The 144179-nt window shown below is 39.7% G+C and overlaps 2 protein-coding genes and 1 long non-coding RNA gene across 3 annotated transcripts; 1 reads left to right on the top strand and 2 right to left on the bottom strand.

The window, feature by feature from the left end:
• Positions 1-24458: 24458 nt before the first annotated feature.
• CHIC2 (cysteine rich hydrophobic domain 2) lies at positions 24459-80238 on the bottom strand. Its single transcript, XM_001493501.7, has 6 exons — positions 79626-80238; positions 56197-56251; positions 55898-56053; positions 29954-30010; positions 29728-29787; positions 24459-25875 (listed from the first exon to the last, which is right to left on the bottom strand). Exons 1-6 carry the CDS (start codon positions 79742-79744, stop codon positions 25825-25827), a joined length of 498 nt encoding a protein of 165 aa, XP_001493551.1. The 5' UTR covers positions 79745-80238; the 3' UTR covers positions 24459-25824.
• A 15339-nt stretch (positions 80239-95577) lies between these two features.
• On the bottom strand, positions 95578-102696 carry LOC102148938 (uncharacterized). Its single transcript, XR_290060.4, has 3 exons — positions 102286-102696; positions 97755-97892; positions 95578-95876 (listed from the first exon to the last, which is right to left on the bottom strand). It is a non-coding gene; the product is annotated as an uncharacterized lncRNA (long non-coding RNA).
• Positions 102697-110582: 7886 nt separating this feature from the next.
• GSX2 (GS homeobox 2) lies at positions 110583-112893 on the top strand. Its single transcript, XM_001493454.5, has 2 exons — positions 110583-111320; positions 112003-112893. The coding sequence occupies exons 1-2, from the start codon at positions 110747-110749 to the stop codon at positions 112341-112343; spliced, it is 915 nt and encodes a 304-aa protein (XP_001493504.1). The 5' UTR covers positions 110583-110746; the 3' UTR covers positions 112344-112893.
• The last annotated feature ends 31286 nt before the right edge of the window (positions 112894-144179 follow it).

The following is a 144179-nucleotide window of genomic DNA, read 5'->3' as shown; positions in this document are numbered from 1 at the left end:
AATTTGGTGCTCCATAACTGGTTTTGGTCCTGCTTGCTCCTCTCCTAGTTCCAGCTCTAGGCCTTCTGATTTTCCTTTGCCCCCTCCCCCCACTCCCCTTGGACTGTCTGCCTTACATTCTTTCTCTTTGGGTCCCAGTTCCCCTTCAAGACTGCCCTTTCTGCTCTTCTTTGAGCTATCTTCCCGGTAATCTTGGTGTGGGGTTCAAGTTCTGGTCCTCCCTTGACTCTCTAGACCAGTGTTTCTTACATTTTAGTGTGCTTAAAAATCTTCAGAGGATTTTGTCAAAATGCAGATTCTGGTCCTGGTGGTCTGGAATGGGACCTGAGATTCTGCATTTCTAATAAGCCCTAGATGATGCTGAGGCTGCTTGCCCAGGATCACATTTTGAGTAGCAAGGTTATTCTGTGAAGCAACTATCCCCCTGCTCCCTCGTTCATATCAACAATGATCATAACTGATGGGGGTCGTGGCCGGACTCTTCAGCCGAACAGGGAGCCTCAGCTGTGCACTGATCAATGATCTTCATGCCTGCACAGAGAGAACTGAGGTCACGTGCTGCTACGAACTCATCATGCTTAACCCAGGGAACAACGTAACAGAGAGGAAAGGCTAAATGATAAAGATTCCATTTTTGAGGCATGCATTCAGTAATACAATAAGTATTTACCAAACACTTATGCCAGGCACTATGTGGTAGTATCTATGTGGGGAACCTCAGGACACCCCCTTTTGGGGGCCTGGATCCCCTAAGCAAATACCATTTTATAAGGAAACTTTCTTTCTCAAGTCACCAGACAGTCCACCGAATTAGATGAAGCCTGCGGACTTTAAATATAATGCTGGTTGATGCAAATTTGACTGTAATACAGCAATTTGGGCTTAGGAGCCAATGTTGTGTTTGAAATGTCAGAGAGTGGTTAGCACTTACCTGCCTATATGTGGAAGAATGACACGTCTTAAAAAATGTGTGCCTGGGCAGACCACCCCTGTCTTAATAAGAGCAGGGAGGCACAAAGGTAACCTCGTGAATAAGGCCAGATACTTGTCTTATTTGATCTGAGCCCCGGCAGTCTTTGCTTAGGGAATACAGGCCCCCAAAAGAGGATGCCCCAGGGCTCCCTAGACAGATACTACCACATACTGCTTGGCATAGTTACTTGGACAAAGTTTGTTGTATTATTGAATGAATGCATTGAAAACTATCTTTTATCCCTTTTTCTCTTTTACCTTCTGAGGCCTCCTACAACAAGTGCTGTCTCTCCCCTAAGTAGATGAAGGAACTAGTTTCCCTGGGGACCAGTCAGATGCAAGAACAACCCACCCTCCTCTGACATCAACGTCATGCCCTGGCCTGGAATGGCGAAGCACTATAATTCTTACTTCTCTCTCCAGTCAGGGATCCACCTCCTTTCTTTCCCCCTGTGCCTCAAGAAGAGCAGAGTGAGATTACATCTTGCCTTGTTTTACCCATTCCTGGGTTTGCAGTGCAAAGGCCTACCTCTGGAACTGTAAACTTAACCTTTAGTTAGCCTAACACAGGTAGGCAATGAAGAAGCAATGGTGTGAGACACAGTCCCTCCCTTCTCGATGACCTAGTGAGAGATGCAGAAAAGTACCTGGGAACTAAAGATAAACACACCACAATGGGGAACATACCGTGTTACTGTAGCAGTGCTTAGGAAGGACAACCACCCTAGTCTTGGGGATGGAGGGGGTGGTTGGGACAGGAAAGGCTTGCTTAGGAAGTTGTCACCTAAGGTGGGTATTAAAGAATGAGTAGCATCAATCTAAGCAAAAAGGAAGGGAAGGGTGGTAAGAACATCCTGAAAGAGAAAAGCCATTGTCTAAAAGAAGCTTGAGCAAATTGTTGAATCAAACTCAAATCCAAGTGGCAATGCAATACGATATGTGGACAGAAGCTCAGTAGCTTGGTCTCGGCTGAAGATGGATTTGAGGAAGTCCCTGGGGCCTTTTTAGTTTAAACTAGGTATACCTTGGGCCGGGCCGGTGGCGCAGTGGTTAAGTTCGCACGTTCCGCTTCTTGGCGGCCCAAGGTTCACCAGTTCGGATCCCGGGTGCGGATATGGCACCGCTTGGCACACCATGCTGTGGTAGGTGTCCCACATATAAAGTAGAGGAAGATGGGCATGGATGTTAGCTCAGGGCCAGGATTCCTCAGCAAAAAGAGGAGGACTGGCAGTAGTTAGCTCAGGGCTAATCTTCCTCAAAAAAAAAAATTAAAAAATAAAAAAAAAAATAAACTAGGTATACCTTATCATTGTTTATAGAAAAGAAATAGAATGCAAAACATGCTGTTTCTTAGTATTTGGAGCATGCTCCATTCTTTACAACTGCGCTCACTCCCAGAAAGTGAAGGTCACACTGGAAAGCTTCCCTGGGGAATACGTGATAGTGGACAAAGCTGGGCTGGTGTTTACCTTCGCTTCACCTGCAAAGAAAGGATTTGCTAAGACAATGAATAGAGCAACTGAAAGCAGGGCATGGACTCAATCTACTTCAAGGACATATTTTATTCAGCATTTTGTAACTACACTATATGCAAATGATGTTATGCATTAAATTAAAAATCAGCCTCACCTAGTCATCAGAGCAAGCAGTGGCTTAACATCTACTGGGAAACATTCAGCCATTATAAAAATAAATTTGAATTCAATTATACAATGCAGCGTTTCCTAAGTATTTCTATTAAAACTTTGTATGAATTCAGCCTACCTCCTTCTAACTCATCTGACCTGTGAGTTTCACCAAATTTGATGGATGCTGAATTGCCCGTGATGACTTATATTCTTCCTAGCCTTGCGTATGGAAGGTTTCTAATTTTTCTGATATTATCAGTTTAAGCCAGACTATAACAGTCAATCAAAATAAGCTCATTTATTAATACAAAACTTAGGCCCAGCCTCTTTACCTAATTGTCTTATGGAGAATTTATTAGTAGAACAATTTTTTTTAAATGTTCAGCAAAAGGTATCAAGAAATCATAAAATGTTGAGCTTGACAGTAGCTCAGACATTTTTTAAACTTGAAGCCCTCTTTTTACACTGAAATAATTAATATCTAGAGAAATGAACTCATCTGCCGTAAATTCACAATTCTTAGTCAAAATATCAGTATTGGTTCCCCTTGTCTCGTCTGCAACTCTGAAATTTCAAAGGCTCTTAAAAACAAAAGTTGTTTGTTTTTTAAGTTTAGTGCCAAAACGTATTTAATAGCAAAACCTGGCCTAGGCCTACATGAGGCTATGTATCCCTCTTAATATGAATATTCATACATGAATACATTCATGCATACATTCATTCATGAATATTCATATATTTCACTGAAGAAACACAAATGCGTTTGATTATGGAAAGTTTTCCAAGCTTTCGATGGAGTGCAAATGCAGCATAGAGCCTTTCTACAATCTGAAGAATTCTGGATTATAAAACATATCTGGTCTCAAAGATTTTGGATAAGGTATTATGTATTCCTAACAATAGGTATTAATTATTGAGCATTTGCTTTGCACCAGATACTGTCCTAAGATTTTAGATGCATTTTCACAATCTTAATCTGACACATTCCACTCTGACCTCACCTCCTATCTTTCCAGTTCACTCTTTCTAGTACGCCAGTTCCTCCAGTCCTTCCAACCCGTGGGGCTCTCCAATCCACTGGTCCTTCCCTGCATTTTACTTGAGGATCTGTCTTTTCCCCTCGCCCGGCTTAAACTCTTTGGTCAATTATCATGCCGTCACTACTCATTTCATCACTCCTGAAATCCCTTACCACTCTTGCTTTGTCACACTTACTTAGCAAAACCACAACCCTGGCAAAACCCAACTCTTTGCCTGTACCGGAATGATTGAACATATCTGATGAAAAACTCAACTGTGCTGACCGGCCTCATTTTGAGCTCATGATCATTAACCCTTCAGTGGGCCCTTAATGCTGCCTGACATTTATAGTATGTTCCTCCAGACCATTCACTCTCCTAGTCTCCTAGAGAACAAGTTCATACTTTCTTCTCCCCCCTCACTCTCAGCTGATTACTCTGCTTCCTACTTCTCTAAGAAATTTGAGAGAACCAGAAGAAAACTTCCACAGACTCCCACAACCACATCTACCCCCCTACCAGCAACTGCACCCACATCCTCTGCCTTCCTGCCTGTTACCATACAAGAACTCGCTGTGTGTCCTCTGAGAGCTGATCCCTCGCACATACTCAAGCACATCCCTCCAGTAACTTTTTCTCCTCTTTCCTGCACCATCAATATGCACTCAACTGGATCATTCACGCAACTGGATCATCAGCACACAAACCTGCAATTATTTCTCCCATAGCCACCTCCCCTTCCTCCTACCATGACCAGTGATCTTTGAGAATATTGGTCAATTTTAATTAAAAAATTTTTTCATATAAAATAAAATATTGGTCAGACAGGCTCACCATAGCACTCCAGGTTCTGAGAATAGCCTCAAGGTCCTATGCAACTGAATCTGCAGTTACTTCTTCCCTCCATGCCACACTAGCTTCTTTGCTCTTTGCTCTCAAACATGCCTGGCACCCTCCTGCCCTCTGCCCTTTGTACTGGCTGTTCCCTTCACCTATCCACATGGCTTACTCCCTTGCCAACTTCAAATCTTTGCTCAAGCATCACCTTCTTGATGGGGCCTACCCTGTCTACCCTTGTCTACCCTGTATAAAATTGCAACCACTCCCACCCTCCCACATCCCCCAACTCTGTCTTTGGAACTCTTACCTGTACTACTATTTTCTTAGCACATAGAACTTCTAACATACCATGTATTTATGTTATTATGTTTATGGTTTTGTTTTGGTTATGATCCCATCTCCCTATCCTTGCTAGACTACAAGTGTCACAAAGACAAAATCTTTATTCTGTTCACTGATGCATCCCAAACACCAAGAACAACTCCTGGCACGCAGTAGGCATTCAGTACATGCTCATTGAATGCAATATTTTACTTAAACTTTACAATAACCTTATGACTTAGGTTTTATATTATCCTTATTTTCTGTATGAAGAAACAAGGCTGGGAGAGGTGCCCATGGTCATATCACAAGAAAGTTGACAGCTAGGAATTCAGTCTTTCTGACTCTACAGTCTGCTTGCTAAATGGCCATATCCTGTGGCCTCCCTACCTTGTGGCTGCCTCAGGGTTTGGAATAAACACGTTGAATTACATACACCATAAATAAACCACCATCCAGTGCCCCAGCATCTTACTATGTCCCCTTGGGCACACAACAGTTTGGTAGTTTTGATCTAAGGTCAAATGTTACTCAATTTACTTCCTTACTCCAGAAGACAACAGACCAAAAAGCCAGCCAAGGGCTTGGTTTTCACTCATGTATCCACTCATTCCTTCAGGGTATATTTATTGAGCACCAATGTACTGAGGCTACACCAAGGACGGTTGATCTGGATGCAGTCAGTAAGCCAAATCTCCCCCTTAAACCACCAGGAAGGAAAAAATGCCCCCATCATTTTTGGAACTAAATCCACAAATGAAAGATGATCTTTTCTTGAACTTTATCAGAATAGTGCTCCCCTCAGCCTAGAAAGAGCCTCCGGTCCCAGCCCCTAGGGCATCCAACCCGGGGAAGTAAAAGGCCTGCCAGCTGGGGCCAGATCGGGTATCTGCTCAGTTAATGGCTGATAGCTTGCTAGTTCTGAACAGCCTTGTGCTGGAATTTGGAAGGAATGTGTATAGTGCTCAATATGAAGCTCAGTTTGGCTTCAGGGACCATTTTAATTAAATTAATTATCTCTAGAAGAAACACTTAGTGCCGCTTAAGCCTCAACAATAGGTACTTGTTCTCATTTCTAATAGGAGTCGCCTTGTGCAGAGTTCTCTTGGTGAGCTGAGGACAATACCACCACCAGATATTTAAGGGAGCCCCTCCCCTCTTGTTCCCTTTCCTTCTCTTTTGCTCTCTCTGCACACACAGTGAAGGGGCTTTCAGAGAAGGACGCAGAGCCTGCAAGATGTAAATGTCTGGAATCTACATGAGTGTGCCCTACCACTTCATGGACTTTCCTAACTCATCTATGTCTTGCATTTTAGTTATGGACCCTGAGTCATACTGCCTTGCCCTGTATGGTTGGTATTTCCAGGAAAAAGGGTCCCATCTTAGTGGCCCTTGTTGTTACCCTAAAGGAAAATGTGTCACCTCTTCTCTATTATGTTCTCCCCTGCTCCATTTCCGCCTAGTGTTTCCTTGTTTGCAAGAACTCCAGGTTGATTTTTTTTAAGATAACGTATACCTGCTTCATTGCAAAAAAAGATTAGATCTGGCCCATTTGTTTCATTCTACCTAGTTTTTTAAAAAAAATTGCAGTGCAAGGAAGTAAAGTCAGTCAATATCTCCCCTGCCTCAATCTCCTCCCCTGCCCCTCACAGCCAGCCATGCCCCACAACCTTGTCACCAGAGAAGGGAGGGTGAGGGTAGGGGGTTCCCTTTAGCCTCAGATTCACTCTTCAGAGCTGTGTATTATCTTTCAGGGTGCCTCACTTTTTTGTGAGAAAGCCTTGACACTGTGGGCATTTTTTTTCATTACAATTGCAAGGGAGATGCTCAAAGCCTTTCTGTGCTGTACTAAGCCCTCCTCCCTGAGCCTTCCCTGAGTTTGATTTACCCTCAGCAGAACCGTAAATGGCCTCTATTCTTTGGTGGCTCTCCCAGTGCCCAGTGGACATGGCACACAGCAGAGAGCCCTGAAGGCAATCACTACGGTACACTGATGGACAATGGCACTATTAAGTGTCAGAGGGGCTGGTTTGCTGTAAGGACCAGAGCTTGTCAAATTAGCTTCCCATAATAATAGTGTGCAATGATGTTGGAAGAGATGGCTAAAGCCCAGGACACAGGCTAAACAGGTCCCGTCCATCTGTGACTATCTAGTTATTATTTAGCAAGTAGGATTTGGTCTGTAGCATAACTGGTAACTCCACTATTCCGGAACTAAAGTGATAAGTAATAATGACGGTCCAGATAATTTTAAGCTTACTTTTGGTATTCTAATTCATTAATGATGAGCAATAGAGAAAAGAAGGAAAACAGATTTATTTTATCTCACATAGTTATTTAAGGGGAAAAAATTTTGTTGTAGTTAAAATCTCATGTCTAATTGTTAATGTTTTCTTTTTTTCTTGATGATCCCTTTCCAACCTATTTGGCAAAAACTGTCCTGTTGTTTTGAACAGATAGTAAAATTCCAAGTCTTTTCAACAGCATGTGTTTACAGATAACAATCAAGTGGGTAGACCATGCACAAATGACCACTTTTAAAGTTTTTGTAATCTGTCTCATTACCATCGGTTTTGTACCCTAACAATAATGACTAGAAGACTATCCCCTCCCTCAGATAAGGAAGCAGAGACGTAGTAAAAATTAACAGCAGAGAATGCGGTAACGGATTCGATTGAGACAGCCCTTAATTCATGAACTGCTAAACTTTGCTTTAGCCCTTGAGCTACCCGTTTCCTAAAATTAACTATCTTAGGATACAGAAGTTTCCATAGTTGAAAACAAATTTTGAGTAGGAGAAACAAGGTGAGTTCATCACCCTCTGCTTTCCACCTGTAAATGCTGAGCAGAGTTCACTCAGTACACACACGTTCTTACACCAGGAAATACATTTGGATTAACTGAGACTAAGTTTCACTATTTCATTCACTTGAAAAATTAAAAACAAAAACAAGCTTATACAATTTCGAGACAGAAGGATTATTCTCTGGTGGGAAAAGCGAGTATTGCATTCTTGGGACTATCTTCGAAACTCTACTTTGGACAAACACAAAAGGCTAGAAACGTTTATGCTGCTTCTCTTTCCTGTGCTTTTCTTTATGGGACAGTCTGTGTGTGGTCTAAAATCATGACCTGTCAGAGATTTACATATTTTCAAAGTAGACTCAAGCCTTTGCCTCTCTTCACATCACATAATACTGTGGTTTTACCTTTTACCAGTCCCGTCAGGGAAGTAACCGGGTTTATTCAAGTAGAGTCAAGCCAGATACTCAAATGTGTGGGAGATTTTTATGACAGTGTCTCTATTTTTTGTTTTGGCCTATACTAATAACTTACTGATAAGCTTCCTCACTGATGTTTATTCAAAGACACTATTGTCCTTCTTTTCATTCTGAAGGGGTGTGGAGACTGTTATTTTTCAACAGCGGCTGGTGTAGACGAAAGGAGTGACACAGCTTCTCAAAGTAAGGAATGAGGTAATGAAGCCACGGACACACAGAGCATAGGAAAAACAAGGCACATTTTCCCAGGGTCAAATTGGTGTAGTAACACCAGTTTTATAAAAAACAAATATGGCTACAAAATTTATTTATTCAACAATGTTTATTGAGCACTTATGTGTCAGTCAACGTCTTTGGTGCTGGGAACTGAAATGGCCAAACAAGGTCCCCAATCTCATGGGATTGATGTTCTAGTAGAAGACATATCAAATGACAAAAATATGAATAAGATAAATGTAGACAGTAAAAAATATAACAAAGAAAATAAAGAGAGGGGCCAGCCTGGTGGCATAGTGGTTAAGTTCATGTGCTCTGCTTTGGTGGCCAGGGGTTCACGGGTTTGGATCCCGGGCACAGACATATGCACCACTCACCAAGTCATGCTGTGGCAGCACCCCACATAAAACAGAGGAAGATTAGCACAGAAGTTAGCTCAGGGGCAATCTTCCTCACCAAAAAAAAAAAAAAAAAAGAAAGAAAGAAAAGAAAATAGGTAGGCAACTGACTGGGTAGAAGGGCTAATTCAGACTGACTGGTTGGGAAAGGTTTCACTGATGAAGGGACATTTGTGCTGAGACCTGGATGACAAGAGGAGTGAGTCGTTCTAGGCAGAAGGGACAGTGGATAAAAGGCTCTAAAGGAGGACTAAACTTTGCCTTTTTTAGTAACCAAAAAAGACCATGCAGCCAGATGGGAGTGGGTGAGACTGGGTGCTGGGAGGTAGGAAATGATGTCAAAAGGTAGGCAAGGGCCAAATTATGCAGGAAGTTGGAAGAACAGTTAAGAGGCTACTGCACTAATTCAGGTAAGAATGGACAGAAGCTAATGGAAGCTTAGACAAAAGTGAAAGCAATGATATGGAGAGAAGTTAATGTCCTGAGGATGTATTTCTGAGGTAGAGTATGGGAAGCATGGGAAATGAGGAGAAATGACAACTCCTGCGTTCTTGTCTTGAATATGTGAGTGAAAGGAGCTGCCATACACTGAGATGAGGAAGAATGAAGAAAAAACAGTTTTCACAGAGGAAAAACCAGGAGTCCTCCTTTGGCCACTTTAAGTGTGAAATGCCTGTTATGCAAGTACAGAAGTGTTAAGCTGGCATCTGGAAATCCAATTTTATAGCTTAGTGGAAAGGTCAGAGCTGGCAATATAATAAATTTGCATATAGATAGTATCTAAACCACAGGATTAGATGAGATTGGGTATAAAAAGAGAAGAGCAGAAGTCAAGTCCTAGACCTGAGCCCTGGAGCACCCCAACATTCGAGGGTTAAGAGGAGGAGCTGGAGCCAATGGGTGGAGCAAGGAGCAAGAACCTGGGAGAGCATGCTCTCAGAGAAGCCAAGAAAAGACAGTGTATGAAGAGGATGGAATGGTCAACTGAGAAAATGCTTCACACACAGAGAAGTCACTACTGATTTGGCAAAGTGGAGGTGTTTGGTAAACTTGACAAGAACATTTTCAGGAGTGGGTGGGAGGGGGTAACCAAAATCTAGTTAGGGTGAGCAGAGGTAAGCTGGAAGGTGAAGACACTTTTGAGAAGCTTTCTGTGAGGTGTGAGAGAAGTGGGAGACGGGATGTGAGGTCCAGGGAGAGTTTTATTTAGTTTAAAGATAGGAGGCAAAAGAGAATGTTTGCTGATGGAAAGATCTAGTAGTAAGAGAAGGTTGGCGCTGGACATTTGAAGAGGGCAGTGAAGGTATGACAAAATAACTTTGGTGAGTAAGAGAACAAACATATTTGGGAAGCATAGGAAGATCTTTGGGCAGTAACTATTTGACACTTGTGGTAATGAACTGAAAAGAAAATTCATCAGCACTGGTTCCAGGCTTTTCTCCTGCCCCATTCAGCTGATAGGTGCAAGCACAGAGTAGGGGATGGTTGTGTCTAAAACAAGTAGAGACTCCTAGGTGACGATGACAGAGGGAGAGCAGATAGAGGAGCTGATGTAAGTACAAAGCAGCCATTGCTAAGGACAGGCTTGGATAAGTTGAACTCCTAGTGCAATACAAGATGACGTTTGATGAATAACACAGACCTGGAGTCGAGTTTTATCACTTCCTAGCAGGGCAAGTTATTTAACTTTAGCTTAAGTTAACACCTCCTCTGCAGAATAGAGCTACTAGCGTTACGTCCAGGATTTCATTATAACTTTTGTACAGTACTTCAAATAGTACTTGGCATTGAGTAACTACTCAATATATCTAAGTTTCAGTTCTGCTTTCCAAGCACTATTTCTTTTCTCTTCCTTCCTCAGTTATTCAACAACCATTTCTTCAACACTTCGTCTGTGCCAGGCATTGCACTAAGTGCTGGGGATAAAATCACAAGGCTAACAGGGACCTGCTTTCATGGTGTACCAGGGAACACATATTCTATAAACTACACTCAATAAATATTTAAGGTCAGTCATGATAAGCACTATAACGGTCGACAGTGTTACATAAAACGAAGATGTTGGAATTAGATTTTAAACTGTCTTTCAGTTCAACTTTTGTAAAAATGTTCAAAAAATCTGTTGGGAGAAATTTAACAGTCTGATTTATTCTTTTTGAGCATGAAAAATACTAACTCAAAGTCTAAAACATAAGAAAACTCTATTCACATAGAAAAGGAGTAAGAAGGGGCTGGCCCATAAGGTTGGAACAACACTATCATATTAATCTCAAAAGTAAACCAAACTGTTCATCATGCTAGGGTCAGAAAGCATTTGAATTGGGCTCAAAATTATAATTCCTTAAGAAATATTTTTGAAGCTTTAACTTTATGCCAGGCATTGTGCTAAGTGATGAAAAAAGAGAAAAGCAGCCCCTGGCATCTGGGAGCTGGCTTGTTACTATCAGCTGGCCTCAGTGTTCTCCTGTTGGACACAAACTTAATCTCGCAGGGCACTAATATCAGGCAAGGTCACTCTATGACCCTGCTGAAATGAGACAAACAGATAAGAACTCTTCATAATTTTGCCTAAGTACAGATAAAAACAAAGTCACAGTGCAAAGCACAAAATACCAAACGTGCCCCTCTCCCACCTACTATTAGTGACTACTACTTCTTTACCAATTACAGCTTTAACTTCTCTTCATCTTCCCACCTTCTAAACAAGATCCATTAAGATACCCAATAATAGAATTGCCTCACTTTCTGAGAGAATCTAAGTCCAGAGCAAACTCTTGCTTCCTTGAAATCTTCCAAATCACCTAACATGAGCCCAAATACTACAATAAGGCCTTTTCAGCACTCTGAGTGAAACACCCCCACTGATTCCCCATTGTGTGCACTCTAGTTTCAACAAGCAATAAACCCAATTTTGTTCAACTCCTTATGTGTTTCTGGTGGGTCTTGGTTGGGTGGCATTGCCAGTGGAATATATACACTATATGGTTTAATCCTCACAGTTATTTCTTGAAACAGGTCTAAATCTATTTCACAAATGAGGAAACAGAGGCACAGGGCTGTTAAGTAACATTTCCAGGGTCACACAGCTACAAAGCGGCAAAGCCAGAATTAGATTCCAGGTTTGACTCCAGAGATTCCTTGATAATGTCCCACATAATTATGCAGAATTGTCAGAAGGCTAGTCTTTCAGTTAAACAAAGGGTAAAACCATTTTCAACACCTCCATTCCTTTCATCTTACTTATTATTTGGTCTTATTGCTAAAATAGTTAAGTTCTCTAAGGAATTTTGACTCGTTAGCTTTATAGGTTAAAACAGATTAACATTGGGGCTTGTTTATTTTGGCTTATTTCAGGGTCAGAGTGAGCTTTATCAATTACAGATCTGATCAGGTCCACTCACCTTCTAAAAACTCTTCCACAGCTTCAGGTTAGAGTTAAAATTTCAGCCTGATTCACATGTCCTTTCTCCCTTTTCTGGCCTTATCTCTTGATGCTTCTCCACCATTCTTTAATTTAACAGATAGTTACTATGTACCAATCTTCCTGTTTTCCAGTCATGCAGAACCCTTCAGTTTTTGAACGCAACATATTTCTCTCTCTGCCTTTGCACACATCCATTAAGTTTTAACAGATCTTTTGAAATCACCTTAACTCTTTTGAGGACTTCATTGACCTTCCCATCCAAAACAAAATTTATTGCTCCTTTGTAGCCCCACCGCACCCTGTAATTCCCTTGATGACTGGCACTTATCATACCATATTACATCCTTATTCCTCTAGCCTCAACTCTTCACAAGCAGAGAGTTGTTACTTCCCTTGATAGCCTTTGTACTTGGCACAGTTCCTGGGCATGGGCGAAGCTTAGCACATTCTTTGAACCCTTCCTTCATCAAACCAATTTAAAGTATAACTCTATTAAGGAGAACAATTCAAATGTGTCCAGTCTCATTAGTAACATATTTCTATCTCTGTTACCTGGCACTCAAATCTACATTAATCATTCAGTAAACTGTGCATTAGCCATGAGGGTGGACAATTGGTTTGCAGACTGTTTTCCTAAGATCTTTTGTGGATTGAAAGAAAATTACGAGCTGGAATTTTTTTCTCACCCAAGAATAGAAGTTCAACAGGTCTTTAGGTTACAGCAGCATCATTTCTCAGACGTAAACCATGATTTTTTTTTGAGGAAGTCTTCATCTGCTATTCCAAGCTACTATTTACACAATTTGGGTACACACTATAATAAATCTCTTTGACAACTAATAGGAAAATAAATACTAATAACAAAAACAAAAACACCTCATGATATAATAATGACTTTGTGGAATCAAACTGAAGAGAATGGAAACTAGCAACCACTCTCTTTTAAAAAAAAAACTGAATTCTTTTTTGTTTCAGGAAAAAAGGATTAACTAACCATTTATTTAAAAAATGTTAAGGATAAAATTGGGATCAAAGAAAACGCATGCTAAAAGTGGCATTAAAATGACAATAATAAATTTTTGAAATTTGTTTTCTCTTGTTTTTAAGAGATGTCTTTGAAAGGCATTGAGTAAATAGATTTGCTGTAACAGTAAATTCTATCTTGTTTGAATTATATTTGACATTCTCTTTATTTCTATAGATTTGTATTAAAAACTTTAACATTTACATCTAGCAGTCTCAAAAAAATTCAAAGCCTTAAACTCTCTCTTGTTGAAGAAAGCAAAATATCTGTTTCGTCAAAACAAACATAAAAATAAAACTTAAATTCTGAAATCTAAACGAACGTCATTCCAAGGCAAGACTACTAAGGACTTTCTGTCTCTGGCCAACACTTTGAATTCCTTATAAACAAAAATCGATTTTCTTTTATTCCTTCTGTTTTCAGCTTAAATTACCCCAAGTGATTTTAAACATCACCCCAAAGCATACTTCGAACAAATTTCAACATACTATTTAAGTCGCAGGTTTCAGTATCGCCAGCTCCTGTACATCATTTCATCCTCCTATTTAAGTAAAAACATTCTCCAGTTGATTTTGAATGATTTAATAAATTTCATTTGTGATCTTGATACAAATTCATTCCAAGAATGCAATTTTGATAAGTAAATCAGAGTAGTTCAATGGGGAAACAAAGGAGATAACCAAGAAACCGTTCGTGTTTACCCATCCACGTTTGAAAATCTGGCATTCAAGAATCACAGTGCATTTGCAGCATAGTTATAGGGACTCCAAACTGTTTGAAGACGACAGTGTGAGAGACAACTGTCAGAGTTCAGTAATCTTGCAACATCAAAAGGCTATATTCTTCACTGACGGCTGCTTCTTCAAGAAGAGAACTCCAAACTATGTAAGTTTCTGAGAGTGCTCCAGGCATTCAATAAAAGAAAAAGCACATTCAGAAAAGTATTAAAAATTCCTGTGATTTTTAAAGTATATTCTACAGTTTTCTTTTATCAAAAATATATCTGAAGCTAATTTTTTTAAGCTGCTAAATTTTCAAACTGGAAAAGAATAAGTTCTTAAATGAGAGATTCTGATCAGAAGCCTTTCAGTCAATAAAAAACAATTTTAGATGTTGCAACTTTTCTGCAATTGAATAGTTAACACACTTTAAATTCATGATACACAATTTTACTCCCAGAAAATACCTTCTTCAATCATGGCCTAAAGCCATAATGTCATTATTACAGATGCCAATAATTAAACATAGGGCCCTTCCTATCATTTCTCAGGCACCTGCCTGTCAATTACCCTCAACTGGCAGCCTGCTGGACAGGCAGCTCCCTTGAGCACAGAGTTCTTAGTTACAACATTTAAATTCATTAGTCAGCCACTATTTCCTCTACAACTTTCAAATTTCTTGTAACTTCACAGAACTTCCCAAAGTATAACATGTTTGAAGGAATGGCAAACTGGAGTTGAATAATTCTATCTTAATTTTTAGTGAATATTAATTATCAAATATTACATTTTTATACTGTCACTCACTATCAAGATGGTTGATTTCTACCCATGTGGAGGAAGAACTAGAATGGCAAGCCTGTGGTTTACTACATAGCTGAGCAATGATCCTTAGAGTGCCTTTCATTATCCCAAAGCATTTATTACATAAGAGAACACTACATGGAGTTTATGTGCATAGATCTATAAATAATATAACGTAGGGTTCACAGAAATTAATGCTATGACATATTACAGTTACCTTACACTTTAAAATAAGAAGGTAAATTAATGGTGAGGAAACAGGATACAGTTAGCATTACATTATCGTTTGCTTGGAAAATGCAATGAGAACACACACACAAATCAGTATTTGTAGACCTGCCTTTGTAATTTAAAATGTTAATGAAATGTAAATTTTTTCAGTACAAAATTCATGAATGTTCATCTCTAGGCTGCATTGTGTTCGACCTTGTTGGAGTCCTTTTTTTATTTTATTAGTACCAAAAGTCCCTCATTGTCCATTTCTCTTCCATCTCGCCACCACCAAAGAAAATACATTTGACAATCACAATTGGAATGGTGGCAGTAAAACATAAAATAATTTTAATTTAGAAAACAACACACCCCTCGCATTTTTCTGCAACAAAATCGAGTTTTTGGGTTCCAAGCTATTTATCATGAAGAGAATGTGTTTAATCTGATGTGAAGTTGGCTACCCAGCAGTCTAGTCAGGCTGTCGAATGTTTAACTCACAGTCTGGTAGGCTGCCAGCCATTCTAAATGTTTTCACATGGACTAGCAGTAAATGATTAAATGTCTAAGTCATAGTTCTCAGTTTGGGCAGTACACAGAGATAAAATGTCATCGCTTATGGAGATAAGCGATTTTAGGTTTTTTGGTTCAACAATTTGCCTTTAGGTGCTCTAGATACTCTTTCCAGTTACAGAGAAGTAGTTTTGTTAATGTTTTCCGGATTTTTCAAATGATCACTTCTAGGATTTCTTTTAATCCCCAGATTTTCGAAAAGGAAGATTCTATTTTTAGTATTTATTGCAGGAAAGACCTCACATTTGTGAACTAGTGGTCAGTGCCTGGGGTTTTAGTCCTGGGACTGTCACTAACAATCTATGAGACAAGTGACAAACTCCTTAGGTCATTATAAGGTTAGAATGGAAAGGGAAGATGTCTTACCATAATTGAGAAAATTCTTCAAAATATACCTACTCTCCTCCCCTCCCTTCCCAATTCTAATGGGGAAGGGTACAGCCAAGTGTATTTGAAAAAACAAAAAACTCTCCAGCTGATTCTAATGCACATCTCCACTGGATACTTCTGGGGTTTCTTCCAGCTCTGAGACTGCACCTTTTTAAAATGGATGTGGGCTACGAGCAAGACTCAGTGCTGACAGAACTGGGAAAGAAGACTGTGCTTTCCCACACACGTCCTTTCTTCAAAGCTCTCGTTCCTGGTGCAGCTGAATGTTGATGGTCTTGGTAGTATTTAAAAACATGCCATGCACTTATAAACGACCTAACTCAACTTTGCTCTAAGCAGTATACAGATGAAACGGCAGTGAGACAGTCAGGGCAGAGTGGTTGATTTCTCACACTTGCATTCTTTGACAAAATTACCTTCCAGCAGGTAGTAGTAGGATACAAACAGAAGACTACGAAGAGTTGGCTTTTCAGAGTTCACAAATCTTAGAATACTTCTGGTAAATTTTACCTATCACTGAAAAATAATTCCATGAGAGTTCCTGTTACATGTGTGATGCCCAGAGTGAAACCATACTGCTTATGTTCTATGCATATGAACACAACAGATTTGCCTACCTCTTCAGGTCAGGCTTTCCAAGCATAAGAATTTTAAACCTTCAACTAATTTAAAAGTCAGTTTCAATAGATTCACTCTAATTTGAAGAAAAATAAAGCTCTCAATATGTAGTATAAAAATATTTGTTTCTCACAACCTTTCACCTATAATTAATTCTTAGCTATTTTCCTCATTCTTACAATTCTTAACTTTAGGATTATACCATGGGAGAATGGTATCATTAATATAGAAACCATTGACAAATATAGCCAGAAATATCAGTTGAAAATATAAATTCATCCCTATATTTTTCAACTTTAGTCTCTGATCTGTAGCTAATTTTAAAAGCTTTAAAAATATTATGGGATGGGGCTGGCTCGGTGGCACAGCAGTTAAGTTCGCATGTTCCGCTTCTCTGTGGCCTAGGGTTCGCCGGTTCAGATGCCGGGTGCAGACATGGCACCGCTTGGCACATCATGCTGTGGTAGGCGTTCCACATACCAAGTAGAGGAAGATGGGCATGGATGTTAGCTCAGGGCTAATCTTCCTCAAAAAAAAAAAAATATTACAGGAAAAAAACTGCTCAGAAGTACACGTAAACCAAGATTTGGGGATATAAGACAAAAATTGTTAGTCTGGAAACTGGGATTTTATCCATGAAGCACAGTAGTTGATAGGCATCTTTTGGGGGGAAAATCTACTGAAAATGCACTATAAGTATAGGAATTAAAGATTTCCTTTTCAGATTTTTTTTTATAAATTTCCTATTTTCCACTGGTGGCAGAACGCCTCTGCAATTTAAGCTTCTTGCCCAGATCATTCAACATTAAAGGACTGATAATTTAGACTTTTATTTTGCTGAGGTAATTAATAAATTGTTTTGACAGAAACAGTCATTTTTCATCTCCAACTAATGCAGGCTTGTTCTTTTAACACTTGAGATGATTCCCTTGTGATCAATTTTTAATTTCCTCAGATTTGTGTAGCTATTTTTCCTCATAGTTTCTGTATTATTTTTGACACTTCTAACTTAAAATGTCTAAGCTTCCTCAAGTTACATCAGTGCAGTATTTGTGTTCTGATTAAAAAACAATATACCAGGCTGTGTGAACAATGTAAACCACTAAAGGGGTGTGACTGTGCCACAAAGGTAAGCCTTGGCACTTCCAGCGACTGCAGCCAAAGCAAATCACTTCACTGGCTCAAGACATGTCTAGCTGGACTCTCCTGCCACTCACAGACAGAATATTTGAGTTTTATAGTAGAAAAGTCTCTTTGGAGTTTAGAATATGATACAAAGTAAGAAGCATATAACTAAAACTTTCAATTTAATCTAGTTAACATCCTTCTCACCTAGAAAGACATACCAACAATATTTGAATATGCTAGTCCTCACAACCAAAGAACTGGTTCACTCATTGGGCTTCCTTTGAAGGACAACTTAAGGTCATAAGGTATAAAAGTCTAGCCTGTCACGCTTGAGGAAGGACTCAAATCGAGATCTAGGAGTGAGAAAGAATCATGTCTTTTCCACCTCAGAAAAACAGTTTCTCACTTTTTTAATGACCCTATATTAGTCAGTGAGGTAATCTACGATGTGCCAGCCTGGGCTCCAAAAAGTGGGTGGTCTTTACAGAGGGAGGTGCTCACTCACTCTACCTCTGGCTGGAGCCAGTTCCTGCAGCTGGACCGAAGGCAGCCCACGGACTACACTCAGCACATTTCTTCATTTCTCACTTGAGTGCCCTTCTTTAGTTCCCTTTCAACTGCCCACTTTATATCGGCTTCATTACACCACCGCTCCATTTGTAATGTAAATTGGGAAACTCGGGGAAGTTTTTCTTTTGGCCTTGTCTGCGGAAGAATACGGAGAGGTATTCAAAACGTATTAACACAAATCAATGGCACCAATAAAAGCAAAATCTCCTTAGCAACATAATCTTGATTGCAAAAGGAGAACTGAGAGCATTTAGCAGAACAGTGGCCCACATGGAATACGCATTTGTCTGGAAGAATCCAGCACAAAGCCTAAAAGAGAGATTTTGAAAAAATCCAAAATTAACTCACAGGGAACAGTTACTCTTTTTTTCAAAAGTACACAATTGGCTACATTAAATCTATCGTGTGCTTTTGGCTCAGCAACATTGTATCACACCGCTTTGCAAACTGAAATTACAACACCCTGCATGCTTCACATGAGTTACAGGGTGTTTTTTGTTTGTTTTGTTTTTTGAGGGGTTTTTTTTTCCTTCGTTGATTTCTTTAGTAAAGCAAACAAAAAAGTCTCAAGAAATATTCATCTCACACACAATGCAAAGAAAACTGAATGGCTATCTAACAATATCTAAGACTGTAGGTACAAAAGGTTAGGCTATCTTTTAGGCTTTCTGTGATGGATTCTAAGATAGTAACCGCAAGCAGTAGTAGCATTTTTACTTAGGTCTCCATTTGTGAAAAAGGAAACTTAATGCACTTCTGAGAACTCTCACATTTTTCTTGGCAGGATAAAAAAAAGCAAATGAAAGACTAGAAATTCAGAAAATAAGGAATCAATTCTTTTCTAACTATGATATTGAGATGATTCAAGAAAACAGAAATGAACCACAAACACAAAATTTCCCTCTTGGTTTTTAAAAGTTTCAAATAGAATCAATTGTCAGTCTGTATTTTAACTGTAACAATCCAGGTGAAGGTGGTAAAAGCATCTTTACTGCCTACTGCAAAAAGATGTCTTAGTGAATCATGCATGTGTGTGTGTATATGCACATGCATATATTTTTTTCCATGTATAGGAAACTATTTTTTAAATGTTTGCACTAGAATTTGGGTCAATCAATTAAAATGAAAAATAAAAGTTTGCATGACAAATAGTCACTTGATACAATGCAAGAGAAAAACTTTAAATACTGCTAAATATGTGTATTTACAGAAGTAGTGATTAGAATTATTTCTGCCTCTTTCTGAAAGCTTAAAAACCAATGCTAAACCTAAACAGGATAATGAAGAATCCTATTTAAAAGCTGTATTGGCTTTTAAAATTTAGAGACAGCTTAAATACGATCTTTGGAGAAAAAAGGTAACGCATAAGTTGTATTTTTTTCTTATTCTTTTTTCCAACTATAATGCAAGTTCATGAATACATAAAGTAAAATTATAAGTTTACTGTGCATAGTCCCTAAACTTATATTCATAATGTCAATTATTTTATTCCCAGATATTTGTACAGGCCATGTCTACAGAAGAAAATACGTGTGTACATATTCATTCATACAGTCATTTCAACAGATATTATTAGTTTGGTCAATTTTCTTTAAAGTGATTTGATCACTAAGTTCCAGACTTCCTTTTGCAACTTCACCTAAATTGGTTTAAAATTTTACGTAATATACTATGGTCTTTAAAGACCAAATGCTGTGAACTAGCCCGTATTTTAATTTTGAGCAGGGAATCATGTATTGAAGTCACATGTTACAACAGACCCACTTAAAGACAACAAAAAATCCAACTAGCGCAAGCAAGCAAAGAAAAAGTCAGAAAAATCCCCTAGTTCAAATTAGGTCTCCATTTGCTTACTAGAAAAACCTTGTCAACGAAGATTTAATTTTACAAAACTAAATATACTACAACCAACATGGGACCAAAAACCAAGCCACCTTAAATATAACCCATCTACATATTTCTTCACAGTTATGAAGGCCAACAAATTTGTATCTAACCAAAAAACCCTCATTTTAACAAAAACAGGTCATGTTTGACAATGGCTTTAATTTCTTAATAATGAAAGAAAAATATTGTATCTTTAAAATTCAACTGTATATTTTACCAAAGTTATTTTCATTTTTAAAATGTCACTAGACTACCTGAATATAGCTAAAATTACCTGAAAGCATAACAGGGACCCTGATCTTGGGTCTGTATAATTGCTCACCCATCAGAAGTTTCTGATGACTTATTTCATTTGAAAACTATTCCATGCTCATTAAGGACATAGGAACAAATTCCTATAATCGCTTAGTATTTTTAATTGTTTGTCACACAAATTATAAAAGATAAATAGAATATTTTATTCAAAGGACATGACAGCAGAAGACGACTATCTAGAACAATATTTTTTCTTTTTTTAAAAAAATAATTTCCATTGCAATACATAAAGAATGTGTAAAAGGATGCATAAAGCTGTGTGCAGTTCCTGGCCATTGCATAACCTTCCCCCTTGTAAACTAAAGTGTAGGATAACAACGCAGATATTTCTCTCAGCCAACAGATTTCAGCACACTGCTTTCCAATCATGTCTGCCTTGCTTCCACGGCCAGTTTCATAAAGGGTAACTCTTCTGAGAGAACAAAGTGTCATTAGCTCCAACAAATGTAAAAAGAAATAGAGACTTAAGAAGGGCTTTAATAACTTCAGTTAAAACAGACTTCTGTTTATGAAGACTTCATGGCAATGCAATGAGATTGCTGTAATTACCTAAGTAAATAAGTTGTTACTAGAAGAGAAGGAGGAGGTCTTTTATTTAGTACAAAAGGTTTCTTGAGGGAATAGGATACTCTTTTCCTTCTAGAACATTTTTAATGTATATAGTATTTGTCAAGAAAGAATTGGAACTAAATTAAGAACTAGTAGGACAGGCAATAGGAGAGAAAAACCTGCAGTTTGAGAGTACTTTGTGGTCCAATAAAGGAGAGTAGCCAAAACACTGACCTGTTAACATCTCTTGAAGGGTGGCTGACATTATCTTAAAAAAAAAAAAAAAAAGCAATAGATAGCTTATCTGTCAAAATTAAGACTGTCTGGTGTGGTTAGTTCATTGAACCATTTCTGAGACAAAGAGCTAGGAAAGTAATATACTATTTTTCATAAAGAGAAAAAAAGCAATCAACTCTCAAATTCAGAGCACCATGTTTATGAAGTAGAGGAAACGTTAAAAAAAAAAGGCATGATTTTGCTTAAGTATACACAATGTAACTATATTTTAAAAGATCTTATTAGAAACTGTTCTCAAGTATTATATTGAACGTTTACCTGACTTTTAAACATGCAAAGCATTATTATAAGTACATGTAAGGAGTACTCACTCTAACTCGTTAATATTAAACACAAAATTCGATAACACAAGTTTCTTCTGACATTGTAAATAAGTCAAAAAAGCTACTCAGTCACTACTATTAAACATCTAGCTACTTACTTTTATACAGGACTTAATAAATAATGGCAAAATAAATGATTAAAAAATATGAGGTAGTCATAGTATCTTCCTTTTGTGGAGATGAAAATAAAAGCAAAGAGGCCAAGTAACTTGATGATCTTGCAGAATATCAGAAATGAATTCAAAATCAGGATTAGCATTCTAAATTCCTGTTTTCAGTATTGTCTGTTAAGGCTACAATCTCTGTTGTTTCAATTTGTCATGGGGTGGGTGGGCGGGGGGGTGGAGAACATTGCTCCTGACTACAGAAACAAACACACAGAACGATATTTAGGCTTTTCTTAAATTACTATCTAAAAATCTTTGTAAATGTACAGAACAAGATAACCCAAGATTTAAAGGCAATCCCCTTCAAATCTCAACTCATATAAAATAACTCCTAAAAATAACATAAAGTTAACTATTATATCTGTGGAAAATTAAGAGTTACTTTATTTCATTTTTAAAAGAGTATTTAAATACAAACTATTATGAGATAATCAATAGTTTGGTTTAGGATTGGCCTTGAGCCTATTCTTTCTGCCCTAACAAGATATAAATCAAGTTTCTTCAGAAACGGTGGTTTGAAAAGCCTCAGATGCAACCATCCTATTACTCCCTCCCTGGAAAGTCTGGACTGATAGGGTCTGTTGGAAAGGAAAACATCAATTGTACCACTCACCAATAGGAAATTTAAGAAACTCCCTTGTAAAAATGCAAATACCACCTTAGCAGAATTGAGCGAGTCAGCTATTCATTACTTAATGTGACTGACTCACTTTAATTGCCCTTCTAAACACCTAGCCAAGAATGCAAAGGAATAACATTGTTACTGGGAGCTTTGGAGAAGGAAGAAAGAAAGGCAATTCTGAAATATGTCCATGCCTGGATGAAGACTCTGGACATCAAGAGGGCAGCAAAAGGACCCACAGCGCTTCAGTAGGATAGGAGAAGGAAAGAGGGTCCAGGACCAGATGTTGGAATTCAGTCAAAGACAGTTTAAACACACTGTACTTTTGATTTGGTACTACTGACCAACAGTTGAGCCACAGCCAATATTTACAGTGAAAAACCAGGCATGCAGCTAAAGGTTATAACTGTGAAGCAGAATACCATAAAAGTTGAAAGTCTATGTACATAATGTTATATAAAACTAGTGTAGTTTGAACTCATGCAACTGTGGGTCCAACTATACATGTTACTATTTAATACCATTCTTCTATAACCAAAGATTAATATAGATGATGTCAGTTTTATAGGGTTGGTCTGTGTCTACTAATACAAAGAAGCAATCAGAAGCTCTCTACAAATAACACTGAAAACACAACCATGGAGAAAGTTGTGGTTCTTCCCGGTTTAAAATTATTCAATTACAAAACTAGTTTTTATTGTAAGAAAAAGAAATCGTTGTTTACTACTATTCAAGGTTTGAACACTTCCTGATTTTAGGCCAAAATTACATGTTTGTATTTTAAATGAATGAGACCTAGTCATTAAAGTGGCTTAACAAAGCATCTGATGACCATTTTATATAGGTAAGGTGACCCACTTGTGAGACAGAGGCAATATCTACCTTAGAAGTTAAATGTGTGACTTCAGTTCTACTACAGTCATTAGGTTTTGGAGTATACATTTTAAGTCAGATACACAAAAGTCATGTATTAACAGGGTTTGCAAACTATATTATTTGATAAAAGAATGTTTCTACACAGGAATAGTGGACTGACTGTAAAATGCCAGTGATGTATAAACAAAGATCATAAATTATTCACTTAGCCTATGTAAAATCTATACTTTAGATTTTCTGCCGATCATACCTTTTCTTGAACAGTTTTAAAAGAACCCATGGCTCATGTCTCACAAACTTCAAACCATATAACAGGAACCGAAGAAACATTTCCTTTGGACTGATGTTCACATCACGTATGCATCTCCAACATTTCCAATTCCCAGTAACATGGGCACTTAGATTCATGATTCAAGAAAGGATAAGCCAGAGGGCTTATACTGGGGGCTACTAATGAAAACCCAAGCGCGGGAATCTAATCACTCTAGGCGTAACTGGCTTATGGTAACGCCACATATTAAGCAGTCACAGTTCTTTTCTATATATATATTAGAAATATAAGAGTGCACATTTCTAGGGAATCTCAAAGCAACTGACACATCTCTCAAAATTAGAAAAGCTTTTAAAAATTCTATACTTAACACAACTACAAAAACTATCTTACTGTTAAAATATTCTTATGGGACTAAAATAATTTTAAAATTATAATTTACGGAAGACTAATGACAAGAGAAAAAATTATGTGTAAATAGCTACAGTTCTTCCTACCAAGCTGATCAATATGGTGCTCTATAAACTTACAAAATTTCAGATACGGAACACTGTGTTGCATAGTCTACACAGTCATCACATTTTTCTGCTCTTTCTGAATCCTGAGGCTAAATCGCATTCTCCAAACAATAATCTTTCACACTGAAACTACAGAGGAATTCTAGAGTTTTTGAATAACATTACCCTTCAATTGTACTACTCTAAGAGGGTCAGACACACCGTAGACACAAGGTAAATAAAGTGAGAAGTATTTGAATTCTTTGTACTTTGAGCTCTTCATAGGAAAAGTGCTTTATGAATTCAAGTTGGTAAACGTTTTGGGGGGCAGTGAAAACAAATAATTCTCAGACCAAAAAAAAAAAAATCCTAGTTTTTAAGATAGTTCCTAATGTCCAATATAGGATATAGGATATAAGATACTGGCATTCAGCTATTCAAATTTATACAGAATTACAGTACTTTGGAGAAGTACAAAGAAATACTTTAAAAAAATACAGGTATATAAATTAATGAAACTGGTATTTAAAAGATTTAATACAAGGAAAAAGGTATTATATAGTGGTACCAATTCTTAATACAAATTATTAAGCATAGTTTATATAATTTCAAAAGTTATTCACATTATTGCTCGATACCACAGTTGTATGGAACAAGTTCTAGACACACATTAAAACTTGTATAATTTCAGGCTTATAAAAACAAAAATTTACACATAGGCCATTCAGAAATTTAGAAAAGTTTTAAAATGCATGGAGATATACAACCAAAAGGAGAAAAAAGAAATGTATGTTTGTATATATTTAAAAGAAACAAGCTGATCTGATTTGAACTTATATGTCAAACTCTCAATCAAAAAAGTACATGTAATTGTACTGAAAGCAAACTAGTAGATAAAAATAGTACTAAATATGTCCTCCAATTCTTAGTAATAATCTGTTCTAACTATCAATGGGGGTATTAAACACCTGCTTATTTTTAATTCTAAGACTTTTGCTTTCTTTCAAAAACTTTTCAGAAACATATATCTGTTCCACAATTGTGTTACATTGGGAGAAATATTTTCCTTACAAATTTTTAAAAGGAGTATTTCCATATTTTTGTATAAGATTTGATAAACAATAAAAAATAACCCAAATAAGGCCATTATTATCTTGATCAAAAATACACACAGATTGTAATGCTACTATATTTTGTGATCCTGAGCTCTAGTAACCATTAGATGCATGCATACCATTCAGCAATTTGTCTATTCTAATAAAAATAATTTAATCCTGCCTTACTACCTTTGAAGACAGAAATACTTTCAAAACTTTCTGATAGGTCTTCATAATGTTACAGATATTTCTGCTGTAAACAGAGCATTGGGAACTATATGAGAAAGAATGTTAGGTTCCAAAAAGCTATTAAAGAAAACTTACTGTTTGAAAATAATAACTATGTTAAATTTTAAAAGGAAGAAAAATAATACAAAGAGTGTGCTTGCTAGAATAGATAACTAGAGTGTTACAAAGGTGTTTTTCTATATTAGGAATTAATAAATAAAGGAATGTGTACACCTTGGTGATATAATAAAAAAGGCTGGCCACTTTTTATGCTAAGTTCAAATGTATTTTTTTGATAATACAAAAAAAGTAATCCTTGAAAATCAGAATACATAACAGAAAAGAGCACAATAACTTAAGTATTAAACATCTGTATGAAATAACTGTTGCAAAGTTTGACAAAAATGCACACTTAGAACATGCGGTTATTAAAAAAAAAAACAGAAAAAAACACCACACGATTCTGTAGAACCAATGTTATGTCACCACCAGGAGAGCACCAAGCAAGGCACCATTGGAAAGACAACATACTTGGAAAGTCTCTATAAATAAAGTAAACGCTAATCTGGTCGAAAAATCGGTGTCTTTGGTAAAAATTCTATGAGGATGACCTGTAGAAGGAGAAAAAAAAAAGTTTTAAAAAGATTTAAATAGATTTTTACCATTAAAAAATTTCAGTTATATTCCATCACTTAAAACAATTTTGATATTGCCACTGACACACAGGAGAATGCATGGATGAATGAATGAGAAAATGGAGCCAGCACTTACTGAGAACTAACTATATATAATATCCAGTGTTCCATACTATATAGATCTATTTACTCTCAACAACTTTTCTATGTGGCAAGTATTATCATTCTCATTTTACAGGTGAGGAGACTGATGATCTGAGAAGTCTATCACCGCGGATTGTGGAGTCAGTATTTGAACAAAGGACTGTCTTAACTCCAAAGCTTTGCCCTTTCCACTGCACCATGTGGCTGCAGCTGACCCACTATTTACTTCTTCAGGCTTTCTCACTTTTATCTAACTCAATTCCATGGGTCTTTAGGTTCCAGACTTGCTTTCATTTTACTGTACCAGGATATGTGATCTCTAGGTAAAGGGTACTGGTCCCTTTATTTCTTTTTCTTTTCCCTTTTATTGTTGAGGAAGATTCACCTTGAGCTAATATCCATGCCAATCTTACTTTATTTTTTAGTATGCGGGCTGCCAGCACAGCATGGCCACTAACAGAGCAGTGTAGGTCCGCACCCAGGGACCAAACCTGGGCCTTGAAGTGGAGTGTGCTGAACTTAACCACTAGGCCACTGGGTTCGCCCTGTTTCTTAATTTTTTTTTAAAAGCCCCTTCTTAGGTTAGCAAAATTAAAGGCTAAAATTTGTTCCAAAGGACCTTTTACTAGGAAAACCAACAGAAACAAAACATAGTAACACAGAAAGACGCAAGTTGACCACAGCTCATTTTTATTCCAAACTTAAACTGTCTTAAATTACAATCAATTCTTTCCCTTATTCCAACTCTGTATGGAATAGACGCTAAACAAATACTTATTTGATTTCCACAGTTCCCAAGTTTGGTGAACTCCTCATTCTTTTTCAGAAACTATATCTTGATATGACCTCCAGGTTTGGACACTCTTCTACATTCTGGACCAGAAACCTTCATTTTCACTCTTCATTCTCCTGGCTTTTGATCTGCCTCAATAAAGAAGAGACTTCTATATCTGGCTCAAAAATATTACTCTCCTAGATTAGCTATCACTATGCCTTAGGTGTCACCTTTGCCACTCTCCTGACCTGTTATTTGCCTATAAAATGTTGACTAGCTCCTGTCTAGCGTCTTTAGTTGAGGTAGATCCCGTTTCTCAGTTTCCTCATCTGCAGAATGGATTGGACTAGATGAGAAGATTCTTTGCAGCTCTAAAAGTTGATGATTAAAGTTTAAACTACTATGAGTCAACATTCAATAAATACTTTCATATGTCACATATGTCCCCAATCAAGCATCTTGACAATTTCAGTATAGGCATTACAATTTACAATGTATATTACATACTGCAAAATAAAGGCTATCTCTGACTATATTTGAATTATTATTAGTTTTTAAAGAATATTTCACACAAATTCTTTTCCTTCAGAAGCCACACACAGAACCTGACCACTTGTCTCGCTTCTTCTAAGTCATACTGCTCTACCATATCTGATAAAAGCAAAGTTGGTATCAAGCTGGTATTTCTTCTAGACTGTCTCCAACATTCAAAATATAATCAAGGAGACTTATTTTCCTTTAACCAACAAATGAAATTTCTGTAAGTTAAAAAAAGTTGAGGTTAGGGGCCGGCCCGGTGGCGCAACGGTTACATGTGCACATTCCGCTTTAGCAGCCCAGGGTTTGCCAGTTCAGATCCCGGGTGTGGAAATGGCACCACTTGGCACGCCATGCTGTGGTAGGCATTCCACATATAAAGTAGAGGAAGATGGGAATGGATGTTAGCTCAGGGCCAGTCTTTCTCAGCAAAAAAAAAAGGAGGGGGATTGGTAGCAGTTAGCTCAGGGCTAATCTTCAGGGGGAAAAAAAAAAAGTCGAGGTCAAAGAGAAATACATGGTAAAAAGGTCCCAATTCATTAGATAAGGAAGCACTCTTTTCTTTACTATCTTAACTTCTAAAAATCATTTTCTAGAGAGTTTTTGAAATTATGTTATTCCCCCGTTCAACTCTCACAAACATACATACTCATAGAAAATTTAGAAAAAATATATTTTTTAGCAATATATATTTTATATAAATATAATATTTTTTTACTACTCTTCTGGATATCCTCTATGATGATGTGAAAAATAATATAATGGCTTTAGTAGAAGTGTTTAAAAATTCATGATAAGTTAAAGGAAACTATTTTACAAACAAAGCACATAGCTCAGAATGTTTTGGAAGGTTAGTAAATTAAATCATCTTTAGTTAATAAAAGAATGTCATAAAAATAAACATGAATATAATAAGTATATTTTATGAATGAATGACATTTATATAGTTCTATCTGTAAATAATAGCACTGGGAATAACTTTTATGTTTTCCTTTCCAAGCAAATTTAGAAATGTGCAAAGTAAATAAATAAAACCATTGGTTTTAAGCTTAGTGTTTGAGTTATAAATATAGCAACTATCTTTCCACAAAATTCTTTAAATCTCCTACATATCCATCCATCCCCCAAAACACATAAACTCTTTTATCATCTGTGATGAAAATACAAGACTAGCATTTTCATAGGTCAATCTCAAAACAAGACTTTTTTGTTATAATAAGTATCAAGTGTCTTTCTCATCATCATAATTAACATGTTTGATATAATGGATAATGATAAAATCTACATTATTTGGTTCACTGAATAGAGCTATTCTATGAAAAAAGAGACATTTTAAAGATGTCTTTTATGTTCAAGACTAGAAATGGGATTTGACTGTATGATAATGAAAGAAAGGGAAAATGCTGCAGAGAAAAATCATTTTATGATAATTTCCAACTATTTAAGCACTGTTTTAATCAATCTTTAATACACACACACACACACACATATATACTATCTATGATGGCTATATTGTTTCAAAGAATAGACAAAATTTATCAGAAATGATGTGCCAGGTACTTCACAAAGGCTATGACTTTAATTTTCAACGATTAACTCAACTTCCTTAGATCTTTTTCTCTTAATATAATAACCTTTACATATCTAAAATAAAACATTCAAGCTCAAAGTAGAATAAATAAAAATTCATAATTTTCTATAGTACTCTGAACTTCTGAACAGGAGAAAAATTGTTCAAGTAGATCAAGGAGTCAGTAAATTAAATCCCATACTGAATAAGTTCTAAAAGTCATTGCATACACGGGCCAATTAGATCTCTTAAAGAATAAACTCAGGATGAGCAACATCTCATCTCCTGCTTACTTTTGATAGAATTTTTGCAAAACAATATTCTAATAACACTTTGAAAGATTCTTTAAAGGCCACGGAGGTAAGGGCAGTTAAAATCTATAAAGTCTAAAGGTTTCTTAAGCTCCAACGGCTTGGCTGAAAGGTTTTCTTCCATACTTGGAAACTTGATTAGCATTATATAAAAAAGCCATATCTGACTTGCTGCGTAACCAAAGTTGTGGTTATTCTTTATACAGCATCTAAAATTTCACACTCCATCAACACATGTTCAGGCTATTTTATCTTGGCAATTAATTTATTATTTTTCAGAACACAGTGAAGCCTTGTTTTCAAGTCATTCATAACTTTATAAATCAGTCTTGCACATGAAACCATGCATCTGTGAACCGTAGAAAATCCTTGCGCTCAGGAGATTAAGCTCCTGACACCTTTGCTGATTAATAATCATGGAAAGAATAAGATCAGAAGCAAAATAAATGATCATTTAATAGAGAAACTCACAAAACAGCCCTTTAACTTACATATTCCATCATGTTATTCGTTTCACATTTCCTTTTGCTCAGTCTCCAGTGCAAGCACAGCTAGACAAGTAGGAGAGTAAAGGAAGAAAAATGAGCTCTATTTTATTGCAGCACACAGACTACCCCATTTGTCCACCTTTCATATTTTTAGTTCAACAAAAGCATCTGTTTCCATACTGTGCAATTCAGACCCCAACAGTACGAAGCTGCTCCCTGTGGTACTCACCTTGTGGTATAACCTATTGTTTTCCCATTCTAATAACTTCTCAATCGATCTTCGTGTCTGGAAGACAAATGAGAAAAAAGTTTACTCTTGACTGGTTTTAGAAAAACTTTGTTTTGCAGCTGCTTTTTGTGTGAAAAGGAGAAAGATATGAGACAGTGACTGAGTATAGGGTGGTCTAGTCTAGCACTAAATAGTAAACTGAACAGAAATAGTACTCTATTTTAACAAAGATATGGCTTTGTTTCTTAGCATTGTATCTTCTTTTTAACTGTTTCAAACTTACTAGCCTCTGATTTAAAACTATCCAAGTCTAAAAAGCTAATGTTATCTACCAAATACATACATTTAAATCCCCATTTCTTTCAAAAACATTTTTTGTAATACTTAAATAGTACTAAAAGTTCTTTAATATATATTTTTAAACAGTGGGTATTTAGGTATTAATTAACAAAATGCAAATGGCCTTTAGGGTAAATTCAAAAAAGAAACAATTAAAAGTTAAAAAATCAATTAGCTATTAAATCAAACTAATTTTCACATCATACTTAAAAATAATATCCAAATTTAAAAGCTGGTTTATCTATTATTCCACAAATAAAGATTTTCAAACAGAGGCAAAACTGTATTTAAACCAACAAAAATTACAGCAAAACCAATTCTTAACTCAATACTACTGCTAAAGGAATCAACGAGAAATTTATATTTAAGATTACTTGATTTCTGCAATATATGCTATGTGGCATGAAAGGTTTCTTGCTTGGGAGTATGAATAGGAGAGGATAATTCATGATGCCAGGTGTTAGGATGAGACTAACAGAGCTGCAGGTGCAAAAAGGACAGTGTTGCCACAAGAATCAACTGCAACTTGGTGCAGCTGCAGCTTCCTTGCAAGGGAAGGAAAAAAGCATTTTAGCGCTATTAATGTGGCACAACTCTAAACAAGTACTAATAACCAAATATGAAAATTTGCATGTCAAGGAAGGATGAGCTAGGTGAAAAATTGTTATGATCAAGCTGGTTTTGAATAGTTTACTGTTACATAATAAAGTGTTTAATATTTATTTAAAGTATTTATTGTAATCTAGTTACCATATTACCTTTAGCATGTTGAACATACTAAAGACACACCACAGTCATGTAGGTGCCAATTATAATTCATAACTACCAATGACTTAGCACCACTGCCTTACATTTTCTAAGCTTATGTGATAAAAATCAGAAAATCAACTAACTCTCTGGGTAATAATACACCAATGACTAATTTATTACATTACTTTTTTTGAACAGTATTTTTGGCAAGAATTTTAAGTAAAAAAAAGTGCCCTTGTTAACAACGATCAGCAGACCTCACTTGTTTCTTTGTAAAGATAGCCTTTTAGAGGCAGCTCTCCTTTTAAATGAAAATAGGGCAGCAGTTATGGTCACACTTTTTGTTAATTTAGTTGCCAGTCAGCCCCAAATCAAAAGAAAATAAGGCTGCAGAGTGTAATTAACATTCAGTTCAGTCGTTTTGTCCCTTGTCTAGCCCCCAAGCTTTGTTAAAATTGCCATCTGAATGCTGAAGGCTGTAGGGAAATCGATTTGATTCTAATCGCACCATGAAAAGAACATGATCTAACTGCTTTCAGCCCTCCGTAAATCTGTACTAGGTCTTTAGCACAATGCAACTTCCAATTTAAAAAGCACTGAATGTCTCGTCAATGACTTTGTGAAGAAAAAAGAACAAGGAGCAGACATAAAAATTCCAATAGTTGTTTAAGCATTAAACTTCATTTGCATCACAGCGAACCTGAAAAGGGCTGACCTCTCAAACCGCCTCTCAGGTCTATGAAGTTGTAGCCTTGACAAGCTCACATTGACAGAGCTCATTGACTCTGAAAGGCTACTCTATCAATGGTGAAAAATGGCAATAGGTTCTACTCTGAGCAGGCATCTGCCTGCCCACCCGCTGCTAAACCAATGGCAAAACCGATTCAAAACCTGAATCTACCTTGTAATCTTCCTTTCTGGGACCTTTTAATAATAGATTAAGATTACTATACAATTTGAGGTTTTACTTTTACTGATGGTTTAAAAGGGGAGGGGGTGAAAGAACTAGGGTGGGAGGAACAAGCCTTCCAAGTCTGTTGTCTTATATTAATGTATAAAAATTAAAGCTTAACATTACATTCTGCAAATATTCATTACTCAAAGAAAAAAAGCGTAGTTACCACCATCATCATTTCATCACAAATTTAAACCCATGCTATATTTTAACGAGAATGGGTCTCATTATGAATGGATCTCATGTTGTATATGGTATATACACAAATGATCAATTTAGAAAATTAAAAATATTTACTTTAAATAAGACAACTACCAGTATTTGAGTAAAAGATAATTATACAGTATAAACCTTACATTCCAAAATATTTATGTAGGGATTCTGAATTTACTCTTTGCCTCTAATTAGGAGTTTAATGATAGGGCTTGGTATAATTATTGTATCTTACAATATTTAAGAATTCTAAACTAAACAAACCCTGGTATGCCATATTCTGAATAAGCACCTAAATATAAAATATTTTTACACACTTGACAGTCTGGAGTAGAAGCTATGAAACAGCACCATCTAATCTTGCTATAAGACTTCTTTCCTGCTTGACAGGTGAAAAAAAAAGCACTTGCACGTGCAGCTTAATTAATCATTGCACTTGACATCTCAATGATTTACAGTGAGGAGCAGGTGAGAACATACAAAACCAGAAAGGAACCCTTGATCTGAGTGGAACATTTCTAGCACACTAAGGTGACAAGTATATAGATTCTAGCAGTCGTTAAAAAGGAAAGAAAGAAAGAAAAGGAAAGAAAAGAAACTGTACCACAAATTATTTGTTAGTAACAACAAAAGCTCAAATTAAATGGAAAAAAAAAGCTTTAACTACTGAGAATGTTTAATATTCTGCAATTATTTTTAGTTAACAAAATCAAAATATATTTTCAAGATTAAATACAATACCTGTTTGGCAGATACTGAAAAAATACATGACACTTCAGCATTTATAAAAGCTATTTAAAAGCCTTTAAACATGAAAAGAAAGTACCTTATAAATTGGAGTCATCTAGAAATAAAGTTAAAAGCTCACGTCCACAAGGTTGTCAGATAGCTATTTCTAATGTAAGATTCAACACTGTCAAACTCTCTAATTACTACTGGACAAGCAAACCTAACCGTATAAAAATCTGTCCTTAGTTTTTAAAAGTTACTATCAACCACCAAATTCAACATAAATTAAAGCAAACTAATATGCATCAGAAAAAAATAGTATGTACAGAGTCGTCAATACCAAATACCAAAAAGAAAAACTCATCTGTCAGTATTCTAGGCCAGTAGATTTCTAAAACGAAGTCACCTTAATTTTTTAAAAGAATTTGGCGCTTGTGAAAAGTACCAGATTGATAGTCATGGGAACTAAAAACCTTCTATTTAACTGAAAGAGCAGGGGAAAGGGCAGTGCAGGCTGCAGAGCAAGCTTCCCTACAGTGGGCCTTAATCCTCTTCAGTGCTCACATCCTGGGGGGAGAGGACAGGTTAGTGGTTCTTTACCAATGAATCCTCAGTCCTGCATAAGATGATCAACCAGAAATCTAATTTTATCATGGATTCTTATCTTTAATTAAAAGGACCAAGACCAGCAACTCACACCATGCAGGAAAAACAAGTTTTTTATGAGAATGACATCATGCCACTAACCTGACCTGGAAGAGGATAGCTCCAAGCATCTGGGCTCCCACTCATCTCCCTCATCACAGAGCTCACTTTAACTTTTTTCCCCACACATTTCTTCATTTCAACACCTTACTAATTATATTTTTCTCACTGGTGAAGTAGTTCTAATATAACCATTTAGCAATGTTAAAGCAAAAGTAAGACAGATTCAAAAACATCACTTCAATTACTAAGTAGACTTATTTATTAAACTTGAGTAACAAGTAGTAGTAACAGAAGGACAGAAATTTTGGCTTCTATTTCTATTGCCTTTGATTCCTTTTAAATTTTTGGTAGAATTGTGGAAATAAGTCAAAACATGAAAACTGCAAGAGAAGTAAAATGGCCTAGATAATTCACAAAATGGCTAATTAAATAATTATTAATCGATTAATATTATGTATGACATACCCCTATCAATTTCCAAAGAAGCATCTAAAGTAAGCTTACAACACTCAAATACATATGAAACACACAGAAATAGTAAGTTATCACAATTGAAAATTAGAGTTTCTTGAAAATTCAAATCTGACATTATGAAGAAGCATTTTTGTAATTTTTATAAATATAATTTTCTAAGAAATAAATTATTATTCTCTATAAACAATTACGCACCACTAGATATGTCTTTCAGGGCAGTGAAGACTCATCCAGAAAATCTTGAATGTATTACTTAGTTACCACTATTACTTAACAGTATATTCATTACCAATGATTCATTTATTCACAATCAATTGTATGAAAAATTAGTTTTTCAAAGAAGTGGTTTTCTAGAAGTTGCTAATAAAATCAATGGAAATCTCATGGATTTTAAAGTACTTAAGGCCAAATAAAAGATGTTAAATGTGGAAGCTATAACAAAATTTCTCTGAATTTTCCCCAAAGAAATAGCAGTCTTTAGAACATAAAGATGCTAAGATACATTAACAAAATGTATAAATAGAATATCTCACTAATAACTTAAGTTCAGCTATTTAAACAAACTAAAATTTATTTGAATGGGATTTATTCATAACATCACAGAATGTGAAAGTGCAATTTTATTTTTCCTTTTCTGCTTTTTCTCCCCAAATCCCTCCAGTACACAGTTGTATATTTTAGTTGTAGGTCCTTCTAGTTGTGGCATGTGGGATGCTGCCTCAGCATGGCATGATGAGCGGTGCCAAGTCCGCAGCCAGGATCCGAAATGGCGAAACCCTGGGCTGCCAAAGCAGAGCCCTCGAATTCAACCACTAGAACTTAACCACTTGGCCACGGGGCCAGCCCCATGAAAGTGCAATTTTAAATGTTCAATTCTGGGGCCAGCCTGGTGGCGCAGCGGTTAAGTTCGCACGTTCTGCTTCAGTGGCCCCGGGTTCGAGGTTTGGATCCCGGGTGTGGACATGGCACAGCTTGGCAAGCCACGCTGTGGAAGGCATCCCACATATAATGCAGAGGAAGATGGGCATGGATGATAGCTCAGGGCCACTCTTCCTCAGCAAAAAGAGGAGGATTAGCTAATCTTCCTCAAAAAAATAAATAAATGTTCAATTTCTTATTTAAAACAAGTTTTAATGTTAAACTCGTAAGTTTACAATGAATTAAGCTTTAATTAGAATAATGCTTTGAATGCACTGATAATCTCTTTTTAACTTAAGTATTTTTTAAATATAGACTATACTTATCTTTTGACATCTGTGCAAATTCAGATTGCTAAAATAAGCGAAACAAAAATGTTCTTAGTTATAAGTCATTATAAGGAAAGCATATAGAATTTTAAATATACTTATTTTAACAAGAGAAAATTACTTGATTCACCTGTTTGTTCTGAATTAATATAAATCTTATATTGCTGTGATATGCAGAAAATTAAACAGCATATCTCAGTATTATGATACATAAAAAAATCTGGATTCACCAAAAAGACAAACTAGAATATAATGAGATTTCCTAGAAGAATTTTTAAACAAATTCCCTTCCTGTACTTAAAGGCTCCTTTTAAAAACTTTATGTGAACGTTAACTTTTAAATAATTTAGATAAACTAAAACATCCACCAAAGTATCACTAGAACAACTCTTTTAATACTGTTTTTTAAAAGTAATATTTTTAGAAGATAAGCTATACAACTGGAAACATTTTGTGTATCAAAAATAATTCTTAACTTACTACTGAGCAGTGACTTACAGGTACTAATCTTAAATAAGGTATGCTTAAACACAATTTCATCAAGAGTTTCTGACCTAGGCTGGTAGTTCTTCACTTTTTTAGGTTACTCTGACTATTTTGTGAATGATGAAAAAGGCACATATGCACAAATACACCAAACGTTGCAGACAATTTTAAGGGGGTTATCCACTAACCTCTGATAACATATCAGAAAATACTGATGTCTCAAAAAACTAATTTAAGTTTCATTTGACAGCAGAAAATTAGAAACATTGTTCATAAGACAAATGAATTTCACTAAGCTAATATAACCAAAAATATTACTATCGGCGATTTTAAAAAGCTACATAATTACAGAGGAGGAATCACTGGTTAGGACCAACATAGAAAACAAAATCACCTGCTCATGGATTATAATGGACAACTGGAGAAACAAAAAGGGGTAAGGAATAGTATCAGTCAATCCTCACTTTGGGTTGGATGCCATGCTAGGTGTCTTCCCTTTGTTACTTTATTTAATCTTCACAACAAACCTATAAGACAGCTTGTATTACTTGCATTTTATATATTAAAATCACGGCTTAGAGTGGTTAAGAAACAAAGCGACACTAGGAAATGGTGGAGCTAAGATTTGAAACCAGGATTGTATGGCCTTCGATATCATGCTCTTTCCATTATATTATAGAGCTATGAATTTGTAACTTGTTAAACAACATGTCCATGACATGCAAGGTATCTAAGCCACTAAGTAGGCTGTCAGCCTTAACAACCAACTTACTCTAAAACCAATGTTTTTCCAGCTCTAATAATCTGTGCTTCTAAGGTATGGGAGATACCCCTTCCACTCTTTTCTGCGGTCTCAATGAGATTTATCAAAAGTGTTATTTTATTTTTGTTTATATCTTGTCTTGTGCAACAAAACATGACTTGAGGTATATAGTCATGTATCACTTAACAACAGAAATACGTTTCGTTAAGCAATTTCATTGTTGTGTGAACATGATAGCGTGCACTTACACAAACCTAGACGGTATAGCCTACCACAGTTCTAGGCCATATGGTACTAATATTATGGGACCACAATCATATACGCAGTCCGTTGTTCATCAAAACATCATTATTCGGCCTATGACTGTATTTCTCCTTTATAGATTAGGTAAATAGGCTTACAGAAGTTAAATGGTTTGCCCAAGGTCACACAACCAGTAACAGTAATGATAGGATTCAAACTCAGACCCACAAACTTTAAACCCAATGCTTTTCCATTTTGGATCAGCAAGTATAATTATTTTTAACTTACATCTGAATTATGTGACATCAATTTATAAATCCTTCAATTCAAGGCACAAACATAAAATGAATGCAATGTCCTCATAAAAAGTATTGGTAACACAATTTCAAATGTGAAGAAATTTCAAACAAAATGCTGAAGAACAAGATAGAAACAATCATATCACTCTTTCCCTCCAAACATGCAAAAAATGGCCTAATTCTTTACATAAAGCAAAGGTAACTGGAGACTTACACTTCTGGGTAGGATGCAGTAGCTAGTGTCAAGCTAACACTCCTAACACAAATAGAAATAGACAAATTGAAGAAGAAAAAACTTACACTATTTGTAAAACATCAGAAAATTCCAAAAGCAACAAGGACTAGATGACATAAAATCCAGAGAAGGAAAGAGCCCTTCCTAAATCATTTGATGATTACTGGCCATTTCCTTTCTTTGTTGATTTTAAGGGTAAGCTGAGGATCAGGTCTGGTACAACCAGTGGGACTCTACTGAGGGAAGGGAAAATCAATAGAACTTCGGCAGGTTGTGCAGCGTGGCTCAATGTTTTAGAAATTAGATGTGCCCTAAAATGCAATGCCAGTTTTCCCTAGAGGCATTATTGAGTTCTGGGCAGCAGGGAAGGGTGGGGGAAGCCAAAAAGGCAGAGAAAAATTACCTAGTCTCCCAGGGTTTAGGAGACAAAATTCTGCTAGAGGGAGAGGATCTGCAACAAACAGGATTGGTCTCCAGCCCTCAAGACACTGGAACCAGCAGGAGATGCAAGGGGAAAAAGCCAAACTCAAAATATCCTAAGGGTACAGCTTTTAGGGCGGAGGAGACAAAGACCTGTCAGACCAATCAAAAGTCTAGAACGGCCATACTTGGGAAACGGAAAACCAGAGGTGGACTGAATCCTACTAAATGTGCAACCCAGCTCAATCTCTGATTAGACCAAAGTGATCATTCCCCCACCCCGACTGCCTGATAGAGGAAAGAAGGAAGCCTTGATTGTGGGAGGTTTCACCTGAAGCTCCTATTTCATTTTCTGTATAATTATCTAGCACAAAATAAAATGTAAGAGGCAGGACAATGTGATCAATAATCAAAAGGAAAAAACCCACAGAAACAGACCCACTGATAATCTAGGTGTTAGTGTCCGTGGACAGCACTTGAACTATGATTAATATGTTCAATAAAATAGAGGGACAAAATGGGTGAGAAGATGAAGAGTTTCAAAAGAGAACTGGGATCTATCATCAAATTGACATTCTAGAAGTGAAAAACAAAACAATTGAAATTAAGAACTCATTGGACAGATTAACAGAAGACTGAACACTGAAGAAAGGTAAATCTTAGCACAAACCCCACACCAATACTATGTTCTAAATATTCAGAGAGAACTGAATGCCAACCAGCCCCTGGCGAAACGCATTTTCAGAGTCTAACCCATCTTTAAAATCCCAGTGCCACCGCTGTACTTTTAAAGCTCACAGTTCAATTTATGTCAGTATTTTCTTTTATGATGAGAAGTTAGTAACATGTTTTTATTCCAATTAAAAACAAACTGTCAGTGTCATTCATACAAATGGCCATAATTTATTTAGTTTATATAAGAATCTGTTTTCTAAATTTCAAGACTAAAGTATTCTTTAAAATGAAATAGCAATAAATATATTCCTCTGGTTATGAGAAATCTTTTACATGAGATTCCTTTTCCAAAGCAATTGAAATAAGATTTCAAAGAGGTTAAACCTATTTCTTTATGCTGCATTTTATAATATGGGAAATACTGAGGCAGGAGCAAGAAACCACATACTGAACACCTTGGAGTGACATAGAAAACCCAACTCTACCTTAGGTGAGAGTCCCTGCCCCTCCTATCCTGCGCTGACCCCTCGGACAGCATTCTCAATCTAACAGTAAATACATAAGTTTCAAGGAAAGACATAATATTAGAACAAAATACTTTACCATAAATCATGTGCACTTATTTGCTAGGAAGTGAGAACCTGATAAATAATTTTTCAAAAATAGGTATGTTGATACTTACTTGTTTTTATGAAAGTAAAACAGAAGCAAAAGCAATACATCAACTCTTAGTTATCCAACTGGAATTTGTATGAAATCTGATTAAAATGTACTTTTCTCCTGCATCAACTTTACTCGCTCTACGGCATCCTTTCTTTACTGTGAGTTTGTATCTTCAAGAAACATAATTTATTTAAATCTTAGAAAAAAATAATTGGAAAGATAAATCTGCTGAAAAACTAAAAGTATTGCAAAAGCTGATATAAAATGCTTGGACATGGTTAAATCAACTGGATAAACTTAAGTAAACTACAACATCCTATGGGCCTGAATTTCCTAACTGGTAAAATAATGATCTTTTAAGTATCTTCTAAAGCTCTAAAATCCCTCTGCTTCTAGGTATAGAATCAAATTATGGTAGATAATTAAAAAATAGCTTGATTTTGTATCCTTATCAAAGAGTGAAAAAAAAAAAAGCATGAGATTTGGAACTATAAGCCTGGGATTCCAGTCACAGCTTAGCTTTGTAGACTGCGGGACCTCAAAGAGATTACTTAATTTCTGAGCCTCATTTTCCTCATCCTTAAAATAGGAATAAGATGAATGTCTAACTCTTAGAATTTAAGGAAGATTAAATAACACAGTACAAGTAAACTGACTAACAGACTCCTTGGCATACAGTAAGCACTTAATAATTATTAGATGTTATGATACTTACCACACAGGACTGTTGTTAAGATTACTTTAAAAGAGAATGTGTAGATTTCACAACATACACATATACCAAATCACCATATTGTACACCTTAAACTTATACAATGTTATATGTCAATTACATCTCAATAAAGCTGGGGAAAAAAGAGAGAACGTATGGGATAAATCTTATGTTAAATATTCTTACCAAACACACACACACAAAACAAAGAGGGAGGGAAGGAGGAAATTAGTGGAGGTGATGGGTTATGTTTATGGCACTACATATGATGACCGTTTCATGGGTGTATACTTATCTTTCAGTTCATCAAGGTGTATAACATTTAATACATACAGCTTTTTTGTATGTCAATCATACCTCAATTAACAAAAAGACAAAAAAAATCCAAAAAGAGAATGCATATAATATGCCTTGCTAATAGCAGGTGTACAATAATAATTATTCTTCTCTTCATGTGCTCCTTGGAGTCAATTATTCCACTGCATATCACTATAGATTTTACATTTTATAGCAAAATATTTTAACCTATGTAAATATCAGGAATTTAGCAATTTGGAGTGACTTGTCTTGTAAACCAAATGTCAGTATCTTAAATTACATTAAAGTAGGTGTAAAAGTCAAACATCCAAAATGATGTGAAAGGTTTTCTTAAATATAAAGTTAAGATGCTTCTAATTTAAATACACAAATGTATAATTCAAGTTTGCTTCTCCCGGTTTATATGACATAAATTTCTGTAAATCATATTTTATATTGCTAACTACTATCACTGTACATTAAAACAGCATAAAATTTCCCCCACAGCAAAGATCAGAGGTTCCTGAGAAACCTCTGTAATAAGAGCACGTGAAATTCAAGAAAAAAAAGGATTCTGAAGACTAAGAACATTATTGACCACATGAAAGCCCTTATAAACATTTTTTTATATTTACAGAAATAAAGCAAATTGAATAGCATTCTTTAAAAAAAGTTAGCATTCACTTTCTACATCTTCAGTCAATAATAATTGCTGCCATAAGAATACATTTCTTTCCTCATCCCTTGTTCACTAGAAACTTTTCAAGATTCTGCCTTCACCAAAATTTCATTAAGATGCTTTTAAGGTTTTTTTATTTATTTCATTATCTGCAATATGTTAGAGGCGTTTTTTTTCTCTTTTTCTTTTCTTCTTCTTCCCAAAACCCCCCGTCAGTACATAGCTATACATTTTAATCATAGGTCCTTCTGGCTGTGCTATGTGGGATGCTGCCTCAGCATGGCTTGATGAGTGGTGCTAGGTCTGCGCCCAGGAACCGAACCAACAAAACCCTGGGCCGCCAAAGCAGAGCAAGAGAACTTAACCACTGGGCCACAGGGCTGGCAATGAGGCATTTTTCTTTATTTAATTCTTCATCCAAATGTTCAATGTCATTCTCATTTTATGATTCAGTTTGACTACAAATGCTCAAATCCCAAACACAGAGTAATCAGAGTTCTGAAAGTTCTGGGTAACTTTTAATACTGTCATATAACTGAGTAAGTATGTTTCAAATTCCTCCCATATACAAATATTCGTAGCATTTTGATTATTATTCCCCCAGGTTCACTTTCCATTTGAGTTTCTTTAAGTCTTAACAAGGCTGCATTCTCACTCAAAAACGTCTTCTCCTGACCTCTCTCATTTGGATTTTCACCCCTTAGTGCAGCCCAACCAAAGTAACTCACAATTATCGGATTACTAAACTTGAGCTTGAAAGAAAATATATCCAGAAGTAAATCTAAGCATACAACTTAAAGTAAAAAGAAATATAGTTAGACAGGATACAGGTCTTTTTCATCAAAGTTTCAAAAACTAAATAGTAATTATCTTAAAAAAACCAGAGAAGTAAAAAAAAAAACCCTAAAACATCTATATGAAAATATTTCACTAAAATGTTAATTCTTTAGATTTGAAATAAAAATCAACACTGAGAACTTCTTTACTTAAAGCGTGGAAATAGGGATGTTTTGTAGACCTACACAGCTCAATGTTCAAAGGATTATAGATTTTCTGAGCTGGAAAGTATACCTGAGACATCAGTTAGCCTCTTCTTTTCTCAGATTAAAAGAAAAAGAAAGGGGCAGGAGGGAAGAAAAACTCCAGGCTCAGGGAGGTTTTATACACCTCTCTAAAGGTCACCCAGCTTCAAAACAATGATCTTTTATACTTTATCACATTCCCTCTGCAGAAAAAAATATATGTTATTTACTCTAAAAGACAAGATCTTTTTATTTACTTAGGAATCTTGTTTTGAATAGTAAGGACCATATCTTCTGAAATGTTATGATTTTACTACTCAAGGATTTCAAAAGCCAAAGAGTACCTTCATCAATAATATTTATTGAATACAAAGTAGAAAGCGAGGCACTGGGCATGCAGTAGTTAGCAAGACAGATACTGGGAAGAATAATAATAAAATGATAATAATAGCAACTGTCATTAACTAAGCACCCACTATAGACAAAATGCTATATTAAGTACTCTACATGCGCTTGCTGTAATTCCTTTTTTTTTTGAGATACCATAGCTCTTAAGATTGCATGTGAGATGAAGTTTTTTTAAATTTTTATTGAGTTAATGATAGGTTACAATCCTGTGAAATTTCAGTTGTACATCATTGTTTGTCAGTCGTGTTGTAGGTGCACCCCTTCACCCTTTGTGCCCACCCCCAACCCCCCCTTTCCCCTGGTAGCCACTAATCTGTTCTCTTTGTCTACATTGTTAAATTCCTCATATGAGTGGAGTCATACAGAGATTGTCCTTCTCTCTGTCTGGCTTATTTCACTTAATTCCCTCAAGGTCCATCTATGCATGTTGTTGCAAATGGGACCATTTTGTTCTGTTTTACGGCGGAGTAGTATTCCATTGTATATATATACCACATCTTCTTTAGCCAATCATCTGTTGATGGGCACTTAGGTTGCTTTCACGTCTTGGCTATTGTAAATAATGCTGCAATAAACATTGGGGTGCACAGGACTTTTGGAATTGCTGACTTCAAGCTCTTTGGATAGATACCCAGTAGTGGGACAGCTGGGTTGTATGGTAGTTCTGTTTTTAATTTTTTGAGGAATGTCCATACTGTTTTCCATAGTGGCTGCACCAGTTTGCATTCCCACCAGCAGTGTATGAGGGTTCCTTTTTCTCCACAACCTCTCCAACATTTGTTACTATTTGTTTTAGATATTTTTGTCATTCTAACGGGTGTAAGGTGATATCTTAGTGTAGTTTTGATTTGCATTTCCCTGATGATCAGCGATGATGAGCATCTTTTCATGTGCCTATTGGCCATCAGTATATCTTCTTTGGAGAAATGTCTGTTCATGTCTCCTGCCCATTTTTTGATCGGGTTGTTTGATTTTTTGTTGTTGAGTTGTGTGAGTTCTTTATATATTATGGATATTAAGCCTTTGTCAGATGTATGACTTGCAAATATTTTTTCCTAGTGGGTTGTTTTTTGTTTCAATCCTGTTTTCATTCGCCTTGAAGAAGCTCTTTAGTCTGATGAAGTCCCATTTGTTTATTCTTTCTATTGTTTCCCTTTTCTGAGAAGACATGGTGTCCGAAAAGATCCTTTTAATACGGATGTCAAAGAGTGTACTGCCTACATTTTCTTCTAGAAGCCTTATGATTTCAGGTCTCACCTTTAGGTCTTTGATCCATTTTGAGTTTATTTTGGTGAATGGTGAGAAAGAATGGTCAATTTTCATTCTTTTACATGTGGCTTTCCAGTTTTCCTTGCTGTAATTCTTAAAACAACACTGCAAGGATGAGATTAACTCCACTTTAGAGAGGAAAAAACTGAGGTTTAGAGAGAGTGAAATGATCACTCAGAGTAAGTGTCACTTTCCAAACCAGGTCTTTCTAGCACCAAAGTGCAGGTTCCAGCTACCACATGTTGCAGCCTACTTCCCTATTCCTAAGTGAATACTTCTTTGATACAGGACTAAATACAAATAAGAGTATAAAAGGGATGGAAATATATACTACTTACAACAAACCCACATACAGAGCACTTTTAGAAAGCCACACAATTCTGGTCATCATTTGTAAGACAGAGATTAAAGCACTAAAAGAAGAAGGTAAGACAACTAACAAGATTAAGAAGTTGGTATATAAACAGTCTAAAACTTAGGCTTCTTCAGTCAGAAAGGATAATGGCTGAGAGCATATATTTAAAAAGTCTATAAAGTGACAAAAGTTGAGATGATATATATGTGCAAAATCTCAGAAGACTGAAAGTAATAGTTACTTTAGGATGGAAAACAAACGAAAACAAACAAACAAAAACATTACAACACAACATACAGTAAAATTTTGAAACTTGTTTCCTCAAAAACTCAGCCAGACTGAAAGCACGTACAAGTCACAGAGAATTCACTTACTTGGACATCAATTTTCTAAACTATAATACTACAGGTAAGGCACAATCAAGAAGCAAATTATAAACAAAAGTATAAACAAAAATAAGCTTTTGCAAAGCAAATGCCATAAAATTAATTTAATAAAGCTAAAGTATTTTATTTGCTTATAACCTCCTCAGCCTCTTACAAAGAACCTACTAAAAGTCTGAGGTTTCCTGTTTTATTATCTTCTAAGCACTTATCACTATTTGTAGTTACCTCATTGCTTTTTGTTTTTTAAGTCTATAAGAGGAACCACATTACCTCTGAACGGCACCTAAACAGCATCTAAAACAGTACCAAGCCCACGGTGTGGCTTCAGGAAATATTAATTGAATTCACGAATAAGTAAATTCCAGAGAATGGCACACTAGCAGCACAACAAATGGCAGTGAAAACCAGCAATTTCATAAGACACATATGCTTATCTTCCAAGAGTATCAAGTTTACTCAATAAGCCATTTTAAAACACTTTCTACTGAAACAAATATATGTTATATAATAGAATGAAAAATTCAAATCAGTGCTTGAGATATAAAACAAGGTTTCAAATATATTATGTGACTGCACAAGGCCAATTCATGTTTCTAGACCTTAAGGACACAGATTTATTGTCTTTTATTATTAGAGCTACTTCATGAAAAATATGACAAGTACTCACAAACTTAAACTTTCTCTACATCACCTAGCCAATTCTCCAAATGGACTATATGCTCTTTGAGTAGATCATTAACATACATCTTTCTATTCCCAGAACCACGCATGGTACTTATGTCAAAAAATGTTTCTATAAAAAGAAGATATTCAGACTCTCACTTTTAGCAGAGATGCAGCAATAGGCACCAGATTTACCCTCTGGCCTGAAACAAGAAAAAAGAGACATAAACATATGAAACTGTTTTCAAGACAATCGACAACAGACAATGAAAGAGAGTGATTCCTCAGAGACCAGAAACAAATGACACAGACCCTACGATTTCCCAAGCTTACTGATGTAAGAGAACTTCCAGGCCAGTGAATGGAGGGAGAGTCCAGACAAAGTCTAGGGACTCCCTGAGTTAAGGAGACAGAGCTGAGAGTCTGGGCAGACAAACGCAGCTAGAAACCACAGAACAGAGTACTAGAGAGGAGAATGTTGCACAGAGAATGAACTCTCAAGGTCTGCAGATAGTCCCTACTGAGCAGTAAGGTGAGCATCGAGCAACACATGCAGGTAAGGAAACTACCAGAGGTGGAGCAAAGAACTACTAGAAAGAATTAGAGGCAACAGTGCCCAAAGCTCACAAAGATCCAGGACAGTGCCTCTTTCCATCAGCCAGACTAGAAAACATCAGAATTCACAGGCCATTGAGTAGAGTATCTAGAAGGCTCTTGGCTCACTAGTGGGAAATAACTAGCCCTAGACTAAACGCTGCTCTGGTTCCTCAAGAAGCTGAACACAGAATTATCTTATGATCCCATACTCCTAGGTATATACCAAAAAGAACTGAAAATAAGTATCAAACAAATATATGTACACACATATTCATAGCAGCACTAGTCACCTTTTGGGGGGGAATAGCCTAAATGTCCATCAAGAGATAAATGGATAAACAAATTGTGATATATACATACCATGGAATACTATTCAGCCATAAAAAAGAATGAAGTATTGACACATGCTAGAACATGGATGAACCTCGAAAATATTATGCTAAGTCAAAGAAGGCAAACACAAAAGGTCACACATTGTACAATTCCATTTACATGAAATATCCAGAATAGATAAACCCATAGAGACAAAACACAAACTGGTTGTTGCCAGGGGCTGGAGGGAGAGGGTAATGGAGAGAAACCACTTAATGGGTTAGGGGTTTTACTTTGGAGTGATAGAAATGTTGGAATTAGATAGAGGTGATAGCTGTACAACACTGTGAATGTACTAAATGCCAATGAATTGTTCACTTTATAATAGCTAATTTCTATTATGTGAATTTTACCTCAACAAATTATTGTTTAAAAAAATAAGGCAGAAAATAAAAATGGAAATAAAGAATTGATGGGGGGAAAAAAACAAATAGAAAAATGAAAGACTTAAATTTAGCCATATCAATAATCACAATAAATGTAAATGGTCCAAAATCTCTAATTAAAAGGCAGAGATTGTAAGACTGAATAAAAAAGCAAGACCCAACACTGCCTATAAGAAATGAACTTTAAATAAAGGCACAAACAAGGTCAAAGTAAATAGATGGAAACAGATATGCCATGCTAATGCTGATCAAAAAAAAGTTGGAATGACTATATTAATATTAGACAAAACAGATTTCAGAGAAAAATTATTGGAGATAAAGGTCAATTTCATAAAGATAAGGACATCACTCCACAAGACATCACTCCACAGAGTAGACACAAAACCTGAAAGTTTATACACCTACTTAAAAAGTGACAAAATACATGAAACAAAAACTCTAAGAACAGACAACCCCACAATTACATAATTACAGAGATTTTAATACTCCTCTCCTGAAAATTGAGATAACTAGCAAACAGAAAATTGGTAACATTATAGAAGATTTGAACAACACTATCAACCAACTTGACCTAACTGACATTTAAAAACACTCCACCCAATAACAGATGAATATACATTCTTTTCAAGTGTACAAAAACAATTTATCAGGATAGTTCATATTCTGGGTAATAAAACAAGTCTTAATAAACTTAAAAGGATTTAAAACATATAAAGTATTTATATAACTACAATGAAATTAAATAAAAAAATCAATAACAGAAAGATCTCTACAAAATCCCCCAAGGATTTGGAAGCTAAATAAAACACTTCTAAATAATGCATTGGTCATAGAAGAAATTAAAAGAGAAATATAAAAGTAAAATGAATTGAATGAAAATTAAAACACAGCATGTCAAAATTTGGGCAATATATCTAAAGCAATACTCAAGAAGGGAATTTATAACACTAAATACCAGAAAGGTCTCAAATCAATGCCCTTTGTTTCCACCTTAAGAAACTAGAAAAAGAAGAGCAAGTTAAAGCCAAAGTAACAAGAAAGGAAATAATAAAAGTCAAACTGAAACCAATGAAACACAAAACATGAAATCAATGGAAATAATCAACGAAACCAAAAGTTGGTCTCTGAGAAGATTAATAAAATTGATAAACCTCTAGCCAGACTGGCCAGGAAAAAAAAAGAGTCAAGGGATAAATCAGTAATTTTGGAATGAAAGAGGTGATATCACTATACATTTTAGAGATAGTAAAAGAATAATTAGTGAATACTATGAACTACATGCCTATTATTCAACAACTTAGATAAAATGGACAAATTCCCTGAAAAACAGAAACTATGAAGCTCAATCAAGATAAAATAGATAACCTGAAAAGTCCCATATCTATTAAAGAAATCAAATTTGTAGTTAAAAAACTTCCAACAAAGAAAACTCCAAGCCCAGATGGCTTCACTGGTGAGTCTTCCAAAATTTAAGAAAGAAAGAATGCATATTCTGCACAAACTCTTTCAGAAAACTAAAAAAGAAAAAATACCTCCCAGCTCATTTTATGAGACTATCATCACCCTAATGCCAAAATCAGACATTATGAGCAAAGAAGACTCCAGAAAAATATACCTCATGAACACAGATGTAAAACTTCTAAAGAAACTTTTAGTCTATCAAATCCAACAAAAGTATAAAAAGAAAAACAGACATGAGCAAATAGTGCCCATCCTAGGAATGCAAGTTGGTTTAACATCCAAAAATTCAATCATTGTAATTCAATATATTTCTAAACTAAAAAGAAAAACCATACAACCATCTCTAAAAAAGCAGGAAAGGCATTTAACAAACTCCAACATCTATTTCTGATAAAACTTCTCTGAAAACTAGAATAAAACTTCAAGCTGATAAAGCACATCTACAAAAACCCTACAATTAACGTGATATGGAATGATGAAAGTTTGAATGCATTTCCCCTAAGATCAGGAGCAAGACAAGAATATCTGTTCTCACTACTTCTAATCAATGTTTTTTCTGGAGATTCAGAAAGTCAGTGTAGTGAGGCACAAAAAAGCAACAGAAAGCATCCAGATTAAAAAGAAAAAAGTAATACTGTCTTCATTGTAGACGACTGTCCATGAAAAATTTCAATAACTCTACCAAAAAGCTAATGGAAGAAACAGGTGAGTTTAGCAAAGCTATACTCTATCAAGGAAAAATAAATACTTGAAAATTGAAACATATTTACTATTTAAAATAGCATAAAAGATAAATACTTATGGATAAATCTAACAAAAGATATACTAGACAGGTACACTAAAAACTACAAAACACTGCTCAGAAAAAATTTTAAAGACTTAAGTAAATGGAGATACTGTTTCTTGGGTTAGAAGATTAAACATTTTTAAATGCTAATTTCCCCAAACTGATCCATAGATTCAACGCAATCCAAACTAAAATCCCAACAGGATTTCTTTTGTAGAAAATGATAAGCTGATTCTAAAATTCATATGGAATACAAACAACCCAGAAAAGCAAAACAACTCTGCAAAAGAAGTACAAAGTTGGAGAACTAACACTACTGAATTTTAAGACACAACTATAAAGCTACAACACTCAAAACAGTGTGGTATTGGCATCAAGACAAACAGATCAACAGAATGGAACAGAGCCAAGAAACAGATGCACATGTATTCCTACAACTGATTTCCAACAAAGGTACAAAAGCAATTCAGTGAAGAAAGAATAGTCTTTATAACAAATACTATTGGAACAATTGGATATCTATATGCAAAAAGAAAAATAACTTCAATTCATACACACTGCACCATATAAAAAATTTAACTCAAAATGAATCATAGCGCTAAATGTAAAACCTAAACCTATAAAACTTCTAGAAGAGACATAGGAAAAAAATCGTCATACCTAGGCTTAGACAGAGTTACTAGATATAACACTAATAGCACAATCCATAAAAAACCCAATGGATAAATTGGGATTTATTAAAACTAAAAACTTCTGCTCTTGAAAGCACTGTGAGGGAATGAAAATACAAACTACCTATTGGGAGAAATCTTTGCAAAGCATATACTTGTATCCAGAATACATAAAGAATTCTCAAAACTCAACAACAAGAAAACAAAAAAGGGGCAAACAGTTGGAAGAGATGATACTTCATCAAAGATACATAAATGGCAAATAAGTATAAAAGGATGCTCAACATCATTAGTCACCAGGGAAATGAAATTAAAACCATAATGATAACTCTACGCATCTATCAGAATGACTAAAATTAAAAAGATTAACCATACTAAATATCAATAAGGATGTAGCAGAAGAGACTCTATCATTTCCTGCTGGTGGGAATGTAAAATAATAGCATTATTTTGGCAAATGGTTTCTCAGTTCCTTAAAAAGTTAAACATATATGTACCACATGATAAAGCCACTCCATTCTTACGAATTTTTACTCAAGAAAAAAGAAAGTATATGTCCATAAAAAGACTTGAACAAGAATATTCACAGCAGTTTTATTTATAGAGACAAAACTGGAAAAAACACAAATGTCCATCAATAGGTGAATGGATAAACAAATGTGGTATATCCATACAACAGAACATTATGCAGCATTAAAAGAGAATGAACTATTGACCCAACAACATGGATGAATCTCAAAAAATAATTATGAGTAAAAGAGGACAAAGAAGGATACATACTATAAGATTCTATTTATATAAACTCTAGAAAATGGAAACTAATCTACAGCGTCAGAAAGCAGATGAGTAGTTGTTTGGAAGGGGTGGGGAAGATTACAAGGAAAACAAGGAAACTTTTGGGGGTGATGAATATGTGCACTATCTTGATGTTTACATGTATATAAAAGTTACATGTGACAAAACTCATCAAATAATACACTTTAAACATGTACAGTTTATTGTTTGTCAATTACATCTCAATAAAGCTGCTAAAATATAAATAAAAATTGTAAATACATCATTAACAAGATACACTATATTCGATGCCATAAAATAAAACTAACACATGAAAAAAACTGAAACCACATGAAATATGTTCTCTAATCACAAACTAGAAATCAGCAACAGAAAGCTGTCTGGAAAACTCCCAAATATTTGAAGATTAAACAATGCACTTTGTGATAACACATAAGTCAAATATGAAGTCTCATGGAAAATTAGAAAATATTTTTAACTCAATGAAAATAAAAACATGGCATATAAAAATTTGTATGATGTAGTCAAAGCAGTGCTTTAGAGGGACAAGTTTTGCTTTCTACGCTTATATCAGGAAGAAAGAAAGCTCTCAAATCAATGACCTCTTACTCCTACCTTAAGAAACTAAAAAAATAGTAAATTAAATCCAAAGCAAGGAGAAGAAATAATAAAAATAAGAGGAAAAATGAATGAAATTGAAAACAGGAAAACAGAAGAGAAAACCAGGACTAAAGCAAGGAGTCCACTCTCATCACTTCTATTCAACATTTTACTGGTCCTACCCAGTGAAAAAGGAGAAAAACAAATAAAATCCATGCAGATTAGAAACCAAGAAATAAAACTGTCACTATTCTCAGACAACATAGTTATCCACATAGAAAATCCCATGGAATCTATAAAAACATTCCTGGAATTTGATAAGTGAGTTTGGCAAGGTCATAGGACATGATGTCAATATACAAATATCAATTGCGTTTCTTATGTACTAGCAATGAACATTGGAAATCAAAATTTTAAAAACAATACCATTAACAATATCACCAAATACAAAGAAATACATACATATAAAGCCAACAAAATACATGCATAATCTGTATGCTATGCGGAAAAACTACAACACTGATGAAAACGATCAAAGAAGACCTAAATAAATGTAAAGGCATGCCATGTTCATGGTTTGGAAGACTTGTTGTTAAGATGTCAATTTTCCCCAGATTGATCTATAGATTCAATCCCAATCAAAATTCCAGCATTTTTTTTTTTTAGATATTGACAAGCTGATTCTAAAATTTATACGGAAAGGCAAAAAAATTAGAATAGCCAAAACAATTTCAAAAAAGAACAAGTTTGGAAGATTTGCTCTACTTGACTTTAAGACTTACTATAAAGCTCTAGTAAACAAGGCCATGTGGTATTAAAATCGAGACAGACACAAAGAGATCAAGAGAACAGAAGAGTCGAGAAATAGAGCCACATAAATATGGTCAATTGATTTTTGACAATGTACAAAGGCAATTTAATGGAGAAAGGACAGTCTTTTCAACAAATGGTGCTGGAGAACCTGGAGTCATATGCAAAAAAAATGAACTTTGACCTATATCTCAGACCTACACAAAAACTGACTCAAAATGGGTCATAGATCTAAAAGTAAAACGCAGAAGAAATGATAGGAGAAACATTTTGTGACCTTGGTGTAGGCAAAGAATTCTTAGACATGATATCAAACACACAATCCATTTTGTAAAAATTGATAAATTGGGACTCATTAAAATCAAACACTTTTGCTCTGCCAAAGACATTAAGAGAATGAAAGGACAAAAGCTAGAGACTGGAAAAATATACTTGCAAGTTACATATCTGACAAGGGACTTATATTCAGAACATATAAAGAACTCTCAAAACTCAATAACAAGAAATAACTATTGAAAAATGAGCAAAATATCTGAATAAACACTTTAAACAAAGAAGATGTACAAATGGCAAATAAGCACATTATAAGCCGCTCAATACCATTAGTCATAGGGTAATGCAAATTAAAACCACAGTTAGATGCCACCATATTTACAGAATAACTAAAATTTCTAATACTAATAATATCAAGTCCTGGCAAGGATGTTAAGCAACTGGAACTCTCATATCTTGCTAATTGAAATGTGAAATGGTATAGCCACTTTGGAAAACAATTTGAAAGTTTCTTATAAAATTAAGCATACATTTACCATAGGACCCAGCAATCCCACTCCTAAAAACAGAAAATTATGTTAAAACAAAAATATGCATAGGGATGTTTACAGTAGCTTTATTCAAAATCACCAAAAAGTGGAAACAACTCCATGTCCTTTAACTGGTGAATGGATAAACAAATTGTGATGCATCCATACAATGGAATACTACTCAGCAATAAAAAGGAATAAACTATTGACACATGAAACAAAATAGATGAATCTCAAATGCACTAGTTAAATGAAAGAAGCAAAACCAAACAGGCTACAAATACTGTGAAATTCTGTTTATATAACATTGCAGAAAAGGCAAAACTGTATGGATAGACAACAGATCAGTGGTTGCCAGGGCTTAAGAGTTGAAGAGGGGGGCCAGCCCAGTGGTGCAGCAGTTAGGTTCGCATGTTCTGCTTCGGCGGCCGGGGGTTCGCCAGTTCAGATCCTGGGTACAGACCTACACACCGCTTGTCAAGCCATACAGGTGTCCCACATAAAGTAGAGGAAGATGGGCATGGATGTTAGCTCAGGACCAGTCTTCCTCAGCAAAAAAAGAGGAGGATTGGCAGATGTTAGCTTAGGGCTTATCTTCCTCAAAAAAAAAGGGAAAAAAAAAGAGTTGAAGAGGATATGACTACAAAGAGACAGCACAAGGAAGTTTTTTGGAGTGAGAGAACTGTAATGTATCTTGATTATGGTGGTGGTTATGGAACTCTATACATTTGTCAAAAATCAGAACTGTACGCCAAAAAGAGTGACTTTTATTGGATATTAAATACTTTTCAAAAACAGGCTATGGCATTTTTCTTTAAAAAGGAAAAGGCAATTTGGAAGGTCAAATAAATAATAATAATCATAGCACATACTAAAAACAAGGTCTCCAGAATAAGACCAGGTCATAAAAAGGGGCACTCAGTTGGGGATGGGTTTCAAAGGCAAGGCAGAAATAGAGTTATCCAAACTAAACTATTGAATAATGTCAGGAAAGTGAAAACACTGAGCATATAGAGTATGCCCTTGGTCCTGATTTGTCTTAGAGTTTGAGACAATTCTAACTGAGAATTTCACATCACAAATGAGGACCAAGAGAGGTTCAGAGACTGGCAATCAGGTAGGGTTTTAGCTTTTATTTAGACTAGTACCTCTAAATCAAGGGTTCTTAACACAGAATACCAAGATAGAAATCCAGGAATCTATGAAGGTGCATGGAACAAAAATTCACCTTTATTTTCACTAACTTCTAACTGAAATTAGTATATTTCCTTAGGCTATGAATGTATGCAACTAACTGTGGTAGATTAAACAGGACCTGTATCTTTATCACTCATAGAAATCAGAGATTTTTCCTATCACATCATATTACCATGGATCCTCTGGTATCTTATTTTGTATGCATTAATAAAGAAACATTTATAAATCATATATTTGAGGTGTTTTAGTAAGTTGACAACTATATTTTACATAATTGGTTTCCTTTATAATCTTATGTATTTTATTGTATACATTTAAAATACATTAAATCTTTTAAAATACAAATAAAACATTACACTAAGAAGGGGTTCATAAGTCTCCCTAGACTACCAAAGGGGTCCATGACAAATAAAAGGTTAAAAATCCCTCCTCTGAATTATCCTGCCCCCATCTTACAAAGCACCCCTTTTTCAGGGCCTCTAATACCCTTCACAAATGCATGAAATGTCACCTCTCCATGGTTAGATAATAGTTTATACCCAAGACAGGGAAAAGCGCAGCTTTTTTCAAAACAGTGATCATATCTGTTTATGCTCACTAGATGGTAGAGTCCATATGAACATAAAAAATACATATCCAAAGACAGACCTTAGACCGAATACCACAATGTTAAACGAAATGTACTTTCTGAAACTACAGATGAGAATAGCCTAAAAAAAAAATCTATCTTATGTCTCAAATAAAAAGGAATTTAATGAAAGCATCTGAAAAATGATCTTAAAGATGTGTGGAGAAGGGCAGGAAATTTACTTTTGTTTTCTAAATCCTACATTTTGTACACATTGCAATATCTTGCTTACTCACTTATATGTAAAAAAGCAGAGGATTCCAAAACTTCAAAAAACAAACAAACAAAAAATCAGATCACAAACGTTTCTAGAGCCATAAACTCTTATGATTCCTTGGGTTAAATAACAGCAAACTGCCAACCAAGTGAGATATAGCAGTCATTTAAACAATGGAAATGCCCACACAGGAGGAGGGCGTCAGGGGATCTAAACTATAAGAGCTACAAATTCAACTGTGGATCCAGGGACAACCAGAGATTTAAAAGAAAAAAAGAAATACTATGGTCTGAAGACGATCTGGTAAGAACTATGGGAAAAAAAATACATTCTTGGAGAAAAGTAAGTATTACAAATAGTACAGTAAATATTATAAAAGTAATGCTACTACTTATCTCCTTCCTATCAATAAAATGTACTAGTTAAAAAATTCTTTGAGTAGGAATATACCTCATATTTTATAATAGGAACAGAATTTGCTTTTCCATATTTTCTTTCATTATTTGATGACAAAATGAAATGCAGCCACACAAAACCATTCATTCAGTTTCAACTTAACAGTATTTCAGGGGCCAGCACCGTGGCCGAGTGGTTAAGTTTGCACATTCCACTTCAGCAGCCCAGGGTTTCGCTGGTTCAGATCCTGGGTGCAGACATAGCACTGCTCATCAGGCCATGTTGAGGTGGCATCCCACATACCACACAACTAGAAGGACCCACAACTAAAATATACAACTATGTACTGGGGGGATTTGGGGAGAAAAAGCTAAAAAAAAAAAAAAAGAAAGAAAGAAAGATTGGCAACAGTTAGCTCAGGTGCCAATCTTAAAAAAAAACAGAGTATTTCATTTTTATACACATAATTACATAATTTTAAAAAACTTTAACAAAAATGTAATGCATTCAATCTACACTAATTTGCTACATCTCTACCCACAACTTGGAAATTTTTTATTATAAGCAGTCAAAATTATGACTCTTCAGACCATTTTTTCTGATTACAGAATCACAATGTATTCATCATAGGAAACTTGTAAAATAAAAAAAAAGTCCTCATAATCTTAACAACTAGGATTAAGCACTATAACCATTTTATTTTTTCTATGGGTACTATCTTACATATTAGTAATAATGCTATTATTAAATATTTATTAGACACTTACTTGAGTTATTAGCTAAGAGCTTTACAAACACTATGTTATTTTATCCTTACAATAATCTTCTTCAAGTAAGTAGGTGAATATTGTCACTTTACAGATATGTCAACTAGAGTGGACAGATGTTAGAAAACGTGCCTAGGGTAAGAGATAAATAGGAGACCCAAACCCAGCATTTTCAATCACTACACTATATCACCACCGATGTATATATGGAGAATGTTGTATTCCACTCTACTCTTAAGTAACTTCCTATGTCATAAAAATTATAAATATAATTTTTAGATGACTATTTAATATAACAGCATGTGGACATACCATAATTTACTTACTCACTCCTCTACTGGATCAGGTTATTTTTGTATACTATTCAAGATGGTGCAACCCAATCAACACAAAAAATAAAAACTAAATAAATGCAAGACTTGCTTGTCTACTTCTAAATTTAAATTAAAATATATAATTCAACTTACTCTTTTACTGAGGCAAATAACTGGCCACATACTGCAACCTAAAGTGCAGCAGCAACAAAGGCAGCCACAAAGTAGCCAACGGACATTAACAGGAAGGTTCTTCTTAAGACAACTGTTAACTCTGTTGATGCTGGCTTTAAATTCTTCAGGAGCTACCTAAAGAAAAATTTTAAGAAATAACAACACTGCAATATTAATGTCAATAAACATGTTTCATTAGAATACATTTTTCTCTAATTTGTTAGAAAGATTTTAGTTTTGAGGCATATATAGTACCTAAATAACTGAGAGACACTCACTTTTCCAGTTAACGAAGAAGGAAATTCAGATTCAAATTTGTTGCTCAGTCCAAATCTATTTTTAAAAAAAGAAAAATATGTTACTACACGTCATTGTTGCAAAAAATAGACCATTTAACTTAATCAAAGGTCTAGTAAATCGAGTACAACGTCATATACAAAGTAACAACGGAAGTCTGACACACAAAAACAACCAGCAATTTATGAACTGTAACAACGAACTTTGGTAGTTGAATCAAAACTTTTGTAGAAGAGGCTGAGAATACAGAAAGAAATGACTTCTTCGGGGGTATCTTCATGAGCCAAAGATTAACGTCCAATTTTGGGCACATTGTCCAATTTTGTCAAAATTACTAAGATTCTTCCGACTAAGTAACAGAAAGCTAAAATCTCTGCTGTTGATTACTCTTTAGGTCAAGAGCCTTTGTTAAGGCTCAAAGCAGTAACATGTCTAAGAATGCAAACTGATTAGTTAGCATTTTCTGAGATCAGCATATTTACACTGCTATTACAGCCAGATAATGCTAACAACACCTGGAACAATGCGATAGCTGCCCTGGCTACTTACACTTTCAAGTACCCAAGAAATTTGGTATACAGACCCCCAAAGAAATGGAACCAAGGTAGTGCATTTTAGTATCTTTAAGCTTTTAAATATCTGCAAAGATCATGAGGATTGATTGGGTACTTGATTATTTCTCTGCATAAGTTATTAGGAAAGAATAAAATGCCCATAGACACATTGGTAACGGCAGATTGTACCCTAGAAACAAAAACTGAGATACTTAAACATGACGATTTTTATTTGATCCTGGAGCCAAAATTTTTCTTCTAGTTTTATTAAGATATAATTGACATATAACACTTTATCAGCTTAAGGTGCACAACATGGTTTGATACATGTATATATTGTGAAATAGATTACCACAGTAAGTTTAGTTAACATCCATCACCCCACTAGTTAAAAATTGTTTTTCCTATAATGAGAACCCTTAAGATTTACTCTCTTAGCAACCCTTAAATACACAACACTGCACTTGAGGTAGCTGGCAGTGGTAAGAGGGATCCCTTGAGATATTCTGTATGAAACAGCTGGCCAGGTCAGCTCCATCAGTGGAGCTAAACAGGGAAATCAAATCAGGTGGGCTGTGTGAAGGCAATGAGTAGTGATGGAGACTGGCTAAGTGGAGGGATACTGTGTGTATGTGCGTGCATGTGTAGTGCCATGGGTCAGATCCAGTTGATTACTGTCACACTAGAATGCAGACCCACTTACAATTTTCTAAGAGGAGCTGGAAAACCAGATTTGTATGCAAAACTTCCCACCTTTAAAATACTGTACAAGTCAAACAAAACACTTCTGTAGGTCAGGTTGTGGTTTACATCATGATCTAGACTGACGCACATGTGGATAGTGGCATCTGAGACCATTTTATCACCATCTTAAGTACTTTCATATATTATGTAATAGCAGCATTGAAATAACATTTATCTGTCTTTATAAACAATGGATACTACTCATGAAAAAGATTACACTACTATTACTAGGTCCAAGTCCAAGTTCTTTTCACACTAAATATAAACTAGCAACCAATACTGTTTAATATAATTCTGGCATTAAGGCCATTCTCTTTTTAAGATTGGAAAACTCTGAGCTAAACCTATTTTCTGTCTATGTGCGGGCCTCAGAGTAATGCAGCTCTACTTGAAAAGCCCCTACAGATAACTGACCTCCAACCTTAAAGGTCCTTGCATGAGGAAGAGGTGTGAAGTGCTTGCTGACAGCTCTCAGTGAGGTCTCTAGATAACGTACTTCCTTTTCACCTATTTCCTTTAGGGAAGGTGCATGCCGTCCAACAACTGTTTACCAAGCATTCAACCTTCTAAACTATAAATTTCCATCTCTTGTGTTATCTCCCTTGGTCTGAAGATTTTTTCCTTCAATCAACAGTTTCCATTTCAACCACGTTTATTATTGCAATTAATCATCTCCTTCCAACTGGTCTTTGAGATTTTTTAGAGCAGCAACAACCAGATACCCCCCAGTCTCCTGAAGAGAAATGTCTTCTCCTTCCATCCCTAGCCATTAGACATTTAAAACAGATTATTTTATTGAATACCTATAGCTTGCCAGGTAATAAACTAAGTTGGAGGGAGCAGTCCAGTATGAGTTTAAACCCTAATTTCCTGTCTTCCCAGAGTCTGGATACTCCCTTATTGACTGAGCAGCTAAGTGTTAATGCTTTGCCGAGGGAGTACCACCAGCTAATTGCCCTGCTGTTCTCGCAGGTCAGGGTTTCTTTTAAGTCAGGCTAGTAGTTAGTTATTCTTCTGGGTAAGAACTGGTAGCTCCAAGAACATTGTTTAGGCATTCAGTTCCTCTTCAGTCTTACTTTTTGTTAAGTTGTATCTTAGGAACAGATAGTAATCCCTTCTCTTCCTTTATATCACCCCTAAAAGAATGTCCCAAGAAAAATCACCCAGTGACATGATTCACACTAGATATAGAGTGCTTAGCTTTCCCACCAGCGATTAACTTGGTGCTGATGATTTTTCCATCCCCCCTTGCTTGTGTTTCCCACCCACTGAACAATAATACCTGGAAGGAGTGTCAAGAAGATGCTGCTGTTGAAGGCCTTGGAGTCTCCTAGTCCACAAAAGCGAATCCCAACTGCAATTTGCTTTCCCTTGGAAAATCTCTAAACAAGACCTTTAATATTCAAATCAAGTACTTCAGGAGCATAGACAGAATGAACCTTGAAAATCAGGCACCCTTTCTTCATTTCCATTTGGAATACAGTACTTTGCTACATGGGTATTCAAACATTTGGTGTCAGCACCTTTTTGCTCTCTTAAATCCTTGAGGGCCTCAGTGAGTTAAGTTCATGTGGATGATATTTAAAAATATTTTGGATTATGCATTAGAACTGAGACATCTAAAACATTTTAAAACTTTATTCATAAACGAGCCCATTATATGCTAACAAAAATAATATTTTTACGAGAAATTATTTTTCAAAACAAAAAACTTGAGTGAGGAAAGTATTGTTTCACTCTTTCACATCTCTTTCATGTCTGACAATGGAAGACAGCTGGATTCTCACCTCTCTTTTTGCATTCAATCTGTTGTGACAGGCTCTTTTGGTTGATATTTATGAGGAAAACTGGACCTTGCCAGATATGTAGTTGGAAAATTGTGTATACTCTTCTTTGATACTATACCAAAACTTGAATAAGTGGTAGTTTCTCAAGACTTTTTTACAAAGTAGGAAAGTGAAACTGTATCAATGAACTTTTACAACTCTGTTAAACTTAAATCCATTGGTATATCTTGGATTTTGAACACTTTTTTTTTTTTAACCCATACCTGATTTCATAACTTCATGCATTTATCCTTGGGAAAATATTGGCAGACTGAGTTATGCAGCTCTCTCAAATGTTAGCAGGCTTCATTGCGAGTTAACAGAATCATCATATTCATCACTGATCTCATCAAAAAAGTCTTTAAGTATTGGAAAGCTATCAAGCTCACAGTGGCAGATATAAGTTTTCCAAATTCTGATTTTCATATGAATACTGGAATTTTATTATTAATAACAAATGCTATCACTTGTTTGCCTTGAAGTGACAATCTTGCTTAATTTTTAAAAAATAAGAGGCTGAATGCTAACTAACCAGCACTATATAAACAAAAGAAAAAATGGTTCATTTAATTTGAGCTACCACCTACATCTTACAAACTAACTTCAAAGCATATTATTTTCATAGATGGCTTTTTTTCTAGCTTTGAATGTTATTGGTGGAGATAAGCAGTGGCTGTGAATTTTTATAGGTGTCTTTGGTACACATAGGCAATAAAAGCAGGAGAAGGAAAAATGTAGGGAAAAATGGGGAAGGAGAAGTAGAAGAAAAGGGGAAGAGAAGAAAAAAAAAAGAAAATGGGAATTGGCAAAGTGCTACCAACAAGTGTCTCATTTATCATTCAATACCTATTAATTGTCAGTCCATTAATGAAAGAAAATGTAGACATGTGCTATACCTATATCTATTCCTACCACTGAAAGGACCTTTTCTTGAATCATGATTAACATACTCATGGCATTAGAATTAATAAAAGATTTAAACTATTTTCAAAGAATGGCCAAGATAACAAGAAGATAAAATACATTAAACTCAACCTATTTTACTCTTACCTATAAGTTTACAAGTCTACTAGTACTTGGAGAAAAGAGAATTCACTCAAATTACAACTATTAAGCATCTTGTAAATAAGACATCATCATCACAAGGTTCTACAATAGAAGGCTTATACAGCTTAAAAAAAATTTTTTTTTGAAGAAAGAAAGCATGTACAAGGCCAATTTTTACTTTTACATAACTTGAGATAATTTTGAAAGTTCATGTAATACACCTGGTAAAGCTTTGCAGAGGGACTACAACTTTACACCTAAAGCTAAATGGAATATTGAAATAGTCTTGCTTTATCATAGCCCCCATACTTTTTCATTTCACTGTCACCTTGTTCCTACAACCCATAGCTGTAACTCAAAGTGTAAGCTACTCCAGTCTTCCTCTCATCCTCCGATTCACAATCTCCCTCTCCTGAGAGATCCTTCCCCCTCCAAACTCCTTTTAATATTTAACTTTGGAACCCCTAATCTGTTGATCTGCTACCTGGATACCTCCTTAAGTCTTGTCTTTAATTTTTTTTCTTCATTTTAACCAAAAATCCTGTTGACATGACACCTTTTCCCCAGAAAGCCTCAATTATAGCTCATTCCCTGCAGTCCATCTTCTAGAGTTCATCTTCCATGTACCCATAATATCTTACTACATTCTCTCTGGTACAGTCCTTATCATATCTTATTATAATTATGTTAACAAGCCTAACTGCCTACCCTGATAAATAATGAGTTGTTTATGGGTAGGTATGGTATCTTAATTATCTTTATACCCCAAATGTCCAGCCCAATGTCTGATAAATATTCAATAAATATTTGCTGAATAAATCATCAATTTCCAAAACAGAAGAAATATCTACATTCCACTAACTCTTCATTGCAAACTCCCACACCATTGTTCTATAGTCCTCTGATGTCCATGATTTCTGGTTATATCACATTGTTCCAAGACCCAACCACCATTTTCAGCTTCCAGGTCACTCCTCCTCTGTTGAGAGTCCATAAGACCATCCTCAGGTTCAGTAATTCACTAGGAGGACCCACAGAACTCAGCATATAGTTGTACCCATAGCTAGACTTATTAAGGCAAAAGGATACAAAACAAAATCAGCAAAGGGAAAAGGCACATGGGGAAAGATAAGAAACCAGGAGCAAGCTTGCAAGAACTCTTCTCAGTGAAGACACAAAGGACATGCTTAATTCCTCCAGCAACTAGTTTTGACAACATGTATATGATGTAGTCTAGCAGGAAAGCTCATTCGAGACTCAGTGCCCAAGGCTTTTATCGAGGACTGCTCATGTAGGCACCCTCTACTTAGCATGCACCAAAATTCCAGACTCCCAGGGAGAAAGCAAGTATTCAGTATAAACAACATTGTTTGTAGAAACAGTTTAGGCACAGTGAGCCATTCTTATCAATTCTGAAAATACTGGGAAACCTCCCAAAGTCCAAGTTCCCAGACACCAGCCAAGAGCCAACACTGCAAGCAAGGCTTTCTAAGGATAGAAACAGCAAGCCTGCTATGTTAACTCTTTTCTGCACACCTTCATACTCTGTAAGGACACAGACATTCATGCCACAGTTTTTCTCTTCACCATGACTCTTGTCTTAATCCCAATTAGTTCAATATTCAGCACCAGAACCTAACTGGTTACCTGACCTCATCTATTCTGAGGAAATTCACCTCTATTTAATTCACCAACTCACTCACTGTGAAAGTCTGGATATTGTCACCATTTGGAATTGTACCGCCACTGAAATTTTGAACTGCAGAATTCTTCTCTTAATATTATCATGAATCATTTAATTTCTCCCATCCTTACCAAATTTGTTTTTTTGTCTCTGGTTGTAACCTACTACTTACCGCTCCTCCTTGCTTTTCTACTCCATATCAGCTCCCTATGACTCCACTTCCTTCCTTATCTGCCAGAACTACACAGTCAATCAATTGTCACCATACTCGAACAAACATCCTTTATCTTCTGCATCTTTAGAGTATCTCTCTTCAATCCAACTGAAATGTTTACTTCCCACTGCCTGGAGTTACAATAGAAACATCACATAACTATTATAAATATATTATTTCTAACTTCAGTTGGGTTAATATTATGGTAATTTTTATTCATTCCTAATCAGCTCCCTACTCCACACTTCATAGTTGTTGCTCCTCTCTCTGCTGAACCTTATCCTCACAACCCACATTTTTTGCAGATAACCATAGTCCTTAGCTTCAGCCAGAGAAAAAAGACCTTGAACATAAACTGCCCTGCCTTCTCTCCCTTTCATTTTTAGATTTACCTATGTCTTCAGTATCTTTACCATCTTTCTCAACAGAGGCAAGCTTCCCAAAGCTAACCATTTGCTCCTGGTTGCACCTCCTCCAGTTTCCTCTGCAATCCACTGTATTTCTCCTGCTCTTCTGGCTCCTTACACATAGTCTACAAATCTTCATAAGTCAACCCAGGCTGAGAATCTGAACCCATACGTCCTTCTCCCTTAATGTATGATGGCATTCATCTCTTTTCCTTCCTCATCCAATGTGTTGAAAGAGTACTCTACATTCACTATCTACCTCCCATTCATTATTCAAACTACTACAATCCAGGTTTCAATCCACATTTCTCTACTGATGAGACTGCTCTCAACAGAGCAGTTGAAAACAACTGTTTTCAGCAAGTCCTTCTTCATAAAGCATGCTTCCTCCTAGCAAAGAGCCTGAGTGTCAGAGTGAGGAAGGCCTTCTGTGGCATCGGTTACAGCAAATGCCTCCTTTGCTGTCTTTTATTTCTGCCAAAGTCTTTTTTTTTTTTTTAATTCTAGGCCAACAAAAGACTATCAGATAAAGTTTTAACAAGACCATCTCATTTTATTAAATGGATAAGAGAAGTAGCATTTCATGCTTGTTAACATAACTGAAAAATATCACTTTCAATGATTTTGATGTGACATAAATTACTTAGTTTTGATACTACCTTAGTTCTGGTTTTGGGTTTTATTTTTTAAGTTTGGCAGGAGGTGAGGTTTGTTAGCAATGAAAATGAGATATATGCTTCAGCTTAACTTGACAGCATTACAAATTACTCCTTTTATCCATTATGTTCCTTCAAGTTCAGTTTTTAAATATGGTAAAAATAATTTACTTTATTCTAAGTCAAAGTATAATTAGCCCTGAACAGTATTGGAAAGGACAAATTTCATCTTATAAAATGATAATTTGACATGCTTGAAAGAAGAGCAATGAGTAGGAAGCTGGACTTTCTTCTAACCTAATAACATAACATTCTATTAATCCAAAAAGCTGGAAGTAGCATTTAATAATTTTAAAAGATATGATTCAAGGTGGGTGGCATCTTAATTCAGTTATTTACAAAGACTAATAAATAAAATAAAACTAAAAAAATATTTTACCTTGGCAAGAAGGTCTTAAGATGGAAAATATCATGCACTGTCAGTGGAACCATACACTGTTATAACCATTCCAGAAACCAATTTGGCATTAAAAATATTTATACCTTCGTCACAGTAATTTCTCTTTTAGGAATCTAGCCTAAAAAATAATCTGGAATGTGGGTAAAAATATACATATAAATAAGTTCCCTAAAACTTTACTCACAACAGAGAAAAATAAACAAAATAGCATTATGGGAATGCTAAGTAAATTACAGTATCTTAGTAAACAGACTATTAGATAATTATTAAAAACGAAGTCTGCAAACGAGTACCAGAGAAAGTACATATAATATACTGTTAAGTAAAAAAGAAAATACAAACCGTACATATACCATGATCTCAACTGTGAAGAAAAAAAACTTACAGAATGATAGAACTTTCAAGAGTACAATTTGATAGTATGTAAAAAGAGTCGAAAAAATATTCACACCTTTTGACACAGTAATTCCACTTATAGAACTGTATCAGAAGAAAAGAATTTCAGTGCACAGATATGGTAATGAATAATCAAGTATCCTGCAATGTTATTTTGGTGAAGAAGTATTAAAGACATTCTGTTTCATTTGTTGTTTCTTAAAATAGGATCTATTTTTCAGTAGATGTATAGTAATTGCTAAGTAAATAAAAGTATTTTACAATATAGATTATCACCATCATAAATTTTCTTCTATTTGAATCTTTTATTTGGTATTAACTAGGTATTTTATATACATTTTATATAAGTAAACAGGGAGTTTTGGGTTCACCAGTCAATAGTTTTCCTGAATGCATTTCAACCTTTTCTCCAGTATTAGTCCATTTAATCCCCAGTCCTTTTTACTAACATTTTAACTTATTCTATGTTCCTTGTATCTCCTCATATTAGTATCTCTCAGAATTCACTAATGCATTGTTATTTTGAATTAAAATATGTTTTGAACTCATGGTGAATGTTGCCTTTCAAACACAGAACTGCAAGAATCTGACTGCTTCAATTTGGTTTTTTCTGCATTTATTTTCCTTGCTTCAGAGTTGCAGTGCTAGTTTTTTGGGGGTTTTTTTGTTTTTTTTTTTTAATATCCACGGCCAATCCTCTTCTTTTTTTTTTTAAGATTGGCACCTGAGCTAACAACTGTTGCCAATCTTTTTTTTTCCTTTCTGCTTTTTCTCCCCAAATCCCCCCAGTACACAGTTGTATATATTTTAGTTGTGGGTCCCTCTCATTGTGGCACGTGGGACGCCGCCTCAACATGGCCCATGATAAGTGGTGCCATGTCCGAACCCAGGATCCGAACCAGCAAAACCCTAGGCCGCTGTAGCAGAGTATGCAAACTTAACCACTCGGCCATGGGGCCAGCCCCGCAGTGTTAGTTTTAACAGTGAAAGTTTTAAAACGATAGAAATGCCCTACAATTACATTAATTATAATACATCAATTTGAAAAGATACTACACAGCTCAAATTCATGTGTACTAGAGAGAAGCCTGTTACTCTGAGTGCCTGACTAGGAGGAGCTCCTTACACTCTGGCAAATTAGACCACAAATAGTCATCTGCTTTAAGAAAAGCTAATCCCTAGGCTGGCTAGCAGCATATGGGATAGCAGAGCCCAACAGTCCTACCCAACTTGGACAATATTAACTAACTCAATCTGATCCTCTTTCTTCAAGTATCTGAATAAGAGACAATAGCTGGTAACATGAAGCTTAAACTGAAACCAAGATACAATAAAGCCATGAATAAGTAGAAGCCAAGAATAAGCTGAAGCCAACAGTAAGCAGAAACTATGAGACAGGGAAAAAGCGGTCTACCAGATCATGCTTCAATAGCAGAAACTAGAACTGAAAGTAGGTAAGTCATTGCGACAGACACTAGACCAGGGAGCAAAGGACACATGCAGAAAAATGACAACTTCATCATCTGAGCTACACTATATCAAAACAATAATATTCCAGTCTCTTTGAAGCCTGGCTGTACAAATGGCAAAGCTTCCTCTCTTCCTTAGTCTTCATGCGTTCTTACAGTAAACTAGCACTGCTTAAGGCCCCCTAGGCAGTTCTGTTCTTTGAAATCCAATAGAGCCTAATATTCCATACTTTTTAAGACTCCATAATGATATTAACAAAAGTTCCCAAAAGGTCAAATGAAAAATGTAGAATACAAAATACTTTATAAGTATGGTCTCAATTTTTTTTTTTTTTTTTGGAGGAAGACTGGCCCTGAGCTAACATCTGTGCCATTTTCCTCTACTTTATATGTGGGACGCCTGCCACAGCATGGATTGACAAGTGGTGTGAAGGTCCACACCTGGGATCCCGACTGGCGAACCCCAGACCGCCGAAGCAGAATACGCGAACCTAACCACCGCACCACCAGCTGGCCTCTCAATTTTCTAATAAAAATATTTACATACACATAGAGAAAAACAGAAACAGTTAATCCATCAAAATATTAACAGTGTAACCGTAGGCAATAAGCTTATGGGTGATACTTCACTTTTTATATTTTCACATTTACCAAAATTTCTATAATAACATATATAGTAGTTCCCCCTTATCTACGGTTTTGCTTTCCATGGTTTCAGTTACCTGCGGTCAACTGTGGTCCGAAAATACTAAACGGGAAATTCTAGAAATAAACAATTCTTAAGTTTTAAATTTTATGCCCTTCTGAGTAGCGTGATGAAATTTCATGCCATCCCATTCTGTCCCACCCAGGACATGAATCATCCTTGTCCAGCGTATCCACGCTGCATAAGCTACCTGCTTGTTGGCCACTTAGTAGCCGACTGGGTTATTAGATCGACTGTCACAGTATCGCAGCGCTTGTGTTCAAGTAACCCTTATTTTACTTAATAATGGCCCCAAAGCACAAGAGTAACGATGCTGCAATTCAGATATGCCAAAGAGAAGCCATAAAGTGCTTCCTTCGAGTGAAAAGGTAAAAGTTCTCAATATTAAGTTGAAGGAAGGGAAAAAAAATTGTATGCTGAGGTTACTAAGATCTACAGTAACTTTTATTAGGGTATATTATTATAATTGTTCAATTTTATTATTAGTTACTGTTAATCTCCTACTGCACCTAATTTATAAATGAAACTTGGTCATAGGTATGTATGCATAGGAAAAAACATAGCATATATAGGGTTGCATACTATCTGCAGTTTCAAGGCATCCACTGCAGTCCTGGAATGTATCCCCCACAGAAAAGGGGGACTATTGTATTACTATTTTAAACTAAACAAAAGATTTCTGGAAAAATTCTTTTAATAAGGACTAGGAACAAAATACCAAATGTTGAATGGTACATATGGTAATGGTACCTGTATGGTAAACTGTATGGAGCAAACACCAAAATATTAAATGAGCTATGCCTTTTGGTGATTATAGACGGTTTATTTTTTGCTTCACTAGGAAGTACTACTTTCCAATTTTTAAATAATCTGTATATTTATCATCAGAAAAAGGATTAAACCTGAAGAAAAAAATAGATGATTAAAGAGGTTTTGTTTTTATTTTTAAGTCAGACTGAGGGAAATGAATGTGCAATTGACATGTCTCGATTTCAAGATAATTCTAGTAGTTTTAAACTATATTTTAGAGTATATTTTTAAAGATCTTTAAAGTATGTTTAAACATATATTAAGTAAATTGTAAAGAATTGAGAAATTAAAGAGAAAAAATTCTTAATACAACAGTAGAATCTCAGAATCTAAGAGCTAGAAAGGACCACAATTATCATTCAGTCCAAATATTTCATTTTACAGATGAAGAAACTAACGCATAAGAAGCAAGTAACTCCGGTGTCATGGCTAATTAAAATGTAGGATCTAGGCTAGAGCCTTACTCTCCAGAACCCAAGCCCAGAGCAATTTCTACTACAGAACAATGCCTCTAATAACTTTCTCTGTAAGCAGAGAAAATGTTTACCTCCTTGAACTAGAAGCTTCTAAACTGAGAAAATACTTGAGAATTGGAGGAAAAAAACTTCTTTTTCCATCAAACAAATTTTAAAATTAACATATATTTAAAAAGTGAATATTCTCATGGATTTAGAAAAAAATCTATTTTTGAGCTTTTCACATTTATACCTAAAACGCCAAAATAAATAGGATTTTGTTATAAATGTTTGTGTTGATGAATAATACAGAGAACACATAAGTGTGTTGCTTTGGTTCCATAAAATAAAAAGCAATTAAGCAAACACACTCTGGAGCCAGAGTGCCCAGATTGAAATCCTGACACTGCCATTTACTAGCTGTGTCACTTTGAGCAAGTTAGTTACCTTTTCTGGGCCTCAGTTTCCCTATTTATACACCAGGGATAATAACAGTGCCTAACTCATCACACACGTTCATACACACTGTTCAAAACAGTGCATGGCATAAACCCTAAATGTTGTAAATGCTTTTATTATCATAAAACAACATAAATGTCTGCTGTGTTTTTATTATGGCTATTATCCTTCTAATAAAGTGGGCAATATCATCATTTAATATCCACTATGGATAACCTGATAAATTAGAGAACATCCAGATCTCAATGACTTCATAACGTACTCTTCAAACAGCTTAGCAAATAGAATAGCCAATGATCAAATTGGCTAATGTTAACTGTCAAAGATTTTCCGACTTTTTGCCAACCTTCTTCAAGGTCAAGGGGTGGCGTGGAAGCAACAGGGTACACAGAGAGGTGCTGGGTTCAGGAAAGTCAGGCAATATTAAAGACTTCATAGCTAATATGGGCCAGCATTAGGCCAGGAATCCACACAGGTGAAACAAAGGTTGAAAAGCACAAAGAAGTTATTGTGGTGAAGAGGGAAGAGTAACACAGTGGAGAGACAGAATACCTGAATTCTAACCCTGTTTCAGATATAAAATAGATATCTTACCTTAGGAAAGCAAATCTCCCTTCTAGTTTTATTTGCCCAAGTAAGACAACTGGCCTCTCAGGGTTATATGGCCCAAAGGTCAAATGCTGTCCCAAAATTTTTAAGAAAAAAAAAGAAGCTGGGATGGCCTGGTGGCAGAGTGGTTAAGTTTGCATGCTCCATTTCAGTGGCCCAGGATTCGCAGGTTCAGATCCTGGACACAGACCTACACACCGCTCATCAAGCCATGCTGTGGTAGCATCCCACACACAAAACAGAGGAAGACTGGCACAGATGTTAGCTCAGGGACAACCTTCCTCAAGCAAAAAGAGGAAGATTGGCAACAGATGTTAGCTCAGGGACAATCTTCCTCACCGGAAAAAAAAAAGAAAGAAAGAAAAGAAAATTAGCAAGGTTTTCTGAGTTCACATTTTATAGATGGGACAGCTGCTACAAAACAGGAAGAAAGTTTTAAAACTTTATTCTTGTCAAAAAAGTTTGAGTTTTTTTCTCTTTGCAAGAGAAAGCTGTCAAAAGTTTATACTCTTTATCAAGTCTGGTTCATCTCACATTCTGATAGAAGAAAGTATGAAAAAAGAAAAATGTAGCACACAGTAAGGGGGAGGAGGTTGAGATTTAATTTTAAATAGGAGAGCAGGACTCATTAAGAAGATAACTGTGGGGGCCGGCCCAGTGGCGCAGCGGTTAAGTGTGCACATTCCTCTCCGGCGGCCCAGGGTTCGCTGCTTCAGATCCCAGGTGCGGACATGGAACTGGTTGGCAAGCCATGCTGTGGTAGGTGTCCCAGATATAAAGTAGAGGAAGATGGGCACAGATGTTAGCTCAGGGCCAGTCTTCCTCAGCAAAAAGAGGAGGATTGGCAGCAGTTAGGTCAGGGCTAATCTTCCTCAAAAAAACAAAAAAGAAGAAGATAAATGTGAAAGATTTGAAGGAGGTGAAGGAGCTAGCCATTTGGATATCTGGGGGGAATATGCTAGAAAGTGGAACCAGTCAGTGCAAAAGCCCTAAGCCAGGAGAGTGCCCGGAATAATTCAGAGAATGGAAAGGAGTCTATTGTGACTAGAGTGGGGTAAACAACTGAAAGAATAGTAGAAAAGAAGTCAAAGAAGTAATGACAGGCCAGATGAGATAGGGTCTTGTAGGCCATTAAAAAGGACTTACTACTCTAAAGATGGGAGCTTTGGGAAGGGTTGATGCAAAAAAAGAGACATGATCTGATTTACGTTTTAAAAAGATCACTGTGGCAGAGTACCAGGAAGACTGTAACGGTTGAGAGCAAAGGTGGAAGCAGGGAGAAGGAAAGTCTAACTACAAGGCAGAAGACAGACAATGACAACTCATGCCAGCAGTGAAGACGGTAAAAAGCAATCAGACTTTTAATATATTTTGAAGACACAACCAATAGATTGATTTCTTGACAGATTGGATGTGGTAAAAGAGAAAGAAGGACATCAAGGATATGTTACGCTTTTTTAGTCTAACCAAATAGGACGCCAGATCCGCTATCAACTGAGAAAGAGAAGGCTGCAGTTAAAACTGATTTGGGGGAAAGATTATAAATTTAGTCTTGGATATTTTGGATTCTGAGACATCCAACCTGTACAAATCTATAGACTCACAGAATTTTACCTTCCTATAGATGTGACAAGACCTATGAACATATAAACTAGAAATTTCAGATTCAAACTGAACACATGGGTTATGCAGATGGCAAATGAAGACAGCATTTATCTCCTAATGCTGAACTCTGAGCTCAATGCAATTGGATTTTTAACTTGGGGAGGTGAAGTCACAACTACAGAAGAATTACAGACTTTAACGCATAAAAAAATCACACTTTAAATTCATCTGGCTGCCTCAACATACATCTGAGTATCAATGTGGTTCGAGGAAGAAGGGCTAGAACTGAAAGTGTACGACGTTTGCGCAGAAGATACAGAACCCCTGGAGTTGGAGACACATATATGAGTCCTAGAACAAGTCTAAAAATTTTAACTGTGTGATCAAATTCTGAACGTTTTGGTTCATCTAGCTCTGCGACTGTGTTCATAAACTAATGAAATCAAAGACTTCATTATTTAAATCATGTATTACATTCACTTCATCATAAACCTCATCACTATACACACTTCTATAATATTCTAACATTAGAATTTTATTAATTTTCAATTAAGATTATATTTTCAAGTATTAACAGATGATTACATATGTTGTTAAATAGTGAAAGTTATGTAAACGCATACTGATTAAACTTCATGCTTTTAACTTCTGATGATACAGGAATTCAACTAATCCACCTCAACTACTTCAAATTAAGGAAAAAAGATTTTGTATACCTAATTTATACATATTTTAGAATATTCTTCATACTTACATAAATCTTATGAGAAACACAATGATGATAAATTATTTTAAGAAATAATATGTGGTGGAATTGGTTTATGGTATAGACTACCAAAAACAGCAATTTCAAGTAATGTTTAGAATTGAATAGTTTAGAATAGTTCAGAAAGAAGGCTGGGGACATAGGAAATCCTTCACTGGACTAACCAAGAACTCCACTGTAACTACAAGGCAAGACCAAATAGAACAAAACAAGGAGCTCTCGCAGGAAGCATATATATGTGTGCGTGTGCATGCATGTGCACGCGTACCCAAAAGTCCAACCAACTCTACCCTAAGAAACTTCATTTACTAGATGGTAGGATGGAAAAGAGCCTTTAAGAAGAAAAAATCAGGCCAGCCCTGTGACTGAATAGTTCAGTTCACGTGTTCCACTTCAGCGGCCCAGAGTTTCGTCATTTTGGATCCTGAGCGTGGACCAAGCACCACTCATCAGGCCATGCTGTGTCCCACATAGCACAACCAGAAGGACCTACAACTAGAATATACAACTACATACTGGGGGGGTTTTAGGAAGAATAAAAGAAAAGATGGGCAACAGATGTTAGCTCAGATCCAATCTTAAAAAAAAAAAAGAAGAAAAAATCATTTTTCCAGGTCTTTGTGAGAAAATTTCAGCCCTTGTGAAACCAATTTAGTTTTAAGTGGAAAGATGTAAAAAGCACAATCTTTTCCTCGAATCTAATGAACAAATCATTGTCAAACACCACACATCTTGTAGCTAAAGGCTACCACTTTGAAGTCCTCACTTCAAACTCTATGATGTTGTGGGAAAGCCCCTCTCCACTTCTGCCACATGTCTGTTCTCTTGGCATACTAGCTGCCCTGTGGAAGCAGAACAGGAAATGCAGGCATGTCATCAAGATAGTGTCCAGTCAACAGTAAGGGCAGCCACAGTTCTTTGACCTCACCCTCTAGAAAGCCAAAACAAAAAACAAAAACAAAACAAACAAAAAAAACCCACAACTAGGGAAAGAGACAGCAAAAGCAGCCATTGCTGTGTTTTCCCATACCTCATGGAAAAGCTGTGAAATTTGACAGCTTATGGACAGAATTCTAATACCTCCTCTATCTAAAGATTATCACCCTCGACCTAGGCCACTATCATGTCTCATCTATACATGTTCCAATAGCCTACCTACCATTCTCCCATTTCACTTTAAGCCCTCTACAATCTTTCTGGACCCTTCTGAGCTCACTAACCTCATTTCCAGGCACTAAGCCCTTTGTTCACTATACTCTAACCACAATACAGAAGTATCCTCTCAGTTCCTCAGGCAGGCCAAGCTTATTTTGCTATCCTCCAGACCTGAGGTGCTTTTCACAGGACTCTTTCATCCTTCCTAAATGTTACCTTCTCGGAGAGGTTTTCCCTAATCACATTATTTTCAATCACTGCACTCTATTGGTTCTATTTCATAGCAATTTTTTCAGATATAATTTGTCTATTACCTGTAAACTCCATGAGGGCAGAGGAACTATGTGTGTTTCACTCATAACTGTATACCCAGAGCCTCACATAATACCTAGTACAAAATTTAACAAATACTTTTTAAATTACTTACCAGGAAACCTCAAGAAGACAACTGATAATGAAGGATTAAGCAAAAAATGCTCTGAGGAAACAAATTATCTTAAAATCCAACTATTAAAATTTAAGCATCTGAGGGGCCGGCTCCGTGGCTGAGTGGTTAAGTTTGCACGCTCCACTGCAGCGGCCCAGGATTCGGATCCTAGGTGCGGACATGGCACCGCTCATCAGGCCATGTTGGGGCGGCGTCCCACATCCCACAACTAGAGGGACCGGCAACTAAGATATACAACTGTGTACAAGGGGGGTTTGGGGAGATAAAGAAGAAAAAAAAAAAAAAAAAAAAGATTGGCAACAGTTGTTAGCCCAGGTGCCAATCCTTAAAAAAAAAAAAAAAGAGGAAGACTGGCAACAGCGGTTAGCCCACGTGCCAATCTTTAAAAAACAAAATAAAATAAAATTTAAGCATCTGAATCCAGCACTCAGAAGCAACTTCTCTTACTTTATACAGGGTTCTAACAAGGTTGGTTGCCTCATTTCTAACCTACAGCTGACCAATTAGAAAGAAACGAAGAAGGTAAACAGGAAGCAACAAGCCACACGTGAAATTCAAAAGAAGTGCCATTTAGAGAAGACCCTCAAACCCCAAAACACCTCAATGGCCTCTAAGCACATCACTGTATACCAACCTGGTAATAACTGCTCTTGATTAAATGTTTCCTCTACTCAATCACATAATTCAATCTCAGGATCTTATTTTAAAGCAAGAAAGCATATGTCATCTTTTAGGTTGCTTTCCAAGAAAATGGTATAATTAACCAAAAAATGTGCACAAAGGGATAAACATCAAAATACGTGATAAGTGATATTTGCTGAATGGCTACTGTGGTTCCAGGTCATGAGATAAATTATTCCTGACTCTCACACTTAATCTCTGAGACAGATATCATCCCTTCTGCAGATGAGAAAACTAGAGTTCAGAAAAGTTAATGGTTAGAGTTAGGAAGTACCTGAGAGTTGAAACCAATCTGCTTGACGTCAAAGACCACACTCTTGCCAGAGCACCGTCTACTACTTTCCAAATGTGTCTGACATGAGAATCTACCTAAGCTCTTATTAAAAAGAAAAATTCCTATACTCTTCCCCTAAAGATTCTGATTGGGGATATCTGGGGTAAGAACCTAAAATGTGTATTTTTAAAAATGCCCTTAGTGATTCTGATAATCAGGCAAACTTCAGAAATCTTGTACTGGGAGTAAAGCTAGACTGCATAAACATGGAAACACTGATATGAGATATGGTTTTATAAATGGATTCCAAAACAAATTATGAAAACTCACAAAAAAGTTTTACACAAAAGATAATGAGGTACTCAGAGTAAAATACTAAGAGTCTCTGTTGCTATATGTTATATTTGAAGCTTAATTTTATTGAGAATGAAATCTTAAGTAGCTTTATAGTAGATTAGAAAGCTAAGCCAGACATAGATACAACAGAGACTTAAAAGATTCCCTTCTGAGTATACAGTTAGTTAGTCTCATATCCCAGGCCTTTAATCTATTAGGAATATAAACTCAGGTTGGAGTTCAAGAACGGTTCTCAAAAATATTATTCCTTAGAATAATATTATTATTTAGAGTAATGTTACTTAGAATAATAGTATTTGATTATTTATCATCATAAATAATTCCATATAACTTACTTTTCACCATTTCATCCCTGTATTCCACTTAGCTAGTCAAATAAAATTTTGAGTACTAGTCAATTTCACATCTGTTGGTAGGCAGCAATCCAACACTGAATTATTTGGACTGAAACACCATGTGAATCTCAAATACAAATATGGCAAAATTTTGACACTTCAGTTTACTACCATATTTCTCATTTCTTTAAGAAAGTTTACCCACTGAGAAGTTTTAGTAGTTGTCCCAATTAAAATGTTTAGCATTTTTTTCCTTCATATTATCAAAGATATGTTCAATGCTATATTCTAAACCAAACTAGTCTCCTTTCAAATTATAAACAGTAAGAAAAATCTCTGGGAAAAAGAATGTCTGCCTTAATTTGACAATTTCCTCATAATCACCAAATTTTGTTCAAAAACAAAAGAGGGGGGGGGCCAGCCCAGTGGTGTAGTGGTTAAGTTCACGCACTCCACTTCAGCAGCCTGGAGTTTGTGTGTTTGGATCCTGGACACAGACCTACACACAGCTTGTCAAGCCACACTGTGGCAGCGTCCCACATACAAAGTAGTGGAAGACTGGCATAGATACTGGCTCAGGGACAATCTTTCTCAAGCAAAAAGAGGAAGACTAGCAACAGATGTTAGTTCATGGCCAATCTTCTACCAGGAAAAAAAAAAAAAGAGGAGCCAGTTATCTTTTGAATGTGATTTTATGAGTTCTATTGTAAAATATTGTTTACCTCCATGAGGAGGTACAGAAAATGAAGAAAACAGTTATTCCTTTGGCAATTCTGACAAGACCCATGGATGTATGCAATTAGCTCCCTTATTTAGAGAACATTTCAGACCTATAATATTCCAGACACTATATTAAGTAATGGAGAAACAAAGACCAATAAGCACAATCCCTGTCCTCAAAGAACTTTACAGCCTTGCAGAAAAACATCAATAAGGTCTTCAAAAATCTCAAAAGTTTAATCTTTCAAAATGGAATATGCCTTATAAATTATGCTGGTTGGGGGAAAGGAAGAGAGAATTATGAAGTTTTAAAAAATTGTTTAATTGAAGTGATTCTGTTATTTGGGCAAATCATGTTCGGGTCTCTTGGTGGTGGTAACAGTATCTAGTAGCAGTTTTGAAATACTGATAACATTTCAAGACGGACAATTTTTCATTTACTCTATCATTTGAAAAGTCAATAAATACTAAGGTGTTCTTGTGATGTCATCTACAGAAAGATCCTATTGTACTCCAAGCAGTTTCCAAATTTGTTCAAGCCACATCTGTAAATCTTTTGATTTTCTACAGCATACCTGAGACAAAGATGAGCAAAGAGAGCAATGTCCCACAGCCAGTGATTAAAACTGGTGCTGAAGGGTAAGGAATTATTTGTAGAGATGGTCGGAAGATTACAGCTCAGAAGAGAGTACACAAAGACAATAATTTAGTGAAATTAGAAGAGAATAAAATGAAAAACAAACCTCAACAAAATAACTCGGCTCTATGACAGAGCTTAATTTAGAAGAGAAAGAGTACACCTGCCCTAGGAAAGCCCCAAGTTTGATTCTGATATGGGAGGGCATAAAGTAAAATAGGAGCAAATAATGTCAGTTATGATAATAGTTGGAAAATACTCACCTAAAACTAGTTTTAAATTCTAATTTTTAGATTAACACATCATTTAGCTCTATCATTGTGAAAAATCAAAGTCAACAAATGATCATTATATTTTGCACAAATTTATTCTGAGGGGTAAAGAACTCCATAATTTAAACATATTAACCAATGTGGCCAATACTACCTAATAAATTAGTTTCTTCCTCATCTTCATTACATGATGAGAAATCATACACACACAAACAGAAAATCTACTTTTAATTGAAGTGTGAGCTCAAGCCTTTTCAATCACATGTACATAAATATTATGCAACGATAGGAACTTATCACTTTCCTCCCTTCTTTCAAATACCACTTTTCCTCAAAATATGCTTCTGCACAAGATTTCTCCCTGTTGGAGCTACCACTCTGTTCCATATTTTCTACATGCAAATCTAATATGAAGGAAATTATTATACTCATCCAGAAGAATGTCAAGAAAGAATACTGATCGTGTTGAAAGCACAAGGTATAAGTCTGACTTGGGGTCAATACAAAAATATTTGTATTAAACATGACATTAAAGCAGACTTTGTTTAGGCAAATTATACATTGTGCATCCTTACGTCCCAAAAATCTGATTATGCCCCCAAACCAACCAAGACCTGCCTGTGTAGCAAAAAATGGAAGGTAACTTACTTTCTCACATCACTATAATGACATGCCAAATCACGCCATATTGAGTATACAGTGATTTCTAAAATAAGAGTAATATTGTAATGCCATATATAAAGTAGGGAGAAAAAAAGAGTTGAAATATTCAACTATAAAGGTCTACTCAAAAGTGAAATCTGTGAAAACACGGATTACAGATGATTCAGTTTACATTACCATTTACTTTCAAACTGGTAAGGGAAGACCGCTCTGACCAGCTCCTCAGTTAAAAAACGGTGGGGGGAGGGGGGCAGCAGCAGTGATAAGTTTAACCAGTCTTACTATAACTGTTTTAATAGCTCTTCCTCCTTATATTTAAAGGCAAGAAAAACTGAATATGCTCCACAGTTACAGTAACCCATAAGCACCAGTTTCAAAACCTTTATAGGTGCTAACTGGGCTACTCATTGGCATAGTACGCCTGTGAATTATGCATGACAGAGTCATATTAAAAAAAGTTTTGTATTACTATGCTTATCTATGCCATCACAAAACAGGCTTAGGTTTTCAATGCAGCAAGATCCCTATTAACTCTCATCAAAATAGTTCACATAGTAATTTAACCTCATATAAACTGCTAAGAAATGGGAAAAAACAGACTAAAGTGAATCACTGTTAGGTCTGAAAATGGCAGTTCAGATTTCTTAGTACTCTGCTTTACATGTCTGTTTCTCAAAGTGGAACACTATAGGTGTGAAGGATAATTAATAAAGGCTGATATTTATTGAGCGCAGTACTACACAACGTGATGAATTCTTTGCATGTACTGTCTCATTTAATCCTTAATAATCTTAAAAGTTAGGAACTATACTATCCTGATCTTAACTGAAGAGACACAGATAATTTACCCAAAAAGTGGCAGAGGACAGATTTGAAGCCAGAGTCCAGAACCAAGGTAATATGGAAGAGCAGGAAGTGTTTGAGGGAGATCACAGAAATACTAACTCTCAATGTAGAAAGGCATCCCGTTTACTGGTAGCATATAGTTCCTCCTTATCCTCTGGAATAGTGGTTTTCACTCTTGGCTACATATTAGAATCACTTGTGGGACTTTTTTAAAAACCATCCATTCCTGGGACCCTCACTCAGATACTTGGCCTTCAATTGTCCTGGCCTAGGGCAAAGACTGGGTTGGGTTTTTTTAAAGCTCCCCAGGTGATTCTAACGGGGAGCTAACATCAAAACCACCAATAATTCTCTCACACCCTGTTAACCTCTCTGAGTAGCCAACTACAATCAAATTTACTGATCACCTACTTGGCTCTGAGCACTTCACCTACTATATTTTCCATTTACCCAAGAGTGCTTAGCTTTTCTTTTCCTTCAACAGAGGAAACATTACAACTACAGCTGCCCCTTTCTAAATAACAAAATTTTGCCAGCTTTCTTTGATATGAGGAATGTAGGGGGAAAGGTGGGCGGATAGCATGAAAAAGTTTGAAAATCCCTTCTTTAAGCACCCATATAATCCTCAGGTTTAAAACAATGTGAAAAGGTCCTAAGAGCCAAACTAAAAATTAAATGGCAGGCTATGAGTCTAAAAAAGTTCTGTGATGTATGTTAAAGATTTAATATCTATGATATTTAGTGACATTTCTTAATTTTGCTGGCAATGACAGTTACAACACTAAGTAAGTTATTGTGGTGATAAATTCCATTGTCTTCTCATGGCTCTGTGACAGTGATTATGCAGTGTTTTTACCCTCTTAAGCCACCTGAATATAAACTAACAGGTGCTAAAGAAATCAAAGAATTACATCAGGATACCCAAACAACAGTATGTCTGGTCATATCATGTACTGAGAAACGCAAGGATTTTGCTGACAATCTTATATGGGATCTTATACGAGATGTCTCACTGTTGGACTCAAACTTATTCCCTGCACATCCCACTCACCCTATACCAAAAATATTATGAAAACTGTTCCAGACCGTCTCAGACTTGCTGGCCCTTTTATTTCACCCAAGGTGAAGGGTGAAGATATCTGACAAGCAGGGAAGTTTGATCTATGATTTGAATAAGCGATCTAAAATGAAAAAGAGTACAAATACTTCAAGTTGTACCAAACTCGACTTCTCGGAGAAACATTACAAAACTTCCTGCTTCCGGACAGCTCATTATTTGGTTCAAGTTTTCACATTCCTTTATTAGTCATAACCTTTCAGAAAGCTCTCATTCGCTATTGTTTGAATAATATCAGACTTCTAAAACGTTGCTAACTGGACTTACAGAAACCCTTACCAAATGAAGCAGCCACCCTAGAGTTCATGCCCCATGGAGGGCCTTAGATCACAAAGAACCCAACCCTCAGTAACCTGAGCAGAGTGTGTCCATCACCTAGATTTGTTAAAAAAAAAAAAAAAAAAATTAGTTGTAAAACATCTATAGTGCTGCATATCTTACATACACGTTCCTCTATACATTTTTATCACATACAATGACAGAACTTGCACGAGCTCCGCAGAAACTGACTCTGCGAGAAACCAGGACGACCTATGGGTATGTGCGAAATGGACACCACGACCGTGAACCACTCGTTACCGATTGTCACTGGGGTCTCACACGGCCAAGATCTGGCCTTTGAGCCATATGTCACTAGGCTCAGAGGCACAGACGAGGAAAGAGAACCACAGGGCAACGGGATGAGACAACGAGGGGGAGGCACCTCATAAATACGTGTACTTCCACCCCGAAGCCGAATGGGTGGCCCGAAGGGCAGACCCTAGAGAAAAGCCCTGTCTTCTGGGACCCGTCACCGTCCCGGGCCTGTAGGGCCTGCTGAGAGGTGGGTGTCGGGGAGTAAGGCAGCGTCTGTCTCCACTTCGGAGACCTAAACAAACGAAAATACGGCAAGTTCTCACTTCCTGGTCGCCTCCTCCTCCCGAAGGCCCCCGGCACAGGCACAGGACAGACGCCGCGGAAAGAGAGCTCCCGAGGAGGAAGGGCCCCCCCTCAGCCCTGCACCTCCCGTCCTCGCCCTCGCCCTCCTCCGGGCCTTACACGGTGACGTGACCGGAGCCGCGGACCACCACCGGGTCCGGGGAGTACTTGAGCAGCTGCTCCTCCAGGGCCCGCTCCTCGTCCTCCTCCTCCTCATAGATCTCGTCGAAATCCGCCATCCTGAGCCTCCGAGGCCCTCTGCCCGAAGGGGCCTGACTCCAGGGGCCGCGGCCGGGATCCGGGCTGGCGAGGCGGCGGAGGCTGCGGGGAGTCGCTGCCGCGGGCTCAGAGGCCGCGGAGTTCGCTCTTGGCTGTCTCGGCTCAGGCTACAGAGGAGATGGGGTCCCGGCCGTCGCCGCAGCCGCCGCCATTACCGTCAGCAATAACAACAACACAATGTCAACATCCGCCCAACGGCCGACACCTCCACCAGCTCCGCCGCCGCCGTCGCCGCCGCAGCAGCAACTCAGGCAACCACAGCAACAGCCAGGGCTACCCGCAGCGGGAGCAGCCGGCTACGGCATCGCGAGACTTCCCGGGAGTGCGGGCGGGCGCGTGGGCGCGTGGGCGCGCGGGCTGGCGGGCGGGAGCGCGCACGTGAGGCCTCGCGCGCTCCCAGGCCGCCTTCCTTCCCTCCTCCGCTTCCCCCCCACCGACGACGCCTTGGGCGCGCGCTCCCGCCGGCCGGGCCCCGCCCTCCAGCAAATGGGTCGCCCGCACGCTGAAGGGGTGGCCCGGCGGGCCGGAGGCGTTGACCCCGATTCACATAACAGAGCTCGGAGTGTCTGGTGGGGCGCTTAGTTCCCCAAAGTAATCTCTAACCAAAACAAACAGCTAAAAATAAAAACCCGGGTGGAATAGAGAATTTATTGTGCGTGTGATTGCCAGTTTATCTAATAATCGAATCTCGCTTTTCGTCAGTTTTTTTAGTTTGTGATGAGAACCAGAGTCAGTACTTCCCCAGTTAGAGGAGCCCAACAGGCACACCGCAAATATTTTTGTCCACCATAGTACAGGACTTTTCAAAACATGTCCAAATTCAAACATCTTGACCCATCATCCCCTTAAATATAGTCCAATATGTGAGGCCAATGACGCTGACTTGTTTTTCCTTACAAGAAAAGTCATTGTAGTTACGCTATGAAACAAAATTGACAAATTCTCTGGACTCCAGATACGACGATGCAGTTTCCTGCCCCAGTTCCTTCATCAACCATAACCTGTTTTCTTCCATTAAAATCTTAGGGAATACCTTTCTCTTCCTTTCAGCTCTTCTCACGAAAGGGAAGGGGAGCTGGGAAAGAGTTTAATGGATTCTGCTTGCCTTCCTGGACCTCTGGTAAAGTCCTACGGGTCACCTTGGGTACTTGGTTTCATAGTCAAGAACCTGTCCAGGCATCCAAATAATTCCAGGACAGGAGTGGGCTCCTGAGAGAGCCCTGGACATTGAGCATATACTGTGGGGAAAAGGATAGTCATAGTGGACCCAGCGCTGGTCAGACTGTTCACCAAGTACAGTGTTTCCATCCTGGCAGTTCACTTTACGTGGGTCATTGTTGAAGTTGAGAAAGTGCAAAGGAGGGCAATGAGGACAATGAGAAATGCCAAACAATCTCCTTTTGGAAATGGTTGAAGTAAATGAGCATAGTTAGCCAAGAAAAGATGAAGGAAAAACACAGTAATGTGTCAGACTTGCTATGTAGCTCCCCAGAGGACATTTATTCATTTATTCATTCACCAAATGTTTACTCAGTTCTAACTATGTGGAAGGCACTGTGCAAGGGTGGGTGTGTTTGTGTTTGTGTGTGTGTGTGTGTATGTATGAATGAGACACAGTCCCTGCCTTCCAGCAGCTTGTTTATCACTAAGGCAAGCAATTGTAATTCTGTCAAGTCCTCCCAGAGGAGTATACAGAGAGTGCTAACAAAGCACGCAGAAAGGAGCTCAGTTTGGTGGTTAACAATGGCCTCTGGAGCCTGACTGCCTGCATTTGAACCTCAGCTCTGCCCCTTACTCTGTGATCTTGGACAAGTCACTTAACCTCTCTGTTCCTCATGTGTAAAATGAAACAATACCGCACTGGGCTGCTCTGCAGATTAAATGGATGAATATATGTGAAGTGCTTAGAAGTGAGCATGGCACGCAGTAAATACAGGATGACAATAGGAGATCTCTAAGGCCCCATCCAGCTAATCAGTTCTATGAGGTTCAGCACAATTTTTTGCATTATGTAATGCTTTACTTTTTATGAAGCACATATATAATATATCATTTGATATTCCCCAAGAACCCTGTGAGGTAACCAAGGAAGATGTAATTTATTCCTAAGTTTCAGAGATGCTATGTGACTTTCTCATGGCCAAATGGCTATTTAAGAGTCAAACTCAGGGCGTCAACTCCAGTGCACTGGGTAGGCCAAGCTCCTGAATTTCCTTCTTGGCAAGAACCAGGCAGCCAGTGGCTTCACTCAGTTAAAGGAGTGGCTTCAAACAGGAGGGTGAGAAAAGGAAACAAGAGGAAGGAAGGTCAGTGTGTTCTGGGCATGGCCCACACCCTGTGTGCTGTGACTGAGAACTCACCTTTCTGTAGAAACAGTGGCCAAGATAAGGGGCTAGTGCCCCCAATACCTAAATCATCATGTAGCTGACAAATTCCCAAGGGCAGAGGAAGTCATGCACAGCTCCTTAAATCTCTAGCACTTTCCACAGTTCCTGCTTCTGAGAAGGAGCCCAATAAATGTTATCTGAATTAAGATATATTGTTTCTAGTGCTATTTCCAGAACATCATGAGTTAATTAGACTTCCTAGGACTGTGAGAACCTCACCCTTATCTTAATGCTGGTTCTGTGTGGGGGAACTGTTCTTACTCTAAGATCAGTTCAACAGAGAGATCTTTGTAACTCCCACTGCCTCAGTGTAAGGCAGGGGCTGTCTTATTTTTGCTCTTCCTATTTTGCTGTTCTTTTTCCTGCTCTGAAAAACCTGTCAGAGCCAGCAAAAGGGTGTGGGATCTGGGAACGAGGCCAAGAGGCTGAAGGAAGATGAGTCAAACATTTCCCCGATGATGGTTGACATCATAATCCCAAACTTCACCCCAACCCCTCAGGGTCCAGTTTCCCGTCGGACTCCTTCCCCAGTCTCTTCCTGAGGACAAACTCCCCTTCTCAGTATCTTTTCTCTTAGTGTTCAGGTGCTCTCCGGCTCTCTGCTGTATCAACTTCTCTCCATCTGAGTTCCCCTTTACATTCCTGCTTCACACACTTTCATGTTTACCTTCAGACCAAAATGCTCAAAACCAAACAGGATAATGCCTCAGGGCCTCATGAGGCAACAAATCTTCTGTTGCTTTTAAGGCAAATATTCCTAGATTTGAAAACTTCAAGTTCTGTCACTACCTAGCTGAGTGGCCTTGGGCAGATTCAACTTTCTAAGCTTCCTTTTCTTCATCCTGAAATGGAACCTATGTCATGAGGTTAGCAAGGATCAAATGAGGTAATGCATGTGCTGTGGACTGAATTGTGTCCCCCAAAATTCATTTGTGGAAGCCCTAACCCCAATGCAATGGTATTTGGAGATAAGGATTTGGGGGGTAATGAGGTTTGGATGAGGTCATGAGGGTACGGTCCTCAGGATGAGATTAGTGCCTTTATAACAAGAGACCAGAGAGGTAGGTCTTGGTCTCTCCCCCCAACTCTCCCCTTGGTGTCAGGCAGAAAGAAGACTGCCAATTACAAGCCAGCAAGTCGGGCCTCACCAGGAGCCAAATCAACCTGCGCTTTGATCTTGCACTTCCAGTCTCCAGAACTGGGAGAAATAAATTTCTGTTATTTAAGTTACCCAGTCTATGGTCTTTTGTTATGGCAGCCTGAGCTGACAAAGGTGGCATGTAAACCCTCATTTGTTCACTCATTCATTAAACAAATATGCATTGAGTTATTCCCATGTGCCATACTCCGTGTCAGGAACTAGGGTTTAGCAATAAGGTAGTAAACAAAACACAGTCCCTGCCTTCATGGAGCATAAAGTCCATTGGGAGGGCTGACAGACAATTATAAAAATGGTTAACTATTAGAATTGTGATCAGTCCTGTGGAGAAGAAGAGGGGTGTCCATGAGATTAGTTAACAGACCTAACTCACTCTGAGAAATCAGAAATTCTTCTCTGGGGAAATGACATTTAAGGTGAGCTAAGAAAAAGTATGAGGGTGGGGAAATAGAAGAGAGGAGAAAGTTCCAGGCAGCAGAAACAGCACGTTTGTCTTAATTAGTTTGGGTCGCTATAACAGAATACCATAGACTACATGGCTTATAAACAACAGAAATTTATTTTTCTGCCCTCATGACCTAATCATCTACCAAATGCCCCCATCTCCTAATACCATCACGTTGGGGGTTAAGATTTCAACATGTGAATCTTGGAGGAGCACAAACATTTAGTCTATAGTAATGTTTAAAGACCCTGGGGCACAAAAGAGCATGACCCAAATCAGGTACAAACCAGAGCTAGTGAGGTTGGACCATAGTGAGGAAGGCAGAGACAAACTGAGATGGGGGTGAAGAGGTTGGGAGAAACTTGAAGGCCTTGGTAAGGAGTCTGAAGTTCATCCTAAAAGTAAAGGAGATACACTGAGGATGTGAAGCCAGGCAGTGACAATATCAGAAGTGCATTTTAAAATCTCCAAATGGGAGACCAGTAGTCCAACCTACCGAGCATGCATCCCCACTTCTTCTCAAACAGTACACATCCCCCTCTTCTTGGATGATTTGCGGTAAGTTGTATCTCTCCCACTAACAGTACATGTGATTGAGTTAAGCTGACCCCATCCCCAATTCCAAGAGTGGGCATGTGACCTAGGACTGGCAAATCAGAGAGCATGGGGCACAGTGATTGGTTTGAATGGACATGTGATTCAGACAGAATCAATGAGATTCAATAGCAGAGCTTTTAATAAAACTATTGGGAAGGTGGGAAAAATCTCTTTTTCTGTGAATCTGCTAGGAGCCATGTTGCTCTTGCAATCGTAGAAACTGCCCGAGAATGATGACAACACTGAAGAAACTAGGGCCAAGGGATGAAGCAAACATGACTTCGTCCTGATGACTGTGTTTGAGTCACCTGAGTTCAGCCTCACTTAAAGATCTCCCAGGTTTGTAGGAGAGGATAATGAATTCAGTTTGTGGAATGTGAGACACCCAATGGAGATGCCTCGTAGAACATAGATAGACAGAGATATTAGATAGACAGATGAATAGATGTGTGGGTGGATGGATGGATAGACAAGACCAAGGGGGGAAAAGGGAGAAACAGAGGGAGAAGCTCAAAAGAGAAGTCTTGTCAGGAAATAAATACATTTGGGATCTATCAGTTCATAGATGGTAAAGATAGCCATGGAAGTGACAAAGATGGCTCAAAAGCCAAGAGGTGAGATGGCCCGGAGAGAGAGTGAGAAGATAAGAGGATCTAAGATGAAGGAATTTCAGTGATTAGAGATGGGGAGAGGAGGAGGGACTGGCAAAAGAAATTGAGAGGGAGCAGCCAAAGTGGTGAGAGGCAAACTGAGAAAGTAAAAGGAGAGAAAAGTTAAAGAAGGAGGTAGTAATCGTCCATGTGAGATTCTGCAGAGATGGTGTAAGATAGAAACTAAATGGTGACCACTGTATTTAGGAGAATAGCAAATCCTGGGGAAGGACTCAACAAGCAACTTGACAGAGCCAACACAGAATCCCTTCACTCTACACACACATAGAAATCCTAGATCAAACATAACCATTAAGAAAACAGTAGCAAAGGGGAGCATAACTTGCCTCTCCTTAGGTGTGGACTATGTGTAGACACTTCCTTCCAAACAGTGCAGTGTAGAAAGCAGGGAAGACTGACTTTACAGTGGCGACACCTGACAAACACTACTGCAGCCAGGTAATCAAGATCAACATCAACAGCCACAAATCCTGTTGATAGTAGGTACCTCTGTTATGATATGATGAAAAGAGCACTTAGGCTTTCTGATCTTCCTCCCCAAAACCCATAACCCCAATCACGAGAAAAACATTTGACAAATTCCAGTAGTGAGGCATCCTACAAAATACCCAAACCATTCTCCTGAAGACCGTCAAGGTCATCAAAAACAAGGAAAGCCAGAGAAACTGTCACAGTCCAGAGGAGCATAAGGAGACATGACAACTAAATGTAATGTGGTATCGTGGTTTGGATTCTGGAACTTAAAAAGGAAATTAGGTAAAAACTAAGGAAATCTGAACAAACTATGGACTTTAGTTAACAGTAAATGCATCAGTATTTGTTCCTTAATTTTAGCAAACATACTGTAAGATGTTAATAGAGAAAACTGAGTGCAGGAATATAGGAAACTCCCTGTACAATCTTCTCCATTTTTCTTAAAGTCTAAAACTGCTCTAAAAGATAAAGTCTATAAAAAAAATAGTAATACTGAAAAAAATTAAAAAATAGTAAATGTAGAATTCAAAAGAGAGAAGAAACTTTGTAGTGTGCCAGAAGTAAAGATAAAGCTTAAAGCTTGAGTGATAGACTCGTAGACGATCCCCTGGGCTGGGAAGAGGAAGAGTAAGGGGAATTACTGGACCAGAAGTAGGTCCCAGCAGTTAAAGGCAGGAGGTTTTGTTTGTTTGTTTGTTTCATCGAGGTCACATTGGTTTATAACATTATGTGAATTTCAGGTGTACATCATTATATTTCCTCTTCTGTATAGACTGCACTATGTTCACCACCACAAGTCTAGTTGCTGTTTGTCACTGTACACATGTGCCGCTTTACCCCTTTCACCCTCCCCTCACCGTATTCTCCTCTGGTAACCACCAATCTGTTCTCTGTATCTATGTGTTGTTTGTTTGTCTTCCACAGATGAGTGAAATCATATGGTAAATATCCTTCTCGGTCTGACTTATTTCACTTAGCATAATAACCTCAAGTCCATCCATGTTGTCACAAGTGGCAAGATACATATATACAATGGAATGCTACTCAGCCCTAAAAAGGCAGGGGTTTTAATATCCATGCTGTGATAGGAGACTTGGCCATGGGTAGGTTAAAGGCAGGACCACAGCATCCAACTAGGACGGGCTACAAGAGAGAAAGCAGAAAAACTCTGCCCATGGGCCCAAGGAAGCAATGTGGAAAATATTTCTCTTGGAATTCTGGTTTGAAGAAATATAGGTCTCTGATGAAAAATCAAAGCCCCAGGCCTGTACTCTGCTTGACTGCCATGTCTAAATTTACACCAAGCTTGTGATACAGGAATGGTCAACCTAAGAAACTAGTTGAGGGAGGGGTCATATCTAGCATATGATTTCTGAAAAAGGCAAATGGATGGGACCTAGAACACAGTGTCTAGTAAACACACAGAGTATGTTAGCTATTTTTCTTATTACTCTGTCTTTATTAACACTTAACAAGTGGGTTAGAGATAATAATACTAACAATAATGTATGATTTATGAAGTTCTGAACCTAGTTTATTTGGATGGGGTAGATGTAGTATGAGGAAATGGCTTCAGGAGAAAAAATATTCAGTGTCAGCCGTGAGCAGCATCTTCCAACCATGAGCAGCATCTTCCAGCCATGAGTACTATCATCCTAGGTGTGAGGAAGAATTTTAAATTGCATCAAGCAGGTTTTTTTCTTGTTTTTCAAAATATGCTTTTTGGTGAGGAATACTGGCCCTGAACTAAGATCTGTTGCCAATTTTCCTTCTTTTTTTTTTTTTTCCTCCCCAAAGCCCCAGTACATAGTTGTATATCCTAGTTGTAAGTTCTTCTATGTGGGATGCCACCACAGCATGGCGTGATGAGTGGTGCGTAGGTCTGTGCCCTGAATCTGAACCAGCGGATCCCGTGCCCCAGAAGTAGAGTGCGCAAACTTAACCACTCGGCCACGGGGCAGCCCCATCATCCCTATTTTACATATATGCAAACTGAGGCAAAAGGAAATTAGGTAACTTGGCCCAAGGCCACACAACCAGAAAGTGGTTGAACCAGGAGCTGAGTCTAAACAATATGTTTCCTTGCCCCATGATCTTCCCACTGTGCTCTACAGTCTTTTTTTTTTTAAAGATTTTATTTTTCCTTTTTCTCCCCAATACATAGTTGTGTATTTTTAGTTGTGGGTCCTTCTAGTTGTGGCATGTGGGATGCTGCCTCAGCATGGCTTGACGATTGGTGCCATGTCCGCGCCCAGGATCCGAACCAGCAAAGCCCTGGGCTGCTGAAGCGGAGTGCGTGAACTTAACCACTCAGCCACAGGGCCAGCCCCTGCTCTATGGTCTTAAACACCAGCAGAGAAATATTCAGATTGCTTCCTTCTATCTTCCCAATACCTACAAGAGTGCCTAGCATATAGTCATTGCTTTATAAATATTAAATAGATGGCTACACGTATGAAATAATTCTGTTTTCATTTTGCCCTTGATCATCTCACACTGTACATATATACTTAGTTCAACGTCTGTCTTCAATTATTTTTACAATTTATCTGTAAAATCCATGTGGATTCTCTTAGATTACCCTAGAATATCTATGGCTGCTCAGTTGATTTAAACCAACACTGTAAATATGACATACAAGTTATACTGGATCTTCCTCATGCCATCTTTTAAATTCACAAACGTCTGGAGACTACTCCTAAAATCATAGGCTCATAAAACAGAATGGAGTCCAGAAGTCATCTCATCCACACTGGTCTCCAAAACCATGCTTCAGTCTCAATCATGTGGTGCTTCTTTCTCTATCAAACATCTCCAATAACTATATTAAATATCTGTAGCTTATTGAACATATACAAAAATACTTTATTACGTTCTGCCACAGTTCTTAAAGATTATTCTTTTTCAAACTGGAGTCTAGGACTGTGTCTTGGCTATTTTTTTTATTCCAAGCCCTTGAATATTGCCTGTAGTCCAAGAGTCATTCAAGATATCTTCATCTGTTAATTCTCTGGGGAGACACAAAACAAGCTTACTCTTTCTTCTAGGTGACAGTCCTTCAAATAGGTGAAGATATCTCTATCTAAAATCTTTTTTCTTTGAGCTAAATATGCCCATTTACTTCAATCATTTTTCCTCCAAGAAGTAGGTTCAAGTTCCTAACACTACAGAGGCTGCATCTGACTGCTATCAACTCTGTTTGGTCAATAGCTCTGTTTTTTATTATCTGGGGCTCAGAACAAGACGTAGTGTGATTTGACCAGTGTGATAGATAGCCTCCAAGATGATCCCTAATGAGCCTCATCAGCTGGTATTCACATCCCTCTGTAGTCCCCTCCCACAATGAATAGAGCTGACCTGTGTGACCAATAGGATTTGTGAAAGTGAGACTATGTGACTTCTGAGGCTAAATTATAAAAGACATGGCAGCATCCACCTTATTCTCTTAAATCACTCACTCTGGGGGAAGCCAGTTGCCATGTCATGAGGACACTCAAACAGCGCCTTAGGGAGGCTCACAGGGAGAGGAACTGAGGCCTCCTGCCACTCTTGTGAGTGAGCTATCCTCAAAGCAGATGCTCTAGCCCTAGCCAAGCCTTCAGATGACTACAGCCCCAACTAACATATTGACTGCAATGCTAGGAGAGACCCTGTGCCAGACCACCCAGCTAAGCCCCTCACCACTTCCTAACCCACAGAAGCTGTCAGAAATAACAAATGTTTATTGTTGTTTTCCGTCACTAAGGTGCGGGGTAATTGGTTATGTAGCAATATAACCAAGTCATAAGAAAAAATAAAAAAGGGACCAGCACTTCCCTCTTGACCTGGACAACATAAGAAACAGTAGAAAGGCAAGGAAAAATAGATTGAGTAGATTGATCAAACTATTAAAATTTAAAGTTTTGGAGGACGGTGTGGCCCCATGGCCGAGTGGTTAAGTTCGTGCACTCTGCTGCAGGCGGCCCAGTGTTTTGTTGGTTCGAATCCTGGGCGCGGACATGGCACTGCTCATCAAACCACGTTGAGGCAGCGTCCCACATGCCACAACTAGAAGGACCCACAATGAAGAATATACAACTATGTACCGGGGAGTTTTGGGGAGAAAAGGAAAAAAATAAAATCTTTAAAAAAAAAGTTTTGGGGGGATTTGTGTGTCTGTGTGTAAAAGTTTCTTTGGTATCTTTTTTAGTGAAGTTATTTTACTTATCCCTCTGTAGTATCGCCCTAGTGCCATTCTTAACTTATATAGACACTCAATACATGACTTCTGAAATATTGGGCTTCATCTTGAAGGCTTGAGGAGCACAACAAATTTTTGCTCCTAAATGGGTGTGAAATTTTCACCTCCTAAATGAGGGTGAAAATTTACTCTCTACCCCTTTGAACTCTCACTGGGAGCCAATGAGCTTGTTACTCACCCATGTTAAGATTTTCCTAAACTTCTTTGAACATGGTACATGGAAGAGTTGGATTTCATGGTTATAATCGTGGTGGACTCCTCATGCGATTAAGTTTCGGCAGTACCCAGCTTCACATGGGAACTTTGAAGAAAACTTGCCCTATGCCCTCTCTCACTGCTCCCTCCCCACCCCACCACATACACACTGGCCTTGCTCTGGTGTGTTTTCACTCCTATCTACCTTTTCCTTATAATATTTTCTCATATCACTTTCTTTCTGAATGTCTGCATTTTACATTCATACTTTTGAACTTTCTTTTCTACTTTCATTGACTAGTATGTTTCAACCTCTTCTTAAAACCTGTGTTACATGGGGCCGGCCTGCTGGCACAGTGGCTAAGTTCACATGCTCTGCTTTTGGGCCAGGGTTCCCAGGTTCGGATCCTGGGCACGGACCTACACACTGCTCATCAAGCCATGCTGTGGCAGCATTCCACATAGAAGAAGTAGAACAGCTTACAACTAGGATATACAACTATATAACTATGTACTGGGGCTTTGGGGAGAAAAAATAAACAACCTGAGTTACTTTTATATAGAACTAAAATTTTAAAGATCAAATTCTCTCAAGTAAGTTAACTTTAGGGCTGCAGTATCCAAGGTATTCTGTTGCTCCTAGTGATGTGAGGCACTTAAGGAGATGCGTGAATAATTTCAGGCTTTGGGAGACAATCTACTAACTCTGTACTTGGTCTATTTAAAGATATCAGTGTGTCCTTTGAAGATGTAATGCACAACGAAGTAAACTGGAGATTCAGAAAATTAAACACACCTTACTTACCAGGAGAATAACTTAGACATGGAGGAACAAGATAGTTCTAAGTAAACTTCTTCAGAAGTCCTTCTATTATCTTTTCTGTGGTAGTTAATTGCAACATTTGGAAGATATTTGGATACGAACGTGTAAAAGAATGGAATGTCTCTATTCAGAAAAATAAGGAAAAAATGAGGCAAAGAAAAAAGACCATCTGTAAGCAGAAATAACATTTAATTCTGTGTTGGCCTAGTGGTTAACACTTTACAAAACAATTTCATTCATAATATCTCATCTGACCCTCACAACTCTCCAGTAAAATAAACAGAAACATATCATTCCTATTATATAGACTTCAGAGAAGACTGAGTTAAATGACTTATTCAAACCTAAATGGCTCCTAAAAAGCTGAAATACAATTAAAATCTGAGACTCCTTTTGTTTCTGTGCATAAGTTCCCACTACAAGGAAGGGAAGATAAATCAGAAGGAAAAAATATAAACTTAATGAGAAAATGAGGCTAACCATTTTTATGCAGTATAATGAGGAATTGCTGAGTGGTTACAAAAATTGTCATTTATCTCCCCAAACATTTAACAATCCCAGGATGATATTTAAGACGTGGGAAACTGGGTTGACTCAGTACCTGTTATCCTCATCTGTGCAGTGGAGCTAATTATAGCACTCATTGCATAGAGTTGTTGGGAGGATTAAATGAAATTACATATGTAGAAAAAAAGGAATTATATATGTAAAAAATAATAAGTACTCAATAAATGTTAGTTGTTATTAGTGATGACAATGTTATATCACTCAGGGTGGATAGAATACTGGAATAAAGAGGAGATAATGCATATGCATTTTCATGCTGCATTATAATCAGTCTATTCTTAAGTATCTTCCTTCAATTCTCTTATCTAGAGCATGAGGACAATATTCCTTTCTAGCTGCCTCTTTCACAGAAACAATTCACCATGCTGGACCATGTTCTGAGCACCTACAAATCCCTGTAGAAATACAAGAAGATGCTGCAACCATTCCTCTCTTTCAGTCTTTCTCTCTGAGCAAAGCCATACTCTCGGGTAGTGGAAAGGGTTTATGAGTGACTAGGCATCCATTCAGACCTGCACAGTTGCCAGACAACTTAAGAATTCAATGAGTGAACTGGAAGAAGAGTCAGCTTGATGTTATTGTTTACCAAGATTCAAATGAACAGCTCACATTATCTATGAGAGGTTCATTGAGGTAGCAATGCATGTGTCATCTAAGGAATGGACAGATTATTTCCCATGGATTAGCATAATGATTAGCCGTGAGAGGTTTATCCACAGGAGATGCTTCCTCTGAATGTCCCAACAAGTCTATTGTGGCTACTGCTCACTTTAGAAGTCATCCTTCCTTGCCCAGAGATCCTACTCAGTCTGTTAAGTCCCTGTAAGTTCATTTCCACAGCAGCCCTCCTGCCACCCCACTGCCAACCATGAGGACCTGTTTAAGGACATGTCACATGAGCAGTTGATCATTCTTGTTAGTATCACAGCGCTGATCATTCATGATTAGAGCATGACTGTTGACTAAATCAGGGTCCATTTGGACTCATCTACACCCTGTGGCATCAGCATGTGGTTCTATCCTGTCCTGCCTGACTTGAGATGCTTTAGGAATGATGTAACTTGGCAAACAAACCAAAAATCAAAAGCTCTTTAAACGGTAATCTCAGATCAACTAGGAGAGATGCCAATCAACCCATGAATGTAATGTTTCTCACATGTTGATTCTATAATTAGTGCCTACTAATACAGGTTTTTTTCAGGTTACTGAGTTTACAAACTTTTGGTAGCTCAGGACCCTACCATCACACACACGTCAAATGTCGTTTTGATAAATGTCGTTGCCAAAGGGTCAGATATTACTTTCCGTTCTCATTCCTAAGGTGATCAAAGACAACATTTGGATGGTCCTGTTGAGCAGAGCAGTTCGGTCAGATTTAATTGAGTCAGATTAGGCTCATACCATTAGCGAATAGTTCCACAATCCTTTTTAATCCCCCTTTTGTTTCTGGATCATCATTAAAATAGCATAGAAACAACCTAACATAATTCGAATTATGTTTGTCTGTAATGAGCCTATCTTTCATTTTTCTGTCCACTCAACCTTAAGAGATCTTTTTGTGATTTATTAACTACCGTCTTTATGTTTTCCTACATGACATTAAATTATACAATCTTAGAAATTTTACTGTATACTTTCTCTCCCAAGTTAGTGTTAAAACTTCCCTTTTTAGAAAATTGATTTTTATCCCTCCTTTTTGTTTTCTTCTACCTTTTCCGTATTTTCTTTCTCCCGAGATATATTCTTTCTTTCTTTCGACCATAATCACAATGGCCTCTTTTTTTTCCCCCTTCATTTCCTTAAGTAATATCTCAAAGGTGTTTTAATCACTCACTGAAAAGCTGTGTTAAAAATGTAAACCACCTACCATCTTTGAAGATTAACATTTAATATTTCTTTGGACTTAGACTATATAACAGTAGATACAAAAATATTTTTTTAAATATAGGAAAGATCTTTGTCAAAGGGATGCATATTTTATCCTCTCTGCGACATTGGCTAAAGGCTATAGTCTGTCAAAATGAACATTTTGCAATGTGAATTTATTCTGAGAAAATCTAGTCCTGTGAAATGCTTTTAGAAAAAACAAAGGAGGAGAGTGTTTCTTCTTTTCTTTTCTTTTCTTTAGTGTCAATTGCTATGCTTTGTTTCAATTAGCAAAATTAAATTCAAACTGTCTTAATAAATAAAGACATTTATTGGCTTCACTGATGGTTAGAGTATAGAGGTGGGGCAGTCAAAGTGCAATTTGATCAGACCTCCAGCTCCATTTCGGGACTCTGTTTATTTCTGAGTATTAAAGTCTTCCCTCTTCTCTGCAAAATGACTGCAGTAGATCCAGCCCTCATATTTACACCTCACAGTCTCCAGAGCGTGAGAGAGGATCAGAGTTCTTGAAATCCCCCCCAACAGTTCTGAGATCTGCTCTTATTAGACCTTCTCAACACATGCTGCTTACCAAGCCAGTCACTGTGGAAGGGATAACATATATGACTGGCTTAGGCTAGATCACATGCTCCTCTTTGGAGCCATAGATAGCGTCAGCTTCCCCAGAATTCCAAGGCTGAATCCAAACACTATGAATGCTGTAGAAGCAACCAACAGGTGACCACTATAAACAAATCTGGGAAATACTGGCTTAGACCCACTTCTTAATTCAAGCACAATCTTGAAAATGGAGAAGACTTAAAATCTGGAGAACAAGCATGAAGAAGAGACAGGCTCCATGAGATTTATCATTGCTAAAACGTAGTAAAAGGAACTGTTAGAACATGAGCCCCATTAGGAGAAAATTTTATCTGTTATGTTCACCATTTTTCCCGAGTGCCTTGAAGAGTGCTTGACATATAGTCAGCACTCAATAAATACTTGTTGAATTAATGAAAAAACTGGTTTCTAATGAAAGGTCTTTCATCTGAACTTTAGCAAGCTTTGTTCACAGAGGGAGAGAGGATCCACAAAACTCTAAGTAAGCCCCTTCTGAGGAAATGGACCTGAGGAGGAGCGATTTTTCCCATTTTCCACGAGGTTGGCTTTTCAGTTGCTAAGGCAGATCCTACTTTCCTTACTTCCCCATCTATCCTTACCAAAAACAGTCTGCTGAAGGAAATGGAGCATCCATGTGTTCCTGCAACCTAAAAGAGCCTATTTAATTACAGCATTCAGTACATGGCCCTGTACAAGGAGGAATAGAAAGAGATCAAGAAAATGCCAGAAACTGTTTTGGGTGGGGCGGGGGGGGGGGGGGGGGGTTGTGGTAAGGAAGATTGGCCCTGAGCCAACATCTGTTGCCAATCCTCCTCTTTTTGCTTGAGGAAGATTGTCACTGAGCTAACATCTGTGCCAATCTTCCTCTATTTTATGTGGGATGCCACCATAGCATGGCTTGACAACCGGTGCTAGGTCTGTGCTGGAGATCTGAACCAGCAACCCTGGGCCGTGGAAGTGGAGCGCATGAACTTAACCACTACACCACCAGGCTGGCCCCCACAGAAACTATTTTTGTCTTTCAAAAAACAAACACTAAAAACATGGTGCAATGGCAAGATTACCAACTGCAGAGTCTCAAAGACATAGGTTTGAATGCAGGTTCTGCTCTTTACTAATCAAGAGACCTTGGGCAAATTACTTAACCTCTATGAACCTCAGTTAACTCATCTGTAAAACGAGGGTGATATGCTCCTCACTTTACTGTGACAATCAAATGTAATGACAGCAAAATGCTTAGTACAGCGCCTGGCACGGAGATACTCGCTGAATGATCGTTACTATCATTATTATTCTCATTATCTAAGAAACTTCAGATTTACTTAGTCAAACAGTCCATTCAACTCAACCACCTCTCTAGGTGATGCTGAGGGCTAGTCTATAAGATATTGCTCTTTAAGATATTATAGTTACTACATATGTAAACACTGAGGAATTTTGGATGATTTGCATTTCACCATTAGGAAGAAAAAGTTCTATGAAAAAGCTGTAGTTTTGAGGAAGATTTTAAAGATTAAATGTTGGATAGATGATTGAGAAAAGCATAGAAGTACTTTAAGTGGGGAAAGGTGTCAGTAGGAAGTCCCCAGTATGGGGCTGTGTGTACCATGGGTCACAAACAGGCCCTTCTGGTTGAAGCAGAGAGGTTGATCCAGAATGTGATAGAATGAGAGCAGTTAGTTAGGTAATGAGGTGACATGGAAAATTAACAGGACCAATAAAAAGTTATAGCTGGCAGTAAATGGTGATACTGTATATGATTTTGTACATTTATTTATCATCTCTACCTCCTTTTTCCATCTACATGGGATCTCAAAGATGAGCAATCTTCTTTCTGAAGATGGATATGACAGACCATTTTGCAAGCACTTTAAGTCCTTCAGCAAACACAAACAAACATCCTGTGACGTGGAACAGTCACTTAGGATTCTGACTCAGACTGGGAATCTGAGCAATGCTGTGGTAATACACCAGGACCAGGAACAGGCCATAAACATCTACCTGCCTCACTTGATGGGTTCTTGGCATGTTAAGTTGTCAACAGGCCCTGTGGAGATAAAGTTGAGTCAATCAGAAAATGTCTAAAGTCTACACAAAAAAGGAAGCCTTTGGGAAAGAAAACAAGGCAGGTTGTCTGAATTCTACATCAGGATTGCCCTACTTACTCTATTTCTGTTAGATGGGAGGGCATGAGGAAAGAGTGCTTAGGCCAACTTTCTAAGGCTCCTGGTTGGCTATAAGAGGCTATGTATAATTCTAATCCCATATTCACACCAAACCACCTTACAACTGATTTAGTTTCCAAATCCACTGCATTCTGGTCCCACTGCCAAGTGGTAAGTACTTGATTACCCCTGCACAGACAGACCAAGAGATTTTTACAATTTCTGAGAGCAGGGGAGTGAGACTCTGGAACAGACTCAGCATTCAACAAATATGTTCAATACTATGTGCCAATTATCCGATAGGCACTATACCAAGACTACAACCTGACCACTGTTCTAACCATCACCTCAACGCTCAGTAATATCATCTTATCTTAATGCTGCAACTATTGTATATAGTTTAAATACTGTAGGCTGATACCATTTTTATTTCCAACCCCTATTTCTCTAAAGTTCAGATCCATATTTCTAACTGCTATTATACATCAAAAATTTCCCTTTGGCTGTTCTGACAGTACTTACAACTCAAAATGTCTAAAACCAAATTGTTTATCTTCTTTCTCTTCCACTCACTCTATCTACAAGCCCATCCGAAACAATGAAAACTGTTTATCTTCCATCTGTAACCACTGTATTTGTTAACACCATTGTCGTTAACACAGATGCCTGAGCTAGAAATCCAATTCCTCATGGACTCATTCTTCTTTCTGTACCCACATCCCATCTATTTAGTAACAAGGACTGTTCATGCTCCCTTCCGTATGACTCTTGAATTTATCCTCTGCTCTCCATTCCCACCACCACTGATTAATATGATTCTCATCGTCTCGAGACTGGACTTTAAGAATTTGCTTCTGCCACTCATATGAGGAATTTAAAAATGTGGACAAAGAGAACAGATTAGTGGCTACCAGGGGAAAGGTGGGGTGGGGGGGTGGGCACAAAGGGTGAAGTGGTGCACCTACAACACGAATGACAAACATTAATGTACAACTGAAATTTCACAAAATTGTAACCTATCATTAACTCAATTAAAAAAAAAAAGGAATTTGCTTCTGCTTTCTCTCTCTTCCAATCCATCCTTTACAATGATTATAATATAACCATTTCAACTTTCTGTTTAGCATCCTTCAGAGACTGTCCATCTAATATAGAGATATCTCATACTCCTTCACCTGCCACTCAGACTCTGCTTTCTGCTGCTAAGCAACCCTTGATGTTTCTCTCTCCTGAATGCAGCTATTCCACCTCCACATAACGCATATCCATCTTCCAGGCCTGTGCTCACTAACAAACCCTTGGCCTAGAAGTCTATTCTCTCACTGTTGTTATTATTGTATTGTTTTTAATCTGAGCATATCCTGTAAATAGTTCAAGGCCCAATCAGAGTCCCTGATGCCAGTGGGAAGAACGGCTCTCTCCTCCATGGTTCCATAGATTGTTGAAATTACATTATCACACACCTATTAGAATTCATTGAGAGCTGTTGTTAGATTCTATACCTAGCACACGTAGGCACTCAGTAAATAATGGTGAATTAAACTGAACTGAATTTCAATAGCAACTATAGCTCTATTTCCAGAAGTTCCTCTAACAATACGACTCAGGCCTTGTATTTAAAAGCAGCCATTATTCTGATAAGCTTTGTCTTTTACTGACATCTAAATACACTAAGAATCCCATGTGGTTAGGGGTCATTCTACGGCCAATATAAGTGGTATTGTGATTACTATTAGGTACATTGTTTAGAACACCATTACCTTGCCTGATCTCAAAAAAAGTACAGGTAAAAAGCCCCCTCCAGAACAACAATGACGCAGTTAACTTTGGCTGCCATCACTCCTTTCTGAACCATGCCTTCTGCATTCATAATTAACGTCTCTGTTGCTTTTGAGCACCTGGAACAGAAAAATAGTGTATGACGGAGACATGTATTAAATTCTAAATGGAGATGGCATGGAGATAATCTGTGAATAACCAAACACTGAATTAATATTTCAATAAACAAATTGTTCTTTTCCTTTTCTTGTCTCAAAATGTTTAAATTTTCCCCATTCACATAAAAAAGTAACAATTTATGCCATTCAAGGGATAACAAAGAATTAACTGTCATTTATTTTACTACATGTGAACATCCTTGAGGAAAAAGTATTGTCTTTAAAAATTTGTTCAGAATTGGTAATTTTGTATTTACATCAATTTTCTGATTTTTTTTGGCTTTTTACTTGACATATTACTTTTTTTTGACTACTTTTGTAGTTCAATATGACAAATTCTTGCTCTAACAGTTATTGATTAATAACTATTGACATACCAATGCTCTCGGAAGGGGAGGTCAATTATGACTAGTATCTGTGGAAGACAATGGTGCTGTGTGTGCCCAGAGACTGAGGGACATTGTCTTGCTCAATCAGTTTGCAGTCAATGAGCTCATCAGCTAAATCTGATGGACTGACAGAGAACCCAAACATGAGGAAGGAACTGTAATACACTGATGAAGGCAGTATGTTGGTTTGCCCAGAGCAGTCAGACAAGGGAGGGCATCCAGCCAAATCCAGAGATTCAGGCCAGACTCCAAATGAGCTCCGGCTAACAACAAGACAATATCTCTTGTTTCCAACCCCATGCAAATTATAAAAACAAGAGGATGTGGCCATTGTGCTAGCTCCCCAAAGCACCACTCATTTAGCTGGGGCCTGGGCAGCTACATAATACTAAAGGCAGACAGAGGAGGGAGGACCCCAGCCCTCATCCCAGGGCCAGGATTTAGAAGAATCTACAGTGAATCCAGTAACCTATTAGTTTTCCTCATTTAGCCAAGAGGTCTAGAATAGAGAACTTGTCTCCCACTGAAAAAGACACTCTGATTTAGATCCTAGTTCTGGATCGGACTTGGGCAAGTCCTTAAATCTCTGAATACCTTATTGTGGAAATAACAATCAAAATTAAAAGTCTTGGGGCCGGCCCATGGCCGAGTGGTTAAGTTCGCACACTCTGCTTCAATGGCCCAGGGTTTCACAGGTTCATATTCTGGGCAGGGACACAGGACAGCTCATCAAGCCACGCTGAGGAAGCGTCCTACATAGCATAACCAGAAGAACTTACAACTAGAACATACAACTAGGTACTTGGGGGTCTCTGGAGAGAAGAAGAAGAAAAACAAAAGAAGATTGGCAACAGGTGGTAGATCATGTGCCAATCTTTAAAAAGAAAAAAAAGAAGCAAAACAAAGTCTTCTCTAGCTTATGTAATTGTGCAGATCCAGTGACATAACACATTTAAGACTGTTTGTTAACTCCAAAGTTCTATGTAGAGGTAAGATAGAGTGGTGATTAGGCATCTGCCTAGAACACTGGCCTTCTTTCAATCCCACATCAAATATTGATTGAGCACCTACAGCGCCAGGAACTGTTCTCAGTGACCCCAACGGACAAAAATATCCTCCAGGAGCTTTCAGTTTCACAGGAGGTTCAGGCAATAAACACATAAACTCAGTATGTTATATAGTATGCTGGAAAGTGCTAAGTGCTATAGGAGAACAAAACAGCATGGTAAGGGGGTTGGGAGTGCAGAGGGCACAGGAGAGGCTTTGGTATTTTAAAAAGAGTAAGAAAGTGCCACTGGAGGGAAGACCTGAAAGTGAGGAAGTGAGACTTGTCGGTGTAGGGAAGAGTTCTCCGCAGAGGGGAAGCCAGTGCAGGAGAGAGCCAGACAAGCAAGGAAAGCAGAGCGAGAGAGTAGGCCAATAGGAGAGGAAGTCAGGGAGACAGCCACGGCCAGACCATGGAGAGGCTTTTTGGCCATTGTGAGGTCTGTGATTCTTGCTCTGATCTGATCTGACTTCTCTTTTTAGAGGATCCTTCTGGCTGCTGGGTTGAGAACAGACTACAGAGGCAAGTCTAGGAAGAAGGAGCCCAGTCTGGAGGCTAGACTGTGATGGGGACAGTGTGGTAGTAGTGGGGGTGCTGACAGTGGTCAGTTTCTGGATATGTTTGAAGATAGAACCATCAGGAATTTTTTTTTAATGAATTAAATGTGTGGAGAGAAAGAGAATAGTCAAGGAAGATTCCAAGGGTTTGAGTCTGAGCCACCAGAAGATAAGAGTTGCCAGCAACAGAGAGGTGCCCATATGAAAGGGCACTGGAACTCCTCTCCCTTTTTTCCTCCCAGTTGCCAAGGCATCTTCCCACTAAGGTAAAACTGTGGCTAGAGGAACAAAATTGAGATGGTCCTACTTGGTGACTGCTAGAGGGAGAGACCACTTACACCACTTCTTTCTGGACCTTAGTTGCTCTAGTTGTAACATAAGATGGGTCAGCTGAATAATGGCAAAATTCCTTTTCAGCTGCTAAGTTCACAAACCTAGATTCTGCAACCAATTCTCACACTTTTCAAGATGTCTTTTTGATGTATTTTTTCTTGAAAAAAATCTCAACAAGGAAATTCAATTTTTGAACATGTTCTTTTGGTTTAAAATAAAATTATTTTATGATCCTAGTTAAACATCAAAAAAAGAATCTTAATAAAACAGCCTTCTTTAAAAAACAAAATACGCCCTGCAATTGTTTATACAGTACCTTGTTCCAGGGAGGTACATGGCTAATCAGGAAACTTATTTCCTATGTCATATATCATCAGAAGTTTGGCTCACAAGGTTAAATTACAGCACACATTTTGTGTCACTGTGAAAATATTCCCTTTCACTTTCATGGTACCTGGGCGGACTAGAAATGCTTCAAGGCTGCCTTAAAGGACATTCGGCTCCTGTGGGTGCTTGCTGTCTTCCCCCAAGACTTCACTTACCCTTGACAACAGCACTATTGATACCATTGGTCCAGGAGGAGAAGCAATTATTAGAGAAAAATGAAAACCAAACATGTGATATAGCCTGATGCTAGACAGGAATGTAATACTATTATACACAATTTAATTTAAATCCATGGATAATCTCTTAAACTTTCTAGCCCACAAATGCAGCATCTCCCCTTCTCCACAACATTCCATCAGTCCTGGGAAACGTCATCATCACCATCATCATAGCTTGTATATATTGAGCGTCAACCACGTTCCAAACATGGTGCCAAGGGTTGTTGCAACTTAACTCATTTAAAGCTCACAGCCACACTTTGAGATGGGCCATTATTATTTCCATTGTCAAGGGAGGAGGGATTCACACCCAGGATATCCTAACCCCTAGCCCAAACTCAATAGTGCAGTGAAACTGTTGAAGTTGGAATGGAGACAGACTGCACATGCACTTACTTCAATGCATTGTCTTATTGCTATCACTATCTGTCTTATAAGCCCTCCACGCCCCTCTGCTTGAGGGCAGAGACCAAGATTTATGTTTGTATCACCAGCAGTTACACATGAACAGAAAGCCCTAGGGAAGCCCATCTTGTTCTCCTGGTTTCCCCCACACCTAAAGGAGAGCCTAGCATACTGAAAGCACTCCATAAATGCTCACTGAGTAACTGGACGGAAAGAGGATCCAGAGAGTGAGCGAAGAAACCAGGGGCAGGTGAAACGGGCCCGCAGGCGATGCTCCCAGCGTCCCTCCCGCTTAGAGCATCCCGATTTGGACGTGAGGAGACACTCCCGTCCCCTCCTTCAGTGACGTCCCAGATTCCAAGGCCCCAAGCTGACTCTGCACTCAAAACAGCGGGGCAGAGCAAAACAGCGCTGGCTCTGCCCGCCCCGGGGTAGGAGTGAGCCCCCGAGGGGCGGGGCTCGAGGAGATGCGCCCCACGCACGTGCCCCCTCTCACACGCAAATGTCCCACACACGCTCTCTCCCAAATCCACACTCACACTCACACGCCCACACCCCCACCTATACTCTTCACACGTGTGGCCCTCGTGCATACACATTCTTACACAGGCACACAGCTTCGCACATACTTACATTCGGACGCTCACTCACACTCTTGACACACGCTTGCCTCCACATCCATCCTCACACACTCAGTCTCTCTTATTCGCACATTCCTATGTTCACACATTCCTATATTCACACACACTTAGGCTCACAACCCCCACTCAAGCTCTCACATATCTACACTCTTCACTTATACACTTACATATACGCACACGCTTCTACTCATACACTCTTCACCTCTTCACAAGCTTGCAGACATATACATTGACTATGCACACCCCCTCACGCACACACACACACCGTGTCACACTCCCACGTACGTTCACTCCCCACTCACACACTTCACACGAGCTTGCGCACACACAGGATCCTGTTCAATTCTCCCCCCTAGCTCTCACGCTCGCGCATGCGCACCTGTCGCAGCGGGGACGCCGCGAGCGCGGGCGCTGGGGTGTTCGGGGTTCGAGGACCGTTGCCGGTGGAGGTGTTTTCAGGCTGTGGATTCAACGCGATAGCTTAGAGTCGCTTCGCTTTCCAGTGAGAAACGGGTTAGCCAGGCAGAGGGGGACCGAGGCCAGAGAGCGAGACAGATCCCGGGGAGGAGGAAGTGGTGGTTCCCGCGCCGGCGGGGCGGGAGCTCTGGAGCGCCGCGCACAGCCTCGGAGCCTGTCGACCGCCGTCTAGGGAGCGGCCTCTCCGGCCTCTTCCAGCTTCTGCCTCCCTCGGCTCCACCCGCGGCGGGGGGGGCCCGGGGGAGGACTTCAGGCCGGCCCTGGCTCCCGCGCCCAGTCGCGGTGGCCCAGGCGACACAACGCACGCGGCTGTGGGCTAGGGCGAGAAGGCGAACAGGGTCTTAGCGTTAGAAAGACCTCGGGTTGAATCCTCCCGCTGCCACTTCCAAGCTGTGTGGGCTTGGACAAGTTGCATAGCCTCTCCGTGCCTCAGTTTCCCTGTCAAGTGAGGAATCCATCGTTCAATAAATATTTTTCTCACTCCCAATATATGCCAGCTCCGGGCTGGACGTTTGACATACATGGGTGAATAAACAAAATAGACCCAGTTTGTGCCCAGGTGCAGGTTGCAGTCAACTAGGGACTGGGGGGTACGCAACCAGCAATGAAGTAAACCAGCAGCCATATGTATTGATTATGATGAAGGCTTTTGAAGTAAAAGAACAAGATGTTGCTTTCAACCACTCAAATGTCTTTCAGTACTTACTACGTTCTGGGCGCAGGAGAGCAAAAACAATCACATTCTCTATCCTCATCCCAATTCCCATCTGTGCCCTTTCTGTCATATGGGCCATATTAGACTGGCCTTTATAATCTTTAATATATAGGAAAACCACACTACCCAAGAAGTGGACAACAAACAAGTAAATAATAAAAGTATCTACCTCACAGGGTCATTGTGAGAAATAAATGATGCATTAAAGGCTTAAGTCATAGCCAGTCACATGGTAGGTACTCAATAAATGCTAGATATTAGTAGGAGATAGTATTGCCTAGTGCCTAAAACTCAAGGCCCCCACATTAGACTGACCGGGTCTGAATTCTGGCTCTGCCATCTCTAGCTCTGTGGCCTTGGGTAAGTCTTTGAATTTCAATAAGACTCAGGATTATCATCCAAGAAACAGCCATACTAATGGCATTTTATCTGGTAGGGCAGTTGTGCGGATTAATGAGGTCATGCAAGCAAGGCTCCTGATTCTGGGCCAGCACCCATTGAGAGCCCAGGAAGTGGTGGCTATGAAGATTGACATACACCTGTTTCCTCCTCTGCAAAACAGGTCAGCAAAGCTGGAAGGTTCTCCAGTTCACCGAAGCCGTGAAATTTAGGGCACAGTCCCAAGAGGGGTCTGCCAGGATGAGAAGTCTTTGACAGGGGTAGGGAGGTGGAGGTGGCCGCAGTTCCCCTGGCAGGCCCAGGTTGTTGAGGCTGCTGAAGGGAGACAGGTGCGCCTCGGGTTGGGCACCATCGGGACACTGCAGAGGAGTCTTGGAGAGCAAAACTCTGCCCAGAAGAGACGCACCAGGACAGAGAGATGATTGGGCAGCGGGCTCCGGCTTCCGGGTTCCTTGCTGCAATGCCCAGGGCTCTGATACCTCATTCCTAAGCCTCCAAGGGCACATGGACCTGCAGGTCCCAAATAATAAAAGCAAGAGATGCCCTGAGCTCTTACGAGGCACCAGACTGGTGCTAAGCAGCCCTTATTGCCTCACAAGGACCCGAAGGTGGTGGGCATTTTTCCTGTTTCACAGATGCACAAACTGAGATTCTTCCACCAATCTCCCTGGCCTCCTTTCCCTTCTTGCGATTAGCCAAGAGAGAAACTCTGCCCCGCTCTTGTGCACGCCCTTCAGTGGCCTGCACACATTCCCCGTCCCCCTTTCCTTCCCAGGCCAACACCAGTTTACTCATCCTGTGGGTCACTTCAGGGTTCAGTTTTATTCAATCCCAGAGCCATGTGGGCTTTTCTTTCGAATTCTTGCTACCTTTTGTAATTTATCAGCTTTGAGTTGATTTGTTGATTCATTTAACTCATTGGAAACTCCCAGGGGACAGGTCTTGTGCAACAGAATTCCCTAGCACGTGGAAGGCACTCAATACACACTTTCAAACTATCAATTACTGAACGATGTTCAGAGAGGTTGTTATTCTCTTCAGGCTCCAGGATAAGCAGGAGTAGGAGGTAGGATATATCCATTATTTCTCAACCCTCACCTGCATCAGAACCACGTCAAGAGTTTGGGAGGGTCTTTTTGTTTTTTAAATTCTGACGTTCTGGCCCCACACCATTAAATCAAAATCTCTAGGGCACTGATATTTTTAAAACACTCTCCAGGTGATTTTTGTAGATGACCGAAGTTGAACAACAGAAAGGCCAGATGGCTAAAAATTACAAAGTTTCACTCTCTTTTTGGTAACTAAAAAAAACAAAACTGCCTTGAGTCCCATTACTAAGCAGCTATTTCTGCCCAATGCTTTCAGCAAACTTAGGCCAAGGGAAGTGGAGAATTGGTATGCGTGTGAATAATTCAGCCCCCACCTTACACTCCCAATTTCACCCTCCTGACCAAATAAAAAACGCCATCTCTGAAAAAAGTAGAAAAAAAAAAAAATGGCAAGCACCAAGGGAACTGGAAAGGGAGGGAGGAGGTGGAGCATTTGCTTCAATTATCCGGATAATTGTTCCCCACCTCAGGCCATTGTTACCGAAATGAAACAATATTCTATTGGATACAGTCTTGGCCTTTTCAGGCGTGCTCCCCGCCGCGCCCAGCACACGCTGGGCACCGAGTAGGCGCTCAATAAATTTTATTCTGATGACAGAGGAGAGCTTTAAGGGTGAGGGAGGGATGCCTTGTTACGCTTAAGGATTTGGGGGTGTGCGAACGTTAAGGTGAAGTGGGGAGCAGAGGGGCTGTGCGGCGCCCATTCGGGGCCATCAAAAAACTGTTGGGAGGCCCTGGAGACGGCAGTTCCTGAAATTCGGAGCCAAAATCCTCACTCCTTTCCCAGAAGCGTCCCCCACCCCCTTCTCCGAGGCCGAATTGAACTCTTGCGCCTGTGGTGAGCACAAAGGCGAATTCAGGTTTCTCAAAGGCCCATCCGCTCTGAATAAACACTAGGGAGAAGCAAGATCATTTATTGGTGATGGGCGAGCACAAGGCTCGTAGCCTGCCCTCTCGGCGGAACGGCCTCGCCCGGACGCGCATTAAAGGTAACAATCTTGGGACAGCTGAAGGGGCAGCCGGGCGCCTGAGCCCCTCGTCGCTCAACCAGCGCAGGAATGTGGGTACTGACTCTCAACTGCCCCTCTTTCATCCCGCCTCACAGCTTTTCAAGAGGGGCTTGGGTTCTCTATGAGTGTGTATTTGCTAATTACAGCCTCGGCTTTAATGAGATTCTTTTAAGTCCCCCAAGCCCGTTTGCAGGTTGCAGCCTTATCTGGGGACCCTCGTTTTCCACCCTGGCTACACATCCTGTGAACAATCGCCTCTCCGGCGCCTGAAAGGAGAGCGAGCGCCCCATTTCTGCTGAATGCACGTCTCAGTTCATCCAAGGCTGGCGGGCTTTTGATGGCCACAATGCAAGTTACGCCCAAAGAGTGTCTCTTTGGTCAGATCGACAACGCTTGGCTTCACGTTTGCAAGTTAAACGGGCAGAAACCCGGCTGAAACTCCCACGCCAGACGCCGGGGACATTTCCCTCGGCCTTGCTCGGAGCAGAACTGGGGAAGAGGTCTGGGCAGGGGGAGGAAAAATGGGGGGGGGGGGGAAGTTGTTAGGAGGGGGCGCGGGAAAAAGACTCCTGATTCTCAGCCGCCATCCAGAAGAAGAAGGGGGGGGGCCATTTTCTCTAGCATTTCCCTTCTATTTTTATTTTTCCATTTTGCTTTGTTGGCAGTTTTACCCAAACAACGACAAAAAAATAAAATGAGAGCGTTTTCTCCTTGCCTTCACCTAGGTAGCTGCTTTCCTCCAGCCCCTGAAAATGTGACTCCTTCATAAAATCAAAATTTATGATTATTCAAATGTTGGGGACTGTGAAAAGAGAGGAAGAAAGAGAGAAAATTAATATTGCAGCTGTTCTTCTGATTAATGAGAGATAATTGCTCATGAAAAGTCACCCCTGTGGCATTTTGTTGTCTCCTGGATCTTTGTTCTTTTCCACTATTATTGAGGACTTTCTTGAAGACTAAGCGGTTCTTTTCAATTTTTGGGTATTCAGAAAGGGTTGCCTGGTTACAGAGAATGGGGAAATCTCGGGCTATATCGGGTAAGATGTGCCACAGACAGCAATATCACAATGCCACTCGGAGAAAAGGATGGATACAAGTTAACGATGCGCTTTCAATAAAACATTCATAGACTTGTTCACGCTTTGATAATGACCTCATTAAAGGGAGCTGGGGGCAAGTAAGTCCTGTCTCCTGTTTGTGTTCAGTTAACAAAACCCAGCTTTGAGATCATTCATCGCTTTGGAAACTAATATGAAATCAATGTAAGAGGAGCAAATAAATCCGAGGCGGCCCCGCCAACTCCTGGGCTGTCCCGCCCTGTTCTCGGCCTCCGTTTGGGACAGGAGAACCGTGTGGGCAAACGCAGAAACTGAGAGAAAAAAGGACTAGGGATGGGGGTGGGGGGGTGCACGAGGGAAGGCAAAGTGGGAGCTACAGCCAGAAAAAAGAGCTAAGCACATCAGTGGGTCAGAACTCTAGGGCCTGTTGAATCAGCAATGCTGAGTCTGCGCCCTTTACCTTCCCTGACTTTGCCCATGAAAGGAAACCGGAAGAGAGAGAAGGAAGAAGGGAACGTGGGTTTCAGGTCAGGTGTGACCCAGGATGGGGGCAAAGTACTGGCAGACTTTCTGAAAGCTGCAACCGAGAATTCACATCTCAAGTTTGAGCTGGAAGGAAACTGCTCCTCCAGGCTCAAGTTAGAGAGTCTAGGGGTAAGAAGGCAGTGTCTCTGAACTGCTTTGGTTTCTTCTCAATTGAGGGTAAGCGTGGGGTGTCCTGACCAGGGAGGGGCGGGGGATGAAGGAGGGACAATTTTGTTACCTTTGCATTTGTGACACTGTCTTGCACTCAGGGAAGACAAAACCATCCTCTGTCATCCCAAGCAAGAGGGAGGAAATCAAAGGATTCCCACCCCCTTAAAAGAACTAATTTTCTCCTTGAATTATGAAAGCAATGGCTTAGGTAACAGCCTGTACTCTGTACCCAACTGCTTAATACCAAATAAATCCTTCCACGTGGCTCCCCGAGTCGTGGCAATTAGAGCTCATTATAGGCTCATAAGAGCTCTCATTTCAGGGATTACTTAATGGACGATGAAATTTTATCGGACAGAATCACTGAGAAATAAAATTGGGTGGCAGCAGGGGCACCATGGGAGCATGCCAACGGTCTGCTTGGGGTCCACTCCTGCTCCAAGCGGGTTCGAGATGCTGCTGTCTTGGGGAAGGGTCCGGCTGGGCAAGGCCAGCCACAAAAATGCCCAGGGACTTGGAGGGTAGGCTTCGTTTGGGGAGGGGAGACAAGGCACAGTGGGGCAGGCTTCTGAAGATGGGGCTGCAGTGGAGGAAGGGAGAAAGAGGGAGAGAGAGAGAAAGAGAGAGAGGGGAGGGAGACACTGAGAAATCCAAAGAGAACTAATGAGAAGAGTCTGAGAAGATACTCCAGTATGGAGCATGACCCCAAAATACTTGCTCTTGGGGGGCTCGAGCAATTAACCAAGTACTACAAAAGGTAAGTTTCTCAGACACGGTCTGCTTTCAGCCTCAGTCTGGCCCCAGGCTGCTGGTCCTCTTGCAGCCCTAAGCGACCCCATGGGCCTCTCACTTTCTCAAAATTCCTTAGCACTCCAATTGCATGTTTCTATAGTCAGACATAAAATGACTTAGATGCTCAAGCTTCATCTTTTGGATTCTCTAAAATAAAATGATCCTCACATAAGCACAACTTCCAGCACATTAGTATAAGAGTTCTTCCTAGGGGCACACCCAGAACCAGCGGGAGCACTGTGACCCAAACTGTTAGCCCAAAACAGACTTTGGATAACCTCCTTAACCCAGAGTGGGGACAAAGAGAGAGAAAACTATTACTCTCAAAGAGGCATTTTATACATATACATACATATATATTATATATATATTTGCAAAGTGAATAAATACATATAAATATATATTATGTAAAATTTTAAGTGAAAAAATATATATACTTTGCAAAGTGAATGTAGAAATCATGTCACCTATTTGGACAATTTAGGCCTGTAAAAAGCAGCCTGCCACGAAGCATCTCTCAGTAGTTGAGCTCCCAGTCTTCTTTCTGGAGCTGGAATGATTCCGGGGACTGCCTGGATTCTCCTGACACTAGTGAGGGAGGGCGGGCTGGGCAGGCAGGCTGGGTTGAGGCTGAGCGTCTGCATCGGCAAACCTTGTGGTACAAAAGTAGTTACAGCTGAGCTGCCCTGAGTTAAGCCCTGAAACTCCTTAATTGTTGTCACAAGATGTTGGATTAGCACATTTCTGGAATAGCTGTCTGTTTACACTCTAGAGACCCACCGTCCACTAACCGCTTTCTAATTGAATTCTAATCACATTCAAATAGCTCAATAACCAGCCTCAGCTGCAATTCATAAAACTTTAATTGCCATCCATAAATCCTGGGCTCCCCAGAGCGGGGCGTCCCTACAACCCAATTACACTTCTCTAGCAGGCAAGAGAGAGGGTCACAGAGATGCAGAGGGGAAACAGGAGACAGAAAGACAGAGGAGAGAGGAAGACAACCCAGCCTCCAGCTGAGAAGTGGTGCTCCCCTAGGATTTGGGCGCTTGGTTCTTGCAAGCGGAGGGAGTCCTGTCCCCAAGTTTCTTAGCACCATCGTGAACTCAGGCCTCAAGTGTGCTGTTTCCAAAAAAGGATCCGACTTGTTGCTCACCCTCCCTACTCTATCCAGATTTTTACATGGGGAAAGAAGAGAAAGCTGTCATATCTGCCGTTTGCTTTCCCAAAAGATCAACAGCCCCTCTGGGCAGCCACCCTTTCCCACACACCCACTGGTATACAAGTCTTCCACTGGACCCTCTGCCAGCCAGAGAGACTTCCTTTACTAAGCAAGCCACTTCTCCCATCCAGAGGCAGGATTCCTTGAGTGCCTCAGTTCCCTTCAAACTTTTGGGCTTTTAAAGGGGTGGGGAGTGGAGAGTGCTTCCTGGATAGCCTGCCAGCTGCCCTAGAACTGTAAAATGCAGAGGGGCAGGAGATCGCAGGACCCAGAGCAAAGGCCTCCCCCAAACCCTGCCCAGTCTCCAGGCGGGCTGGGGCTTGGGTCTTCTCTCCAAAATCCTTGGGATGGAGTTTGTAGGATTGGCCTGGAAATACAGCGCTGAAACCCTTGGAGAAAGAAAAGAGGGACTCTTCAACGTCTCTCTCTGAAAAAAGGAGGAGCTGCCCATTAGAGGCACAAGGAAGGGTCGTTGTTTTGAGTGGCCCCAGGAAGGCTCCAAGTGTAAAGGCATTTTAGAGCTTCTCAAGCATCAGAATGAAAAGCTGGGCAGCTTCTTAGCTGGGAGGCCTCACTGTTACGCCCGGGATCCGTCACGAACTAACCACCTGAATGACCTCGGCCAAGTGCAAACCCTGGGGAACAGCGCGTGTGTGTGTGCGCTTCCGCGGCCCAAGCTGCACTCCGGGACTGGGCCTCTGCCAGTCCGCCGCCCGCACAATTCTGCTCCAAACCTCAGGCCTCACACTTTACCGTGCCTCAGCCACCGCGGGCACCGAGGAGCAGGGCGCATGGGGCATCCCTATTAAAAAGCCTCCAAGTCCCCACCTGGTGCGCTTTGCGGCCGCGGGGCACGGATGAGCTAGACTGGGGCCTAGGCTAGGGAGAGGGATGGGATGAAGGATGGAGCTCTGCAATTTCTCGAGAAAGCGTGGAGAAAGAGGGGGAGGAGGCTGGCCTCCCCGCGAAATTAACAAAACCTACACTTTGCAAAGTCTCCCCCATCCCCCTCCTCCGAGTTCTTCCCCGCCGCGCGCCCGCCCCTCCTCGCCGCTTCTGTTGTGACTCGGGCAGCCTATCCCGAGGGTGGGGAGCTGCCGAGGAGCCTGAGCCGAGCGGTACTCCGCAGCATCACGTGCCGGGGTGGGGGCTATAAAATCCCAGAGCCGGGGCGCCAGGCGGGGGACGTGAGGACCAGCCCTCTCCAGGGACCCCTTTGTTCGCAGCCCAGACGCCAACACCTCCGCGTCCCCAAGGGCTTGACCGCCTGCGTCCGCGCCGCGCCCGGGGCAGAGCTCAGACCAGGAAAGGGGAGGGGGCGACTCGGCCGGCCGGGCCCTCCAGCCACCCACCCCTCCCGACATGTCGCGCTCCTTCTATGTCGACTCGCTCATCATCAAGGACTCCTCAAGGCCCGCGCCCTCGCTGCCTGAGCCGCACCCTGGGCCAGATTTCTTCATCCCGCTGGGCATGCCGTCCCCATTGGTGATGTCGGTGTCCGGGCCCGGGTGCCCATCCCGCAAGAGCGGCGCGTTCTGCGTTTGCCCGCTCTGCGTCACTTCGCACCTGCACTCTTCTCGTGGGCCGGCGGGCTCTGGCGGCGGGGGCGCAGGGGCCGGGAGTGCAGGGGCCGGAGGTGGCGGGGCGGCTGGGGGCGCCGGGGCCCTGCCCCTGCTCAAGAGTCAGTTCTCTTCGGGTCCTGGGGACGCGCAGTTTTGCCCGCGCGTGAGCCACGCGCACCATCACCACCACCCGCCGCAGCACCACCATCACCACCACCAGCCCCAGCAGCCCGGCTCGGCCGCTGCCGCAGCGGCTGCGGCGGCAGCGGCAGCGGCCGCGGCGGCCTTGGGGCACCCGCAGCACCACGCACCTGTCTGCGCCACCACCACCTACAACGTGGCAGACCCGCGGAGATTCCACTGCCTCACCATGGGTAGGGCGGGGTCTCTGGGCACCTGCGCGCCGCGCCTTCCCAGCTCCCTGGAGCAAACTTTCCGCCTTCGGTGGAGGAAGTGGGAGCCCGGGGGGCGGGGTGGGGAGAGAGGAGGGGCTTTTGGTGTAACTGTGGAGTCGTCCCCAGAAGTTCCACGAAGGTGGAAGTTAGCTTGCCAACCTCTCAAACTGCCTGGTGCACTTCATTCCTGGTACCTGGTGCCCAAGTCTTGCGTAATATCGGGGCCTTTGGGACTTCGCGCTTGAGGGCTGAGAAACGGGAGGTTAACTGACTGAGGTTCGGGGTGGCTGTGTTTGAACTCAGATGTGGCATTCTGGCCTCGGGGCTGGCTAATTAGCGTTTCGATGTTTTTGGCTAAGCCCTCCTATCTTTCCTTAAGGCTTGAAGGGAGACGGCCGGGCAATGCCAGCCCCCACCCCTCATTTAATCCTCTGACTTTACGGCCCGCACATCAAAGGCCTTCACTTGCTTTGGGCGTCTCTTGTCCTTCCCGACTAAGTAACGATGTGCCATGAAATGGGAAGGGATGAGGGATGGATACAGGTGTTTGGTTGAGTGTCGCGGGTGGGTCCTTGAGAGGCGTCCTTCCCACGGGATGGCACGTGAGTGGGAGCGCCTCGCCGGAGAATTACCTCTTTGCTCTCTCTTGGCCGGTCTGCAGGGGGCTCGGACGCCAGCCAGGTACCCAACGGCAAGAGGATGAGGACAGCGTTCACCAGCACGCAGCTCCTGGAGCTGGAGCGGGAATTCTCTTCCAACATGTACCTGTCTCGACTCCGGAGGATCGAAATCGCCACTTACCTGAACCTGTCGGAGAAGCAGGTGAAAATCTGGTTTCAGAACCGCCGGGTGAAGCATAAGAAGGAAGGGAAGGGCACGCAGAGGAACAGTCACGCGGGCTGCAAGTGTGTCGGCAGCCAGGCGCACTATGCGCGCTCGGAGGATGAGGACTCCTTGTCGCCGGCCTCAGCCAACGATGACAAGGAGATTTCCCCCTTATGAGGGAGGGCTGCCCCTCTTTCACCACCCGCTTCCGGCAGCCCCCTCAACGCCAAGGCAGGCACCAAGGGCCCAAATCCTCTGCTATTCCATGGTCCCATCTGGAAAGGAACGGACCCGAGAGTTCCTGGGTTGTACATGCCGCGCCTGACCCTTCACGCCTTCTCCTTGACCTATTTGTTGAGGGCTCCACTCACAGTTATAGATCGTTTTTTAAAAATGTACATAATCTAGATTCAACTCAGTCTGGTCATAAACAGAGAAGAAACAGGGTTGGTTTAAGTTTAACACTGTATAGTGGTTTTTGAAAGCGCATGTCATTTCCCCTTCCCTACTGTCCTTCAAAACGTGATCAGAACACGGGGTTTCTTGATTATTTTGTTGTTCTTTTAAAAATGAAAGTATTGAATTGGGAATAATTTAGAAAACTAAACCCTGTAGGTCTTGCTTTCTGAAAATTTGCCTGGGGAGAGTTTAAAATCCAAGCCCCTGGAAGTCCCTTTGTATGTGAATAGTTTTATATAAAATTTATATTTATATTTATTTAAATAAATGAAACAAAATCAAGGTTTTAAATTCGTGGTGTTTGCTCTCACCATCTTCCCCAGTCTCTCTCTCCTCCATATCTAGAGAAAGGCATGGGCAGGAAAAAAAAGTATCTGAGAATTCAGAGGAAAGTGTTACTAAAACTTGGGAATGTGGGTCTCCTGGTTGAGGGAGTTTGTGGCTCTGTGGGATTTCTCTGTAACAGGAAACTTCTGCCAAGAAGATGCTTTCAGTCATGATGCTGCCTCCCGGATAGTACTCCCATCCTCCAAATAGCTAACCTCCTCACAGTTGACAGGACAAATCACTCCATTTAGAGTGACACTGACAACTAATGACAGGCAAACCTTTTAATTCATTTAGTAGGGAAAGTTGAAAATCCCTAATCTGAGATTTATATTCTGTGGCAGCCCGCCCGCTTTGTTCTTCTTCCTCAGCTCTCTCAGTACTAAAACCTGAATTACGTGAAGGAATTTGAATAGTCAGAATAGTTTTAGGAAGAGCTACAATCCATCAAACAGGTTGGAAGCAAATACATGAAAACTTACAAATGATGCTGCAAGTGACTACAAATATTACGTTTCCTGATTGTCTTGCTAAGAAATTAGCTGGTTTCCTCAATGCAGAGAAAGCAAAAGGTCAGGGACAGGGAATTATTCTGTCCAAAGATTTACATTCTCATTTTCCCAAAATAGTTCAGAGGTGCCTTCTGGCTCTTGGGTTTTTTTTTTTTTTTTTGGACTAACTTTAACCTAAATTGGCTCCCTTCTAGTCCCTGTCTTCTCATCACCTTGCAGAGTGAATTCCTGCAAGCCTGGCCCTAGAAAAGACTTACTCTGGCTCTGTAGTGCCACCTGGGTCTCTCCTTAGTGCAGCCAGGGCCTGTCATCTAAAGGAGAGAAGTGAAGCTAGAAACATGGAAACTAGGAGATCTCATTCCTTGCAACCTGAGTTCCACTGACTCCCACTGCCGTTCTTTCTATTTTCTGTAAAGATGCCACCTAAGGGGTTCAAGCGATATGAACTGTTTATAACACATACGCAGACTTCTTTAGGTCTGATTTACTTTAGGTCTACAGGAACTGGAACCTCAACAGGTGGGGTTGGGGCTCTAAAACTGAGGGCAGAAAGCTAGTTTGGCAAGAGGGAGAAAGGAGGGAGGTTTCCCCTCCCGGAGACACACTCTCTCTCTCTCTCTCTCTCTCTCTCTCTCTCTCTCTCTCTCTCTCTCTCTCACACACACACACACACACACACACACACACACACACACACGGAGCATCAGGAGGCTTAGAAGGAAAGTTCCCCTTTCAGACTCCCCAGGCCCTGAGTCCACTGCCATGCTGGTACCGGGTAGCGGCCGGGGCAGGCAGGAGGGAGGAGAAACCGCACGGTGTTGTGCTCAATAGGGAGCTGCCGCCGCTTTGTGCAGCGACCTGGGCCTGGTCCTGCGCAGGGGTCACAGGCATCCAGCTTGCTGCTGCCTGGGCCTGGGGGGCTCAGCGCCTGGGTCTGTCTCTCACGCAGAGTCTCTGGCCCCTCGCCGGCTCGCGGCGAAGGGAGGAGGCGGCGGCCGCTGCCTTTCCTCAAGATCCCATCTCCGTCCTTTCCAGTGAACAGCCTCTCCGGGCACTAGCACAGGGGCAGGAGGAAGGGATTTTCCAAGCGCAAAGAACGGGCGTTTAAGGAGAAGTACTCCTTCTCAGGAAATAACAAAAAGGACAAGGAGCCCTCTTGGAGCCCAAATGCCCAAAGCGAGGCCTCATCTGGACGGTGGGCAGACTCCGTCCCTCTCGCATCCACACCCTGCCCGGCCACTCTGTTGCCCCGCGCTCGGGCCGGCTCTCCCCAGGTCCATACCCAGTCGGGACCGGAGCCTCTGCGCCGCACTCGGCTCCCCAGTGCCAGACCCTGCGCCGGGAGCGCGGAGCCATCCACTTGCCACACCCAAGGCTGATGCTTCGCGGCGCGCCCAGCTCCGCCGCCCTGCGAAGGAGTCGCGGCGCCAGCCCTCCCCGCCTGCCTTTGGGCTGCGTACGTGGTCTCAGTCTGTCTCCGTACTGTCTTTGGGGACATTCCTTAGGGAAGAGAGAATGAACAATGGATCTCCCACCAGAGGCAAAAAGATTCAGGCAAAGATACCCATCTAGAAGTTGGACATTCTCCGAGGAAGGGCTCTCCAGGTTTCCCAGGGAGGTCCTCCTTGTCTAAGACATTCGGTGCCCAGTGGACCTTCTTGTCACTTTCAGAGTGGACCATGAGGTCTCCTTGTCTACTAGGGTAGATTTTACGTTCCCTCCTCCCCCAAAATCAGTTGATGTTTTTGAAGTTTGCATATCACAATAAGACTTTGGGAACCTGTCTGATTTCAATGGCCCCCAGTTTCACCTTAGGTCAAGAACACCTGAAGCCAACACTTAGACACACAAACTCAGACACACAAATACTCTGTGAAACAATCTTGATATGAAACACTCCAAGTGCAGTGTCCCCAGATTTATTAAAGAGGAATATTGAAGATGTGTTGTTAGCAGTGCATTGGGTTCTGGTTGTCCCTCAGGAGAGAAATCAAGAGAAACAACAAATCCGAGTAGGAAACTAAAAGTTTATTAGCTTGTGCACAGAAGAGGCACAAGGGAGCTGGTGCGGAAAGGAAAGGGGCAGGTGACTGTCTCATTAGGGAGTGGGATATTAGGGCTTCTTATTAGGCAAAGGCTGGGGAGGAGGACCTTGTCATGCATGTAGAGGTGGTGTTTTTCCCTGTGCCTGCGCTGATGACATACCACCATATGCATTGCATATATCATTAGCTTGCTAACTCTCCACCCTGGGTGTGATTTTTACTATGCTAATGGAGCTAGGGTCACCTCCAGTGGACTCCTGGTGCTAGGGAGCATGCTTCAGCCAGGGAAAGTCCCATGCTGTGGAAGGTGGATCTTGGTGGTCTCTATCTGATTCTCCTAGCTTGAGGATTGGTTAGGGGCCTCATCTTGTTAGGCCAGGGGACTTACACATGGCCCTGTCTCTTTAGGCTGGTCCCTGTCTCAGTGTGAGGTCACCTTTAACAGTTTTACTTCTTGGGAAGACTAGATGCTAGCTTTTCAGTGTGCCTCCGCTTGAAAAACAGAACTTTGTTCCCCCAAAACATGGCTTCTTAGGGGCCTATAAACACATAATGGAAAGAGAGAAAGAGAATGAAAATGAGAATTAGAAATGAGGACCTTGCTCCACTGAGAGAAAAGAAGTGAGCAGCAGGAGCTGTTTGTGTGGCTGAGTCCACCTCTTTGAGAACACGTCCTGTGGTAGCTTTAAATAGGAAAAGAGGTGGGGGCAGGGGAGAGGGGATGGAGGCCAGGAAGGATGACCTCCTGCCATCCTGCCCTGACTCATTCCAGACATTGTGAGCAAAGAGGAGGAGCAGAGACCTTTCCCCTTCACCCTACTACTCAGTGACCAACACAAGCCCAAGGCCAACAGCCTAACACTGATAGCGGCACTCAGCAAGCCTTCTTGATTGCAAACCATGCCCAGAGCAAAAGGGATCCAGCAGCCCATCCCTGGGTGTCCATGGGCCCAGGTGATAGAGACACTGATGATGGTAGACCACGCCCCCCCCTTATTCTGAAATGGTCATCATAGCTTAGGAACCCCCTCCCCCCATCCTCCCAAGGATATCCAAGGATGTTTTATGAAAAACAATAACTTGGGGATGTGAAGTCTTTGATTTCTGGCTTCCTCCTCTCTAGCTTCACCCTCCTCCCCACTCCCCACCAATTCTGCCCAATTACATCTGATCAGGATTAGAAAGTCAGTTTGCTTGGCTCACCCTGACTGTGGTCAGAGAATTGCCAGAAAGGTGATTGTTATAACTCAAAGTAGTCACAGAGGGCAGCAGGGTCTGTATGTGTATGTGTGTGTGTATGGGGGTGGGAAGGGTGAGAGAAGGAGAAAGAGAGGGAGGAGAGAGAAAGAGAACTCCATTGATGGTGGTCATGTATGTGAAAAGACAAGAGTGTTTTTCACCAGATTTTTTTTTTTCTTCCCACTTCTACCTTGCCTGGAGACTCCATTCTCTTTTCAGTGCACTTCTTGGGAGATTTCTCTCAGGGAGGTGGGGAGGTGCTCAGAGCTGGGTTGAGGGAAGGAGAAAAAGCTGAACATTGAGTGAAGAGGGAGAGAGCTCTGGGTAGGGTCTCAGGCCCAGCCTGAAGGGTGTGAGGAGGGGAGGAGAATGACCCTTCCAATAGAATCTATTTGCTAGAGGAAACTGGGTTTAAAGGAGCAATCACTGCTTTAAAAGGAGCTCCTCCCATCCTCTCCAAACAGCCTAAAGCTGTCCTAGACGATGAATGCGGCTCAGTGCATCAAAGCAATTGTTCCTATTTTCATTATTCACAGGGAATCTTTGAATGTACCTGTTAAGGTGACAGACCTCTTAAAAGGGAACATTTTTTCCATGCAATTAAATAGTGCATTTACTAGGCTTCTATTAACATAATTTAATATAAATCTATTTTATAAATCTTTAGGCTCACATTACTGAAAATTGAGCTTCTCTGAAAAAAAAAGAAATGCCCACCTCTCTTCCCTAAATTAGATGGAATAGAATCCAAAAACTTGTTATTCTAAGCCAGCTAGAAATATTAAAAGTAGAGAAATCTTTTGTATTGTCTTTGTTAATGGTGGAGGTGTGAAGAAAACAGACAGCTTGTCTCACAGAAGATGAGAAATTGCACAGGGGCGCAGGGCTCCTACACCCAAGGCCCTGGACCGTGGGGTGGGTAACACAGGGAGGGGCCAACAGGAACAGGAACTTCAAGAGATCTCCTAGGAACAGAGCTGAATCAGGGCTCAGATGAACAACCAACCAACCCTGACTCCTATTTGGAAGCAAAGTTCTTCTGTTTGGGGAGAGAAAATCCACAGCCTATGAGACCTCACAGTCCTGAAAGCTGCTCCATGTGGTGGTAGATACCCTTGTCTGTTCCCATAGCTGGACTCCCTGTTCTCAAGTACACCCTCCAAAATTCTGGGCGTGCCATTGTCTCTGATAATAGTGTTCTGTGTGCCCTTATGTTGACGTCAATGCCTCCCTTCTGCACTGGGCATTGCATTTCTTCAAGCTGAGCTCTGTGTTTTCCTGAACCTTGTCCTACCTTTGTTGAGCCTTCCAAATCCCAAACCCAGGAAGGCCCCAGGGGCTCCTCTGAGTGAATCCTGACAGATCGGAAGTGTGTGCTGTGTGCTTAGGAAAGTAACTAGTTTCAGATTAATGAAGCAGTGACAATTTCAATCTGCTTAAAGGCGGAGGTTGGCACTGCCCAGGCCTGAGCGTGGGGAGCTCTCCAGGCTGGGCTTTATATTGTCCGCTTTTCTGAAGAGCAGACAAAGATGGATAGAGAGACATTGAAAAGCAGGGGGCGTATTTCAAACAGCCCCATAAAGAGGGCTGTCACTTTAAGACAAGAACCATAGTGCTTTGATGACTTTGTATTAGCTGCACCATTTCAAATAAGGAACTCAAGTCTCTAGTGAGAGGGAGGAAAAAGGAGATGGAGAGAGGGAGAGGGAGGGAGTAAGGGAAAGAGAAAGAGAGAGAGAGGGAGCATGCAATGGAGAGAGGAGGCAGAGAGAACAGAGAATGTAGCAATATTTAGCTACATTCTCTACACAGCTCACACATGGCTGTGTGAGCACTGCAGCAGGACTAACTCTTAGGCAACTGCTTGATTTTTGAAGTTCAGGGAGAAACCACACACAGCAGGTGCAGAGAAAAAAGGCAGGTGGGAGCTGCTCCCGATGGGAAACAGCTCCCTGCCCATGGGCAGCAGCCGGCTCCGAGGAGCTCACGACAGCTTGGCCTCAGTTTGTTGGGAAGGGCTGGAGAGGGACGCGCAGCTCACGCAGCTCGGCTGGCCCCAGACCGCTGAGGATTATAATGGAAATTTTTGAAAGCGTGAAAGAGAAAGAATAGGAAGGAGGGGGAGGGCAGGCTTTTGGAGTCCACCTTCACAAAGCGTAATTTAAATTGCTTGGGGTCAAGCAGCAACAAGCCACCTCCCCCCTTTCCTCCTTAATTAATTAATGACCACGATTAATTATTAGAGTCCTGCATCTCAAGACTTCAAAATGCCTTCGTCCAAGGGCTGATGAGCTGCTTGAGCCAGACACGTGGTTTTAACTTGGAAGAAGGGAGTGGAGAGTTGGCAGCGTATTTGTTGTCTGTCTTCATCTCTGCTTCCCTCTGGGTCTCTCTCTGTCTCTTTCTGCCTTGGTGTCTCTCTCTCCTTTGTTCTCCAGGGCAATCTCCCCATCCTCCTCCAACCTCCCCTGGCCCTACCTCAATCCTCCCAATTCCAGGACCCCAGGTGTCTGGTAGGAGAGGAGGATGCCCTGTGAGGCTCCCACCTGGGGCACCGGCATCTCAGAATTCCACCGTGTCTGGAAGTGACTGTGTAGCAGTATAATTTCACTGGCTGGATCAAGAGTTATTGACAGCTAAGATTTTTTTTCCTGCCAAAGAAACTTTTTTTTTTTTTAACGATAGGGGAACCCGGACAGGGAAATCATGCCGGCTTGGAAGGCCTGCAGAAGGGCTCCCCCCACGGTGGCACTGGAGAGAGAAGCGTTTAGTCACTGTTTCATTAGGCACTATTTGAACCTTGCAACATGTGGTAATTTCTGGGGCAAGCTGAAAAGGGGGGATTATGTAGGAGGGACACAAGGAAATTAGCGAACGGTTAATTTAACTCGTTTTCTGCTAGACTTTTCGATACATTCCTAATTGACTGAGGGGCAGGTGAAGCTCCCGCCCCATGCAGGCTCATTCACGGTGGGAATAAATGGTTCTTTTTCAACTCACACTGCTCACAATATATCATCAGGGAAAAGACATGCAATGAATATGTTGATTTTTTTTTATTAATGGAATTACACCCTGCCATGCAGGTGTGAGGGTAAAAACCTATACTGCAATGAAATAAGATTAACAATGAAATTAGAATTTTATTAGCTTTATATGTCACGTAGACCTGTATTTGAACTGTCAAAACAAGCAACAAGAAAAGATATTCTGAAGGCAGCCCTGCCAATCAACTAGCAGAAACGGAACAGCATCTTATCCAAATCATAATCAGCTTCCAGTTCCCTTAGCACTTCACTTGGCTCTGATGCGGGAGGCAAGTGGGCGGAGGGCCCCCCGTGGGTACCAGCGTGGTCTCTGGAAGCGCAGGTAGTAGATGGAAAACACCACTTGGGCTCACAAGAACCGGACTGGAGCAGGCCCCAGCCGTGGGGAGAAGGGCTAGGATGGCCCGAGGCCGCCAAGAGGTCAGCCGGAGGGCCGGGCCACCGCGGCCTGTAGGCCTCAGGCTTAGTGTCCCCTAAATCAGCTGCCCGGCTGGCCGTGACCCGAGGGACTGGAGAGAAAAGTCGGGATGCGAGGCTCGAGGCAGAGGAGGATGACTTTCGGAAATCGGACTGAGTTTTGTTACCCGGGGGCCCCAGGAGCTTCGGGGCAGCTACCTGGGTCTGGCAGGCGCAGAGGTGCCCTATGCAAATAGTTCGCTATTAGGCGAGAAAGAAACACTTCAAATGCCCCTTTGTAACCTTCTATAGAAAATCGAGGTACTCTGCATGACAAAGCACAATTAAGCTTTCTATTCAGGAGTTCTGCAGCTGGTAGCCCATTGGGAAAGTGGGAGGGAACGCGAATATATTAATAGTGTGGCAAAAGTTTTTTGTGTGCGTGTCCTTTTCTGGGTCGGGGGTGGGGAGGGGCAGTGGGTGGACCCGGAGGGGAAGAAGGCTCAGCCTTGGATCCTTGCCACCTGAATAACATCGTCTCTGCCCACGTGGAAAGCCCCGCTTGTCTGGCAGCCAGGACTTTCTGAATGGTTGCCGCGACCCCCCGCGCGCCGAACAGGGCCGGGCGGACCCGCGGGCACCAGCGCACGGGCGGGGCGGGACGCGTGCCCCGGCCTAGCCTCCTCGTCCCCAGAAAGCTGGGCCGAGCCCCGGCGCCCAGCTGTTCCTGGTCACCCGCGCAGGAGTGAGGCTCCCCAGTCCTGGTGCTTCGCCCAGACGCCGCGGCAGGTGGTGCGCATCGGAGCGCGGGAGGGGATGCTGCGGAGGGAGAGAGACGCGGGAAGGGCAGAGGCAGTTTTCCGTTCAGCTCCAACTTTTTCCACCCCTTCTCCGTAGTTGAGGTTCCTTTCCTAATAGTTCATTTTCACAGTCCGTAGGGAGAATTTCTTTTGCTTCTTAGTGAAGAAGGGTCCTTAGCCAACTTTGTTGGTTGTTCTCCGTTTGCCCCTCGAGACCCATTTGCGCCTTGATCCGGGTCCTGATTGGCGCCCGCAGACACTGATCTTTGAGGATTGTGTGATTTCCTCTATTAACTGCATCACCTGCAGCCTCTTGCCTCTGGCTTCCGTTTGGGTTTGGTGACTGAGTGGTACTACAAATACCAGAACAACCTGAGGAGAGAGAAGAAGGCCTACCGGTTATTCCCGGGGAGGCTGCATTGCCCCGGGTCTGGTAGTTGCTGCTACCGTCCAGAAATTCCCTTTCACTCTGAGTGCCTCTTCTCCAAAGCTACAGTTCTTAATCACGGTCCCCTTGGACCTTCATGGAAAAGGGTGGAAATGTCTTCCCGCTTCTACTAGTCTCTAAGCCCATCAGAATTCTTGTTAGTTCCATCGGCCTTACACACATCTCTGCAAATAGCCACTTAGTTAAAAAGTTTCTTCAAAAGTTCCAGCTCAAAGTGGCTGCCTGGTGGCTTACCAGCTATGCTATGCTTGAGTCAATCTCTTCTATATTAGGGAGCGCGATTGTTTCCTGATTCTTGCTGGGACGACTCCTGGGAGAGGAACTCTGTGCTTTGGCCCATTCCATTTTCAGACAGCTTTGGCCATTAGGAACACTTCCTTGTACTGACTCAGGATCTTCCTTCATGATTTCTATCCATGGGTGCAACCTAATTCTTTCCCCTGCGGCTTCTAGGTGTCTGTCTTCTTCCCGATTCCCAACTGTGAGGTCCTTGACGACAGCAACTGTGACTTTCATCTCTATATCTTCAGCATTCATCACAATGTCCAGCACATAGTAGATGCCCAATAAATACCAGCTGGGTCAGAGCACCATCTGCTTCCAAGTTTCCACGAGTTCCCTCAGGCATGGGGGTTAGAATAGATATCTTTGTAGCTGTGTATACATGTATATGATAAATATATGATAAACATATATACGTATATGGGATAAATATAGATAGGATGTAGAGAAGGTTCTGGAATCAGTCTGCATGCTCTACCATTTACTAACAGTGTGTGTAACCTTGGGCAATTCACTAACTTCTCTAACTTTCATTTTCCTCGTTTGTAAAATGAAGATAATTAGCAGTATCTTCCTCACAAGGATGTTGACGACTAAATAAGAAAATATATATGAAAATATATAGATGTTTACATAAGATAGAGAAGTTCTAACTGAAAAAGTAACTTTTTTAACCACGTTATCTTTTTTATGTGTGTGTGAGGAAGACTGGCCCTGAGCTAATATCTGTTGCCAATCTCCCTTTCTTTTTCTTCCCAAAGCCCCAGCATATAGTTGTATATCCTAGGTGTAGGTCATTCTAGTTATTCTATGTGGGATGGCACCACAGCATGGCTTGATGAGTATAGGTCCATGCCCAGGATCCAAACTGGCAAACCCACGGCCGTCAAAGTGGAGAGCATGAACTTAACCACTCGGCCACAGGGCTGGCCCCTGAAAAAATAACTTGTGAGTAAAGACCTGAAGGGAGTGTAGGGAACTGACCGTGTGGTTTGCTGGGGCGAGAAAATTCCAAACAGAGGTAGCAACAAGTGCAAAGGCCCAGAAACATGCCTGGAATAGTTGAGAAACCAGGAAGAGGCAGAATGACTAGAGTAGAGTGAATGAGTCCCTAGATGAGAGAAGGGAGGTCAGAGTGGTGATGGGTGGGTCCTGTAGGTCTTTGGAAAGACTTGGGCTTTTATTTTGAGTTAAGTGGGGAGCCTTTGGAGGGTTTTGAGCCGAGGGATGATATGCTATAACTTATTAGGATGAATTTGGTTCCTGTGTTGAAAGCAGACTTTCAACAGGCAAGGGCAGAAGTAGGGAAGTTAAGAAGCTGTTAAATTAATCTAGGTAGGAGATGATGGTGGCTTGGACCAGGGTGGAGGTGATGTGAGTGGTGAGAAGGCATCGATTCTTGGATTTGACTTGGTAGAGTGGCCAGGATTTGCCGACAAACTGAATCTGAGGAATGAGAGAAAGAAAAGGGTCAAGGTCTTTACTCCAAGCACTTAGAAGAAAACAAATTGCCATTAAGAAGGATATAGTAGCAAAGTTTAGGATATGTTATGTTTAGGATACGTTAAGATGACAATTAGACAATTAATGGTAAATCTCGAGGCATGCAATCAAAGCATATCAGGCATGAAAAGAAGCAGCAAAATATGACAATGAGAAGAAAAATCAATCAATAGAATCAGACACAGGAATGACACATTTGGTAGAATTAGCAGACAAAGACATTAAAACAATTGTTATATTTAAAAATCCCCTTCGTATATTCTAGAAAGTAGAGGAAAGCATGAACATGATAAGGAGGGATCTGGAAGTTATAAGAAAAGAACGGAATCAAAATTATGGGATTGAGAAATACAGAGTATGAGATGAAAAACACACCAGATGTGATTAATGACAGACACTGCGAATAAAAGGTTAGTGACCTTAAAGACATAAGCATAGAAACTATCCAAAACAAAATATAGGGAGATAAAAGACTGAAAAGAAAGAACAGAGCATTAGTGAGCTTGGACACAGCGTCAAGTGGCCTATTCATGTTATTGGAGTTCCAGAAGAAAAGACAGAAGAAGGGACAGAAAAAATATTTAGAGAAATCATAGCCAAAATTTTTCCAGATTTGATGAAAATTAGAAATCTACAGATTCAGAAAATTCAACAACCTCCAAACAGAAGAAATATGAAGAAAACTACCCCAAGGCACTTCATAATCATAATTATAGAAAGAAAATCCTAAAACAGCTGGGGAAAAAGACATATTATGTACAAAGGAACAAAGATAAGGACTAGAGTAAATTTGTCATCAGAAAGAATGCAAGCCAGAAGCCGGTGACTTCTGTCTTTAAACTACTGAAAGAATAAAAGTCAATCTTGAATACCAAACTCTGCAAAACTATCTTTCAGAAACAAATGTTAAATAAAGACTTCTTCAGACACATAAATGCTGAACAATTCATCATCAGCACACCACTATAAGGAATGTTAAAGGAAGTCTTTCAGGCAGAAGGAAAATGATATCAGATAGAATCTGCATCTACCCAAAGAAATGAGGAGTGCTAGAACTGGTAAATATATAAAATATGTTTTCTAAAAACTCTTTAAAAGATAATTGACTGCTTAAAGCAAGTTAACATATTGTGGAGTTTCAAACATACAGCTGATTCTTGTTATTCACAGCAGTTATTTTCTATAAGATTGTCACAAACAGTGAGTATGTGAACATGAAACACTGCTCACAGGAGGAACACAAGGTTACGTTCTTGTGAGTCTGTGATCATATTTCATCAACCAATCAATACGTAAGCTGGTGTTCTGTATGTTTCTGTTTAAGGACAGTTTATGTAGTATGTGTTGTCCACGTAGAGCTCATTAACGTTTACCTCACAGCCAAAGCACTCACTATAACTCAGGTGTCTTAGTTCTTTTGGGCTGCTATAACAAAACACTGTAGACTGGGTGGCTTTTAAACAGAAATTTATTTCTCACCATTCTGGAGGCTGGAAAGTCCAAGATCAAGGCACTGGCAGATCCTGTGTCTGGTGAGATCCCACTTGCTGGTTCATAGATGACCGTGTTCTTACTGTGTCCTCAACATGGTGGAAGAGGGCCAAGAGCTCTCCGGAATGTCTTTTATAAGGGCACAAATCCCATTCAAGAGGGCTGCATCCTCATGACCTAATAACCTCCCGAAGACCCTACCTCTTAATACCGTAGCATTGGGGATTAGAATTTCAACATATGATTTTTAGGGGTACACAAGCATTCAGTCTATAGCATCATGCCTGAACAAAGCCCATCTCACACACATAATGCACATCAGCATTTTAGGATACACTAGTGCATTTTAGCACTTGGGAGCCATTTTTTTAAATTGTGGTAAAATATACATGACATAAAAGTTACTATTTTAATGATTTTTAAGTGTACATTTCAGTGGCATTAGGTACTTTCACATTATTGTGCAACAATCACCACCATCATACCTCTCCAGAACTTTTTCATCTTCCCAAATTGAAATTCCATACCCATTCAGCAATGATTTCCCAATTCCCCTTCCCTCAGCCCTGGCAACCGCCATTCTACTTTCCATGTCTATGAATTTGACTACTCCAGGTACCAAATATAAGTGGAATCATAGAGTGTGTGTCCTTTTGTGACTGACTTATTTCACTTAGCGTAATGTTTTCAAGTTCATCTATGCTGTAGCTTATGATGGAATTTCTTTCCTTTTTGTAGCTGAATTATATTCCATATATATGTATATACTACATTTTGTTTATCCATTCATCCATTGATGGATATTTGGGTTGCTTCCACATTTTGGCTACTGTGAATAATGCTGCTATGAACATGGGTGCAGAAATTTGAGTCCCTGCTTTCACTTCTTTTGGCATACAACCAGAAGGAGAATTGCTGGATCATTTGGTAATTCTATGTCTAATATTTTGCAAATTCCCATACTGTTTTCCATAGCAGCTACACCATTTTACTTTCCCACCTGCAATGCCCAAGGGTTCCAATTTTCCCACATCCCTGTCAATGCTTGTTATTTTCTGTATTTTATTTGTTTAGTAGCTATCCTAATGGTGTGAAGTAATATCTCATTGTGACTTTGGTTTGCATTTCTCTGATGACCAGTGATGTTGAACATCTTTTAATATGCTTGTTGGCCATTGGTATATCTTCTTTAGAGAAATGTCTATTCACGTCCTTTGCTCATTTTTAATAGGGTTATTTTATTTTTTGTTGTTTAGTTGTAGTACTTCTTCATATATTCTGGATATTAACCCCTTATCAGATATATGATTTGCAAATATGTTCTCCCATTCTATGGTTTGCCTTTCCCTTTGTTGGTTCTGTCCTTTAGTGAATAATAAATTTTTTAATTTGATGCCCCATTTGTCTATTTCTTTTTTTGTTGCTTGTGCTTTTGACGTCATATCCAAGAAATTATTCCCAAATCCAACGTCATGAAGATTTTCCCCTATGTTTTCTTCTAGGATTTTTTTATTTTTAGGTTTTACATTTAGATCTTTAATCCATTTTGAGTTAATGTTTGTTTATGGTGTAGGGTAAGGGCATAACTTCATTCTTTTGCATGTGGATATCTAGTTTTCCCAATTGGAAAAACTAGTTCAAGAGATATCCAGTTCAAGAGATTGTTCTTTCCCCATTGAATGCTCTTGACACCCTTGTTGAAAATCATTTGATGTTTATTTCTGGGTCGTCTATTCTATTCCATTCGTCTCTATGTCTGTCTTTATGCCAGTAGCATTGTTTTGATTACCATAGCTTTGTAGTTAAGTTTTGAAATCAGGAAATGTGAGACGTCCAGTTTTGTTCTTCCTTTTCAAGATTGTTTTGGCTATTTGGGTTCCCTTGAGATTCCATGTGAATTTTAGGATGGATTTTGTTTCTTTTTTTTTTTTTTTTAAAGATTGGCACCTGCCACAACTAGAGGGACCTGCAACTAAGATATACAACTATGCACCAGGGGGCATTTGGGAGGATAAAGCAGGAAAAAAAAAAAAAAAAGATTGGCACCTGAGCTAACAACTGTTGCCAATTTTTTTTTTTTCTGCTTTTTCTCCCCAAACCTCCCCGGTACATAGTTGTATATCTTGGTTGCAGGTCCTTCTAGTTGTGGCATGTGGGACACCACCTCAACGTGGCCTGATGAGTGGTGCCATGTCCGCACCCAGGATCCGAACCGGCGAAACTCTGGGCCAGCACCGCAGAGTGCGTGAACTTAACCACTCGGCTGCAGGGCCAGCCCCTAGGATGGATTTTCTATTTCTGCAAAAAATGTCATTGGAATTTTTATAGGGATTACATTGAATCTGCAGATTGCTTTGGGTAGTACTGACGTCTTAACAATATTAAGTCTTCTGATCCATGAACATTGGATGTCTTTCCATTTATTTATCTTTAATTTCTTTCAGCAATGTTTTATAGTTTTCAGCATACAAGTCTTTTAGGAGGCCATAGTAAATAGCAAAATCACCAAGTAAAAAAAAATACAAAAAAGTGGCAATAATAGACCACAAATAGGATACTTTTTTACAACAAAAGAGATGAAACAAACAAGGCAGAGTATTGCCTTGTTCCTCCTTAAATGGGACTGTGCACCTTGAATGACTCAAATTTTTCACTGCTCTACAAATGTCCACAGATGAATGAAAAAGTGCCATGAGTATTGATTTGGGGGGTTACAAATAAATTTTAGCAAGTAGGTGAATTTGCAAATATGGACTCTGCAAATAATGAAGATTAACTGTATAAAAAAGTAATGTGCATGCAACAATAGTACAGAGGCTGGGAGGGAAAAATGAACTAATACTGTTGTAAGGTTCTTATACAATAGGTACTAAACTATAGGTGGTATAATACCATACTTATAGTATAGGTATAATATTACTCGAAGGGAAACTGTGGTAATAAAGATGAATACTACAAACCCAAAAGGAACAACCAAACCAAGCCAAAACAAAACAGAACAAACAAAAAGAAATATAACTAATAAGCTAATAAAGACTATAAAATGGAATAATAAAAAGTAATGCGAGTGAGATAGCAAGGAATAATGGAACTAAAAATTTCATTAATGAAAGAATAATGATTGAAGAAACAAATAGACTAAATGTGAAGTGTTTTTTTTAATATTCTGAGAAGGACAGACTGGAGTTTCACCTGGAAGGACAGCTGGGATGTGCAGTCTCCGTGCTTTTTCCCCTCCTCCTCCTCTCCCCAAGGATGGTGGTGGGTCTGTCCTCTCCTTCTGTGATCCTAATGACCAAGAGCTTATATCATTGAGGGATAACTGCCCTGGGAGATGGCAGTTTTTAGTGTAGGAAACAATTTTTTCCCATGTGATTAGTATGTGATAATTGGCTGGTGTTACCATGCTGGAATGCTTTGAACTATGCTTGAAACGAACTGTGCACGGCTACTGAGGGATACCATCCTATTTCCATAGAACTAGCTGAAAGCGAACTTCAGAAAACTACTCCTGGGGGTCAGCTCCGTGGCCAAGTGGTTAAGTTCGCGCGCTCCGCTGCGGCGGCCCAGGGTCCGGATCCTGGGCGCGGACATGGCACCACTCGTCAGGCCACGTTGAGGCGGCGTCCCACGTCCCACAACTAGAAGGACATGCAACTAAGATATACAACTGTGTACGGGGGCGGTTTGGGGAGATAAAGCAGGAAAAAAAAAAAAGAAGCTTGGCAACAGTGATTAGCTCAGGTTCCAATCTTTAAAAAAAAAAAAAAAAAAGTCGGGAACAGGAAAAGCTGCCCGCTGTAGCCGTTTTGCTTAATGATTTTCTGCAGGTTCTAGCAAGTCACAAGGAAAGAAAATAAATCAAGAGGTAGCACTATTAAAGAGGAAGAAATTAAATTATATATAATAATTTATAGTATAAGATAATTAGTTACATTATTGATTATATTAATTATAATTACATAACTATTTGTACAAAGAACTAAACTGTTATTCAGACTCAGGGGGAAAGTTTCCCCCCAAATTTCCAGAGTTTGAACTCAGGAAGTCCAGCAGCCCAATAGCATTTCTCAAAACACCTGTTCAGCGGGCAGAAGGCAAGTGCTTTTCTTTCCGTCTATTGAAAATTGGAAAACCTGTAAGAAAATAAGAAACTGTGCAAACAAAATGTAAATCACAGCAAGGACATAGTCACAGGGTGTAAGACGTGTCGCTAAAATGATTATATGTTATTTTAGTTGTTTGCTGGTAAATCGTTTACTCTCAATAATGTGTGAATGTCTGTTTTAACTTCTGAGGACTTGTCAACTTCTGAGGAAGCGGACGTAAGGAGATATCATTTTTAAGTTTTATTTTATAATCTCTAGAGCTTTCTGTTCAGAGGCCTTTCAAAGAGAACGTATTTATAGAACTGAAATTCTGATTACAGTATTCTTTTTAAAAAACAAGAGTGATCTACGTCCATCTAAGTGGATTTGGAATTCATAGACTATCTTGTTCTCTCGTAGGCCTTGAATTTAAAATGAAGAATTGGGATAATATCTTTTTTCCTTGTGTTGTTTTTGAAGTTGAATCTTCCTCAGACCTCTCATGAAGCTGTGCGATATCATAGGCTATATTTGAAAATGAGCTTCACTTTCAATCTTATCGTCAACTTCAAAACTTTTCCCCTTCTTTGAAGCGGGATTGGTGGCACAAAAAGAGCACTGAACTGGAAGAGAAGGGCCCACATGGGTTTTAGCTCTGGCTCCTTTTCTCATGAGCTGTGTACCCTTGGGCAATTATTTAACCTCTCTGATCTGCAGTTTTCTTTATCTGTAAAGTTGAGAGTTGTGAAGGCTAAATGAGATAACACCTGTAGAGTGCTTTGCAAGCTATGAAATGCTCTGCAAATATTGCATTATGAAGCAAGTTTTTCCAAATCCCAGCAGCTGTGGGAGGATTCAAAATAAAAGGTAAAATTTTGTATTATCATTATTATGTGCATTTATGCAATGACTAAGAAGATGGCCAGGATGGTGAAGGATGTCAGGACCTTGTCATCAGAGGTGTGGTTGAAGGAACTAAAGCTGTTAATCTGCAGAGCCACATGCTCAGGGTGCAGGCAGGAGGCATCAGGATTGGCAGCCTGCCTTGTGGAAGTCTTGCTGTATTATTTGGCTTACGATAGTGTCAGATTTTTAAAAATATTTCTGTTTTATTCCGACATGAGTCATCACCTCCCCTCACCCATTTTCCTCTCATTATAACATTTCCTTAATCTAAAAAGCAGAAAGGGCGAAGGCTTACGTCTTCAGATGGGTATTTGACTGACTTCTCTGTGCTTGTAGAATTCTTCCAAAGCCAGAAGAGGGGCAGGTGGCATTTGGATGCAATCTGAAAACAAAACTCAACATGCATATCTTGGGGGAAAACTGAAGAAAATGGAAGTGTAACAAGAGGACAACAGACAACAATGTAACTTTTGAGGCACGTATGGACTGGGAGCTATTGAATGGCAGGTCTGGATGCCCTTGGGAAGTCTCAGAAGAGGAGGGCTCGCAACAAGAGGAGTGGGGAGCAGAGGCCTAGTTAGGAACTGCTCAGGAACGCACAAATGAAGATTGATGTTTGGAACTCCAATTTCCATACTTTCTATTGTTTCTCTTTTCTCATAATAGTGAGTCTGTCTTTCTACGTCTTTTTATTCAATCAAGTAAGACACAGTGAGTTTAATGAGTTTTGATTTCTCCCACTCAGGAAGACTTGTCAATATTTCCTAGGCAAGCAGAAAGCGGCACTCAAAGAGCCCTATTAAAACATTTTAGTCACTTCTGCAGATCCAAAGACAGGTTCTTTTTTGCAAAGCTTTATTCTCTTTTTATGAATTCCTCTCTTTGCCGATTTGTCTTTTGTGATTCCCGGAAGATCAAGCAGCCTACACGACGTACATGAGTCAGCTTTGTGGATCCGGCAGGGCAGCCTGTTGTCCTGCCTTCATAGTTGTGAAGCTGCAATTAAGTTGTCAAAAATGTTAGCTCACCATCTAATTACAATGTGAACAAGTGGTTGCTGATATCAAACTATTTGTGAATATAGGATTTTTGCACATTTCTTTGGCTAAAGAAGCATCCTTAAAAAAGGAAACTTACAAAATAGTTGAGGTTTTATCAGACACATGAAGATTTCATTTGAGTTGTGATTGGGGGCATCATAAAGAGGGAAGCAAAGTTTTTGAGAGATCTGAGCTATTTCATAGTGTCAATCAACAGATGTGTATGATTATAATAACATCATCGTCTCCGTGGATGTGGCTTCACTAAATGAAAAATAGTACGTTTACTTTATGTAATTAGAAGTTTGCTGTTCTGAGTGCTCCTTTTTAAAAAAATACTTTTATTTTGATTTTATTTTTTCCAGCTTTATTGAGGTATAGTTGACAAATAAAATTGTGTATATCTAGAGTATACAACATGATGATTTGCTCCTTCTTCCATCTTTATACTCACAAATGTGTCGGGGAAAGCTTCTTCCAAATGCAGTGGGTAGAAGTGAATTGCTCTGCGACACCTGTGTGAGTTGTGTGTGGGTGTGTGTGTGAATGGTTGCCTTATCTATACGTTCTAAATCGAATAACTAGGGTTCCTAGTTCTCACGAAACAACATGGTAAGAAAGTCAATTTCAGTTATGTTTTGGGGGAATTTCCCCCTCTTGTTGGGGTCTTCAAAGGATCTAGGTTGGGTGGGCTCTTCACCCCATCTAGCAAAAGGAGAGAAGCCCAGGCTTTACTTGGAAGCATTGGGCTTTCCTGCTGTAGCTCTTTTCTGCTCCATGACTCTGTTACCCAGACCACTTCTCCTCACCTGTGGGACACTGATGCTTTGGGTAGGCTCAGAGACATCATTCCCGTGGCCCTCTCCACTAACCACTGCCTCAGCCGTGGCGACTTTCACTGCTGTTCCCAAAGCTGCAGTGGTCAGGAAACACCTTACTGAGAGGTTGTCATTTGATTAAGACCTGAAGGAGGTGAAGGGTCACCCTGTGGATATCTGAAAGGAAAGCTTTACAGGCAGAGGAGAGAGCCTGTGAAAAGGCCCTGAGGCAGGAACTTGCAGTGGAGTATTTGTGGAGCAGCAAGAAGACCAGGATGGCTACAGCAGAGAAAGTGCTGGGAGGGTAGTAAAGGTGAGATCAGAGCAGGGCAGGGCCCTGGGGGCCACTGTAAGGACTTCGGTGTTTACTCTGAGTAAAGTGAGGAACCACTGAAACGTTTTGAGAATCTGTCAGGCTGAGTGGAGAACAGATTGTTCAGCTTCCTGATGTCCACTCCAATCTTGCCTCCACACTCTGTCTGGGGATTGAGTCATTTGTATTGCACACAGAAGAATGTTTCAGTTGGCCCGTGCTTCAGTGATGGTTCTTGTAACTATGCCTCAAAGAATGTGTCACTGGGAAAGCCAGCGAAGATGGCACTGCTGATTCACCCATCGATCCATCAAACATACAGTTACAAACTTTGAAAAGTGCTATCAAGAAAAAGTTTATGACTGAGAGCTGAGGATTGCTAGCGACCACCAGGAGCTGGAAAGGGCAAGGAGGCATTCTTCCCTAGAACCTTTGGAGGGAGGATGGCCCTGCTGACACCGCGATTTTGGACTTCTAGCCTCCAGAACTGTGTTTATTACACACCACGAGAGCATGCGCGTGTATGCACACACATGCATACACACACACAGAGTCCACAGTGCTTTGACAACATGTGATGGAAAAAAAGAGACCTTGGGTTAACCCCTTGAGGAGGTACCTTTCAACAAGATCTGAAGGATGAGTAGGTGTTAAGCAGGTGCGAATGGGGGCAGGAGAGCATGTTTTTGCAGATAGAACACTATGTACAAAGGCTCCAGAGCAGAGGGAAGCAAGATGTGTTCCATTAAATGCAGGAAGGACCGGGCAGGGTTGAGGCACCAGGGTTGGGAGAGTGACCGAGCATGGGGCGGTGCACCATGTAACCAATTATGGCTTGAGGACTTGGCCTTAAATCTTTGAACACTGTATTAGTCTGTTCAGGCTGCTGTAACAAAAATACCACAGACCAGCTTACAAACAACAGAGATTTCTTTCAGTTCTGGAAGCTGGACGTCCAAGATCAGGGCGCTAGCATGCTCGGGTGAGGGCCCTCTTCTGAGTTGCAGACTTCTGGTTTTACCCCACATGGCAGAAGGGGCCAGGGAGCTCTCCGGGGTCTCTTTTATAGGAGCACTAACTCCATCCATGAGGGCTTTGCTTTCATGACCTAATCACTTCCCAAAGGGCCTACCTCTTAATACCATCATCTTGGGAGTTAGGATTTCAACATATGAGTTTGAGGGGGGACAAAAAGATTTAGACCAAAGCAGACATGAAATCTGTGAGCATGTTTCCTGACCAACTGGCATAAGCAAACAGAGAGATTATCAATCAAATCATATTACTGGGTATCCCTTGGTTGCTTTGTGAGCATCTATTTCTGCTCTTCCCTCATCCTGACAGCACCTAGAGTTTCCTTTGGGGAACCCACTCTTCCTTACTGGAGTAGGCAGGTGCTTCAAGCAGTGTGGACCCTGCCTCTAGCTCTAAGGGCACGCTTTGATTGTCCTAAGTCAATCGATGTTTTTTGGAGATGTCAAGGAGATCTCTAGTACATGTCATCTCTTTCCTGCCTGGGTTCTGAACAACTTGAAAAACAAAGCAAAGAGTAAATATGAAGGTCCCGTCAGCACTTTTATTGCCATAGAGGCCAGGGTGGGGCACGTGGCTCAGGTCTGTTGACCAAGTGGACTTACTAATATTCAATTCTAAATTCTGCAGACTTAGACACCAAGTCACAAGCCATGAAGGACTTTGATAGGTCCTGTTACCCAGAGTAACAGAAGACACCTCCTATTCGCTAAGGGACGTCTACTCCCAAAAAGAAGGACAGAACTGAGTAGAACGTTCTCAGTTAGTCTTTACAAAATTACCAGTCAGATGAGTTGATCCATCTTCCCAGAAGCAGAGAGAAGCTGGAGTCACATTAACTGAAACAACATCAGGCGTGGGAAAGAAGCATTTTCCAAAGCAAGCGCCACCTCATCCCTCTTTGCACAGTGGTTGATTCAGGGATGGATAGTAACCCAGGCCTAAGCCAATCAGCCCGTAGAAGTTCCCTAACTTCCAATGGCTTGTTTCACAGAAATAGGACAAACGGTACTAAAATTTGTATGGAACCACAAGAGACTCTGAATAGCCAAAGCAACATGGAGAAAGAAGAAAAAGCTGGAGGCATCACACTCCCTGATTCCAAAGTATGTTACAACAGCATGCTATTGGCATAAACACAGACACGTAGATCAACGGAACAGAATAGAAAATCCAGAAATAACCCTACATATATATGGTCAGTTCGTTTACACCAAAGGAGCCAAAAATACACAATGGGGAAAGGAGACCCTCTTCAATAAACAGTGTTGGGAAAACTGGACAGCCACATGCAAAAGAATGAAACTGGACCACTGTCTTATATCATCCACAAAAATTAACTCAAAATGGATTAAAGACTTAAACATAAGACCCCAAACCATGAAACTCCTGGAAGAAAACATAGGCAGTCAGCTCCTTGAAACTGGTCTTGGCAATGATCTTTTGGATTTGGCACCAAAGGCAAAGGCAACAAAAGTAAAAATGAACACGTGGGGCTCCATCAAACTAAAAAGCTTCTGCACAGCAAAGGAAACCATCAACAAAATTAAAAGACTGCCTATCAAATGGGATAAAATATTTGCAAATTATATACCTAATAGGGAGTTAATATCCAAAATATATAAAGAGCACATACAACTCAATAGCAAAAAACCAAATAATTCAATTGAAAAATAGGCAGAGGATCTAAACAGGCGTTTTTCCAGAGAAGATACACAAATGGCTAACAGGTACCTCGTAGAAGGTACATTGAAAAGGTGTTCAACATCACTAATCATCAGGGAAATGCAAATCAAAACGGCAATGAGATATCACCTCACACCTGTTAGAAGGCTATCATCAAAAAGACAAGAAATAACAAGTGTTAGCAAGGATGTGGAGAAAAGTGAACCTTTGTGCACTGTTGGTGGGAATGTAAATTGGTGCAGCCACTACGAAAAACAGTATGGAGGTTCCTCAAAAAATTAAAAATAGAACTACCATATGATCCAGCAATTCCATTCCTGGGTGTTTATCTGAAGAAAACAAAGCCATTAACTCAAAAAGATATCTGCATCCCCATGGTCATTACAGTATTATTTACAATAGCCAAGACACGAAACAACCTAAGTGTCCATTGAAGGATGAATAGATAGAGAAGATGTGGTGTACACACACACACACACACAAACACACACACACACACACACACACCCCAATGGAATATTACTCAGCCATAAAAAATAAAAATCTAGCCATTTGGGATAATATGGATGCCCTTGAGAGCATTATGCTACGTGAAATAAGTCAGACAGAGAAGGACAAATACTGTATGTTCTCATATGTAGAATCTAAAACAGACAAACAAACAAAAACAAAAAAACCCCTGAGCTCAAAGATAAAAGAACAGATTGGTGGTTGCCAGAGGTGGGTGTTGGGGACTGGGAAAAATGGGTGAAGGGGTCAAAAGTTATAAACTTCCACTTATATTTGTCTTTATTTGTATAAAATAAATACAAACTTTGGGATGTAATGTACAGCATGGGACTAAATACTATTCTGCATATTTGAAAGTTGCTAAGATGGTAAATCTTAAAAGTTCTCATCACAAGAAAAAAAGGATTTTGTAACTATGTATGGTGACAGTTGTTAACTAGACTTATTGTGGTGATCATTTCACAGAGTATACAAATATCAAATCATTACGTTGTACACCTGAAACTAACATAATGTTACATGTCGATTACACCGCCATTAAAAAAAGAAAAAGAGGGGCCTGCCAGGTGGCATAGCAGTTAAGTGTGCACATTCTGCTTCGGTGGCCCAGGGTTCGCCGGTTCGGATCTGGAGTGTGGACATGGCACCTCATGGCAAGGCATGCTGTGGTAGGTGTCCCACATATAAAGTAGAGGAAGATGGGCATGGATGTTAGCTCAGGGCCAGTCTTTCTCAGGAAAAAAAAGAAAAAGAAAATGAAAAAAATTCCTCAGCCTCAGAGACTGGTCAGGATTGCAACAATCAGAGTGAAGTACAAGGGTTTAATCCTAAGAAGGGGCCTTTGGAGAGAAGACCTCTTGCTGCAATCACTTCACTTCCATAAGGGAAGTCAGCCTGAGAACGAAGCTAATGTGGAAGAGCCCAGAGCAGTGAAAATCAGGGAAATACAGAGTTGGAGCCCTGATCAAAATTAGCCTGAAATGTTCCCTGACATTTTTCAGTTAAATGAGCCAATAAATTATCTTTCTTATTTAAGCTTGTTTGAATTAGATTTTCTGTTACTACAATCAAAATTGTCCTAATTGATACACATACATCTCATTTCTTTTAAAACTAGACTCAAATCTTATCACCTCTGAGAAGGTTTCTATAGTTGACCCTCTATATCTTTATATTACCTTGACTGCTGACAGTTCTGCATTACCTAGGGTACCGTATAATTTTTGTATTTAATTATAACTTAGTTTTAGTGTTTTCATAGTATATTTTTTCGTTCTCTTTTTCTTTCATTCTATCTGTGTCCTTATACGTAAAGTATGTTTCCTATAAATAGCATATAGTTGAGTGTTGTTTTCATTAAAATCTTTTTTATTGGAGTGTTACGTCATTTATATTAAATTAGCAACTGATATGGCTGGTTCAACGGCTATTTATTTATTTGTTTAAATCTCATGTCCTTTGTTCTTTCTTTCCTGCCTTTATTTTATTTTATTTTTACTTATTTTTTTCTTTTTGAGGAAGATTAGCCCTGAGCTAACATCTGCTGCCAATCCTTCTCTCCTTGCTGAGGAAGACTGGCCCTGAGCTAACATCCGTGCCCATCCTCCTCTATTTCATGTGTGGGACACCTGCCACAGCATGGCTTGCCAAGCGTGCACAGGCCTACACCCAGGATCCGAACTGGTGAACCCCGCCCGGGCCACCGAAGTGGAGCCCAAGAACTTATGTGCTGTGCCACCGGGCTGTCCCCTCCTGACTTTAAAAAAAAAAAATTAATTATTGTTCAGTACTCCATTTTATTTGCCCTATTGGCTTTCTAGTAATACTTCTTGGCGTTTGTTTTAGTGGTTATTAGTCTAAAGTCTGTAATATGCATTCTTAAGTCATTTCATAAGCAAGTTACGGCAGTATAGTTCCATTTATTACTCTTCTGCCATTGTGCTATTGTGGTCATATACTTTTTCTCATCTGTTATAATACTTTGCCATAATATTTGCTTTTAATAGTCAATCATCTTCTAAAAATCTTTTTAAGAGTGTTTTATATTTGTTCACATCTGTACCCTTTCTGAGGGCCGTCATGGATTTCTACAGACTCAAGGTTCCATCTGGAGTCATTTCCCTCCAGCCTGAAAAACTTGCTTTAGTGTTTCTCCACAGTGCAGGTCTTCAAGGGACAAGCTCTCTCTGTGTCTGTTTTTATTTGTTTATTTTTTTACTTCAATTTTTTTAAAGATTGGCACCTGAGCTAACAACTGTTGCCAATCTTCTTTTTTTTTTTTCCTGCTTTTTCTCCCCAAATCTCCCCAGTACATAGTTGAATATTTTAGTTGTGGGTCCTTCTAGTTGTGGCATGTGGGATGCTGCCTCAGCGTGGCCTGATGAGTGGTACCATGTCTGTGCCCAGGATCTGAACCTGTGAAACCCTGGGCCACCGAAGTGAAGCATGTGAAATTAACCATTCGGCCACGGGGCCAGCCCCTCTGTTTTTATTTTGCTTTCATTTTTAAAGGATATTTTCACAGGGTATAGAATTCTGGCCTGACAGTTTTTTTTTCCTGGATGTCACTCTATTGTTTTCTGGCTTCCATTTTTTTCAGATGAGAAGTCAACCAACATTCTTATTCTTGTCCTTCTAAACATTATTGTCCCTTTCCCCCAATCTAACTGCTTTTAACATGTCTCTAGGTATAGTTTTCTTTTCATTTATCTAGCTTTGTGTTTACTGAGGTTCTTGGATACATGGGTTGATTTCTTTTAATTTTGGAAATTTTTGGCCATTATCTCTTCAAATATTTCTTTTGCCCTAATCACTCCTCTATTCCTGGATTCCAGCTATCTATGTGATAGATTACTTAATATCATTTCATAGGTCTCTAACTCTTTGTTCTGTTTTTTTCCCCACTATTTTATTCATTCTTCAGTTTGGATAATTGCTTTTGGCCTATCTTGGGGCTCACTAATTCTTTTTCCTGTGGTGTATGTCTGCTATTAAGCCAAACCAATGAATTATTCATTTTAGATACTGTAATTTTTTCAAGTCCTCGTTTTAGAATTTCCATTGTTCTGCTGAAATTTTTTCTATCTCTTTGCTCATTTTCTCCATCTTTTAGCTAAATTCTTTAACGTACTTGTAATAGTTATTTTAAAATCCTTCTCTGCTAGTTCCAACACTTGGATTATCTGTCTTCTTTTGTTATTTTTTTCTCTTGATTATGAGTCACACTTTCCTATTTTTTCACATATCATCATTTTTTATTTTATACATTTTGTGTGTGTTTGTTTATAAGTAATCTTTACTTTTACAAGAAAAGGCAGTTTCCTTTCCTCTATCAGGAAGCTGGGTTTGGGGGGCTGATCTCTTTGGTCTAATCAGAATTTGGGGTTGCTGCTTTAGTTAGCTTCAGTTCAGTTCACCTCTGGTGTGAAATATCTTGAGCATGATTGGTCCTTCCAATCTAAGCACCATGAAACAATGAGATCCCTGTGCTTTCCAGGCCAGTCATCAGTGTCTTGTGTCATAGGAGTCAAGCAGATAATTTAAACACACGAAGACATCCAGATGGAGATTGTGTGATCTGCAGGCCAGGAAGCCACAGATCAGCTCCATCCTGTTGATACTATGCGAGGATTTGAGTGTAGGTCATCAGATCCTCTTCTTCATCTTTTCTAAAAGAATCCTGAAATTCAGATCCTTCTGTAACATTTCCCAATACTTAATGTTGGCAAATAATTCAAAATTCTTTTTAAAGCATAGTGCAGCCCTAACAAAATATATCTGTTAGCTTAATTCAATCCATTGACCACCAGTTCTCAGTCTCCAATGTGGTCCAATTTCCTCATATCAGATAAGAAAGCTAAGTCTCCAAAGTACTTAACCTTAGTTTTGCAAAGAGGAGTTTTTGAAGTTAAATATTTTTTTTAATTCTTAGGAGTTAAAAAAATTTTTGGTTTGGTTGCTGGTTTATTATAAGGACTTTTCGTTAGAGATTTAGTAAAGTTAGAACATATAGAAACTGTTCATCCAATCACATGTGGCACATCAAAGTTGGAGGGGAATAATGTTTAAGTGTAGATTTTCCACTGTGAAGATAGGTATATTAGTAGTAGTTTCAGATAGTTAAGGAAATAGACCAAAAAACCCCCTCAAACATAGCAGCTTTTATCCTACAGCCATATACCAATTTTGTCCTGTATTTCCCTGAGAAACATAACAATTTTCCCTCTACAAATGACTTCTGTGGGCTTGGGATCTGACAGAGAACAAGACTATGAGTATATATTCCTGGAAAATGTTGTCGTATTTCAAATTGGCTATTTTTTCTTCATACCAAAGTCTTATTTGCTGTTTATAGAGACCTATTTGTTTCAGCTGCTAACCTGGTTGGAATGACAAAGAAAGGACAATTAGTATTTTGCCCTGCAAACTATTTTAATATTGCTGTTTCTCTAGACAAAGTTTCTCTAAATAAACGGGATTTGGGGTGCTAGGGTGCTATATTTTGTAATTAAAGCCTAAAAATCATTCTTTGTCTTATATTCCTCTTCATACAAATATATATAGCCATCCCTTCCTACCACCCACATGCACAGAATCACAATTCTGCAAGTGAATGAAATGAATATATTTTATGATGTATTTATTTCTCTCTCCAAGCTCTGAGAGAAAAACTGGCTAGAAGCCAATGACCATTAAGAACTCATTTCTTGCCAAGCAGCTACTATTATTTGTTCAAAACATATTCATAGAGTTGCCACTGTAACAACTTAGAAAGTAGATGAAATCACTACCATCCTTTTCCACCCCCAGCAACTTTACATTTCAATGCCTCGCTGAACATTTCAGGAAGAATTAACAGGACTCACATTTTTCTCTTTCAACTTGCAGGCTAGAAGCTTGAATGGGAGGGATATAAAGTCTTGGAAGATTGGACTAAACTCCTTTTCCTTTTCCTGCCTCTCCATGCAGGCATTCTTTAAGAGTCTGTCCTTTTCTTCTTCTTCATGCTCTTCCTCAGAGCTCTCGCTTCTCCCTTGAGATCGGTGATCCCTTTATGTGGACAATTTGCAAATCTCACGTCTCTTTTTTTGTGTGGCAAAATATATACAACATAAAATTTACCACGTTGACCATTTTTTAAGTGTACTGTTCAGTGACATTAAGTACATCCAAATTGTTGTGCAAACATCACCCCATCCATCTCCAGTACTGTTTCACCTTCCCAAAGTGAAACTCTTCACCCAACAAACAATAATCCTCTATTCTTCCCTCCACACAGGCCCTGGCAACCACCATCTACTTTCTGTGTCGATGAATTTGACTACTTTAGGAACCTCATGTAAGTGGAATCATACTGTATTTGTCCTTTTGTGACTGGCTTATTTCACTTAGCATAATGTCCTTAAAGTTCATCCATGTTGTAGCATGTGTCAAAATTTCATTCCTTTTTAAGGCTAAATAATATTCCATTGTGTGTATATACTACCTTTTGTTTATCCACTCATCTGTTGTTGGACATTTGGGTTGTTTCCACCTTCCGGCTGGTGTGAATAATGCTGCTATGAGCATGGGTGTACAAATGTCTATTCCAGCATCTCTTCTAGCAACCTCTGTCCTGAGTGCCGTCTCTACATGTCCAGCTGTTGCTGGGCACTTTCACTGAGCTGTGCTACAGAGATCACACCTTCTGAAGGAAACCCTCATTCTCCCAGCAACTCAGGCTTAAGAAATACAGGGTATCTTTTACTTTTCTTCCATTCTTAGTGTCACTGCCTGAACTTAGTCCCTTAATATTCTTACCTCTTTATATCCTTAATTAATTAATTAACTCCATTAAACTTATCATGTGTTTTCCTGCCCTGACATCTTAGCTATGCCACTTTCTAGGTCTGGAGAGCCCCCCTTTCCTCTGCATCTCTCCCCATTTCCTTCCAGATGCCTTCCTGTGCACTCCAGCACACGCTCACTAACTTCTCCCCTTCCTGGACCTCTTTAGGAATTATTAGAAATCTCTCTTTTAGGCCTTCACCAATAACAGTCTTGGAATTATTTGTCCACTTTCCCATGTATTAGTTTCACAACTAAATTGTATGTGTTGGAGGGCGAGGACTACATCATTTATCCATTCACAGTGACTGAGTATCTACTGTCTTTTTGGCTCTGTGCTACGGTTACAAAGTGGCATGTGACACGCTCCCTGCTTTTAAGATGCTTATATTTTAATGGAGATATAGCACAAAAGCAAATCATTATAATTCAACATGAAAATGGCTTTAGAAGAGCCATGGACGGAAAAGGAATGGCTAACTTTACCCAGGGGAACTGAAGAGGGCGTATATGTCTTGACGTTTCCACCTTGACAAATGGCCCACTGAAAATCACAGAAGGTTGTGATTCAGTGATAATTCATGATTTTCACAATTGACTTTTCCGTTTGCCTAGAGGGCCGTTAACCTTTTCGTGCATTTGCGTGCAGGATCTACGCGTATGTTTTTAACTACTAACTGTTAGGAAAAGTAGTCTGGGCCTACGAAGTTGGAATGACGACTCTCACTCGCAATTCCACTTTATGAGGGACACATAAAACTGCCCCTCCCTCCAAGACAAAGCTCCAGGGTCGGGGAAGGGTCGGGATACAGGGGCGACCTCCCAGAAGCCTGGTTGGTTGATGGGGGAGGGGCGATCTGGAGAGTACAGGTGGCAGCACTCAGGTGGCACTCAGCTCTCAAAAGAAGTCATGGCAAAAATTTGAAAGTTTATGTCATTTTTAATGGGGGTGGGAAACGGATGAAGGGCTATCTTCACTTCTCTTCTCATGAGGCCCGTACCCAAAAGCCTGCTCAATACGGCTGATTTCATGGGTTAAAGAAGGAAAAACCCTTTCCCCCCTCTGAGGGAAATTCTGCCCCTCCTGGGCTGCCATCCCAGCACCTTATGCTGCGTCTACTGATGTTCCCCACCTATGCTTTCATTTATGGGAATGAGGCCATTGATTTCTTCATCCACCGTCTATCCATCCATCCATTTATTCATTCATTCAACAATCACTTGTGGAGCGTATATGTGGGCTCAGGATAAATCCCACAAATGGTGCTTACCTTAATGGAGCTAATAATCTAGTGCAGAACACAGACAAAATAAAGTCAGAAACAAGAATACATTCGAAACTGTGATAAGTTCTATGAAGGAAGCACAGAAGCCAGTGATAGAGTAAAATGGAAAAGGATTGTCTGAGTTTCTCAGAGAAGGGCTTTCCAAGGTGATGACGTCGAAGTTGACAGGAAGATGAGAAGGTGCCAGGCACTCTTCAAGTAGAGGGAAGAGTGTCCTGGGGAACACACTGCAGTGCGTCTAAGGGTCCTGGGGTGAAGGGGCAGGTAGAAAGGGGGAACTAGAGGGCACAGACCCCTTCTAAAGGAGGCAGAAGGACATGGCAGTCAAAGAGTACAGACCTGGCTACCAGGTTGCCTGGTTCAAGCACTGGTCTTTCCTCATGACGCTGTGACCTCATGTACATTGCAAATTCCATGCCTCAGTTTCCCTATCTATCACATGGGGATTAAAAAGAATATCTACCTTATAGAATTTCAAGAGAAGCCATAAACCCAGATTTTTGTATAAAATTTCCCAATTTTCAAGTTTTGGCCACTAATTTAAAAAGGATTTTAAAACTCTGAGCAAGTTAAGCCTATCTGTGAACTCATTGCAGCTCCCTGGTTTGCAGCCTTTTGTTTGGGCTTCCTGTGCCGTGCTACGTAGTTTCAATTTTTTCCCCATGTATAGTGGGAATTCATTAAGCTTACATGGTCTGATCTGCATTTTAAAGGTGATGTGACTGCCTACTAGAAAATGGCTTAGAGAGGGCAATAGTGAAGCAGTAAGACCTGGTAGGACTTCACTGCAGTTTCTGGCAGGACCCCAAAACACTTCAATGACCCAGTTCACCTGTTCAATTTCTTCCTTTTCTATCCCACCCACTGAAACTCTTATTCGTCCAGAGTCATTTTAAGATTGTCCTAGGTGTTCATTAATTTTCTTTAAAAGAAAAAAACAAATATAGACTTTATTTTTTAGAGCAATTTAAGGTTCACAACAAAATTTAGTGGGAGGTGCAGAGATTTCCCAAATACCCCTTGTCCCCACACATGCATAGCCTCCCTCATTATCAACATCCCCCACCAGAGTGGCGAATGTTTTACATTGATGAACCTGCAAGTGACACATCATTATCACCCCAAATCCGTCGTTTACATTAGGGTTCACTCTTGGTGTTGTACATTCTATGGGTTTGGACAAATATCTGATGACATGTATCCTCCAATGTAGTATCATGCAGAGTAGTTTCACTGCCCTAAAAATCTTCCATGTTCCACCTGTTCATCCCTCTCTCCCCGCAGTCCCTGGCAACCACTGGATCTTTTTACTGTCTCCATAGTTTTGCTTTTCCAGCATGTCATATAGTTGGAATCATACAGTGTGCAGTCTTTTCTGACTGGCTTCTTTCACTTAGTTGTATGCATTCATTTCTTCCAGGTCTTTCCACGGCTTGATAGCTCATTTCTTTTTAGTGCTGAATAATGTTCCATTGTCTGGATGTACCACAGTTCGTCTACCCATTCACCTACTGAAGGACATCTTGGTTGATTCCAAGTTTTGGAAATTATGAATAAAGCTGCTACAAACATCTGTGTGCAGGTTTTTGTGTGGACGTACATTTTTGATTCCTTTGAGTAAATACTAAGGAGCACAAGAGCTGGATTTTATGGTAAGAGTATGTTTAGTTTTGTGAAAACCCACCAAACTGTCTTCCAAAGTGGCTGTACTATTTTGCATTTCCACGAGCAATGCATGAGAGTTTCTGTTGCTCCACATCCTCACCAGTATTTTGGCCATTCTAATAGGTGTGTAGTGGTATCTCATTATTGTTTTAATTTGTATTTCCCTGATGACATATGCGGAGCATGTTTTTATGTGCTTATTTTCCATCTGTATATCTTCTTTGGCGAGGTGTCTGTTAAGGTCTTTGACCCATTTTTTAATCAGGTTATTTGTTTTCTTATTATTGAGTTTCA

The sequence above is a fragment of the Equus caballus genome, chromosome 3 (assembly GCF_041296265.1).
Source record: "Equus caballus isolate H_3958 breed thoroughbred chromosome 3, TB-T2T, whole genome shotgun sequence".
Taxonomy (NCBI): Eukaryota; Metazoa; Chordata; class Mammalia; order Perissodactyla; family Equidae; genus Equus; species Equus caballus.
This window is presented reverse-complemented; position numbering and strand designations above follow the sequence as displayed.

What these genes read in the sequence shown, in the direction of transcription:
- CHIC2 (XM_001493501.7), bottom strand. Translation starts at nt 79,744, where the DNA reads ATGGCGGATTTCGACGAGATCTATGAGGAGGAGGAGGACGAGGAGCGG. An exon ending in CTTCTTCGTTAACTGGAAAA is followed by an intron (nt 56,054 to 56,196) that starts GTGAGTGTCTCT and finishes ATTTTTCTTTAG; the next exon opens with GTAGCTCCTGAAGAATTTAA. An exon ending in ACAATAGGTTATACCACAAG is followed by an intron (nt 29,788 to 29,953) that starts GTGAGTACCACA and finishes CTACTTGTCTAG; the next exon opens with CTGTGCTTGCACTGGAGACT.
- GSX2 (XM_001493454.5), top strand. Translation starts at nt 110,747, where the DNA reads ATGTCGCGCTCCTTCTATGTCGACTCGCTCATCATCAAGGACTCCTCA. An exon ending in ATTCCACTGCCTCACCATGG is followed by an intron (nt 111,321 to 112,002) that starts GTAGGGCGGGGT and finishes GCCGGTCTGCAG; the next exon opens with GGGGCTCGGACGCCAGCCAG.